Source organism: Calonectris borealis, chromosome 1 (assembly GCF_964195595.1).
Source record: "Calonectris borealis chromosome 1, bCalBor7.hap1.2, whole genome shotgun sequence".
Classification (NCBI taxonomy): Eukaryota; Metazoa; Chordata; class Aves; order Procellariiformes; family Procellariidae; genus Calonectris; species Calonectris borealis.
This window is the reverse complement of record NC_134312.1, coordinates 16,467,436-16,610,590: the sequence shown is the minus strand read 5'-3', so window position 1 is coordinate 16,610,590 and position 143,155 is coordinate 16,467,436. Positions and strand designations below refer to the sequence as shown.

Sequence of the window (143,155 nt, the reverse complement as noted above, 5' to 3'; positions counted from 1 at the left end):
ATAGAATGGATATATTTGAGATTTGGACTTTGCAAATGAGCCATAACTGAGGAAAGGAAATTTTTGCTCAGAGAGGAAAGTATTATGGTGATGTAGCTGCTGCTCCTCTCCAGCACTGGACAAATTTTGTTGGGACTAAATTACTCTGGGAGGGAAAAATGAGGTATTATCTGAGTGTATCTATGAAGGTTTATATTATGGAAAGTACAGCTGCTGGCCAACATATTTACAACACAGGAACTTCTGGAATACTCTTGCAGTCCCCAGATATTCAATCCTGTCATTATACCCCAATTCATGCATCTAAATATGGACTAATTTTAGGTTGATAATAGACACGTGGGGACATATTCATCAAAAGGTTGAGGCCATACTTCAACAAGAATAAGTTCCACTTCACAAAAGAAATTAAAAGTCTTATTGTAGAGTACATTTCCAGGCACCAAATCTCACTTTTTTACCATGGAGGAAGAAGGATGTCAGACCTCTTGAAAGTGTTAAATGCAAGGTATCAAATACCCAACTACAAACTCTTCAGGGAAATCAGCAGGCTTTGAATAGTAACAGAAGTTCATGAGTCTTTCATATTAGACTCTCTTACAGTTGCACAGCAGAAAAAAACAGCTCAGATAATACTGTTAAACAGTAGTTGTGACTGAGAAATGAAGTACCTCAGTTTGCATTGTGTGGGACTATTGGCTGGCTACCCAAGAGAAAGCACTGCAGCATTCTTCTATATCAACCCACGCCTTTTGTAACCAATGGTGTTTAAAGACACTGGCTGCATCAAAAGTGATGGCTGATTATTCAAGCAAGTTCAAAGAAACTTGCCAGGTGGCCTACAGATGGATTTCACAACCTAGTTTTGTGCATTAGGGAAAAAAAAAAAAAAAAGAAAATAGATCAAATCCAGGCTTGTTATTTCCAGGCGGGGGGGAGGACTCTCTCTGCTTTCCTCCTACTCTTTAGGGGGAGAAAAGAAAAATAACTGCAACGTACTTTGTCACTCATAGCCTCATTCACAATGAGTCAGACACATGAAATTCTCACGTGAACAGTTGCAAATTTTCTGAACCAGCAGCAGTGTGTGTAGCTTTGCATACAATTGCAAGACTCAGCATGTGCCTCCAGCCAATTAAACCATCCCCACACAGAAAACAGCAAAAAGTCCTCACAGGCTGTGCCCATGTTACAAGACAACCCTAAGAAGCAGGCCCGGGAGTAGCCAGCCTCCTCATCTACATAACAAACACCCCAGTTTTTCAAGTGGCTTGGTCTAGAATGAAACCTCGGAGTGATTGGGGTAAGATGATAGCAGGGATTGCTGTTCAGAAGTTGTATGGGCAAGACCCGGCTCCCACATCCCTTTACTTGCCACAGTCCACCATTTGCCTGTGCCAATAGACTTGAGGCTTCCCAAGCTCAGACACATCTCAACACCATACTCTATCCTATATTCATCCTTCCCACCTTGCCATATAAACACTAACCTAGCAAATTGCAAAGTGGCCTTACCCATTATTTTGGGGCAGAGCCTGTCCCTGCAAGCACAGCAGGGGAATATGCCCCGTGCTGCTGTCTATACCAGCATCACACAGAAGAAAATGAAAAGTGAGCTGCTAACACACCAGGGAGGATGGTCGGATGCCTTTCCCTGCTATGATGAGCTGCTTCAACTGCAAGCACATGCGGCAGCACTTGACTGTCCACGACCAATGGTCTGAGACCAGGTCTCCACTACTACCAAAGCTCAGGACAGGGAAGGGTGACATGGCCTCTGTGTCAGGCCCTCACTTGACCATGTTCCAGCCCTCCGAATGGAATCCCATCCTCCCAGTCAGGCTTGCCTCCCTCTTCTCTACGCAAAGCCCCTCAGCTTCCACTGTGCCAAACTTCTTTGGTCCTCACACCTCTTTGCTGGCCAGCCCCACGTATCATGTGGGCCAGGACTTAAGCAGTGGCTTGGGGACACTCATTCCTGAGACATCACAGTGCTCAGGCGGACAGGGCAATGACCAACCCGTATGAAGGTCTCATTTTCCTTTCTGTCTAAGAACTCAGCTGAAACAAAGCTTATTTAAATTAATATTTTTCCACAGTAAACATCTGGCTAATTTTTTTTTCTCCTTTAAAGACATGGCTACAAAAGGGCCACATGTGTATTTCAAATAAATGTTTTCTTTCCTGTGATCTTGCAGAGCCCAATGCAGACTTCCCTTTCTAGCAGGTCCTGCTGTGAGTCAGTGGACAGGCCCACTGCTGTCCTGGTTTCGGCTGGGATAGGGTTAAATTTCTTCCTAGTGCTGTGTTTTGGATTTAGTACGAGGAGAATGTTGATAACACAGAGATGTTTTCAGTTGTTGCTAAGTGCCCTCCTAGTCCAAGGACAGCTCCCGTGCCTACTGACTGAGCTAGGTACACAAGATGGGAGGGAACATAATCAGGACAGCCAGCCCAGCTGGCTAATGGGGTATTCCATACCATGTGACATCATGCTCAGGGTAGGTATATGAAGGGTAGGCATGTTTCAGGAAGTACCGATCGCTACTTGGTTATCGGTCAGTGCCGGTGGTGAGCAATTGCATTGTGCATCACTCATTTTGTATATTTTATCATTATCATTATTATTTCCCTTGTTTTCCTGTTCTATTAAACTGTCTTTATCTCAACCCATGAGTTTCTCTCACTCTTACCCTCCTGATTCTCTCCCCGTCCCGCTGGGGGTGGGGGGAGTGAGTGAGCGGCTGCGTGGTATTTGGCTGCCTGCCAGGTTAAACCACGACAGTAGGTAACCAGCCCCTGATATGACGTAAAGTATTATTCAGTGACTGAACTGAATGCCAAATCAATTCTGAGAGAGGCTTAATTACACTGGCAACACCAAGTAAAACAATAAGGACCTTGTACACAGTACTCTTATTAACAGAGTACAAGGAAAAGAAGTAAAATTGTACTCTTTCATTTCCAGAGTTGGAACATCACCCACTGATGTGGTAGGAAGCCTGCCAGAAAGCCAACCACTGCCAGTATTAATAATACCAAGATAAATGCACATTACAACAAGCAGCTGTGCTCCTGGAAGCACTCAGCATTGCACCCATGGTGCCAAAGGCTCTGTTGTCTTTCTCATGAGCACTTTGATACACGTACCTTCTTTGGAAAGAGGCAAAAGCATGGAGGACTTGGCACACTTGCGGTGAACATTAACTGAGATATTTGACTGACTGTCTTGTGGCTCGTGGTTTTTATATTACTGCTAAGATAAGCTCAGCCAGTGTAAATAGACTACAAAGTCTTCCATATCACCACCACAAGCAGTATAGGAACTACATAAGTGTGCTATGTTTATGTGCTCAGCGTCAGTGACAGCACGCCGAGTATCACATTATACTGCTCATACAGCAATGCGTATATTGAAGTGATTTAAGTAGTTTTCTGGTAACTGCAATGTAATTTCAACACTATAATCAGTCATGCACAGTAGCTGGAAGTGTACCATTAGGAAGTTTATATACCATAATGCTTTTCAAATCAGTTTAGTAATGCTCTATCACAGTATTTGACAGTGCCATTATAATTTTGTTTTATCAGCACTGTGGAAGATCCAAGACAATCACTACTGGGAGCAGCAACAGGGATGGCAGGCACCTGGCCAAGCTGGAGAGGGAGGGGAGTGATGCTGCACTAGGACGTGACAGCAGGGCATGTCCTCTTGCCACATGGGCCCCCAGCACAAGTCCTGTCTTGGGGCAGGCACCACTCGTGCCTCCCGCAGTCTAGTGAAGGACCACAGGAAACCAGCATGCCAAATTCAAGCCGGAGATGTCTTGGGCAGTAAGAGGAGTTCTCTGAGGGACAAGAACAGGAGTAGGGAACAAAGACTGGAGACTCCCCCATCATACCGACAGATTTCTGATCTGATCCAAATTACACAGTGTGTAGCGTTGGCGTCTTCTGGACATGTTGCAACACAACCCTCATTTACCTCCAGCAACTTCTGCAGCATATGGAGCATCAGCTCACCTTGGAGTCAGCACAGATATGATACATATGACAGATTTCACAAGCCTTGAATATATTTAATTCACTAATGACAAAAAAATTAACTTTTTGCTATTGGTAGATAAGGACTATCTATGCTGTGTTACTCAAATAATTTCTGAGATTAACTATATACCTCAGGTCCCCCCATACTGCCTTCTGGCATGTCCAGAAGTTGTATTCAAGGTAAAAGATTTTAGAATTTGATTGTAATTTAAATTAAAAAAAGGAAAAGAAGTCCATTTGGCAGAACTGACAAGATAACTTAAGAAGTTGGACAAAGACTACGTGCAGTCTATCTTTGAAGAAAAGACAGATGCTAACTTGTGCTTTGAAAATTATGGACTGGGGTTAAACCAGAGGAATATTCCCTCCCACTCCTGTTATTTGCTTCACCCTTGATTTGTTATTGTGATAAAAATTAAGAATTATTATGAAATTAGAATAACAAAATTAAAATATTGCTTGATCCTAGCAGCATACTGTTAACAAAACCTTGCAAAAATAAGTAATTAATGCATTTGATACAGTAGGTAATTTGTGGAAATATTCATACAGTAAAATTTATTGGGACTAAAGCTGTTCCAGTGATCAAGAGAGAAAATATTGATTGGTAGCCCCTTGCAGTGACAACAGACTAGTCTGAAGTACTTAAATACTCAAGTTTCCCAAGAAAATTAATGAACTTAACACTAGTCCTACTACCTTAACTAAGGAAATAAGGATGACAGGCCTTACCACTGTCATTGCTGACAAAGGCTAATCCAATTTCAATCAATATTTTAACAAAAGTACTTGGCTAATAAAGAGCATTACCCACTAGTATTCCTTTATTTTACTTTGAGAATGTTAGTAGATTGAAAATTTCTTTCCAGTTTGAAAAGGCAACAAATAGATAAGCAACTAATTTAGAGAGATGTTCTCTTGGTAAAGTCTTATACTATTTCAATGGTAAGCTAGGACCTGCTACATGATAACTTAGCTATTGCCTTTCAGTTACTGGATATAGCACCAGAATGCTTGGAGAGACATAGGAACCCTGATTGTCTAACTGTCAATCATTTTAGCCACTTGCAATTCTGGTGAGTGCTTCTTAGAACAATTTTTATATTTAAACTAATGAAATAGGCTCTTGTAAAGAAAATGCCTTTGATCCATAACTAGTGCAAAAACATGTATTGGACAACAATGCATTCTCTGGAAAAATTAAAAACAGATCTACTAACCCTAAAAAGATTTATAGAAAGTGGAAGGTTTATATCTTACAATTGTTGGCAAACCCAATAAGATATTTTTTCTATAAACTGCCAAAACATATCTAGCATAAATACTGAACCCATATGAATAACTGCCTGTATAAGAGCCAAGAACCTTCTTCCTTACTAAATCCAGTGTAGATTAATTCACCATAAATGAACAGACAGAGAGGGGAAAAATTATGTTGCTGGATTATGACTTATCTTGGTGCCACTTTCTTAAATTCTGCTTCAGGGATTTACACTCATTTGAATCCCTGTCTTTATTTGTACTCTTTATAATAAAGTTGACAACAGATAGACATTATGGTACAATTAAAGAGACCCATAAAAATTAAATTGGAAAAGACAGACAAAGCTTTATACAGAGGCAAAACACATCATACCTGGCCCTGTAAACCCACTGGTGCTGTATAGTATTAGCTCCAGTTATTAAGAAAATACTTAAAAATGAAATAAGTAAGAGGTTAAATAATTCCAAGATGAGCAGTGCTACCCGGGTCAGACACAGCGCTGGCCTCTAGCTGGTGAGCAAAGCCACTTCTGTATGCATTGTAGTGTAGCTGGGATGGTCTAAGCTATAGGAAAGTAGCATAAGGAGAGGTAGTACCTTCTAGTGGACCAAATATTATGAAGTAGACCATGATTCCTATTATATCCACGGTCCACAGATTTCAGCCACTCTGAAAGTGTTGATTCTTCCTAGCTCTTGTTTTCATGCACTCAGTGCTGTTTGATCCTCAGGCATTGGGACCTCCTTTTTAAACCTACATCCTCTTGCAAGTCCATTACAGCCAAGTGCTACATCCCCACAGATCACCTGCTCCCCCTGGATCAGCTGGCCCTTCACCCTCCTCCTCCCAGCCTCTTCAAGATAACCTTGAAGCCAGTGCCCAGGAATTTAGGCTTTATGTCGCACCTCCTTAGAAACCAGCCACAAGTCCCACTTACTAATTGTTCAGTTGGGTTTCTTTCCTTAAAGGTCTGATCAAATGAAAGCTTCACCTCTTTAACAGAAGCTGTTTAATCAGCTGGCTACCAGCAGAAAATATCCTGAACATCTCCTTCGGCTTCTAATTTAGACACACGAAGTGCATCATCAGCTATTGAGCAGGAAAGAGCCGGAAAAATTATTTGGGCTCTGAAGTACTATAGTAATCTCATCTGCTCTGTTAACATATAGACCTAGTGGTAGATGGCAAAGCAGTGCACCCCAAAGGATGATGAGAGGGAAAAGCAGGCAGGAGGAAGACACGAATTTCAGGAAAGGTGGAGGGCAGGAACAGCCCTTCTTTTGAGCAAATCCAGGTCTTCTCTGGCCTCTCCTGAGAAAAGCATAGTTTCAAGCAGCCTTAGTTTAACTTAGAGGACCCACAGGACCAATGGATCCATAGACTGTATATTGTTGTATTAGAAGTATATACCCACCACTAGGTGTCAGCCCAATTTAAGATATTATATATACAAATTTCTTTAAATAAAATCTCACTTTCATTATACTTTAATCTTCTAACTATATCATGGAAATATTCATACATACATATATAACATATACATACATATATAACACTCTTAAGCTGACTTTAAGGAACACACCTAATGACATTTGCAGAAAAGCATACTGTCAAATAACTAGTACCTTTTTGAAACTCAGGTAGGGCACCTGCTTTCATAAAGATACATTTCATATAATCATAGAATCATTTAGGTTGGAAAAGACCTTTAAGATCATCGAGTTCAACCACAAACCTAACACTGCCAAGTCCACCACTAAACCATGTCCCTAAGCACCACATCCACACATCTTTTAAACACCTCCAGGGATGGTGACTCAACTTCCCTGGGCAGCCTGTTCCAGTGCTTGACGACCCTTTCAGTGAAGAAATTTTTCCTAATATCCAATCTAAACCTCCCCTGGCGCAACTTGAGGCCATTTCCTCTCGTCCTATTGCTTGTTACTTGGGAGAAGAGACCAACACCCACCTCGCTACAACCTCCTTTCAGGTAGTTGTAGAGCGTGATGAGGTCTCCCCTCAGCCTCCTCTTCTCCAGGCTAAACAACCCCAGTTCCCTCAGCTGCTCCTCATAAGACTTGTGCTCCAGGCCCTTCACCAGCTTCGTTGCCCTTCTCTGGACACGCTCCAGCACCTCCATGTCCTTCTTGTAGTGAGGGGCCCAAAACTGAACACAGGATTCGAGGTGCGGCCTCACCAGTGCCGAGTACAGGGACACGATCACCTCCCTGCTCCTGCTGGCCACACTATTTCTGATACAGGCCAGGATGCCGTTGGCCTTCTTGGCCACCTGGGCACACTGCCGGCTCATGTTCAGCCGGCTGTCAACCAGCACCCCCAGGTCCTTTTCCTCTGGGCAGCTTTCCAGCCACTCTTCCCCAAGCCTGTAGCGTTGCCTGGGGTTGTTGTGGCCGAAGTGCAGGACCCGGCACTTGGCCTTGTTGAACCTCATACAGTTGGCCTCAGCCCATCGATCCAGCCTGTCCAGGTCCCTCTGCAGAGCCTTCCTACCCTCCAGCAGATCAACACTCCTGCCCAACTTGGTGTCGTCTGAAAACTGACTGAGGGTGCACTCGATCCCCTCATCCAGATCATTGATAAAGACATTAAACAGAACTGGCCCCAATACTGAGCCCTGGGGAACACCAGTTGTGACCGGCCACCAACTGGATTTAACTCCATTCACCACAACTCTTTGGGCCCAGCCATCCGGCAAAGAGTACGCCCATCCAAGCCTGTCTGTTTGGATGCTGTAGAGATGATGCATCTTCACGTACAGAGAGCAGAGAACAAGCGCAGGCCCATGGACAGTATTCATTTTTTTAAAATTCAAAGCGTTGACAACTAAAACGTGAGCTGAAGAGATCCAGGTAGAGTACCTGCCCTGCCACTGTTTTCTGAAGCAATGAATCCATTAACACCACAGAGCCCCTGCTGGCTACGAGATAAAAGCAGATGGACCATTTATCACCATTTTGTCCAGGAGAGAATCTAATAACTGTCATATCTGAACAGGCCGTGTCTGAGCACTTTCTGTCATTCAAATTAACACCACCCCCTTTTCAATCACAGGGCTTAAAACACACAGAACAGGGATGTAACACAGGGAAAAATATTTATTCAGAGTATTATGCCTTCAGTCATAAATATGCATGAGGTCTTCAAAGCAGACTTCAAAAACAAAAAAGGTGGTTATGAAGTCTCCTGTAATTAAATTTTCATTCCCCTCTCTAGGGGGAGTATGATGAGGCAAAACTGGATGTGGAAAAATGGACCTGACTGACATTGTGCTCAGTCAGAAAAAGCTTGCAGAGGAGAGTCTCCAGGCAATACCTAATACAGCCTCTGCAGGCTCACCAGTGATGTAAAGCACTGCAAATAAAATAATGGGAGAGCAGGAAGGGGAAAGAAAAAGCCCAAAACCCAGAACTAGCAATGGTCCAGGGAAAAGAACTGTTCCAGAAGACCACCTCCCTTTCCAGCAATGCAGAAAAAAAAACCTCCACTCTTTCCTTGCACGCAGCCTCCCTCTCCTGTCAAAAAGATGAAGCTTCAGTTCTGAAATATGCTTGTATCACATTAGAACATACACAACTGACCCAGAGTCTCTCTGTGTTTCCTGATCTCTCACCCTATAAGCATCATAGAACACTCAAATCAGTGTCAACACCAAAGCTGGGAAGGATGAAGAAATGAGGGAACTGCTACACAACTGGTGGCAACAGCCAATCTGAGATGGCTGATATCAAGGACAGACTGAATTCAAACATGAAGTGAGAAATTTTATTCCAAACATGATAATGAATGTAGCCAAGAGGGAAAAAGGGCCCAAGACAGGAAAATGATTCTCAGAAGAGACATCAGAGATGACTGAGAACAGAAGGCAAAAATGGCCCCTTTACAACCCCAGTCAACCTGGAGCTCCAAACTGGATTTCATTTCTAAACCTAATCCTAGGAATGGGATGAGCCTCAGACCCAGACCCCAGCCATAACCCAGACAAAAAAGTTCTTGGGGAGACATCTGGTGTGTCTTCTAGCAGCCTGCCCCTTCCCTTGGAGTCCCCTTTGCAGCCCTATTCCCACAGAAGATTTGCCTCTCTCCTAACCCTAAGGATGGGCATAGCAAGAGCGTTAAGCCAAGAATCTTGGCAATAGCTGAAAAACAATGTTCTTGGAGGGGGGGAGATCTTTTGGCAGCCCAACCCTTCCCTTGGCAGCTCCCTTCAGCCCACACCGAGTGGAACTTGAGGCTTTGCTTTGCTCCTAACCCTAGCCCTTCTCTCAGCCTCAACCCTCAGACTCCAGTCCTGGCTTAGACCAAGCAGGTCTCAGGGGAGAGGTCTTTTGGCAGCCTAAACTTTCTCTTGGTGCCCCCTTTGCACTCATACTCTAAATGGAGCCCTAGACTTTGTCCCTCTCCTAATCCCGTGATGTGAGCAGCCATAAAGATGCCTTGGTTAAAAGGAAAAAAAATTACTGAACAAAAGAAAATGTCTGCTGAAAAATACTGACAGAGAAATGCCAGCCAGCCTGGGAACTAGGCCTGGGAACCAGAAACATCCTTGAGAAGTGCAGCTGGCCTCTTTGAAGTAGACAGCTGAGTACCTAGAAACCAGAGACATCCTAAGATACCATCGAAAAGTGCAAAAACCAAGAAACTGTAACAGCAACTTATCTGAAAAAGTGGAAACAGTCTGGGAAAATAAAAATTGATCTGAAAGAACAAAAACCATCATCTACTGGCCGTTACAGGTGAAAAATAAAAATTAACAGCATCTATTGGCTGCTGGAAGCAGTGGTGTCCTACACCCTCTTATGTCTCAATGATACAAGGAAAACTTAATTTTTATTTTCTCTGAGAACTTCCAGTGCTGCACGTACTTTTCTTTTCCTAAACAGGTTGAACTCTCCACACAAACTTTCTATGAGATCTTAGACCACCACTGGGGACACCTGATTGACTCCAAACTCCGTGACGCAGATAAGCTTTGCGTTATCGGTCTGTTACTTTATCGGTCCTCCGGGGTCAGTCCGGTTTGTTCGCTCACTTCTGAGATGGTTGGTTCCCCTCTGGGATCAGTTTGCCCACCCCTCTCAGATGGTTTGGCCCCTTCTGGTATCTGTTTAATGCACTTGATACCATGCGTACATGTAAGTAAACTACCGTAAGTATATCTGCTGTTATATTGTTGATAAGTTTGCTTCACTAGTGCTAAGTTTGTAGTAACCTGTAATCATATATTCCTATTTGGTTGTTGCTATTGTGTTGATTGTTGCTATACAATTGATTTCTGCCATACTATTGATTGTTGCTGTGTTATTGATTACTGATAGTAATTTGTAATAGCTTGATATTTATATTCAATTTATTAATCATAGGTATACTTGCTAGTGATGATTTTTGTGGTATTTGTGGTAATCTGTAATAAAGTAGAGAAATTCAGAGGATAAAAGCCTTCATGGCCCCATGCATTACAGAATCCTACAAATCCACCGTCATGATCTCTGCACACCTGCAGGCCAGGTAACCCTTCAGTTGTGGCATGCAGTCATGGAGTAGCAAAAGCCAGCTGCTCTGCAAGAAGAGCTGAGCGTGAAGGCCGGCCACAGTGACCTCCCCAGCACGGGCCAGGCAAGTCTGTGTCGGAATTGCATCCAGAGACAGGGATCTGGGCAGATACTGTCCAGAGATCACCCAGCAAGTCCATAGTGATGAGGCAGGTCCAAGGCCAAGCCAGGAAGCCCAGCCACAGGCCCAGGTCAGGATCAAGGAGGTTTGAGACTGGAAGCAGACGTAGCTGCTACACAGCTGCAATGTAGAAGATGCAGGGCCAGCAGTAAAGCCTCAGCTTAAAAGCAGCTCCCAAGGGAAAACTTCAAAGTGCTTTTCTGATGAGGCACTGGGGACCTTATAGATGCAGAACAGCTGAGCAGAGCAAAATTGCTGTCTGACAAATTGGGATAGTCGGGAAGATAACACTAAGTGACTGTCCCTTATCTGAGAAGGCGGTACCTGTTAATACACACACACTCCTCCTGAGTGGAAAAAAGGGTGGGTGGTTTTTAAGCCAAATAAAAACTATATAACCCAAGCCCTGATTCCTCCTTTTACGTTATGAACATTACTACAGTCTTAAAGATGCCAGGAAGGTATATGAGGCAATAAACATTCGTGAGCATTGTTTATATATTGTAGAGTCACATCTACAGCAGAATTATAGCCCACTCTGCCTGTTGCAAGACTTAACACAGGCCCTGAATATGTGGTCCCAGCTGCAGAATGATGTGCAGGTCTGGGGAATATTTACAGTGGCACAAGGCTTGGCTATTAGAAAATTGGAGGTTTTTTTGCTACCATCAGTGCAAGGCCTATGTGGAAAAGCATCACAGGTGTAAGGGCTGGAAGTGTGCAATGTGCTATGAGCAGATCTTAGACAAAAATCCAGCACCAGTGCTTCATGTCTGTGATCAGAAACTGAAAAGGAAGGCAGGGCTACATTTTTATGACAGAATGCACGCAGAAATGCATGGTATATACCAAATTACATTTTTGCCACACACTTAGTACTAGAAGCACGGAAGTAGGAACAGGTAGAAAGGAAAGCTGACAGTTTAAAGGGATACATGCCTTGAGGACTTTATTCAGTTGCTTATAGACAAGTTTGAGGCTTTCCTAGCTCATAACATCAAAGGCTATAATGGCTACTTCACTCTTAGTCAGCTTGTGCTCATCAGAGCACGATACATCATAATACTATTTAAGAAAGTGGTTGCAATCACATTTGTTCCTAGAATTCATTGATAAACTCCTATTTTTCCCTGCTCAGGAGGAATGAGGAGAGAGATACCTCAGATATTTAAATGAGAATATCAAAACTGAAAGTAGAGTCACTAAATTAAAAATGGCTAAGACTGGAACAAGGTGTGAAGAGACAAAGACATATGCATGCAAAAATATTAGGAACTGTATTGGGTCTGGCTGAGATGGGGTTAATTTTCCCCATAGCAGCCCTCACAGTGCTGTGCTTTGTATTGGTAGCTAGAAAGGTGTTGATAACACACCAGCATTTTGGCTACTGCTGAGCAGTGCTTGCACAGCGTCAGGGCTGTCTCTCCAACATTCCCCCCTCACCAGTAGGCTAGGGGTGGACAAGATCTTGGGAGGGGACATAGCCAGGGCAGCTGATCCAAACTGGCCAAAGGGATATTCCATACCATATGACCTCTGCTCAGAAATAAAAGCTGAGAGAAAGGAAGAGGGGGAGGCATTCATTGTTATAACATTTGTCTTCCAGAGCAACCACTACACATACTGAAACCCTACTTCCCAGGAAGATGGCTGGACATCGCCTGCTGATGGCAAGTAGAGAATAAATCTTTTGTTTTCCTTTGCTTCCACACACGGCCTTTGCTTTTGTTTTATTAAAATACCTTTATCTTGACCCATGAGGGTTTTTTTCCATCGTATTTTCTCCCCCAACCCTGTCCTGCTGAGGAGGTGAATGATAGAGTGGCTTGGTGGACAGCTGGTGTTCAGCCAAGGTCAACCCACCATAGGAACTGTGCTGAGAAATCTCAAGCTGAGAAGGCTCAGGGGGAATCTTATCAATGATAGATAATACCTGATAGGGGAAAGTAAAGACATCAGTGGTGCTCACTGACAGGATGAACAGCAGTGGCACAAACTAAAATACAGGAAATGACATTTAAGCACAAAAACTTTACTAGGAGGTGGTCAAACACTGCAATAGCTGCCCAGAAAGCCTTGGGTTTTGAATATCTCCATGGACTGAATTGGATAAGGGCTTGAGCAACCTGCACTAAGTGACCCTGGCTCTGAGCGTGAGTTGGACTAGACAGTCTCCAGAAGCCCCTGCCAACCTCAGCTTTTTGGTGATTCTGAGATTAATTACTGTTGAATATTGACTTGGCAATGAAATAACAATGCTAAAGCCTGAAATAAGTGTATAAAACTTGAAGGTCAAAAAGAAGCAGCTTCCAGGTCCATTTCACATACGGATAAAACTTAAGCTCAGTGAAAAAGCAGCTGAAGTCACAATGCCACATTGTCTGGTTAGATGCATGGGAATTAATTGTCACAACTGGAAAAATATCAATACAATATCAGAGAAAGGTTAGTAAAAACATACAACCTTCATAACAATTTCTTTTTTTTATTATTTGCATGTAAGAAAGGTCAGGATCAGGTTATGTAAACTGTTAAAAAACAGAAGTAAAAGTAACAGTTCAACTGTCACAAGAGGTCAGGTCACAATATTCACAGTTCTGATGAATAAAACATGCCAATATGAGCAATTGTCTTTACTTTGCTGGCTGCCCCATAGATTTCACAAAACCAATCAAATTTAGAATGAAGATTAGCAACAGTGGGGCAGCCTACTTCTGCCCCACCACACCTCCCAGTCCTGTCTGGACAAAGGCAAAAGCAACCTGTGCTAACAACTGCACACAGGAGAAGTTCTGTCCTGTGTATTTCAGGATGACATAAAACGAAAGATGGAAATCTTGCCATCACAAGCTGGTTTTAGAAAGACAGTCTAACTCACTGGGTGTTCTCCCACCATGCACCAAAGAGCCTGGCTCCATCTCCTTAAAGGTATTGGCAGGCTTCTGTTAGGTCCCCCCACAGCTGTCTTCTCTGGGCCGAAGACATTCCTCTAGCCCCTCCTCACCAGCAAGGTCCTCTTAGTCCTTGACCATGTTGGTGGCCCAATGCTGAAAACAGATTCCACTTCCATGGACATGCTCAGTAAGTTTCTACTATGTGTTCGTAGACCTACCTGCAACACAAACTGAGAGAACTATTTCATACAGTAAAGGTACGATAACCAAATAAGAGGATCCAAGCAAACATCACAGTTTCTATTCCAGATGTAAAAGGCAGAAGAGAAATAGATTATGTGGGAACAAGCATGTGCAATCAGCAGATAATAAAGAACAGCTTATTTAGCCACATTTATAAGGAGCAGGAGAAAAAAAAATCAAATTAGGTGCATTATGCAGACAATGGCTTTTTGGCCTAATTTCCTTATAAATCTTTGCTTATGGACATCATAAAACGGGACTTGAGATTTTTTTGGGGCTGCATTTTGCCATTTGGGGCTTCAGGGTAATTCTGCCTTATTCCTAACCTGTAAACCCCAGAATATTTTTGAGAGGGCATTTTGCCATGCTTCAACCAAGTTTGTGTTACTGACATACAGTGCATGATAGGAATTATCTTTAGTATGAGCAAGCCACCAGCTGAGAATGAGATATTGAAACAACTGACTGCTTCGGTTGGGTCTGCCAGCCTGCTTATATGCACCATTTTCAAAAGGAAAAACAAGATTAGTCTAGGAAAAACTCAAGAATGTTAAGTATAGCTAATGCTCAGTGGACACCTAGTGGTAATCTCCAGTAAGATTAAAAAAAATAAAATGTGGCATTCTCAATAGTTAAACCCAGCTATCAGTTTCATAAGAAAAATGTTGCAGACAGTTAAAGTTATTGACACCTCACAGAAGGCAAAATGAAAGAAAACCAAAGGTCAAGGAGGAATGGAACTGGCAGTAAGGCTCTGCTCGGTGAGATGGGGAGCTCACTGGGAATAAAACAGCACAGCTTCCAGAAGACTTAAGAGTTGCTCATCATGGCAATCCTCTATAGAAGAAAAGTAAAACACAGTATCACTTAGATTAAAATTTTTTGAGACTCCTACTTGCATAGGTATAGTCAGAACCAAAAGTGCTAGACCAAATCCATATCATATATGGATCAGCTTCAGAAAGGGTCAAGTCACCATGTAGCCAGGTTATTGAAGGTTTCCAGCTAGTCAGCTACCTTAAGCGTACAGGTTAGTTTATGCAGACAGTTTAGTCAACACTACCTGTCCTCTCCTAAAGAGGAATCCAATAGGAAAACATGGGAACTATTACCACCATCAGTTCCCTCTAGGTCTGATGGCAAAGGGAAGATCATACACAGCTCTCCTGAAAATGCTAAGTCAAAGTAAGATAGCATCAAGGTCAATTCTATGAATTTGTTTGTAAGATTATTAGGCTAGTGTTTATGAATATGCTAAGCAGAGCCCATTGCTCCTGTCACCTCCTACATCTGAGGAGAGCAAGGAGGCACAGTTCAGAACAGAAATCAGACAGTCCCATGCCCTGCACTCCCTCATTCCACAGCCCATATACTGCCTTGCTACCACCGCAAGCTCTCATGTGCAGGCAGCACTAATGAACTTTTTGCATGTTTTCTGAATTCCTATCCCAATCAACTACTACACAGAGTTAAAACAAAATTCAATTACAGTAGACTCAAATCTATCATTGCATTCACTTAGGAAGTTTTATATGGTTCAATGCATCCTTCATTCATGCATAACATTACATTAATTCTGAGAAAGCATAACAATATTCATTATACATTGGATGATGAGGCCATGGAAGTTGTTATATTCAATCAGAAGACTGGCTGATCTCTGGCTGATCTGCTTCAAGAGAAAGAGAGCAAAAAGCCTTGAATGAGACTTAGGAAAAACTGTCTTAAGATTTATTCCACTAAGCACAAATGTTTAGACTCCAAAAGAAGCTTAACCACTTTAGCTCTGGGAATCCTGAGGAATATCCTGTGCTTCTTTAACTCTGCTACACATTTGTACTGTAAGGCAATGAGTCCTACAGCCCCACTAAGGTATTGTGAAGCCATTATTTCGTTTTCATTCATATCACATATCCTGCCTTTCAGTGTAGGGCTAGAGTAATGGCTCTGCTTAAGCAAACAAAAATAGGTCACATGCAGAGAAATAGAAGAGAATGTCCTGCAGGAGCTGTTGTGTGGCAACAGCACAGGCCACACTGTTGGAAAAAGTGACAGGAGATCAGAAAGAATCGGAGCACTTCTCAGTCACTGTGTGGGTAGGTACTGAGCTACAGAAACTTATGCAAAGAAAATAATCAATCATTCAATGTTCAAAATAAGGTAACAGTGAATACTATTACAATCTGGAAGAACAGATACATTTTTGCTTAGTAGATTCATGATTGACTGCAAAAGTCTTTAAATCTCCATCTTTGCTAGCACTTGTTTTAGAGTGGTTTTGAGGATTCCCACAAAGGTGAACACACGTACACAGATTAAAAGGGGAAAGCAAGCGTTTTATTAGCTACAGTCATGCATTACACTAAGGGTATTTTGCAAAGCAATTGTCTTACCGACCCTAGGACCATGAAGAAGATGGACCATCCGTACATTCTTGTGTCGTCCTGCGCCGCAAACTCAGCCCAGCAGTCGGTAGGTGCCAGCTTTACGTGGGCGTCCCCTCGGAGGCAACGGTGACCTCGCTGTACACCGGCCCACTGTTCTTCGGGAAATCCCGGTATTTATACATTTGCAGAGGAAACAAGTTTCAACACACGTGGCCAACGTAGGGAGCCTATGGCGCATGCGTTCGCGGATCAGGCGCACTGCACGAGCCATAGCCACCCCGTCTATTGGTTCGTAGGCTTTGTACACGCAGCATATTACCATAATCCAGCATTCACGTATTAACCATGCTCAAGCCAATAGCAAAATATAGCAAGGCAAGCAGGATTATAAATTGTGCTTTATGTTCCTCCATTATTGCACGTCCTCCACATCCTCCCCTAACATTTTCTCAACTTTCCTTATCTCTCTGTTCAGCATTTCAAATAATAGACAATAAACATCTGTTTTCTGTGCTGTGGTTTTCTTAGCTATCCATTTGTCACCCAGTGTCCATCCACGGACCAAAATTCCATCTTTTAACCCCTCCATTGCCACCGCATGGTCCGTGGTTGGAACACGACGATATTCTACCATTCGCACGACATATTGTTGCAGCAAGGTATCAATCATTTGTCGTATTAATTGGATGATACAGGGGACAAAACACATGATACATAAAAACACAAGACATATAATAGCAAAACCCAAAATGAGTTGTCGTAACCATGGCCACCCCCATGTCCATCCCGCGAAGGGGTTCCAACCTGTTTGTACAACAAGTTGGTGATTTAGTCTTTGTAGCTTCTGTATTTGTGCATGAATAGATGTGGAATGGTCACTCAGGTTCATGCAACAGAGTCCATCAAAGTCTTGGCAACCATGTCCATGAGCAAGTAACAAAAAGTCGATTGCAGCTCTATTTTGTAATGTTGCATGTCTAATACTATCTACATCTAACAGTAAGTCAGATAATGCTAAACTAGTGGAGTTACTATATTTGGCTAACCAACATCCCACTTTGTTTAGTTGAGATAGGGCTGCAGCACTTGCTACCCCAGGTGTGAGCACAGATGCTGCGATAATTTGTGGGGCATCCCAAAACTCCACTTTATCCTTGCAGTCGGGAGCAAAGGCATGTATTTCCCGTGTCCCTCGAGTATGGTTTTTCTGCATCCAGATCGCAAGGGTGATGTTCAGGGCTAACAAGGTGAGCCAGCCCAGGGTACATGGCCCACCCTTGATGGCCCGTGGTATTCCTGGCCAGGCTCGGTCACCGCATATCAAAAACAGTCCTGGTGGCAAAGACATATGCGTAGAAAAGCTCATCGTAACATTGTCGGAGGTGGTATTACACCATCGCGATGCGTTGGAATATCCTGGTAGGGTAGTATTAGCCCACCACGACACACCCTCTTTTTTGGTGTAATTAAAATAGGTACACCAATCTGCATTCATGGATCCTAGAGTCTGCAGTTCCTGGGGTGGCAATGAAGGCGAATGTCCGATTTGTGAGAACCAGGCATTCCAATCCGTCGAGTTCATGGCTAACTGCACAGCAGTTGTTGACAAACCTTTGAACTCCTTTGATGACAGCAGAACCCCTATTAGGCACGTGGAAAAGGGGTTATTTGGTGTTGCTGTACTGAGACACAAGGAATCTTGTCCGGTCACATTAGCCAAGGTTACCCAGACGTTTTCCTTGGCTTGCGGCGGTACCCATGACTGCGTCCATCTGTGAACACAAGAGGGGGGGAGGAGAGAAACATGGTCTATACCCTACTCCCTCCTCGATAAATGCTGTGCTGGCACGTGCCGCCATGCAGATTCTCCCTGCACCACGGTAGTTACAGCTTGTGAGTCATCAGCGGCTATAACTTCAGCCACAACTGGTTGCCCTAATGGGGGCCGATACCATACCCACGTTCCAGCAAACCACCGCGTGGTCTCTGTAACCGGTGGTGCACTCAGGACATGATATACTAAAACCTATGGAGCGGCAGGCAAGACTACCGCCTGTGAGGAGGTATTTTTAATCCCAAGTATGAGTGGTCATTGTCCAGATTCCTGAGTTGGGTTCAGTAATACAAGGCCCCGGACCAGGAGCCCTGGAGTTAAGCACAATAAACATAGACAGTTGCCAGAGGCTGGATACAGCGTGATATCGGTACGAAACCACCGTGTCTCTTGACTAGCCATGGTTATGTCTGCAGTACTTTGCACGGCACGTCCACCGCCCTGGGGTGTAGCCGTGTAGGCCATCCTTTGTAAGATGGATATTCCTGGATTTGCAGCTTTCATGGTTCTGATCTGCCCTTGCTTCATGTGTAAGATGGGGGTTGAGCTCTGGCCAATGATACGATTATTTAAGATGCGTACTGCCTCAGTCTACCCACCTGGTGAACGTGCCACCCCCCAAGCGCTTTTCAGCTGCTCTTTCAATAATCCATTAGTGCGCTCTACTAATCCTGCCCCCTGAGGGTGGTAAGGAAGATGCCATGTCCACGTAATTCCTCGGTCACAGACACCTCGGGGTGTCCTGCTCCCGCGTGGACTCATCCACGGGTCACAGTCCCTTCGACTCGAGTTCACACTGGAGTTCCAGCCTGTCCAGCACAGCAGCACAGAAACAGCAGCAATGCCCTGGCTACCTGCCAGCCCAGGCGCATCCCTATTGCTGTTATCAAAATGTTCCCAGGCACAGCAGAGTAAGACAATAAACAGTACAGCAGTACCGCAAGCAGCGGAAGCAAAAAGCAGCCACTAACGAGCACAAGACTTTAATACATAGTAAGGCAAGCAAGCCCCAGGGCAAGCACAGGAGCCTGCCCATTAATAGCTAAACAGCAATAACAGCTATAAATTCCATCTAGCACATTCCAATCAAACCTGTTGTTATCTCAAACCCTTTGAGCCCCACGTTGGGCACCAAAAAGGACTGTCGTGGTTTAACCCCAGCCGGCCACTGAGCACCACACAGCCGCTCGCTCCCCCTCCCCGGGTGGGACGGGGGAGAGAATCAGAAGGGTAAAAGTGAGAAAACTCATGGGTTGTGGTAAAGACAGTTTAGTAGGGAAAGCAAAAGCCGTGCACGCAAGCAAAGCAAAACAAGGAATTCATTCACTGCTTCCCATGGGCAGGCAGGTGTTCAGCCATCGCCAGGAAAGCAGGGCTCCATCACGCGTAACAGTGACTTGGGAAGAGAAACGCCATCACTCCGAACGTCCCCCATTGTACTTTATAGGCAAATAGGAGGGCACCCCCCATCCGCCCAGCATGCTTAAGGCTGTCCTTCCTTTTTGTATGTGAAGTTTCCACAAACCCTTCCCAATATCTTAAAACCTCCATAGGAGATTCGTTGGTCTATCGTTCTGGGCATACCTGAGTACAGGTTTCCCACTTATCCCAAAGGGTATTCCACAGTTCCAGGGTCCAACCTGGTTGCTCAACAGGGGGTACCTGTGGAGACCCACCAGTCCCCGATCCAGATTTCCAGGGTATCTTGAAAGCAGCCATACCGAGTAGTCAAAAACTACTTTCGGTAGATATTACAATAATAGCATGCCCATCGCGCCTGAGGCAATGGGGTGGTTCCCCACAGCAAACACAAAAGAAATCAAGGGCTCTATCTAACCTCAAATCTCGGGGCAAAAGGTGTCTCCCACACCACGTGCAGTCGAGAATGACAAAACACACACACCATCCACACAAAGAACAAGGACTCCGACCAGCAGTAGACTTTGACACCAAATTTATCCCTAACTTTTGTTGCGAACGGTCGCCCATTTACTAACTTGTCAGCCGTTCTGCACCAACCACAATCTAAGTTAACAAAGCACAGACAATTCCTACACAAACAACAAGGACTCCATCTAGCAGTAAGCCTTGTTATCAAATTTAACCCTAAAGCTTCATGCGGAGAGCCTCCCTCGACCAACCCTTCCACATCCGAGTGGCACAACTGACAGATAGCTATCGACTCCACTATCCGCATCCCACCCGATTGTGTCTATGTGCCTCCTTCAACACAGGAATCCCATCCTCGTCGCCAATTTATGTTTTAGAGTGGTTTCGAGGATTCCCACAAAGGTGAACACACATACACAGATTAAAAGGGGAAAGCAAGCGTTTTATTAGCTAAAGTCATGCATTACACTAAGGGTATTTTGCAAAGCAATTGTCTTACCGACCCTAGGACCATGAAGAAGATGGACCATCTGTACATTCTTGTGTCGTCCTGCGCCGCAAACTCAGCCCAGCAGTCGGTAGGTGCCAGCTTTACGTGGGCGTCCCCTCGGAGGCAACGGTGACCTCGCTGTACACCGGTCCACTGTTCTTCGGGAAATCCCGGTATTTATACATTTGCAGAGGAAACGAGTTTTGACACATGTGGCCAGTGGGTGCCGAAACACGCCTCGGTTGCCAACTCTCAACGTAGGGAGCCTATGGCGCATGCGTTCACGGATCAGGCGCACTGCACGAGCCATAGCCACCCCGTCTATTGGTTCGTAGGCTTTGGTCACGCGGCATATTAACATAATCCAGCATTCACGTATTAACTATGCTCAAGCCAATAGCAAAATATAGCAAGGCAAGCAGAATTATAAATTGTGCTTTATGTTCCTCCATTATTGCACGTCCTCCACATCCTCCCCTAACATTTTCTCAACTTTCCTTATATCTCTGTTCAGCATTTCAAACAATAGACAATAAACCATCTGTTTTCTGTGCTGACTGTGGTTTTCTTAGCTATCTCTCACCCAGTGTCCATCCACGGACCAAAATTCCATCTTTTAACCCCTCCATACACAGCACTCATGGAAGTTTTTGCTCTATAATTTGACCGCTCTGTCACAAGACTCTGCCCAAAAGCATGAGTCCAATAAACATACCATCATGGTAAGAAAATTCCTTGCTGCTTTGCTAAGGCAGATGCTATGTTACTGCTTACGACACTGCCCCCATCAATGCCTAAGCCACACCCCAGGCTGCACTGACTCAGTGAACAAAATGCACAGATGATTCTGGCCACCATTTAAGCTTCAATTTAGATGTTTGCACTATTATTCAGGTATCAGACTGCCCTTAGAAAATATATTGTCCTCTTCAGGGGAGCTCACGTCCAGCTCCTTGGGTATCTCTACTAGGTCACTGCAACGCGCGCAGCAGTTCCCCAGAGTGCCTCCTTGGGGCACATTTATCAGCCCCCTCTGAAAGGAAGCAGCTCTGAGGATGAGATGATGCACACAGGTGTCAGCCCCAACAAGCACTTTGCATGCAACCACATCAGAGGTGCAGCCACACTACAGCTTGCTCCAGTCCTCCAAAGGGATCATGGACTGCCTCAAGTCTCACCACACCTTCTTAACACATCACTGTGTCCAGGCACTGCACATTTGCCCACACAACTGCAAAACATTAGTGACACAACTCGGATGAAATAGCAACCAGAAATCACCTGCAGGAACCATAACTTCATGTCCCTTTGTGTAGCCAGTGACCCATGTAGACCTCTGCAGATTCATGACTGATGCACAAATTAGAATATTCTTGAAGGTGATTTCAATGTGGTTGTCCAAAACCAGTTAGTTGTTTTTCCGGGGAAAAGTTGAACTAATGAAGGACATTAGCATTTCCTGAGCAACAAGTCAGACTGAAACCTTGTCATTTGTGTACACAATAATAAAATTGTTTAAATAGACTAAGATTCGGTTGCCTTTTTTTTTTTAAACACACTGCACAAAATTCAGGTCACACCAAAGCATAAGTGCTAAGAGTAACAAAAACCACTGGGATAATTGCTTGAAGCTAGTAAGCCTCACACCAACTATATCACACAAACTGTAACACAATACTAAAGCATCAAGCAGCAAAGCACTTCAACTACAGGTGTCCCTAGCTGTCTAGTAAAGTATCAGAGTGCACTGAACATATCTATTCAAGAAAAAGGTGGGTTTAGATTAGACTTCTAACTCTTATACTTAAGTGTGATTTTACACTTAAATGAAAGCTAGCTTTGCTAGTCTTTGTCCAGAGTTCATCCGCTGTATTTGTGGTACCACTTCCACATGCTTTATATATCAGCCTGATGGGGGAAAAATTACTATTATATTCCACACCAGACAGACAATTCCCATTTAAGAGAAATGGTTGTATGGCCTTAGTGATGCAATTTTCTTTTAGCCTGCTTTGGATGTTATGTTTTCCTGGTATACCCTCTACTGACCCCCCCATTTATAGTTTCTGCAAGATGCCTCTCAAATTCATTCAGTTATCAACTCCATCTTTCAAGACTTAGGATACACAGCTGCTATCATTGCTTCTGCTGACACCTATGAAATATAAGATCCAGGAAATCACAAGGTCTTTGAGCAGCTGCAATGAGGTGTATTGGCTAGTCAAGCTACAATGAAAACCAGTACACAGTGTCCAGGTTACACGACGCTCTGCCTACACAGGCCCATAACTTCTGGGAAGCCACATGACAAAGTCAAGAAGTTGCAACCACCACCACACACACAATGGCAGAAAAGTTACACCAAGTACAAATAATACTTCTTGGTACTCCCATTCCCCGCAGTCCTCTCGCTAGAGATTGAGGAGGCTAGAAACAAAGAGAGAGGCCACCAAACCAAATACATAAAAAGGATGGCTAAAATCAGCTACTTTACATGTGTATACGGTGCCTCTCTGTTCAACGCGGGACAGAAATGCTTCACCGCTAAGTGTTACAAGCTGCACTGGCTGAGCAGGAAGCGCAGCAGCAGGCTCTCAGCAGGTACAGGTATGACCTGGCATGGCATGCAGGTTGAAGTCATGGCCAAAGAACAGGACCAGAGGAACACAGGACAGGCCCTGCAGAGGGACAAGACTTACCAGAAGTGGGCTGACACTTCTTGAGCCTGTCTTAGTGGCTGAGCACTCAGGGCCAAATGTTTCCTGTCACCAAACACACAGAATGAGGAAGATACAGAAACCAGAGTAGTACTTCCCCATGTTATACATGTAACATCTTAGACTTAAGCAGTCCAGGAGTATAGCCCCAACATGAACAGTTACAGTTTGGTCCATGACAGCCCATTTTACAAGAAAAGTGAAATTCAAGCTCACATGCAAAAATAAAAATCTCTCCACCAATCTAGTCTTCCCTGTTTCAGTTCTGGCTTCATCTACAAAAAGAATAGGGAAATGACTACTTGCTTCTTACAGGAAATTGCCAATCAAGAGACAAACAGACAACAAGGAAGAGACAACAAATATTTCTTCGTTTCTTCTGTTATATTTAGGATTTACATCTGCAGTGGTTAAGCTCTTTTCAGTAACTGGCCAGCTGCACCTCAGGCATTCTGTTACATGGCCCCACTTCAAACTCTGGATTAGCCTTTCAGCCACATCCATGCATTGCCAAGAAGAGGGGAATCTGCCTGACGAATGCCTGGATTTCTCACCAAATGCACTACCAATGTGATTACTCCCTTTCCCACCCCTAAAGAGTCCCAGAGCCAGATGCAATCCGTCCAAAAAGGTAGAGGATGTCACCAGCTACAACAAAAGCTGAGGTGAGTCAGAGGAGAAAGAGTGGGATTCAAACACACCAGTTGGGAAATGCAGTCCCACAGCCTGAGACACATTTGCTGAGCATGGCTGTGGTATGAGTATGGCTGTCCCTAAGAACTTGGCCTGACAACCCAGTCAGCTTCCAGGAGGGACTCAGCCTGGCAACCCCAGAAGCTATAAAAGGGTAGAGGCCAGCAGAATTTGTCTTGCTGCACATTAAGTCAAAACTCCAGGACATCTACCAGCTTCAGGAAGCCCCAATTCACCAAGGATCCTTTAGCCCAGCCAGCCAAGCTCCGCAGGCTGGTATAAGGGGGACCACATGTGTACATGCATACCTGACTGTCTTTCCCCTGAATGCTATATCTTCTACATCAATCAGTTCAACTGATCAATAAAGCTCAACTGAACATAAATCGTACCCGACTGGTTTACTACTTTGGGCAAGAATGCTATTAGAAGTCAAAGAGGCTACATAACTGCAGCTGACCACTCCAAAAATTGGAAAGCATATCTGTTCATAATCCAACATACCAAAAAGCAGCACAACCCCCTGGGGGGAGTGTTCATCAGTTTGGTGAAGCCACCAACTCTGTTTCACATTCTCTGGCTTCTTAGACAAAAGAGGGCTGGTTGCCAACATAACTGAACTAATCCTGCATGCAGACAAAACTGTTAGTCCTCTCCTGGAATTGAAGGAACTCATTGAGTCAATTACTACTAAGATTGGAGTTTAAATAAAGAAGATCCAATATCATCGCAGACTCATTATTCTGCCAGTTAGGGGCAGTGGATTCCACCATGGACAAAATAGATCCACGACCCTAGTCTTTGCTGGCAGTCTGGTCCTGAGAAGTGACTCATGGGAACGGATATGAGGAATGCCTCTCTCACAGAAGTCTCTTGTGAAAACACTGTTTCACAAACCCAGAGAGAAGTGTCATGAGGTCTTCCATCAAACCCAGCCATAATGCCTACACAGTCAATAACTACAGTCCTGAGATGGTGTCCAACATCCTCAGTATGAGCATCCAGGCAACTTTAAAAAATATGTCTAACTAAAAATTGATCTGAGTAGCAACCGCTAGACCAGAACTACTGACAAAACTGGAATCTCAGCTTTCTAATATCAGAAAAGCTCTGTTAAAACCTTGCCAAAAGCTCACAATTTTATACATCTTCACAATCCCAGGGCTTGTGTAACTCACAGATGGAAGGTCCATACCTTCAAAGTCTAAATATTAACATCAAACATACTGTTAAAGGATGGTTATACTTCCCAGCCTATACAGAAAACAGTTTACTTCACAGCAGCACGAAGGGCTACAACTTAGGAGTTACCCAGCTCATTAGCTCACTGTGAATCTACAAGTACACAGATTACACAGAATTTCATACACACAGGATACCACCATCCCGAGAAATAGCTGTGGAGGGATGCAGAGAAATAGACTGACAGATTATGTAGAGTCATTGGAGTTACTGAAGAGACAAATATTACCAAAACAACCCTAAAAGTGCTAGCTACCAGAGGCACTAATGGAATCAAGTGAACAATGTAACAGAAGACTCCAGCCAAGTTATATTTCCAAATTTCAAGAAAGAGCTTAAGAGATGGACCAGTTTGAAAGCTAGGGCTGTGGAGTAAAGCACTTAGACGACCCTACCACTAACAACTGGCTAAAGAACCATCAATGTCTGTCAGAGATGCCTGTTAACAGCTATTCAGCTTAGGGCAAATGGTTACTCAGTCTGAGGATTTCCAGGGAGAGGAAGATACAACACTAAGAACCACAGACACCGCCAAGCCAAGAGAGACCTGGGCACGTGTTGTGGGGACACACTCTTTTCAAACCACGTGCATAAAACAATACAACAAGCCATGGCTGATAGAGGGCAGAAGTGGAAGAAATACACTGAGCCCCAACAGAGAGAAAGAGAACAAGTTGTTCAAACCAGTTAAAGATGAGGTGGCCCTTTGTTGTGGTCTTCATGGTTAGGCAGGACAAGCCATCCACACTCACTGATGCAGCATTAGAAAGAGTGCAGAAATACAAGAAACTTCCAGAACAGAAAAATATTAAAGAGGTGCTCCAGAGGTAAAGTCCTTTGCCACTTTTCCCATGCTCTGATAAGAAACCCACGCAGATGCCTACACTTTACTATCAGAGCTCAACCTCTCTGCCAGTCATCCAGGCAAGACCACTCAGTCTACAACCCCTAATCACTTCTACAGGTATCTTCTCCAGATTTTCCTAGGAAAATCTAGGAAGACTGTACAATATAGGCACTTACTGGGACCATCTTGTTCTTTCTGTTCTCCTCTGGTCTAACTAATTAACACACTGCAGAAGACTTGGCAAACTCTCCCACACTCATGGAGACGTAGCAGAAGTTGGCATTCCCTCCAACCAGTCCTCCAGGGACCTACCGCCTGCAAATGAATGAAGCTTGGGAGCCATGTTGCAAGTTTTGGGCTTGAGATCACTGGATCTCAAGAAGCTGGTTCCTTTATTTATTCAGCTACCTCAGAAACACTAGCACAGTTTTTTCTTCTTTACCAACACACATGGAAAGACGAGGAAACATTAACACAGGCCCCAAGCTGTCTAGCTCAGGAAGCTATAATTGGTACAAATTATTTACTCAAGGAGCTACAAATGATCTGGGACAGCGTGCCAGCTGTACACAACAGGATGGAACAGCCAGGGAGACTGCAACTACCCAACATTTACTATAAAGGTGGGTAGAAGATACACTGAAGATTTCAGACATCTGTGGTTTCAGGCAAGACTAATGAGGTGGGCACCAAAAAGGACTGTGGCAGGTTGACCCTGGCTGGACACCAGGTGCCCACCAAGCCGCTCTGTCACTCCCCCTCCTCAGCTGGACAGGGAGAGAAAATATAACGAAAGGCTCATGGGTCAAGATAAGGACAGGAGAGATCACTCACCAATTACAGTCATAGGCAAAACAGACTCAACTCGGAGAAATTAACTTAATTTATTGCTAATCAAATCAGAGTAGGGTAATGAGAAAATAAAAACTAAATCTTAAAACACCTTCCCCCCACCCCTCCCTTCTTCCCAGGCTCAACTTCACTCCTGAATTCTCTACCTCCTCCCAGGGACAGGGAATGGGGGTTGCAGTCAGTTCATCACATGTTGTCTCTGCCGCTCCTTCCTCCTCAGGGGAAGGACTCCTCACACTCTTCCCCTACTCCAGCTTGGGGTCCCTCCCACGGGAGACAGTCCTCCATGAACTCCTCCAATGTGAGTCCTTCCCACGGGCTGCAGTTCTTCACGAACTGCTCCAGTGTGGGTCCCTTCCACGGGGTGCAGTCCTTCAGGAACAGACTGCTCCAGCGTGGGTCCCCCATGGGGTCACAAGTCCTGCCAGCAAACCTGTTCCAGCGTGGGCTCCTCTATCCATGAGGCCATAGCTCCTGCCAGGAGCCTGCTCCAGCACAGGCTCTCCAAGGGGTCACAGCCTCCTTCGGGCACAACCACATGCTCTGGGGTGGGGTCCTCCACAGGCTGCAGGTGGGTATCTGCTCTGCCGTTAACCTCCATGGCTGCAGGGGGACAGCCTGCCTCACCATGGTCTTCACCATGGGCTGCAGGGGAACCTCTGCTCCAGCACCCGGAGCACCTCCTCCCCCTCCTTCTTCACTGGCCTTGGTGTCTGCAGGGTTGTTTCTCTCACATGTTCTCACTCCTCTCTCTGGCTGCAGTTGCTGTTGTGCAGTAACCTTTTCACCTTCTTAAATACGTTATCCCAGAGGCGCTGCCACCCTCGCTGATGGGCTCGGCCTTGGCCAGCGGTGGGTCCGTCTTGGAGCCAGCTGGCATTGGCTCTATCGGACATGGGGGAAGCTTCCAGCAGCTTCTCAGAGAAGCCACCCCTGTAGCCCCCTCACTACCAGAACATTGCCATGCAAACCCAATATATGTTTTTTGTTTACAGTACTTTCTAAGCTCATGCATTAGTATAATTTGTTTCCCCCATCTCTTGTGCCTTCCGCAGGGACACCTGTCATCCATGTGAAAAACAAAAGATAAGATACCATCTTGGTATTGACTACCAGCCAAAAAAAAAATTCAACAACTGAGGAATCTTGAAGTAGTAAATATAGATTTGACCACTCAATTTTTATATTGCGTAATCCCTGCCAAAATCCCATTACATACATGTGTGATGAAACCAGGCATCATGCAGAGTGATTGCACCTGCAAAGTACCTGTGGTCAGACATCAACATTCATACAGTTACAAAAGCTAGTGAATCCTAATGATGTTCTGAACATTAAAATTCAGCTTTAACAAAGTGTGTTCAATAGTAGCCTCATTCCAAGTTCTGTACAAGAAAAATGCTCATCAGTGTGATCAGACTGGTACTTCACTGAAATTAGGTGACAAATAAGGACAAAGACTTCCTAACTTGTGTGTTAAAATGACAACGATCAAGGCAAAACCCAAACATTCACATTGTTCTATATTCTCTCTACAAGCCAAATCTCAGTCTTCAAGTTATGTTTAATATTCCACATAGCTCCACATTACCTCAAGGTGTTCATAAGCTACCGCAGGAAAGAAAAAGCAGGGTGGCCTAAAACAATAGGAATCCCATTGATAATGCCACCACCAAGCAGTAAGGACCTAGTTCATTTGAACAAGTGTGTCATAACTCCAGTGATCTCTGATGTCATGCAATTTCCCAGCTGTGATACAGGAATGCAAAAGCTGGAGGTAGACTTCTGTTCTAACACATTACCAGACAGAACAATTTTTTAGTCTCTATGTTAGCATGTCATGTCTTTATATCTGTCTAAATGATCACACACCAGAGACTATGTATTACTTAATGAGTATTAATAGTCCCACCTGAGTCTAAGAGGATAAATACAGAACAGTCCAAACTGGATAGTTAGCTATCAATTTCATTAAAAACAAAAAGGGGAAATAACTCTTTTACACTCAAAGCACCCAGCCTCAGAAATGAACCAGCTGCTACATAATCTGGCAGAATTCATAAGAAACATGAAAAGGAAACCTCAGGGGAACACAAGTGCTTGGAAGTTGTCGTCGTTTAACCTGGCAGCAGCCAAATACCACGCAGCCGCTCGCTCACACCCCTCCCCCCCCCCGCCGGGTGGGATGGGGGAGAGAATCAGAAGGGTGAAAGTGAGAAAAACTCGTGGGTTGAGATAAAGACAGTTTAATAGGGAAAGCAAAAGCCGTGCACGTAAGCAAAGCAAAACAAGGAATTCATTCACCACTTCCCATCGGCGGGCAGGTGTTCAGCCATCGCCAGGAAAGCAGGGCTCCATCACGCGTAACGGTTACTTGGGAAGACACACAACATCACTCCGAACGCCCCCCCTCCTTCTTCTTCACCCAGCCTTATATGCTGAGCATGACATCATATGGTATGGAATAGCCTATTGGCCAGCTAGGCCAGCCGTCCTGGCCACGCTCCCTCCCAGCCCCCTGCACATCTGGCAGGGCATGGGAAGATGAAAAGTCCTTGACTAGCGTAAACAATACCTAGCAACAACCAAAACGTCAGCGTGTCATCAACATTATTCTCACACTACATCCAAAACACAGCACTATACCAGTTAATAGGAAGAAAATCAACTCCATCCCAGCCAAAACCAGGACAGTATCCACCCCTTATTCCATACCATTTACATCATGCTCAGGTCCCACACTATCCAATACATTCTCATTACCCACCATCCCCCTTCCCATCTTTTGATATAATACACAGATATCATTCCCTTAGTCTATGGACCACCCCTGTAAAATGTCCATAAAATATCCATAAATGTACACAAAATGTCCACTGCGTTCATTTAGTCCATGACTTTGGGCTCCATCTGTTATGGTGGTCACTCAGGTCAGCAGAGGTGGTGTGTTGCGTGGAGTTACTGGGCACCAAAGCTGGCTCAGGTAGGGTCACTGCTGCACTTGCACTGCTTCTTGTAAAGTTTGTCCTCCATTGGTTCAGGTGGTTCCTGCTGTAGTAATTCCTATAACATGCAACTCAAATCATGGGTTACAACAATTTAAAGGTATATCCATTACAATCTCCACCCCTGGTCCCTTTGGGCCAGACCATAGGGTTTAACATTGCAATGAACTCTTCCCCTTGCCCCTGCTCCGGCTTGGACTTATCCACAGACTGCAGTCCCTTAGGGGTGTACCTGCTCCAAGTGGAGCCTTACCTATGAGCCACAGTCTCTCCAGGGGTATGCCTGCTGCGGCATAGACTTATCCACTGCCACAGTCGCTTCAAGGTGCACCGGTCCCAGCGTGGCCTTACCCACAGCCACAGTCCCTTCAGAAGTAAACCTGCTCCAACACGGCCTTACCCATGGCTGCAATCTCTCCAGGGGTGTACCTCCCCTGTCATGGGCTTATCCACGGCCACATGCTTTGAGGTGCTCCAGCATGGCCTCATGCACAGCCACTGACACGTCAAGGTGTACCTGCTGCAGCATGGACTTATCCACAGCCACAGATGCTTCGAGGTGTACCTTCTCCAGCGTGGACTTATCCTTAGGCCACAATCCCTTCAGAGGTATACCTGCTGCGGCACGGACATAATCACGGCCACAGATGCTTCGAGATGTACCTGCTTGGGCATGGGCTTATCCACAGTCACAGACGCCTCGGGGTGTCCTGCTCCCACATGGACTCAGCCACAGGTCACAGTCCCTTCGACTCGAGTTTACACTGCAGTTCCAGCCTGTCCAGCACAGCAGCACAGAAGCAGCAGCGATGCCCTGGCCATCTGCCAGTCCAGGCGCATCCCCATTGCTGTTATCAGAATGTTCCCAGGCACAGCACAGTAAGACGATCAGCAGTGCAGCAGTACAGCAAGCAGCGAGAGCAAAAAAGCAGCCACTAAGGAGCACAAGACTCTAATACACATTAAGGCAAGCAAGCCCCATGGCAAGCACAAGAGCCTGTGAATTAATAGCTAAACAGCAGTAACAGCTATAAATTCCATCTAGCACATTCCAATCAAACCTGTCGTTATCTCGAACCCTTCGAGCCCCACGTTGGGCGCCAAAGAGGACTGTCATGGTTTAACCTGGCAGGCAGCCAAATACCACGCAGCCGCTCACTCACTCCCCCCACCCCCAGCGGGATGGGGAGAGAATCGGAAGGGTAAGAGTGAGAAAAACTCGTGGGTTGAGATAAAGACAGTTTAATAGAACAGGGGAAAAAAAGGAAAATAATAATGATAATGATAAAATATACAAAATGAGTGATGCACAATGCAATTGCTCACCACCCGCGCTGACCGATAACCAAGTAGCGATCGGTACTTCCTGGATCACGCCTACCCTTCATATACTGAGCATGACATCACATGGTATGGAATACCCCATTCGGCAGCTGGGCTGGCTGTCCTGATTATGTTCCCTCCCACCTTGTGTACCTAGCTCAGTCAGTAGGCACGGGAACTGTCCTTGGACTAGGAGGGCACTTAGCAACAACTGAAAACATCAGTGTGCTATCAACATTCTCCTCGTACTAAATCCAAAACACAGCACTAGGAAGAAATTTAACCCTATCCCAGCCGAAACCAGGACAGAAGTGAAAGTCATCTGGAATTTAAGGAGCAACAAGGGAGGTGGAGTGACAACAAAACCCCTCGATGCCTAACTAGGACATGCTGATGAAATTGCAGTTGAGATCTCTTAAGAGACTGAAATCTTTTGAAGTATAAATCAAGGTTACATTTTAGCTCTAATCTTTGCTTTCTCTTTCCACTTATCTATCTAATACCCTGGCCTTAAGTTTGCTAAGCAGCTGACAGTTGTTTGGGACAGAGTTGACCAGAAAAGAACTAACACAGAAAAGGCTCTTAAAAGCAGCAAAACAGAAACTATCACATACGCCTAATCTTAAGTGGTCTGCATCCAGCACACAGTTAGAGAACTCAACATATTTCAGTAGAAAGGCCTGGTCCCCAATTTCCTTAAAGGAATCCTCAACTTTCTTCCACTTATATTCACTGAAACTCTAACACATAACTTGTACTTGTGCATTCTTATATAAACCACAATGCAAGGAAGTCCAGAGCAGCAGTACAGCTGCTCTGCTAAATGCACAAAACAGCCACAAATTCAGTTTAAGATGAGGATTTGAAAGTTGTATTAATATGACTTTATCAATATCACTAGTTAGTGACACATATCAGCATTTCTGATCTGTATAAACTACAAGACTGACATTTAAAAATCTTTTGCTGAGGTCTGGTAATGGCTACAGCTTTGCAGATACTGGAGAAAGCTGATTACTGGTATAACCTGAAAGACTGTATTTGTATTCATACCATCTGCAAGATAAAAGAATCTTGTCAAAGCTGCAGGAAGCCAGCAATAAGGCTTTAAATCTAGAAAATAAATTAAGTTTTTCTTTGCGCTTGAATTATTGCTTCTGTAGAAAGGAAAAGTATCTTTCAAGTGAAACCAATCCATTTAATTAAACTAATTTTTGGTTTAGTCCAGATGTAATGCATTCTACGCATCTCAAACTATGAGTCACTATATCATAAAGCTATCTCACATTCGTATTAGTTTTCCAGTGTTTCAGAGGGGGAGAAACTAGCTCACCACTTAACAAGTGAAGTCCTAGTTAACAGGCTATAATTGGGATGCCGAGACAATAGTTTCCTTGTGCAGAAAAACCTAGGAACACACTGAATGATGACAAGAGCAACACACAAGCTTTAAGACCAATACACCAACAGACCCGAGACAGTTTATCCAGGACCATGTGGCTTCAGAGGCATTACTAAACACTGTTTCTAAAAGTTTATTTTGATAAATAAATTAGTGACCTGTTAGTCAACTATTTAATGAACTTTATGCCTCTCTATCAACAAAACATTGCAATCTAAGCAAAAGCTTCAAGTAAATCTGTACTCCCACCATGATCCTCCAAAACATAAGATATTTGTCTAACAAAAGTCCAGGTCAACTGAAGAGTTTACTCCCTTAATACTTTTATACTTAAGAGGTATATGGAAGTTCTTTATGTGACATATTCCATTGATACTACTTTTCTAATCAACAATTATTTAGAAAAGTGACTACTAGTCTCCTACCCACACATCACTATCTTGGAGGGGCAGCAGAGGTACCAGAAATATTGCCAGACCTCAGGAAGATTGCATTAACCACAAATGAAGCAATGCATGCCCACAGCAAGATAACCTTCTTATCTCCAAACAGCGATCTCTCACTGCAGGGCTTGGAAGGAAGTCTGACTTCCAAGTACAACAAAGGGGTTTTTTAAACAAACCCACAGACCAGAACCCATGAAGCCAAAGCACTCGGGAGCACAGAGCACCTGCCTCCCTCAGCCAAGGCGATCTACAGCTTCACCTCAGCTGCCACACAGCAGCCTTAAAAGCACAGCTCCCCCTCCACCTTCCCTGGCCCCTCGCAGACCCACCACACGGGAAAGGCTGACAACCCCAAACACCACAGGAGGCGAGGAGGCACCTCACTTGCTCAGGAGCTGCACAATGGGTGCATACATTGGCTACAGTTCCTTCCCCACCCAGCAGGGCACAATACAGCTATGTTTTCTTCCTCAGCACCACCAAAAAGATAAGGCAGACAACACCCCCACCGCCTAACCTTCCCCTCGCCCCCATACCCCACCGCCCCCGCCTCAGCCGGCGGCTCAGCCTCCGCACCCTTTTATAGCGTAGAAAAGCACGGCGAGGCTCCAGATCTGCGACTCTATTGGACAGCTGTGTTGTCAATCACCGGAAACGGGCGAGCTGCCGGCGTGCCTGGCCCCTCCGCCGGGCCCTTGCGGGGGTGACGTGGGCGCCCCCTAGGGGCAATGGGAGGGGCGCCCGCCCGCCCGGGCTGGCCCGTCGGCGCGGTCGTGTCCCCGGCGCGGCGCGGCAGGAGGGGCGGGAGGCAGTGGGAAGGGCGGCTCGAAACAGCCGGGTGACGCCGGCCGGACGAGCGGCACTGCAGCGCGACGAGCGGCTGTGGCAGCGCAGCGCAGTGCGGCGGCGGCGGGCCCGCGCCGCCCAGTCCTCGTCCCCGCGGGCCGCGGTGGCCGGCGGATGGGGTGAGGCGCCCGCCGCGGAGGGCAGCCCGTCGGCCATGGCCAGCGCCGGCCCTGAGGAGGGGGAGGCGGCGGCGAGGGAGGAACAAGCCCTGAGAAAGCTGGTCGTCCGGCTCCAGAACGTCCAGGAGAGGAAGCGTCCGGAGACACTGGTGCAGACCCTGAGCGACCTGCTGGAGCTGGCGACCCGGCAGAGCGGTAAGGCGCGGGCGGCCCGGCCGCCCTGACCAGCCCTGCCTTGCCCCGCCCCGCCCGCTGCCGGTCGCTAACGCGGCCTGTCTCTGTCCCCCCCAGCTCCCCGGCTCTTCATCGGCAAAAACGTCCATGTGCCCTTGCTGCTGGTGGTGGACCTGTACCCGGGAGCGGCGGGCGTGCAGCAGGTACGGGCGGCGCGGCGCTGAGGGGCCGGTGAGGGCAGGCGGCCGGGGCCGAGCTCCCGCCGCTCCGGCTTCGCTCCTTAGGACGAGCCGAGCACCACAGTCCTTTCCCGGAATGAAAGTTACCCCTCGGCTTGTTTATCTCTTCTTCAGTTGCTCTCTCCTGGGCCACTGTATGAAGTACTGTTGATCTGTAAAAGGGCGTTGTACCGCTTGCATTTAAAGGGACAAGTGCTCCGGCTTTTTGCAGATACCACTCGTTGCATCTCTAAACAGCAAAAGACGGCCATGCAGAAAATATAAACTAAGCACAGTATGGTATAGGCTTCTGAATTACAAATGATGTTACCTAATACATTTTTGATGTGTCGATACTAAATTTTGCCGCAGTTAGAGATACTTCTGAAAAGCAGAATTGTATAGTATGACTTCATACATATGGAGCCCTGTCCTAGAAGGAGAGTTGTACTAGCCCATTTTTTAAGAGGGGAAAAAAAATCATTTAGCTAAGAGTAGGTTCTGCAATTTAAGGTTCTGCTTGGCTGCTCCTGTAACTTAACATTGGCCCATTTAGATCAGGTGTGGCACTTGCACAATTTGAGGTTGTACTTATGGTACAGCTGGCAGACTTGTCATATGAAACAGCTCCTTCCTGGCAGGCATATATTAAATTTCTGACTATGTTGTGCTTAAAGGATGTTTATAAGCTCCAGATTTCTGTGCAACTCACTTGATTTTTTTTTTTTTTATTACGCCTATTTGTATGGCTACAATATTTTTGGCATCTTTTACTTTTTTCAATTCAACTAGAAGGCAAAACATAAATTATATCACAAATGCCTCTTAAATAATAGTATATTTTAAGGGTTTTTTTTGTCTAGACCTTAGCTATAGATCAAAAGCATAAAATTCAGATTAAAATATGAAATTGTACTTGTGTAGTGATTAATCTGGAGTAAAAGTGATCTCAGGTTTCCTTTGAAGACTAAATACTTGTGCAGAGTCTGAAGTTTTAACTTATTTTGCTATTCAATTGTCAGGTCATTAAGAAATACAGAAGGAAGAATCAGTAGTTATTTTCAGGGTAAAGCGTATTATGTGTATAACAATTTACAAAACCACTGCCTAGAAGTTTAGACTAGGAAGTAAAAAAACCCACAACCAGAAGTAGTTCTGAAATGACAGCACAAGACTCTCAGAAGTGCATAAGGAAGATAGTGATTGTTTAATTTTCAGTTTAACCATGTTAAAACACCTCACTCATATTTGATTTAATATAGAATTTTAAAATTACTTTTAATCTTCTCTCTGCCTACATTTGCAGTCATACAGTCTTTCAGTTTAGAAGTTTTGGCGCTCCTTTGCATTACTACATTTATTAAAGTGTGAAATTCATAGCCAGTGCAAAGCTCAAATCCTGTTCCTCTTAAAATGTCATAGGCAGCTCTTCCTTCACATTCAGTTATGATATTTACAAACATCCACAAGATGTTGTTAGGGCTCTGTCTTCTTGCTTCATTCACTGCGATTCGTTTACAGTCTTTGTGAATACATAATTCTTACTTTATGGCAGTGGTGAAGTAATGTAGTCCTGATTTCGGTGCAGTCTCTTTACACTACTAATGAATTTTCATTGAATAAATGGATTAGTCAATCTCTTTTGCTTTTGGCATTGTAATAAAATTGACTAACATAAGAAAATAAACACAGTAAGAGACATGTCTGAAGTGAGGATTTTCTTTCCTTCCCCTCCTTAACCAGTTACAAAGCATCATGTTGTGCTGCTGTTCCACTGGCTTGTGCAGAGTAAATTTGCTTAATAGATCAATATTGCAAGTACCAGTGCAAGTCGGACTACAGACATAAACCCTGCAAGCTTCTTTAGAAGCAGGAAGGTACTGGGCTGGAAAGTCCATAGCGCCTTAAAGCAAAATAGACATCTTTAAGTAAATATGGTAGTTTCTTCCTGCAGTTACTGGCTGGCAATGATTGGAGTAGCTTAGAAACTCTAGAGCGAAACATGTTACACTTGAGTAAAGAGCAGTCAGCAGAGCTTTATGGTCTCACGTAGAAGGTGTGAGCTAATGTAATATAAATTCATTGCATGCTAGAAATGAAAAGGGTCTGATTTTAAAGTAACAGTTTCAGCGCTGCCACCAACCGTTTCTGTGTACAGGGACCCATTTAAGTGTTTATAAGAACGTCTTTGTTTATTGGGGTTTTTTTTTCTTTCCCTGTAACCTTTAGGATTTCTGTTATTTAAAAGACCCCTACTTTCTTAAGTAATTATTAAACAGAGAATAAGTTTTCTATTATCTCAGGTTGTGATTTTAATATTGTAAAATAGACCACAGGTCAGATGTTTCCTTTGGTCTTTTCTGGATCCACAGTTCTTATAAATGTTTGTCAATACCTGGAGTCACAACAATCCAAATAAAAATGTTTAATGGAAATATAAATTTCATCAGAAACAGTTTTAATACAAAAAGGAATTTTCTAAAGTCATTAAGCTAATTTTCATCAAGTTCTACATTTTACAAGAACACTTAAGGATGACATGAAGTGGGATTTTTAAAACAAAATCTTTTCTAAGCAATACACGGTGTATGAATTAATGGTCACCTCTACAATGTCTTTGCCATGCAGATTTGAAATTTCTACTTGATTGACTGTCACTGATAAACTCAGTTTTGCTTGGAATATGAAAAATTAGGTAATTACATATCCCCACCTTGGGGAGTACTGATGATTGCTAAGACTATTCTGTGCACTTATATTTAGTCAGGACTCAGTTACACAGACCAGCCTAATCTTCCTGAACGTCCATACTAATTGGTTTGCAGTCTCATATAGAGCATGGAAATTGGCTCGTGGTCAAGCTCAATCTGCAGTCGTTAAGGGTGTAATTGCCTTAAACATTTGGGTCTGCAAATCTAAACTGAAACAGGAGACTGCTGCAGATAGTGTGAACACAGCCCATGTAACCAAGTTATGTGGAAGGTAAAAGCAGAATTCCAGTTCCCAGGGAGCTACATCACCTTTTTCATACTCACCAAAGCTGTTACAAAAGCTGTCTGGATTCAAGCCTATGCTGTTCCTGTGGGTGTCTCTACACTACCAGATTTGCAATTTCATGTCTCTAGTCTTGCAGACTGCAGGGTTAGAGATCATGCACTTTTAATGAACTTTGCGGTTAAACTCTTTGGAGGTAACTCCAACAACTCCTGTTGTTGGCTGTCCTGTCTTGACCCCTTTGCTTTACATAACTTTTCTGCCGAAAACTGATCCAGTTACGCATATAGTTTTTGAGCCATACTTAGATTATCTTCTGTCTTGACCCTATTCTTAAAGCACACAGGCCTATTTCCACTTTTTTTTTCTTTTTATTTATATGGCCTTTTTATGCCTTGTTTTAATTCCTTTTTGTAAAATCTGCTTCATCTTGACTTTTGACATTTCTCAGTTCACTACTTCTCTTTCAATACAAAGGGGTTTTCTTGCTCATCAGTTAGTTCTTTGTAAGGATTTTGCTTACTGCATCCTCACTAAAGCCCATTCAATCCTATCAGCCTGCAGGCATTCATAAGAGAGCAGATTTCTCCAATACAGAAGACCAAAGAGGAACATTTTTTGATTTTGGCATTATTTAGAGATGTTTGAAAGTCAAAGAATTTGCATAGGATAGAGCAGGTAGTTATTAAGAACAAATATATTGTTTTTAGTTCATCTTTCATTCCTTATGATCTCAAAACTTTCACTGCCTTCATTACATTTTGAAAGCACACAATATTGAGGATTGATGGCAAGAATATGAAATATATAGTATTGTTTAGGTATCTCATCCCCACTTAAAACATTGGACACCTTTAAAAACCTATCCTTTCTCCTTATAATTTGCAATTAAATGGCAAATTCTTATGGAAACAATAAAGCTGGACTACTTGTAATAGTGCAGTGGTCTTCCCTGGCCCATGATGACATACTATGGATCACATCATATTTTTCTGTCAGCATCTCTTAACTGTGTGTCCTTTATCCTCAAGCATCACTGAAGCACATTGACAGTGATGTGTTCCTACAAGCAATGCATTCAGAATCATCAGCGTATCTGTTTTACCTCCATCTTTTAACTTTTTATGTCATTTGTCTTGTGTTAATTAATTTTCCCTTATTGATTTAGCTAGATAACTTTTCAGAACATCCATCTTCCAAAAGCCAAGAATATTAGAAGACAACATTGACGTTCCAAACAGAATATGTGTTCTAAAATAGCTGCATTTTTGTTTTACAGATGGGTTGGTCACTTCTTTGTAAATTAATAGAAATTTGTCCAAGTACTCTACAGAACATAGCTCCTAAGGATGTTGGGAAGGACTGGGAAGTACTGGGTGTTCACCAGTAAGTATTTTGTATGCAAAGAGTCTTCTGGAGTGCTTGGTTATCATGGCGGCATATATATGCAATGAAATATATTTATATAAAGTTATTACATCAGCTTCTAAATGGTTGAATATTTTTGTGGGTTTCTTCAGCCTTCAGAATGGGAGAGTCACGCAAGCAGGGGTCTTATCTGTGTGTAAAAATAACCTGATGGAGAAAGTAAAGGAGACTGAGCCAGGCTCTCCTCGGTGGCGCCCAGTGATAGGATGAGAAACAATGGGCACAAATTGAAATATAGGAAATTCCACTTAAACATTAAAAAAAAACAAGCAAATTTTTTTTATTTATTTATTTTTATTGTAAGGTTAATCAAACACTGGAACAGGTTGCCCGGAGAGGTTGTGAACTCTCAAGCCTTAGAGATATTCGGAACCTGATTGGACATGGCCCTGAGCAATCAGCTGTGATTGACCCTGCTTTGAGCAGAGGAGTTGAAATAGGAGATGTCCAGAGGTCCCTGCCAATCTCAGCGATGCTGGGATTCTGTGTTTATCAAGGTCTTCCGTTTTAATAGACAGATGCAGTATTACTGGATGGTTGTGTTTGTGCTCTTTCCAAATGTGAGGAATTACATCCACAAGCCTAAAGTAGTGTAAATCGAGAAGAGGGGGTTTTGTCACACCTGATCTTATTGTCTAAAACTTAAGTATTTAAACTGATCACCTCAATTATCTGTGAAGTCAGTGGACACAATTACTCTCAGAGAGCATGGTTCATTCCATCTTTTTAGAAGGTTATCCTGGAGCAAATTGTGGTTTGGACTTGCTCGTCTCTGTCCATTAAGCATTGAGGGAGCCCAACCAACTGATTTCTGGATGGCTATGGTTAGATGGGATGAAAAACCGCATAGCTCCGTAGTTGTTCCATAGCATCAATGCTAGCTGTAGATGTAGGTATAATACATATAAGGCAGAAGGGCTTGGTTTGGTGTTCTCTCACTTGGACAGATTGCCTCATCCAGGGCTGATCATGACAGCAAGAAGCTACAGCCTTGTAACTCCCCTAGTGAGTTACTCCCCTGCCTCTGCCTTTATAATCTTCACTATACCCTTCCTTAGAAGGTTTGCTATTGTAAGATATTTGCATGAAGATGCAGTTTGATTTTGTGGGGGTTTGTTTGTTTGTTTTACAGTGGCTAGAGTACATGGTCAGTAGGGGAATAAACGCCCTTGAAAGAAGCGTTGGCAATTTTTGTTAGAAAGTGAAAGTGATTTTGGTTGCTTTTCATGAGCAAGGAATAACTGAGCTGAAGCTGTACAAGCTAGTTATGATTTCTTTGGCAGCTTAAAGGCTTGTTAATTGACTGAGACTTATTCCGAGAGCTAGAGATATTGCTGTTCATTCTTGGTCCCAGAAAAATTGATCTTTTGGAGTTGATTTTTCCCATAGCCTCCTCAGAGCCCATGCAATTGGACGAAGCATCCTTTTCAAACTCAAACTTCACTAAAGATCTGATGATAACATTACTGTACACGATTCCTTCCCACTACCAATATTTTAGCCAACTGTGTATCCCTGTCTGACATGTTGACAGTTTTCCTTGCTGTGGAGAAACTTGTTCTTAGAGGGGGAGTGGGCTCAGACATTTCTGTCAGTGCCAAAGGCAGAGCAAGCCAGCTAAATTGTATCTCAGGTTCCTTGTAGGTGGATTGGACTAGTACTGCAGTGCATGAACACCATAATGAATACGTGCTGTTTGCAGCAAGGCAGGAAACAGTTATGATAGAGAAGAAAAGGTCATTTTTTTTTCCAAGAGATTTTCACTTTTGTGTGTGTAACTATTTTAGGAGAACAGAAATCTTAAGCTAGAAAAAGCATTTGTTTCTTGTCGCTCAACCATGAGCCAACTTGACCACATTACAGTTGTGTTTACAAACGGTAGTTTGGTATTGATTTAGGTGTTCTTGACAGACAGTGTGATAAATAATTAAATAGTCGCTGTCACTGCGAGGAGAAAGGAAGGAAATTCTTTCAATGTATTTGCATCCTTTCTACAAGCTCAAAGAGACTTCACGAGATGTTTTGTAATCTCTTACATTAAACTCATACAGTGAATGAGGTTTAGAAAATTTTACATCCTCACTCTTTGATTATACTTGAAATGAGAGGATATATGCAGGGAATTTTCTCCTTGTATTAGACATGCTTTAGTGTGTGATTATTTTACCCTGCAGTATACTGAGACAGCTCACATCTTTGCCTGAAACAGATCACCCTCTATAAAATGCCCTCTTCCTAAAACAGAGTTCCTTCTCCACAGCAGAAATCATGAGTCATTGGTAGACAAGGGAGAGACGTTTAGTGGCTTCAGAGTGTTTGATAACTCAGAGGGGTTTTCCATTCATGCAGAGTGTAAGGAGTAAGTAAGCCACAGCGACTTACGGAGCATACACATGTATGCTTGTGCACGCACACCTGCAACCACGCAATAAAATGTATTAGGAATGCTTAAGACTAGAAAACTTTAATCAGGAGGTTAAAGCAGATTTAAGGGTGTCTGTTTAGCTGTTCTACCAGCTTGGTTAGGGTGGCTCTTTGCTTTCCTTGATTCATCACCCTGCTACTTAGTCCCTACACGCTGGCTGTATGCTGGGACAAGAATTTGCCTCAGGACTGAAAACCCAAATGCCACCATCTATCCTTGTCTGTAGATTTGTAAGTCCAAAGGGTGTGAAGTATCTATTCTCAGTTTAAGAAAAAAACCCCTGCATTTAACTGGATTTTATTTTCCATTCTTAAGATCATCCCACACAGTATTCTGACTAACCTTAGATTTCAGTAGCGGGTTTGTGTTCATGAGAATGTAAGTATGTAAGCAAGGCATGATTTATATGAACAGACAATATATCTTTTACTGGACTGATACTGTTATCGTTTCCTGTCTTGCAAAAGGTAAAGGATATTATATCTCCCGTCAGACTTTGCCTCTTATGTGTACTTTGGTCATCATAGCTACGGCACTAGTGCTACATCAGAGGAGAGAGAAACTAGCAACATCATAGCATGAAGGGAAAAGAAATAAAACAGTGATACATACATTCTAGCTTATAAAGTTAAGATTTTAGCAAGGCAAACGTCATTGCTAGAGCTAGGGAATGAAATTTGGATGAAACTTTAAGTGCTACTTTTTGTTTTTCAAGACAGGTCAAGAATATCTACTAAAGTATTGCAAACTACTGCACATCCATTTTTATTAAATATTATATATACAAAGACTCACATTTGAAGATTATTAAGATTACAGGGTCAAGCTCTCCAAAATCATGAAAATAAAAAAATGAAGGTTTCTTTAGGTTTTTTTGTGTGATCCTATCCATTTTTATTTAGTTTTTAATTACACAGTCTGGGTTTTTTTCCTCCTTTTGAGATATGCTTCATTCCATGCAAAATCAATGCTTATTTATTTTCTGTCATCAGCATCATTCAATATTTGGCCCACTGCCTTATCTACTGGACATTAGTGATACCTCATGTGAAAACTGGCCTATTCCTTTTCTTAGCTTTTCTTAGTGTTCATCAGTATTGTCTAGATCTTTTAAAATTTTGGTTATTGAGAAAGTGTTACGGATTTGTAGTCACTGCTTTACAGATGGTAGTTTGAGCAAGATATGTTAAAAGTATCATCAACTTATTTTTGGGTGCCCAGTTTGATACATGCACTGGATTTTTCAGAGTACTTAGCATTGTTTGGTGCGCTCTGTTTAAAAAGTCAACTTTGGTTGATTCTGATGCAGCATTTGAGAAGTTAATATCCATGGGTCTCAAGTTGGGCCACCCAGAAAGTAAGGAGTGTACAATTGGCAGTCTATGAAATGTTTCTTTTCAGTGATTTGTCCAGCATCACATAAGTGCTGTATGGTGGAAATTTAGATAGGGTGGAGTTCTTCAGGATGCTGTTCAAGTTCTTTAGCTGGGAAACTGCTGCATCTCTTCCAGCAAACCCTTGATCGTTCACTCAACTATTGTAACAAACAGAACAGTGCCATATTGTCCACAGTCTGCTGCGCTCCACAACCCTGCTTTCTGTAGAGTAACCCCATCCTGAATGAGACTTGTCCCCTGTAGAATTAATATATATAATTAATTAAAAATTGAAGTAAAATTGATAAATTATGTGTCATTATTTTAATGAGGTATGATAATAGTTAAAATACCAACATTATTTCATTGCTAACTTGAAAAAAACATAAACTGAAATAAAAGTTTAAAAAAAATGAATCGGGAGCTTTTTAAGCTTTTGCTAATTTCTGTAACTTTTTGTTTTTAAAAGAAACGTTTTATAAAATTTTCTGTATGTTAATATTTCTTTAGCCATAACTCTTTTTTCCTTTTTTTTTTTTTAATTTTTAGGCTGATTCTTAAAATGCTTACAGTCCACAAAGGAAATATAAACCTCTCAGTAATAGGACTGAAAGCATTAAATCTACTCCTGATGTCAGGTATTATGTTTTTTACTTTCCTAGTTTGTCTAAGCCTTTAAAACACAGAACTGTGGTATAAAGTGTGTGACTGTACATGTTGGCCCTGATTTTTCTCTCTGTTTTACTCCATAAAGTCATTTGTCATTTGTACTTGTATACAAAATAATGAGTGTACTGTTCTGCACCTTTTTTACCCAGGTAGAAATGATTCTCCAAATTGCAAGGCTGTGAAGAACATGACTGATTAATTTTGCCAACTTGTTATTAGCATAGACACAAATACTTGCTGTTAAGTAATGCAGTAAAATAAGTAAGAGCTTTTTTTTTCTTACCAAAGTGTAAATTCGGTGACATTCTGACTTGCTTCCTTTAGTGCTGGTTAGTACTTTTGAAAACAGTAAATCATCTCTGACATTTCCGTTATTCTGCTCTGCAGAGACCTAATTTTACCAGAGACTGAGAACTTTTCTCATGGTGCTGAGATTCTTGATCTTCTGTTGAAATTAAAGAGAGACCCTAAGGGAAAGATTCTGCTAGTTTTATTCGAGCCAGCATATAGTATTAGCACAAATTATTGTTAGAATAGGAATGTTTCCATTGACTTTAACGGGCTTTGGAATCAGCCTTATTTACAAACTAAGGATTAGACTTGACTTTAGGTATTTAAAGCTAATCCAACTGTCCAAGCTTCTGCTGTAGGCAGTAGAGTGAGACAGGCACTTTCAGAGGATGGTTCATGCTATTCATTTGTCTGTTTTGCAAGATCAGTTACCTCTTGAGCGTGTTTTCCTCTCCCTTTTGATTGTAGAGAGGTCTGGAGGACTAGCTTAGACTGGATGCCTAACCTTCTATTGCTGAAGTTGGGTAATACAGGTGTCATTATAAGGCATTACACTGTGTGATTAATAATAGTAACAGCAAAATCTGGCTATTAGTGAGTAACTGTAACCAGCAGCTTCTTTCTTTTAGTTGTGAGGTATCGAAAAGGGTCCTAAACTGTTGACTGGATATTCCATAACAGTTTATTCCTGACTGCCACTCTTCTTCTCAGCAGTTGATTAACCAAACTTAAACTCTCATTTCAACTACCTTACTTCAGAAAAATATTTGAAATTGTACATTGTCAGAAAAATCTCTTAGTATTCTTTATTTCTATATGTCTGTAAACTTGAATTGCACTATAGCTGGAGCTGATAGGCCAGTGTGAATGCCACTTTAAAAACTTTTCTTTTTTTAAAAAAAACCCAAACTTTTCTCTTAAAAAAAAAAAACACTGGAACAGGCGTTATGAATTCTATTGTTATTGCTGTAAGCTTGAAAAATTGTCATGAATATGAATTTTTTTGCCTACAGATGCTATAGAGAGAGTAATAATTTTTTTCAGAATTTTTTTAATGTTATAAGAGCAACAGTGAGATTGGCATTTCAGTTCAGTTTCAGGCTGAACGAATGGCTGAGAGAGTGAGAACAGGATTTCATGATACGGATGAACTGATTTCATGGTTCACTGTAGCTGACAGGTACATTTCAAATCCTCTCTTGCTTTCCTCAGGCAGTGTAGTCCTGCCCTCTTTCTTGTACCAACCTTACTTCTTAGTGAAACTTTTCAGCTTGCTATGACTGCAAAAAGGGGCTTTTTGATAGGTTAATTTTCTACCTTTAGTTTAGTGAGTTGAACTGGCTCATTGAGGGATCAGACAAGTACCAAAGCAGTGCAAGGTGGGAGCAAGAGTGGGGAGGGGAATCTGTCTTTTTGGCAGTAATGTTTTAGAACATCTCAGTTGTATTGTAAAATAATACATTAAGAGTTAACATCCTCAGGTGTTATACAAAAACCTGGATTTGAGCCATCAGAGTAAATTTTAAGGACAATATTAAAGAATTTTGGATTTTGATGGTTAAGTACAATGCTTCAATAAAAACGTTGGGAACTAATCAGTGCAACATGTAATCTGTTCTGCTCTTCAGATGTAATTGCTTTCCTGCTCTTGGAGGAAGAGGTAGATGTGTTTTCCTTGGTATTTAATGCCATGCACACCTTCCCTAAAAATGAAGAGATTCAGCAACATGGATGTAAAGCATTACACAAACTTTTTGAGAAAGGTATTTATATCTTGTAGTTTATTAAGTTAGAGAAATGTATAGGTTGGGAGGGGACTGCAGACGTTTATTTAACTGCAATAAATGAATTCTTGCTTTCCAAATTCTGTTTTATGTATTATATCTGTCCTTTGAATGAGTTAGCACAAAACAGGTTTTCCAAGCAATATCACAGATTTTTTAAATTAGAGCAATGAATATGAAATTTTCAAAAAATCAAAATGTCTCTTCATTTCTGACTCTAGAGTTAACTGAAAAGACGGGATTCAATGTTAGTAACACTGGAACAGAGAGTAGTGACATTTGATTTTAATTCTCAAAAAACAGGATTGTTTATTTAAAGACTGGCAAATTTTAGTAATGTGTAAACAATTCTAAAATCAAGCAAAAGGTTTGCACTTTAGAAAAATACATGATTCTGCTTTTGATCCTGACAATGCTAAAAGATGAGTATGTATCTGTATGATATGCCTGTGTTTCTCTGAGAAATGAAGTCACCATGTGTTGAATTTCCACAAAATTTTCAGGAACTGCGTGTGTAATGACCAGAAGTCCCATTGTTGTAGCAGCCTTGCTTTGCATTGAGTTTCTTGCTTCAAAATAAGTATTGAGAAATTCTAGCACTCCTACCAAGTCTACTGTACTCTTTTGCTTCAAAGATAGCCTCCAATTCTTCAGATTTGTTCTTTCTGGCACCATTTTATATTGCTTTCTCTGAGTCTTCCTCCCACATGTGTGTGTCTGGAATTATCTTCTGCGTTCCTTCCCCCCTTCCACTCTCCCTAAATACTTTTGTCCTGCTGTATTTTCTCTTCAGTCTCCACAAAGGTCTGAGCTGCTTAGGTTTTCTGTGCATGTTTTTTATAAGTGTCTGATCTTTACAGATCTTCAGACTGCTCCGGGTCCTGCATAGAAGAAGGACCTGCATACCTTCTTCTTGATGGCAGTGCTAATGTAACAAGTTCCTAGGCTGCCCCTGGCTATTTTTTCCTGCCTCAGAGCCACCTTGTCAGTTATTGTAATGCGAATGTTTGCTTAGCCTTAGCTTGAACCAGATTCAGAAAATGATTCTGCTTACGAAATTTAAAATGTGTCGTTCTTTCTCAACCTGGATCAGTTCCCTTATCTGTTCCTGGTTCATTTCATGGCCATGCAGCTATGTCAGTACAAATGACAGGGGGCAGGGATGGAAAAACTTTAAGCCATTATTACAGTGAAGGTAAGATACTATTAAAGCATGGCTGTAGTCTTTATGGAAAGAACTCCATTATCAAAAAAAGTTGAGAAGTGAAATGAAATCACGGAGTATGCAAAATGCCATTCCATCAAATTGTTTTCACTCTATCCTTAGCCTTTTTCAGAGAACGAACTTCAGATATTCCTCACCAAGACAGTATATAAGTGGAGGACAGGCTCAGTTTTTAGTAAAAGGAGTCATAACTGTGAAAGATAATGTGATTGGAGAGTACCTTATTTTCTATGTGAAACATAGAAAATAAATATAAGGAAACTTGATAACATGATAAAAGACAATTGTTTTTGTACCAGGATATGAATTATTTCCTCAAAACACACTGTATCTCTCTTGCTTTTCAATTTAGTTCCAGAAGAGCAGCTGACTGAATTTGTTGAAAGCAAAGATCATATGATCATACTGAAAGTATTTAAAGAGTTTCCAGAGAAAGAAGAGGTGATTCTTCCTGCACTTTATTCATTACATTCCTTAGCTGGTCCATGTAAGTGCATTATTGGAAGTTATTTTCAAGTCCTTACCTCCCATAGCGTGCATCAGCTCACCTCAGTTTGCAGTAATCTTTCAGTGACTGTAAAAAATCAGTGAGAACTGGTTGGGAGTTGCCAGACAAATCACTTTTCTGTTTTTTTTAGGAAATACTGATTTGTAATTTTTCATGGGAAATTTTCATATTCAGCCATTCTGATAAAGCTGAAATCTCTCATAAAGAACAGAAAGAGACTTTCTTCTGCTTGGATTAAGTGATAAAGAAGATGTTCATCATGGTTGGAGAGGTCAAAGCTCAAGACCCTGCCCTGTCTTTTTTTAATGCTTGAAAAATAAGATATATTTATAGACTAAAGAAATCTTCAGTGAGTTTGGGTAGTAGGTAGAGAACACTGTTGGCAGAGGCTGCTCTACAAGGGGAAAATCGCCCACACAAATCCGATGGCCAGTGCTGAGGAAAGGTATCTGGGCTCAGACACCCCCCTCTAATCATTCAGTGGTGGCTGCAATGAGGAGCACTGATAGCACTGTGCACATTATAGAGTCTTACGGTGTCCTCAGGCATTGTACAATAAGACAGGAAGAAAATGTCTTGATTATGTCTTGTATTCTGATAACAGCAGTCCCTGTTGTGGGCAAAGTTAGGTCTTGAGAGATGTGCTTGATGATTTGTGTCAATTTGTTGACAGCAATTTGATCTTGTTGACACAGAGGCAGCTCTTGTCAGCTTCCTGCTGGTAGTCACAATTTTGGCAAGCATAGAGCAAGGTCCTGCTCTCCATGTCTTCCATGAGGTACATAATGTTGTATTCTTGCAGACGTGATTTCTCACAAAGCCTTGCTCGTACATCCTGTCTGGCTCTATAGGAACCCTGCTGGCCCCATGTACGCCACAAAACAAGAACTAGACTGCAGTGTCCCACATTTCATCAGACTCCAAGCTATTTAGTTTCTGTTTCTCAAACTTCTTGCTGTTCCAGTGTTTAAAAAGTTAAGTATTCCTTGAGCCAGAAATAATTTTACCCTAGCCCAGAAGTTATTGCCATTTTCTAAGGAAGAGGATGCCAGATTTTAAGTGCTTTTTAAAATAGTAAATACTTACACAAAGCGTAACAAGAGAAGGGCATGGCAAAGACCAGCTCTAAAGTAGGTATTTATTTTGGGGTTAGCACTCTCATTTCTGATATGAAAGATTGAAAATAGTCAGAGAAACAGAGATAGCTTGCACATGAATGTGCAAAGCTAGGCTACTTTCGCCAGCATTCATATTCTTGGTCTGTGACATCCCACAACACCTGCGAGAAAATGTATTCCTTTAAGGCCACCCTGGTGAAAATCATTCGCTGTAAGTACACTCTCTAGCTTATCCAGTAGTAAAATGTTTGTCTCCCCATACCCTGAAGTTCAAATCTCTATTCCAAATGAGTTACATCAAGGATTTGTACCTCACTATGCCTTCTTTCTCTAATACATATGTAGACTTTGTTCCAGCTCATATGTCATGAGAAATTGAAGAGTAAGAGTTTATTCCAATGCGGTACAAGAATTCTTTTAAATCTCAGTAGTTTCGATGGAATGAGAAAATGCTTTGCTGCCGACTGTCCTCCAAAGTCCATAGGGGGGTGACAGGTCACAGAATGTTAGCCATCTAAATGGTAGTCATAGGCAGCCATCCAGGCTTCTCCTCTGTTTAATGGGGAGAAACAGGCACCTCAAGAGAAAATTTACCTAACCCTAAGAGAGGTATCTGTTACAGGTGGGATGAATCCCCATACAGAGTGCTCAGATCTCTTCATCAGTTGTTGTGAGAACCTAGATGACCAAGCTGTGGTGGTTAAGATTAAATGAGATCCATTCCACGTCCTTTTCTCTAGCTTGTTCTGGGAAACGGTGTCTCCCTGCAAATGTACCATTGCTTGGTTCTTGCAGCATTTAAACATGCAGTTAATTATGCTCTCTGTATAGTAAACAATTTTAGAATCTTCTGAATATTTTAGTATGTTTATAATTGTCACCTGTGACCTGTGAAGTGATGCAATACTATTTTGTGGAACATACCTTTAAAAAGGTGTTTTCTGTTGAGAATGACATGATTAAATTACTGTCATCTTAAAGCACTGTGAAAGGTACCTTCCTTCACTATCAAATAGAATGCTTCAGAAATGCCTCCCACTCAGAGCTTGCTTTTTCAATTTACAGAGTATCATTATTTAATATTCAGAGATACATTATTTTGAAGATCTCCTGCTGCTTTAAAAAGACTAATTATCTTTAATAATACAGTTGTGAATATTCCTCTTACATTGTATACAGGAAAGCCAAGCTGTTGAAAGAACAATTAAGAAAGTTTATAGGCCTCAGCAGAGTAATGCTAACGCCCTTGGAGTCAGTGACAGAACTCGCTTTCATTCATTGGAGCCAGGATTTTGTCCCAGGATTTTTTGGGTTCATATTCTGTCTCATACCCTGGGTAGACATACTGCAAGGATGCTTTCATACACCGTGTTTTAACTATCATGATGCTGTTTTGCCTTAAATTATTGTATGTGGGATCGCTCCGTCCTCAGTAAGAAAGGATGCATTCTGTCTTTTTGCTGGCTCATGTGAATGTCCTGTTGGTTTCTGTACCTGACCAGCGTAATAAGCGGTAAATAAGGTGAGGGTGACCGAGCACTAGCACAGGTTGCCCGGAGGGCTGTGGAATCTCCATCCTTGGAGATACTCAGAAGCCATCTGGCCATGGTCCTGTTCTAGGTGGCCCTGCTTGAGCAGGGGGGTTGGACAAGATGACTTCCAGAGGTCCCTGCCAACCTCAACCCTTCTGTGATGCTGTGAAATACAGAATTTACAATGAATTTCAAAATATTGCAGGAGCACTAGATGAACATTTCTGTACCCTTAGCACACAATAGGCGTATGGTAGAACTAATTTAAATGAAAAGAATAACTTGCTAGCTTGCCCCCTAAAAAAGAAGGAAAACTTAGAAAAACATGATTAAATCAAATAAATGACATTTATTAAAAAAAAAACATTTCTAAATTGTTTCTTAGTTGTATGCCCCTGGGACTATCACTGAAATACTGTAAAATGTTTACCTGGTCACAATCATGTTATAAACACAATTTATAAGATTGCATTAATATTTATAAAACAATTTGTTCAGCTTTAAGAAAAAAGTTACATAAGAATAGTTTGTGAGGAGGTTTCTGTTACATGGCCTGATACAGAATGGAACAGATCCATATATTTTAATATGGACTCTGAACTTAATGAATTATTTCCAAGTGTTGGTAGTCATTAATGTCTTCTACGGCAATACCAAGGAAAAAAAATGCCACCTTTCTCTCAAGGTGCAAGGCAAAAACTGAAACGTAGGCCCAGTTTTCTAAATAAATCTATTTAAATAAAGTCTGAATTAGAACCCGATCAACATGTTTTTTTTTCTTAAGAAGCAATTTTTGTTTCTGTTTCTTTCTTTAGCCAGCAATGTTGAAGTGCTAATGTCTGGAAATGTTCGCTGCTACAATGTTATAGTGGAAATGATGAAAAGTTTCCCCAATAATGAAACACTTCAGGAAGTGAGTTGCTGTTTGTTGCATAAGCTTACATTGGGTAAGTTCACAAAGTTGTTTATAGCCAGCTTACTCTTACTGTGTAAGAGCTGGCGTTAACTGGCAGCAAGTGTTACAGGCAACAAGAGAACGATTATTCCAGTTAATACTCAGGGTGGTGTATAGCTCCATGTCTCTAATGATGTAAACATACTGAGGTAACATTGGCCACAGTTAATATGGTATCCTTTTGTGTTAAACATCAGTAACAATGACAGAAGCTGTCATAAAAGACTGGGGTGGGGAAAAAAAGGAGACAAAACAGTGGGAGAAGCACAAGATGAGAATGGGAGATCAATAGATCCCATTCTGTATAAAGTTACTATAGAAAGGAAGAAAATTCCTTCTAGACTTCTTACTTGAAGTGGCAGTGCTGAATGTGTGAGAAACAACTGGTGCTACTGAATTACCTGGGAGGTATTCTCCAAAACTGTGTTTTTCCTCCTTGCAATGCATTTACCTTCAGAGACCTATGCTGTATTCCTGCCCAGCTCTGGTGTCTGTCTTGGGGCCCCCTGTGCTGCAGCAGTGGAAGAATCACTGCTTCCTGGACTTCCCTTGGTGAGGGCAAAAGTACTTTGGTTGTCTGGGCTTTCATGGGCTAGTGTCACATCAAGAGAAACGATGGCAATGTCAAAAAAGGATTTGTTGAGCCTCTTAGCAGCTCTGTACTTTCTCTTGCCACTATAATAAGCTGATCTGAGCCGTTGCCAAGGACCATGTAATGGGAAGTTCAAATAAAAATAAGTATGTTTTAACCCCTGCTGCATACAAAAACACTGTGAGTAGCTGCCCGAGCAGCCCCCACTCCATGGCAGATTCTTCTTCATTAAGGACACAGCCAAGTTCTTTCTCATGAGTTAGACTTCCCAATTCTTGCAGGTGGTGGCCTGAAGCTACTGCAGATGCTGGTACCAGTGCATGACTCCCCTTAGTCAAGTCAGTCCCATCCTTTCAGCATCTGTTTCCGCTTCTTCGTGCAGATATTGTAGAAAATACAGACCAAACTTGAGTGCAACCCAGACAACTTCCAGTTCTCCTTCAGAAAGCCAAATAAAAATTTCAAAAAAATATGGTGGCCGCTGAAGTGGTATTTGCAGTTTTTTGGCAAGAGGTGATGTTACCCTTGAATGGTTTCCTGTGCAAGGCTAACTGAAGATAGGCAGGGAAACCAAGCACATGTGGGGACACAGCAACTCCGTTAACATGCCTTGATCTTGCCCTAAGCACAACCAGCCTGGTTTCAGTCACACATTTGTCGTGTGTGTGCTGACCAACAAGTAATAGTGGCAGTAAAGCAGCCACAAGATCCACTTCTTCTTTCATCATAACAGATGCCCTTCATCTTAATAAGGAGCCACTTCAGGAGAGTTATGGGAAGAGGTGTCCACAGCACCACACAGTTAGGGAAACAGAAGTGAAATTGCTAGGTGCTCCTGGAAATAGTCTGGAAGATTTGCATACAGCCAGTGTGGCTTCCCAAATTATTCTGATGGACACTGTCTTCCTAAACCCATGTTAACTGGCAGTGAAATGGTAAAGTCAGCATCTACCGGCTTCCAAAATCACAATCGTGTATTCTTGGTAATGACTATCCTAGATTTGACTGTCATCAGAATTTTAACTGACTGATACCTGTTTGGCCAGGCACAAGTCCAACATAATGACTCATCACATAGCCTAAGATTATTAATTTTGTGAGGTAAGTAACGTATTTACACGAACATATCATTTCCATCAAAATACAGCAAGAAACAGCAATGCTGATATAACATGACCACACTACTACAGGGTAAGAAGAAAAATACTGTTTCCAGTTGCACTTGTAATAGGTGTTAAGGCCAAGGTTTTAGAATGATGAATCTGGAAAGGAATTGCCTTAAAGCCTGTTCTTAAGCATTCTGTTAAATTGGTCTAATTGAACTGAATCATAAAACATTGGGAGAGGTACTTATCTTCTGGTGAAAAATGTAGACGTTGAAGGTAGTCAGCATCTATAGGACTCAGGACCAGAACTGAGGGAAAGAAATTAGGTTAGCTTTTCTTCTGTATGTAATTATATTTTTGATGCTCAAATATGGGAGAAATTTTGTACCTCATTTCTCAAGGGTTTGAGAAACATTGATACAGATTTTAATCTGACCTTTCACATTGCTAGTGTGATTCTCATTTTTACTAACCAAGAATTAAACAAAATTGAATATCAAAATAGAAACCATAGCTATCAAATCATATTGTACAAAGTGAGTGTTGCTGTATTATTTTATGCATGATACTTGTTTTTACAACGAACGGGGAAGTTATTTTCATTTGCTTGCTTTTTGCAGAATTCTTTATATTCAACCTATAATATAAAATACTGTACAGTCTACAATAAAAGTTATGCTTTAAATATATTTATCATCAAAAGGTAGTTCTTTCTACTATTCCAAAATGTATGTATTCTGTATTTATAATGATGACCTTGATCTATTTAACGAGGAGGGCAAAAACAGAGGACAAAACAGGGTTAAACCACTTGCTTGATAGGATAAATCAAATCATTGCAGGAATTCAAGACCAGGACTGCATTTGCTTCCTGGCAGGAAGTCTGCAAGTGATACACTGACTGTATTTTTCTTATTTTGATGACAATGTGCGCTTCATTTTGCCTTAAACCTCAGTCTTTTGTAAAAAACCACAAAGAACCTAGATCCCAATGTTTTTTTATCCTTGACCTCTTCTTTCCACAAATAAAACATTGTTGTGCTTTTCTGTAATCAGAAATCTGACATTTGCTACAGACAAAGTTTGTGCATTGTGCGCTGAAAAATTTATGTTAAATGCATGTAAAGGTCTAAGATATGTGTTTATATTCATTTAATCTTATGTATTTTCAGGAAATTTTTTCAATATCCTTGTATTACATAAGGTTCCAGAAGTCATTGTGAAGGCTGTTAAAACATATCCTGAAAATGCAAAGTTACAAACTGCAGCTCTCAGTTGTTTAGCTCTTCTAAGTGAGTAAACATCTTCCTAAATACATAAATAAATTACTTCATTTATCTGTCCACTTGTTAATTTTTTTTATACTGGTAATTTCCTGTAGTCATTTCGAACTCCATTTCTTTAACATGAAAGCCTCAGGCAGGATACCTTTGACAGAGCTAGATTTCCTACATGCTTACAGTTTGTTTTACTATGACATGGCTGTGTCCGTATCATATGCCCAACATCTTCACAGTATTCAGAGCTGGTAAGTTATGTTGACAGATCTTAACAAAGCAACCTGTTTGTCCATAGGCAAATATTGGATAATCCCTACTTAGCATAAAATCTCTAGAGATAACAACACTAATTTGATGCAGTGTTTGCCATGTATGACAGTACTCATTATATTGTGGCAGTTGATAGCAACACCAAATCAATGCTTGTGCTTGAGTTCTGAAATCAATTAAAAGATTTAAACTTTTCCTTGAGTACACTCCAGGTATTATTTTGAAACAGAATTTAGTTAGCTAGTCGCAAAAAGCTAAGGATCTGATCCTCTTAGTCTTTGATAATTGTTCCATACAAAAGTCAGTACTAATGCTGTTTAAGAGTCCCAAAAATAGCAAAGATTAGAAATCAGTATACACTCCAGTAAGCCTCAGATATTAGGTCAGCATTGATACATTTTTTTTTTCCTTAAATGCTGAAAAGTCACAGGTATAAAATGATTTTTTTTAAATTCCATTGGACTTTCTGGGACCAGATATTTCTCCCTTGCAACTGCAATTTGCATTTCATTTCTTAATGGCACTACTTCAGAGTGTAGGTGGCTCTGTGGTAAGTGGTTACGTGCAAATGAATCACAGTTATATTTTGCGTCTGTGGTATTCTGTAGGTAAACACACAACAAAAAAAAGTATGTGCAGGTCTTTTCAGAGCCTGAGTGTTGACTGATCTGTAACTATGTACCTAATTTACTACACTGTAACGAAGTTTTTTAATCCCTTTATAACCTTAAAGACATTTTTCAAATCTGTCATAAAGTTTATGTCCAAAGACTTTTCCCTTCCAAGAACAGGCTAATCCTGCCATTGATTTTCGCACATAGGCAGTGTGTGCACCTCCATGACTACAGGAAGGTTAAGACTTAAGTCTTTTGCTTTCACAACAAGAATTTACTGTAAATATTTTGTATTTCAAGCTGAAACAATATTCTTAAACCGAGACTTAGAGGAAAGAAAAGAAGAGGAGGAGGAAGAAAAATTATGCTGGTTGGAAGCATGTTACAGAGCATTAGAACTGCACCGAAAAAACACGGATGTGCTGGTGAGAATTTCTGGATGATGGGGGTACGGAAAGACTGCATTATGCATTATATAAAGTGTTTAGCAACATCATTTTCTCCCGTATACCCCCAGGCAAACAAAGTCTTAAAGACTAGATTAGATTTAGAATAAATCTTACTTTCTTGCCTTTCTTATCTTTGTTCACGTCAACTGGTTTGAGTTACTCCTTTGGATCAAATGTAGGTAGTTAAGATGAGATTCGTTACCTGAAACTTTGGCTATCCAAAGACTGTTTACGTAGCTCCTCTGTATACAGCAGCCAAACACAGGCCCATCAACAGAAGAATTAATCTCGGCCTAAAATAAGTATCAAAATGCTAATCAAATAATGAGAATGTGGCATATATTTGTAACTCAGGCCTATCCCAGCTATAAAGAATGTGACAGTCCGCACCTTGTTGTATTTCTGCATAAAGCACCTTCTATCTTTGTCATGGACTGATAAACAGTCAAACTATTTAAATTTTTTCATATATTTTTGATATTCTAAAGGCATATTTTCTTAATCCTTTTGTCTCCTCTTGGTTTATATTTAGGAGGCTGCATGCTGGGCTTTGAAAAATCTGTTTCTGTATCAGCGCAACCTTCATGAGAAGATTGGAGATGGAGATAATCAGTCAGTGTTAATAACTTGAACTGTATTTTTGGAAATGAAAAAAATGAAAGCCTACTGTTAGGCCATTTGGGGTCTCATGTGTCAATTATTTTTATTTTTCTTTCTTGTTTTCTAATATATGATGAAATGCATGGTGATCAACAACACTTGGGAAAGTTTCTTTCTTGAAAGGTGTGCTAACCTTGACTCAGGCAAAATTGCTAGTGTTTTAATAACAGGTCAGAACACAGTCTAATAGAGCTAATTTTTACAGTTCACAAGGAATTTCTTCTTCAGTTGCAACCAGGATAGGGAGTATTAAAGAATGTAAGAGTAGGGAAAATAGAGAAGATTAAGATATCTAGTAGGTAAGGAGTATGGAAAAGCAGTGCTCATTTTCCCACAAATCAGATGAAGGGGCATAGTACAGGGGGTGCTGCCTCATCAGGGAGAATCTAGGCATGGGTAAGACACAGACTTTCATTTTACTTAAACTATTTCTCAGAGTTGCTTAAAATTTTAATCATTCAAATTTTAGTAAGCCTGTTTTATACTCCTTTCTGGACCTCAGGTCACTTGGAAAGCATGATTTCAAGTCAATCCAGTAGATTCAGAGTAGGCTAATATGCATAGTTTGCAAAGGACTTTCTGTCAGCTGTTACTCTGGAAAAATATTAGAAGCCAAGTACAATCATCTGAAAATTTAATTATGTCACTTAATAACTTTTTAGGAAACTGAACTACAGTTATGAAGTAACTGCTGTAATATGGTCAATGTGCAGTGATCTGTTTCTCTCTGTGAAAGGTTCCCGATAGACAGAGCAGTGATGCTCTCCATGCTAATGCACTCCTCTTCAAAAGAAGTGTTTCAAGCAGCTGCTAGTACCTTGGCAATTTTGTCACAACAAAATGGTAAGGGAATTTAATTATCTTTACTTTCTAATTCAGCAGAAAGTTATTGCTGTAATATTAAAGAATATTTAGTGTGCTGCTGTATGAATACAATATTCCCTGTGATCAGAATATTATGCAGTTGTGTTTAGTAGGAATTTTATTCCTTTCTTTGAAAAAGCTATTGTTGGCTTGTATCAAAGAGAGTATGTGGAAGTAAAGAGCTCTTTGCCAGTTTATGTGTTGCAATTGCTATTTTTTGGAGCAGGAGACGTAAAAAAGAGTGTGTTCTCTTTGTATGCTTGTTTAAATATTTATCACATGTTTGAATTTCGTCAAGAGCAGCATTTGTTAAAACTCACATGAGTAAGGATTACAGCCCAACAAATACCATTTTCTTGCTTAACACAGGGGATTTGAGCAGTCCTGTTGACTTCAGTGAATCAAATCATGTGTAGAAAGTTAAGCATGAGCAGAACAGCTTTCAAAATTGCTTTAGTCCTGATTGTGTCCCTAACATGGTTTCCTAACTTTTTTCAGTTTACAGACCCCCTCAAAATTTTTCATTGGAGATGTGGACCCCTGGGTAGAGCATTTAAGCCTACTGACAATTGCCTGCTTTTATTAGATACCTTTCCCAGAACCCTTTGAAATGGTTATGGACCTCAAGTGCTTTGTAGACTGCACATTGAAAGCCACTGGCTAGATAGGAAGATAAAGACTAGCAGTTAATTACCATTCTCTAGGTGAGAAAGCATTGTTTTATCCATAGGTTACTGAGCCATCCAAGAACATAAAACCTAACAATGAAAAGGTTTTATAGTTATTTATGAGATAAATATGTATCTATATCAAGAAATAGATCTCATAAATGTATGCATACTGTTATCATATATTATACCAAGTACTTTCATAACATGTTACTGACAAGTGGGCGTCTGATTCCCATTGGAAATCTAAAGCAAATTTTTATTTTGTCTTTTTTTTTCTTCTTTTTTCCCCCTAAATGAGCGTGCTTACACCAGAAATGATAGACATAAAGAAGCTTAGTAAAACCCTCTGGCACAATGCAATATTGCTTGAATTAACCATTTAAAAAGGATGTACTGAACTGGGAATCAAGAATTGGTGGTAGTTACCATGATAATGTAGAATATTTTTAAAGTGTTCCGAGCTGTATTAGTTACAGTTATAGGTACAACATGTGCTTGGGTATTTGAAATTTTAAAAAAATGAATTAAAGTAAATAGAGTGAATAAATATAATTTCATTTTTGAAGCCTTATTTTAGAAGTTAGAAGGTTTTTTAAAAGTTTTAAATTCTAGCTTTCCTGCATGATCAGAGAGTGCAATTAAGAGGAAAAATTGTTGAAGAATAAACATTTTTTGAAAATAAAACTAAAGCTGTATGTTCTCCGTCTCTTAAGTTAGCTTTCTGTAAGTAAAAATAGCAGGTGTATTTAAACTTATTAGGCATTCAGGAATTATAATGCATTTGATTAAGCTATGCAAACAAAAGTCAGCTTCAGCTCTAATTGTTTCCCATTCTAATTTATACTTCTATAACATGTGTGTTTGGTGAGGAAAAAATCAAAAAAATGGGAAAAAAAGTTAGCAGTTCTGTTGGTTTTGAGAACTATACATAAAGAGAGAGAGAGAGAGATTTACTTATAGGATGCTTGCTATTTTGTGTTGTAGTAAATATTAGGAAGACATTTTTGGCTAAAGGAATACACATGAATGTTTTGGATATAATGAGGAAACATCCACATTCTCCTGAAGTGGCTGAAAGTGCCTGCAGAATTCTGAATCATGTTTTCAAAGGAAGGTAATATACTTAGAAATACGTGGCAATTTCCAAAATGAAGGTTTGTGAGATTCAGTGCTGTAATTGATTATATTTAAATTATTGACTGCTTCACTGATATTAAAATTGACCACAGGCTGACAGCCCTGTTCAAGACATTGAATTTTGTAAGCCCTGTAGTCAAATGCCCAAGTGGATATATGTAGGGAGCTGCATGTTCTTCCCTTCGTGGTTCTTGAGCAGCGAGGTTTGAGTAGACTATCGCTAGGTGGTCTCCCCTCCTGTTAGCCACACTGAATTCCATTGAGAGCTAAGAAATTTCCCACAATATTAACTCTGATTATTAAAATAACATTGTGTTAATATTGCTTTTGTGTTGGCTTTTGCAAATGCTCTAGAACATGACTGGAAAACAAACTGGTGACTCATAAATACTGATGTACAGGGTGGGAACGCGATTCCAAGAGACTTGCCAAGTTTTTCCAGCCTTCCCTGAAACCTTTATATATGCTAAGCTGTCTGTGAAAAAATGACAGACTGAAGGTATAGTCACAGAATTTCTTAGGAATAATTTCATTTTATAAAGAAGAAAATCTCAAAACTTCCATAAACATCCTCAGAGGAATAAAAAGTATTATAAAATGAAAGAAGAAAATAACCTTAAAAGTGAATTAGTGGCCTTTGGCTCCTGCCATTTCTAGGAATGCTAATGACATTGAGATTTTTTTTTTTCTTCAAGATTAGAACCTAACATGATTGATATTTTTCTGTTTATTCTACAAGTATCTGACAATTCATCAGTACTTTATGACAATTGCGAAGCACTGGATTAAGGAAGATGTATCTTTTCACATATCTGGACTGGAATCAAAGAGAAACATGAATCCACCACTCACTCTGAATGAAATACTGTACTTGCTGTGTATCACTGTTCTGGACTTGATTGAAAATTACCTCTCAGTAGTCTAGAGTGAATTCATTACATAGGCTGAATTCATGGAATGGCATGAAAATAATATATTTGCTATGATGAAGAACAGTACTATAGTTTAATTTATATTTCGTAGCTCAAACCAGATTTGCAGTGTTCTAAAGGGATACCATACAGTGTTAATTAAGGAACCAAATACATGTAAAATTTAGAAATGCATTCTTTTTATTTATTTTATAAACAATATTTTCAGTTTCCTTCATCTGGATGTAATGACAGTAGCTGCATCAGAAGTTGTAAAAGCAATGAGGAAACATGAAAAATCACTCTCTGTACAACTGGAAGCACTTCGAGTCCTTTTACACTTTATGATGCCCGGTAAGTCATCCAAAAATATAATTGGTGTGGCATCATACACCAAATAAGAGAATAGAATTAGATAGCTAGGTTTTAGTCTTTCTTATCTAATGAGACAGTCTTTAACGGGATTTTAAAAAATTTGCTGGAGTTCTGTACATAGCCGAGAGCAGCTGTAACTCTTTAAGAACATACAAGGTGGAGGAAAACTTTTGAGGTATTGAAGGTAACAGACCAAAATTATCACTGCTGATTTCCCCTTGATTTCATCAGTGAAGAGTTAGCTCTATTAATTCAGGGAATGAGTGTGGAGCTATCTCTGTGATTGTGTATTTTCATTGTAGATACCCTTTAAGTGAGAGCAAACAGTGATAATGACATCAACATTGTTGTACCACAAAATGCGATTGTTTTAATAGTTTTTCTTGGAAGGAACATAAAAATTGGACCTCTGACACCAAAAAATAAAAACAGTGATTTAAAGATATGAAATATACTATTATATACTATTTTCTACAGAAAAGGAGAAGCCAAACTGACTAGCTTAGAAATTCCTTTCCAAAAAAAACCTCTTTAAAGGCAATCTACAGTGGGAAAAATATGTTCTGTGTTAGTTCTATATCTTTAATAACATTTGGGGAAAGTTTTAACTCTGCTTATCAGTTTACTGCTGTATATCCTGTTTTTTTCCTCTGATACTAAGTGTGAGGGTATAGACATGCAGTACTGATTTTTTTTTCAGAACAACTTTTTGCAAGTATCTCTCAGCAGTTTTAGTTGAACGTTTACAAAACCAGTAACTCTGAAACTAGTAACTTGGCTAATATGCAGACTGATTTCAGGTTTTCAGGTTTTCAGTTTCCTTCTGTTCTTTGAATTATAATCCTAATACTTTCCCTTTTTTTCAATAAACAGCAGGATTAAGACTTGACATATGTATCCTAACATGTAGGCAAGGCGCTTTTTTTGGCAGTATCCTGGAAGTGAGGCCCTTCTAAAGTGTAATCAAAGAAAGAGCATGCCAACTGGATGTTGGAACTTGCAGGTTAATTAGTGAATAAAAAGTAATTCATGGGGAAAATAGCGATCAGAACAAATATGAATGCTGAAATGACTTTTAAAGGATTTCTGGGTACTTTCTGTAGTGCCACTTGACTGCAAGTGCCAATAGCTACAAGAAATGTAAATCTGAAAGACCTTTCTCTATTCTTTTATTTGTACTCACCTTCCACTTACGTCATCTGTGGATAAAATTTGGCCTATGATGTGCTGCCAAGCGAGAAAGGGCAACTAGTTTATAGCTCCTCTATAGTGTCTCCTTTCCAGAAGGAAGAGGCATTCTGAAGTAGGTATCAGGAACACCAAGAAACCCCGTAGCTCAAAAAAGTAATACATTGCAGTGTACCTTAGGCAAAATTCTTTGGCATGATTTTGCATTTTTAGAGAAAGCAGTGAGCAAACATATGGCGAAATTGTCATTTCAAACACAATGTACTCACACTACAATGTAAATCTGGAGGGACTCCAGTCTCTGTGACTACAGCATTCTGAAAATGTCATAAGATCTGAAATATGCCCTCTGAGTCAGTTGTTAAAGCATGTGTGTTCAATTTGATTTTAATATTGGTTTAATAATATTGGGTTAATACTGGGGAGAATATTAAATCTGTTATTCTGAGGAAGGCTGTTTTCCATTATTGCAGATACAAAGAATGAACACCAGAATGGTTCTTCCAGAGATGTGGGAGATGCTGCTTTTGCACTTACAGTAAAAGTCATTAAAAGCCAGTGTCTGTTGGAGGGAACTCATTCGTTGGTGCTTAATGCTTTGAACAGGGTATAGTTAAAGCTTTATTCTAATGAATTTTGTCACTATTTTACACTTGCAATGGTGAATCATTTGTGAGTTTTAGTTCCACTTTGATTTTCCTATTGATTTGATAGAATTAATCTTGAATTCCTGAGTTTCATTTATTGTTTGGGGTTTCTTCTTACTTTCTGTTTTGGAGTGTATTAGATGATCCTTTATACAGTAAATCAAAAGGATATTTATAGAAACAAGGCTATTTTCTTTTCAAGCAGACAGTTTATTTGTGATTTTTTAATGGACTAGTTTATACATGAAAAGCGTCCTCATACCTACACCTCAACTATACATAGAACTGAGTGGTTCTTTAATATGGTGTCGTGGTTTAAGCCCAGCTGGCATCTAAGCACCACACAGCTGCTCGGTCACTCCCCCCTGGTGGGATGGGGGAGAGAATCAGAAGGGTAAAAGTGAGAAAACTCATGGGTTGAGATAAAGACAGTTTAATAGGTAAAGCAAAAGCCGCACACACAAGCAAAGCAAAACAAGGAATTCCTTCACTGCTTCCCATGGGCAGGCAGGTGTTCAGCCATCTCCAGGAAAGCAGGGCTTCGTCATGCATAATGGTTATTTGGGAAGACAAAACACCGTAACTCTGAACATCCCCCCACTTCCTTCTTCTTCCCCCAGCTTTATATGCTGAGCATGACGTCGTATGGTATGGAATATCCCTTTGGTCAGTTGGGGTCAGCATCCCAGCTGTGTCCCCTCTCAACTTCTTGTGCACCCCCAGCCTACTCGCTGGTGGGGTGGGGTGAGAGGCAGAAAAGGCCTTGACTGTGTGTAAGCACTGCTCAGCAATAACTAAAACATCCCTGTGTTATCAGCACTTTTTTCTGCACAAATCCAAAACATTACCCATACTAGCTACGATGAAGAAAGTTAACTCTACCCCAGCCAAAACCAGTATATTCTCCACGCCCAACGTGGGGCTCAAACCCATGACCCTGGGATTAAGAGTCCCATGCTCTACCGATACATTCTCCTTTGCTTTCAAAAGAACAGTGTTTCTCAGTTGTCTCCATCCTTTTCACTGTTCAATTCTATAACCTTTTCCAGCCACTGGAAAACAGAATGATCACAATGCCTTGAAGGGGAAGCTGAAAAGTGAAAGGCTGAAGCAGACCGCACTGGCCACTTTGCACAGCGAATTAACCTTAAATCCTAGTGGTAGGAAAAGTTTAACTTCATGGCCTTCAGAAGAATCCCACCTCTACAAGGTTTACAAGGTTCACATGACTACAATCAAAATGGATATAGCAATTCACAATTTTTTAGAAGTCTCTTAACAATTTTAGGCTTGCCAAACACCTTCAGTCAAGGAAATTTGTGTCTCTTACATTTATTATAAAAGTCAGGGCAAATAATGTATCAGCAAAGGAGTGCTAGAGTGTCTGAAGGACGTTTCTTGACCTGAAGATATAAGATATAGGAGTTAACAAGGGAGGCAAAAGAACTTTTACTTCAGCATGTATTACAGTCTCCAGTGCTTTGTGACCATCCTGATTGCTTTTTCTGACCCAGCTGGTTTGTGTTTTGGGGTACTACAATATCAACCAGAAGGGCTAGAAATTAATATATTTTAATGAAAAACTAGAGAAGGTATAAGGAGGAAGATGGGCATGACCCCACTGAAATAATTTTGCGGATTTGCAAGTCACTGTGACAGCTATGCACATTTTCAGATCTAGGCCTCATCTAGGTTTCCTCCATCTAGAAGTGGGGGAAAATGAGGAAAAATAATCACAAATAACCTATTGAATTGCTATATAACTAAACCCAAAGCTTTTAAAACTTCGATGGGGTGTGGTAGTAGGTATGTTGCTTCATATCTTTTTCTTTTCATATTTTTTTCAATTGCCACCATGTTTATCACTTGTGCCAGTTCTCGAAGAACCCCATCTTTGTTCCTTCTTAACGACAAAGGAATACATTTTCTGACTCTCCTAGCAAAATGATGTGAACTTGTGAATGGTTGTACTGAAACTTTGAGGAAAAAAAATCCCACCCTCCATTAGAAAACTAGCTAGGGAATATTTTCAAAATCAAAGGTGAAAATCTGGGGAGGTTATGAGCGGCTGAAACTGATGGTTGAAAAGGATACCTTTCTGAAATTGTGATTATTGTTATTTATTGTCCCATCAGCTGTGATTTCACATACTTTTAAGAACAACAATCACTTGTTCTTGAAGAACAACTTTAAGAACAAGTAATTCTTCTGTTGCCATTTTAAGCAGAACAAACTTGATCTGATTTTATATTCATTTCTCCATTAGTTTATTGGAAATCCTAGCATTCAGAAGTGTGGATTCAAACTACTTGCTTCTGTAGCTGAGTGCACTGGTGCACTAGAAATTTTAACCCACCAAGGAGCTACTGACACTGTGCTTCACACCCTACAGATGTATCCAGATGAACAAGGTAGGGAAGGTATTTTGTTAGTTGAACGTGGATGATGTAGTAGGAGGGCTGATTAACCATAGAAATTGTAACCTATCTGTTACACTCTTTAGTACTGGATGTGATGTAGGTTACACGGCAAGAAAAGGCTGCAGTACTGCATAGTCCTCAGGTTCATCCACTTCGTAGTTATGCCTGGCCCTGTAATAATTTTCTGGAATATTAGTAATATAACACTACTTAGGTCATGGGTTTATTCCACTCAGAATGTCTGAATAATCAACATTATTAATCTTTCTTTTTTTCTTCTAGACATACAGTGTTTGGGTTTGAGTCTTCTGTGCTCTTTGATTACAAGAAAGAGTTTGTGTATTGCAACTATGCATGTCTTGTCAACAGTTCTGGTTTCTACTTTGCGACGATTTAAAGAGGTCACTGAAATCCAGATGCATGTATGTTTTATTCTACGTACAAAGATGAAAGTGAAAGGCGAAACCTTAGAAAATTATTTTAATATAGTTATATTTGAAGTATAATTCCTTATTTTAATTACTTAATTTTGATTTTATTGCAATTACTAGATTAGTATAAGCCTTTATAATTAAACCAATGTTTGCTGTAGAGATGGTTTTCTTGGAGGCATATATTCAATCCAGAATATGTAAGCGTAGATTTAGGTGTTTATCTAAGACTTCTCAGATCTGCAAACTAGATCAAATTTCTCAGTCATGGTCCATCATTCAGTCAATCTATAACCATTTAATGAAGTAACCATCATTATAGTATTGATTGCCCTTCTTTGAAAATTGATAGAAAATAACTTAGTTCCCAGCCCTGTCACCAGCAATAAGCTTAGTGTAGGAATGCTGTATTTAAGAAGGTTATTACTGGAATACTGTGTGGGACTTTGGATCTACTTCTGAATATGGAAGGAGAGTTCTTACTCAGTCTGCAAACACATGTTCAGTCCTCCTCGTGTGAAAGTTCTGTTTCCTCTGCTTCAGAAACTTTCCCTAGTGAAATGGAGCTTACCTGTGAGATCAGCTTCCTGTGAGAGTTGCTGTACTTCTGTTTCAGATCAATATGAAAATATCACAAGTACAGCCTCCCTTCTTTACTGCTTTTTTTCTCCCAACCCTTCCAAGTTTAGCTTAGCAACCAGTGTAGAGAGAAATCAAAATAATGTGATGGAATAAGGAAGTTACTTAAAGTGATTTAATCTCAATTAGGTTTGGACAAAGTGTCCGTAATTTACCCAGTTCACCCTTCTAGGTGAACTTTACTTGCAGAATCACAGGATAATTTTTTATTTCTTTTTAGTTTTTAGATATACCTGTTAAGTTTTTCATTTAGCCTATCTATTTTTTTCAAATTCAAGGATTACAGAGCAACATATCGGGACAGGGGATGCATCTTCATTCCATATCCTTAGAAGGAGATTGTTTCCTCTGTACATTTTCAGGAAATCATGAGTACATTTGTCACTGCCAGGCAGGATGTTGTCAGATATTATGGTGCATAATTTGGCTTTTCAAAGTGTCAGTTAATATCTGTTTAAGTGGGTCAGCTAAACAAGCATGAAACTACAGCTATATAAACACAGAGGCACCAGCTGTTTCTGCCTTCTCTCCTGATCTTCTCCAATTTGTGAATTATTGCGTGTTTAAAAGCAAGACAAAGAAATTACAGCACATATCTTTTGGTTAAAATTTTATTTTGTTGCACGACCTGTTTTAAAATGACACTTTTTAACACTATACTTATTTCAATCTTCTCATTGTGTTCTTAGGGATTTCATGCAATCTTGTCAATTCTTGATTTGTCACCTTGTTTTGCAAAGCTGCTTGTACATGAATCATTTGACACAGTCATTTTCTACCAGATGTCTCAGTGTTTCACTGACCAGCGAGATCGACAGGTATCTTCTCTCTTTTGATAGCTCCACAGCTGAAAAATTTTGGTGCTTTTTTTGTCCTAACTTTGATTATTTGTCTTCCCATTCAGTTTCAAAGCCTGTGTTGTAAATGTTTTGCTAAAATAGCTGAAAATGATGATTTAAAAAATATGATGCTGGAAAAAGCATGTGTTGAGTACAATAGTATTATGGCTGAATGTTTACTTCTACTGGGAGCTGATATTAATAAGAAGACAAAGACAAACTCTTTGATCTATCAGGTAATATATGGAAATATATATAGTTTTATTGTTTTAATATTTGTGCTTTTGGGTTCCTTTCTCTTTTCACGTGAACATATATTTGGCAGAACGCAGCAGCCAATACCCAGTGCAGTCTAACTATGACCTGGTGACTTCAGGCTCAGTCTGATGTTCATTGAAACACCCTTCACTTTATTAAAGCTCATAGGATCACTGTTACCTAGAATGTGCCCACACTGCCAGTTCAGTTCTGATGCAAGTTCACTTTAAAGTCCATCTTTTCTGATTGTTTTCCCTGTTCACATGCAAACCTGGGTTCAATCAAGTACTGACTTAGCCTTAGCTTTGGAGTATTTTTGAGGAAGAAGACTTAAGCTCAAGATCTGTAAACTCCCAGTCATTTTTTCTGACCTAATCAGGTGTAGATGGCATCAAGCCCATTAGAGCCCAGTCCATGAACTGATACTCCAAATTCCGCTCTTTCCAAGCTCTGTGAGGCCAAAGTGCAGATGGACCAGCAGGCAGCACTCTGCATAGATAGGTTTCAGTGTGCTTAGTCCCACTGTGTTCTAGACCTGCAAAGAAGACTTTGCCCAAAATGCCTGCCCTGGAATGGTGGATTTTTTTTTACTTTGTGTTGTACTTAAAGATTAATATAGTCATCAGTTTTTGTGCTGATTTAACTGTTCTGGTTAGAGTTCTGACTTTTTATCAACACAGCTAAAGTAATAGAACATCTTGGAATGCCTGCCGTCACACTGGCTGCAAAGAGCTTTATCCAGACAGAGGCCACATTCAGAGCATCAATTATTTGAAATATGTTGGTGTCTTAAATAAGGCCATAGGCAAACATCCCATCTGGATTCAGCCATGCCAACGGAGAGGCTGTTCCCACCTGCTTATAAGTGCTCTTGCTAAATGTGACTGCCTTTAAGATTTTTTTTGAGAAATGGTGTGTATGAGCACTTCTTAATTTTGCTTCAGTGTCAAAGTTTTAACTGGTCTGAGATAATGCCATCAGTACTGCCTGAAGCAAATTAGGAAGTGTTCACTTCTGCTGGTAGAGCTGGCTGGGTGATAAAGCATAGCTGAGTTTGGAACTGACCATCCATCCATGGAGCCTGAGGTAGGCAAATCAGTGTTAGCAAACCACAGTGGAAATATTGAAGTAACTGGAAGTATTTCTAAAAAATATTTGTAATATTCACAATCAACACTGCTCTGTGTAGCAATGCAGGCGGAGAGAGTGGAAGGAGTAAAGCTGACTGAAGCCAGTGGACTTGAGCTCCGTAGCACTAGGCAAGGCTTGATGAGTCTCACCATTGTTGCCTGTTCATCTGATATCCAGACGACATGGCAAAATAACCCCTAAGTGTCTTTTTTCCACTGAACCGATAAATAAATGGAGTTGCCATAGACTGCATCCAACAACCCAACTACATAAATTACCATTCATTTTTGCCTGGAAATTGTGTGCACTCATGGCAGAAATTACAATTACAGAACTCAAGCATTTGTAATATTTTGGGCAAAGACTTCAGGAAAATGGGAGTTGGTACTCAGATGCCTTAGGCAGGCATATGCTCTGAGGGGTAAAGAATTATGTAATTGAAAGAGAGACATGATCCTAAAAATAAAATGAATCTGAATTTGAGACAAGTTTCTTAATACAGTCTGAACTGTTGTTTGAGTGCCTCACATAAATTTTTTTAATTGCTTTCCTCTGTTAGGTTTGTGAGAAAGGGAATAATCCTAAATTGGTGGAATTGCTATTAGCCAATGGTGCTCGAGAGCAGGATGTTCGGAGTGCTTTAACCATCAGTATAAAGAGAGGAGATAGCCAAATCATCAGCTTGCTCTTAAAGAAGCTCAGCCTTGATGTCGCCAACAGCAGTATATGTCTTGGAGGATTTGGTATTGGGAGACTAGAACCGTCCTGGCTCATTCCTTTGTTCCCAGATAAACTTACTCCATTAAGAAAACAAAGTGAGTATATACAGAATTTGCTCTACAAAATGCGTTAATCTATCTTGATGGTACTATGTAAGTGTTTTAGATCAAGACCTTCAGTTGAGGATCTCTTCATAGCATTCAGCTGTTTATAGAAAGACTGCCAAACCTTGAAAATAAATCAAGTTATTTCTGTTATTTTTTTTAAAGCTTTTTGGATTTCTTGGAGAATATTCTATCTTTTCGGTTTCTTATACATACAGATGCAGGTTCTGCACTGGCAAGAATGGTGCTTAAATTCCAGATGAAGAATATTTCAGAGAATAGATCAAAAGCCTCCTCTGATCTAAACTTCTCTGAAGATGGAGTGGATAAAAACTATGATTGGAATTTCATTTCTGACCCATTAGTGGACAGTGATTTTCCTTTGAATGATGATATTGATAGTGAAGGTAATTGGTTTTCTTTTCTTTTTTTCTTTTTATAATCCCAATCTAGTATACCGGGGCTAGACCATAGCCATAAATCAGTTGTTTATTTGTATTTGAGATAAAACACTTCCCATGAAAAAAATACTTCTATCTAAAATTTTGTTTGTGGTAACATTGGAAAATAGCTTATGATGAGTAAGTATGTGCTTTATCTACAAAATTAGGACCTTAAAGCATTTTATTCAGTTATCCATTTAAAATTAGTACTTTATGCATTCAGTTTCTTGTAGAGAGAGAGAGTGGGATTCATCCAACCAAATTTAGATATTGACTATTTTGATGTCTGTTTCTGAGATATTCTCGTATGCTGCCTTTATAGTCAATAGCAAAAAGCAAGTGCTTCAAGAGCACAATTTGTCTCATCATGAAGTCAGGTGCCTTGTGATCTAGAAAGCCCTGTTCCCTGGGTTGTCTGTAAATAAAGTGCGCACAACTATGTCTGGTATAGAGGATTATATTGTTAACAAATTAAGTAGGTGAAACAAGCCCTATCCCAAAGATATCTAATTGATCAGAAGGTGTAAATGACAAGTCTATGTTCAGTCTCAGTAACTTGGTAACATCGTTCTTGGTAACCATGTCAGGAAATCTGAATGCCTTTAACTTACAAAAACCAGCATTTCTGTCTATAATATCTGTAACTTAATAATAAGAGTAAGTGGCCTTAATTTACAACATTGTTTTACAACATTAATTTACAACAAGCCTTTTGTTTGTTCAGATGTCACTGTTGTTTTAGAACTGTTGGATACTTACAATCATCACAGATGAAGAATTTGAATTTTGGAATCGGAGAACCCTAAGGAATTTTTTTGGTTCTGTTTTGTTCTTTTCCTTTACATCATTCAGCACCATTTTTCATTTCTGTAGGACTGTAGCTTAGACAGTGATACCGATAGGTACTATTTGTTGTCCCACATAGAAAAGTTGTTAAGTCATATGTAAGTTATGGTAAAAAAATACAGGCTTTGCTAACAGGAGTGATTTTTAAAAGTTTTAAAAGTAGTTTTAAGAAGAGGAACACTAAATGGGTCCAGATAACCCTGAATCACCAAAGCCAGAGTGGCATTTGATGTTTCATTCTCAATAAATGTGGGAGTGCAAATTTATTAAAATACAAACTTTTTGTGCAGTAGCACAAAGATGTGTTACGAAACATGTATAATAATCCCAACCTGCTAGAAATTTTAAATGATAAAGCATCGATCTAACAAGCTGCAGGCCATATTTGGAGCATGTCAGGTTAGTATGGCCCATGTACTCTAAAATATGTTGACAACATTCTTGGCCTATTGCACACACAATTAACCAGTGAGATCCTGCCAATATTGATGCTTTTGAAATGTATCTCTCCTTTGTATGTCAGAATATATATTACAGTTGAATTCTGAGCCTCATCTTTCAATACATTTTCTTACTTATTTGTCCTCCTGGGTTATTGTTTTGTACTAGGAAGTGAAGGTTCACTTTTTACAAAAAAGAAGTCCAATTCCATTGCAGTTGCTGACTTATATTGTAGGGAAATGGCATTTCAAAGAGGTTCTCCTACTTTGCCGCGACATTCCTACTCTGTGGTAAGTCAGATCCTTATTCATTCCAGGCTTCTTATAAGTCCATCTGTGTTGCCTACTGCAAAGTTGTTAATATCAAGTGTTAGGAACGGTCATGTAACCATATGGGCTCTTGTCTTGCTGTTGCCATTTAGTATTTCCTTCTATTGCTGTGCAATTACTGTGCTCCAGGTCACTGTTCAGATGAGAATTTATTTCAGCAAAAATTTATGGTCCATAAAAAGTACAGGTTCTTGGGAATTGCTCAGATTTCTGGTCTGATGTTCAAATGCAGATACAAAAACTGTGGGCCTATTCACAAATACTTAACTACCCCTTGGTGAAGCTAATCTTCAGAGTGCTACTGTGATCAATGAAGAGAAGACATAAGAGGAAAATCAGTGGAATCAAAGTCAGGTTCCTTTGAAAGGAGCTTGTCTCTTTCCATTGACTGTAAAGGAAAACTGGAGAGACTGCCTTCCCTAGAGAAAGTTATTTTTTGTAATACCCTGCTCCATCCTATCACCCCACCCTAGTGAAAGTCATTTTAGGTTGCCAAAAAATGCACTACTTCCATTGCATTTTAAATCTACCCTTCTTTCATATTGCATGGATCAGTAAGTTTTATAAAGATGTGACCTGTTGTTATTTTCAGTTGAAACGTACAGTTTCTTTGTGTTCCCCTTGGAAGTTCTGATAAAAAGAAACCACAATAAAAAGAAATTTACTGAATTCAGATCATTTCAGTTATCTGCATTATGTCCATAACTGTTTTTTGTTCTCTTCTGGGATTTTCCAGGGACCTGGCTCAGATTATGAACCATTAATGAAACACAGAAGAAAATTCTTGCCTTCAGATGAATCCCCCAGTAAGTGGACTATACAGTTTAACATATATAACAGATTTTTCATCCTTAATGCTTTCACAAGCATAGCATGCAAAGATTTTAGTCAGATTATGTATTTGTTCACAAAGAGGAGGATACATTTTGGAAATACTACAGTGGAGTACAAATAATACATATATAGGGATTTTTTTTTTCCTGGGCTTCACAAATAATTTATGTAGAATTAAACAGGCAATGAAATTTCATGAGTGCCCTTATTAGCTTTCAAAAGCTACTTCTGCTGTGCAGTGCATAAGCATCCATCTCTTCCCTACTGTCTTATAAATTTCTGTCTCTTAATAGAAGTGTTCATGGATTTGGATCTTAACCAATATCCAAACATTCACTGTCTTCTGCGTGTTCAGATCCCAAGTTGATTGATCTTAATTTTAACTATATGATAAATGAAATCATGCTATTTTTCCTATGTTTTTGTTTTAATAGAAGGCATCTCAAAATTTTCACCACATATAAGACCATCAGACAGTCTTTCTTCATTGATCTCAGAGAAAGAATATATTAAATCACTAGATCTTTCATCAAATGAGCTGGAGAACATTGATGCCATCAGCCAGAGTAGCTGCTTAACTAGTCATCTGGAACATCTTGAGAAACTGGAGCTCCACCAAAATGCTCTTACAAACATTCCAGAACAACTGTGTGAAGTAATTCTGCATAATTTTATGTAATACAAGTTGAGATTAGTTACAATAAATTGTTTGTCTCTAACAATGTACCCATAACAATACTATACATGAATATGGGTGTATATTTTTGCATGCTTCATACATTCACTCAATTTTCATTCAGTGGATTTATGTTCAGGTAGAAATAAAATTATTTCATGGAACTGTTTTAAGTCATTTGCTGCAGAGAACTGCTTTAGGACGTGTTATATTGAGTAACATAATAACACAAATGGAACCGAGAACTGCAGGCTATTCTTATCTGTTAAATTTTATGAAACTGAGCTATTAATTAATTTTGAAGAATGCTTTATATTTTATTCTGTAATAGAAATATTATGGGTTTCATTGGTATGATTGTTATTTTCTGCTACTTTTCCTAGTGAGAGAAATATAAGTAAATTAATAAATTATATAAAATATAATTCAATTTAAAACCTATATATTCATATTTTCATTTAACCTTTTAAAAACAAATTATCCTTTTCTTTCAGAACTTAAAATGCTTGACTTACTTGGATTTGCACAGTAACCGATTTACTTCTTTTCCGACTTATTTACTGAAAATGAATTGTATTGCAAATCTTGATATCTCTCGAAATGACATTGGACCTTCCTTTGCTTTGGATCCATACCTCAGATGTCCAACTCTAAAGCAACTTAATCTTTCATACAATCAGTTGGTGTGCACTCCTGAATTTCTTACAAATGTTGCTGAAAATCTGGAACAGCTATTGTTGGAAGGGTGAGTAGCATTGGTAAATGGACTGTAGCATAACAAACATAACAGAAAATAATGTATTTGTCATCCAGAATGTTGACTGTTATAGCATGGAAAGGATTGTTTAGTCAGCAGTGAAACACTGACATTACCTTCCAAATGTGTAAATTGCTACAATTTTCAGTGTTGTACTACAAAGTACATGAGAATATCTGCGGGCCTTGATAGAATCTAATAGCATTGCAGTTTCAGTAACATACTAAAAATGTAGTTCAGCATTTTTCTGCTGCCATACTATTCATCCACAGGACTGTCTGTGTTGTCTAACACATTCAGCTAGGTTTTCTGTATACAGAATACAGTTTCCACTGTATTTGATATTCACCAAAGGTTTTTTGGAAGTATGATTCATGGAATTGCATTTATTGGTATGGATATGTTTTAAATGACAGAAGCAGAGAAAATATGTAATGTTTTGTTTACCAGCACTTTTTGTCATATTTGTTAGTGAGTGAGATAATGCATACCTATACGGAATTCTTAAGAACGCTGTTATTGATAGCTCTGTAAACTGCAGAAACTGTCTCATTCATCTCCCATAATTTATTTTAAATAAGGTAGTGATATTTTTTACACAGAAATTCACACAGAACAAAGATAGCAACATATGTAACTACAGCAAGCGGTATTAAATATGTGAATCAAGTTTACAAAAGCAATGTTTTAAATTCAAAACACTGTTGCATTTCTTCATTTGCTTTATTTTTAACTTTATTAGTAATATTACCCTTGCAAAACAGTGCTGCATGGTTCTTTTATCTCTGTATTTTCAGGATCTTTGTCTCTTTCTCTTTCTGGTGTTTTTCTTCCTAGAATACATTGTTTATAACGTTATATACTCATCCTGAACTGTATCACTTATATGGAATTCCATTCTTTTTTTTTTTTTAGATTGATAGTCATTCTGTGATTATAATCCTGCAAACACATATCTTTAGTAAACAGAACTACTCACAAATGCAACAGTCCTCTTTGTGTTGGATTGAGCTGCAGTATGTAATCAGGAAATAACACCTTGTAGTACATTCTGACATTTGCTCTCCAGATTAATTAAAACAATCTTAATATCAGTCATGTTATTCCATGTTGCCACATGTACCAGTATTTTTGCTGACTGGTCAGTCTTCATATAGCTATGAGTCTTGGTTTTGGTTTACCAGTGTAAGGATAGCGTTGTCAGATCAATACTCTTTACTTTTACTTTTTTAAGTAATAGTTTCTGAATAAAATGTGGATTATTTTTTTCTTGTTATCATAGAAACAAAATTTTACGCTTATGTTCACCCATATGCTTGAAAGAACTGAAAATTTTAAACATTAGTAAGAACAATATTTCATGCCTTGCGGAGAATGTCTTCATGGGCTGTACAAAACTGGAGCAGTTCAACGCCAGGATGAATGCTCTTGGTAAGTACTGTGAAAATAGGATCCACCTTCTAGAAACCATTTCAAGTCACAAAATTCCGCAGCCACCAGCATTTGGAGTCTCGGGAGAACAGAAAAGGAGAATACCACATGTGCTTTTCCTTGTTCATACAGTTCCCTAAGCATCAACTTTTGATCACTGTCAGAAGCAGTATACTTCCAATGGGGCTTGAAGGACGTTTGATCTGACTCGGTGTATCTCACCTTGGTTTTATATTTGTAGAGGATGCTACAAAAATGGTTGAGTGTACCTGAGATTGTACATACTGTTAGGGAAGGTTCAAGGCAGAGGAAATCATTCAAAGTTAGCTTGCAAATCTAGTACTAATACAGGTTTAACACTGCACTGAAATACATATCATAGAAGCATCCTGGCTTGTATCAGAAATAGTGTGGCCAGCAGGACTAGGGAAGTGATTGTCCCCCATACTTGGCACTGGTGAGGCCGCACCTCAAATGCTGTGTTCAGTTTTGGGCCCCTCACTACAAAAAAGACATTGAGGTGCTTAAGTGTGTCCAAAGAAAAGCAACAAAGCGGGTGAAGGGTCTAGAGAATAAGTCCTGTGAGGAGCAGCTGAGGGAACTGGGGTTGTTTAGTCTGGAGAAAAGGAGGCTGAGAGGAGACCTTATCACTCTCTACAACTACCTGAAAGGAGGTTGTAGCGAGGTGGGTGTCGGTCTCTTTTGCCAAGAAACAAGTAATAAGATGAGAGGAAATGGCCTCAAGTTGCACCAGGGGAGGTTTAGATTGGATATTAGGAAAAATTTCTTCACTGAAAGGGTTGTCAAGTATTGGAACAGGCTGCCCAGGGAAGTGGTTGAGTCACCATCCCTGGAGGTATTTAAAAGATGTGTGGATGTGGTGCTTAGGGACGTGGTTTAGTGGTGGACTTGGCAGTGTTAGATTTGTGGTTGGACTCGATGATCTTAAAGGTCTTTTCCAACCTAAATGATTCTATGATTCTATGATTCTAAGTATTACCACACTATATCCAGCATTGTCTTCTGAATAAGATAGAATGTTTGATTCAGTTGCCTGAATGCAGGTGTCATTTGAGATGCTCTGAAGTATCCCACTTGGCTTACAGCTTCTGGTCCAGAAAAAGCAGGTCTTCCATAGCTCCTGTGTTGTATCTCCAAGCCATGTGCAGATAGCTCAGGTACTACAGGGCAGATCACCTTCAGTAGTACCCAGTGTTTAAGCAATTGAATTGAGTCCAGAGTGTGTTTCAGTGGCTTAGTATATTTTATGCAAAGGTGTCAAAATTAATTTACCTATGAAAAATACAAATTAAATAAATGAGATTTTAATGATACTGTAGGAGTTACTGTCAGAATTTAGTAACTGATAAGTTACTGTCAGAATTTAGTTCTGTCTTCAAGACATAAAATCTTCCATTCTGAAATTATTGTCACAGTGTTTCAGAAGGTAGCTCTTATACCTGTGTTAAACACAGCTGAACCATTAGAGTCATTTTTATATGCATAAGACCCACCATTCACTGGGTGAATTACGGGAATATTATGTATACTGGCAATGCGGTAAAGTGTAAGTAAGATTATTTCAGTGTTTAGTGCCAATATAGATGAGTATAATTGTATGTAATATGATAAAAGCCAATATATTAACTTAGTTCTAAAATTCTTTAATTTGGGGAGTTTAGTTTTAAATAAGCTTTAAAAAAAAGATACAGATTCTGCCTTGAGTAGCTTGTACAAAGACCTGTGTATAGAAGATGATAGACTGACCTTTTAGTCTGTCTTTGATTTTAGAAAATTCCAGTCTTAAAAATAATTAAAACAGTTCTGAAAAGTAATAGGATTAACCTTTTTTTCTGCTCCAGAAATAATACCTGACTTGTCATCCAGCATAACAAGCTTAAAATTATCCCAAAATCGTTTTATTAAAGTTCCAGAAGCAATTCTTCTTCTACCACAGTAAGTTATTATTTTCTTTATTGAAGTTAATTTCAAGTTCTTGATGAAAAAAATCTGATGGCATGACCTTTGTTAAACAGAAAATTCTGCATGTTTTACTGATTTTCAGGAAATCCTCTCTAACAGATTAAATCCAAAACTTAGTAGCTTTTAACTGAAGACAAATCAGTCACATTTTCTTCATTATTCTGAGAAATTCTGTTCCTCGGATTCAGATCATTGTTACTGAAAATATATTGCTTGACTGTTGAAGCTGACAATTCTTGCTGAGACCAGAACGAATTTATTATTTTCTTTTACCAACAGTAAAAGGATACTGGCAATTTTTCCTTTTCAAGAAGTTCTGCAGACTTTTGCACAAGGCTACTGAGATTAGTTTTTCACTTCCCAAATATCACAAGATATTTATTCTCCAAGAATGACACTTCCTCTAGATGGAATTGTGATAAAGATGCACATGACATTTATTTTGCTATACCTTCAAAGGATTGCTCATGTGAGAATCAGACTTCTGCTTTTTTTTATAGAAGTCACTGACCTTAACAGGTCACTAGAATCAGATTGTGGAAGGAGTGCCTGGAAGGGATGATCAGATCAGTTACCTGACAGATGTGGGTAGATGTGAGTGCTGATGGCACCATGGGGAGGGCAGATCCACGCAGATTTGTGTGGAGACATTAATCAAATTTACATAGAGCACGTCATTATTAACATGATATTACACTGTTTCAGCATGCTAACGTTTATATTCACAGCAGCAAATTTAATGGATGTGTTGAAAAAGGTGCAGCTTTCAGGTTATACATCTCCCAGCCCAGACAAATCAATAAGGAGTTGCATGGATTTTTTGCATGCTTCATGTTCCACAGTAATATAAACAGCATATTTGTCTAACAGATGACTTATAGAAATGAAATGTTCCTTTTTATGTGGTTCTTAAATACATGTGTAGTTGAACTATATAATTTATGCACATATATGTATATACAAACTTATATTCATAGAAACATTCCGATAAAAGAGTGAGGTATCCATACCATCTGATGTTAGTCTCCTAAGTTAGGAGCGAGAAAGAGAGCAGTTCAGATCACCTAGTGAGGCTTCATAGTTTATAAGCGGAATCTTGAGTTCTAGAAAGTTGATAATACCAGAAAGTTCCCCATTGCTTTTTTTTAATATGAAATTTATAAAAAGGCACACGAAAATACATATTGGTATTATGTTAGATTGCAAATAACTTTTTAAATACATTTATTCTAGTAAGTTAGACATTGCACATAACAGTGTACTCCATGGTCCTGCACTCACCTGTAACTGGAATCCTGAACTAAACTCTATTCTCTGTTACCTGGGTATAAATATATATTAACTACACTGTTTACAGTTGAATTACTGAATATTTGCATTACAGGAGTGTGAACCATATTTATCTGTGTCTTCTACTAATCTGAACAGAGCCATGCATGCCTGCAAATCGTAGAAAGAAGAAGGAAGTGGACTATTATCACAATATGTACACTTATTTAAAGTGACTCTTTAATTTACTATCTGAAACATACACACAGTGCAGTGTGGATGTTTATTTTCATGACCAGGCAATTTAATTCACAGACAAATACATTGAAAGAACATTATACTGAATCAATCATATGTATTTATATTTTTTTCTGAGGTAATAAAGACCCATTTATAATATCTTCTTAATTACTTTTGCTCATAGTAGTAATTCTCTATCTTCTTCTGTCTACATTCCTGTCAGAAAACTGTCTGTTCTGATATCTAATCCAGTTGTTTATTTATTAAAAATTAATACAGTTCCAGTTAATCTCAGGTTTTTTTTTTTCATTTGCTAACTTTTCTCTTTTTGATTTTCGTGTTTTTAGTTTGCGATCAGTAGATTTAAGCCAAAACAAGATCACAAGCCTGCCTGGACCAATGCACTGGAAATCATTAAACTTAAGGGAGCTGTTATTTAATCATAATCAAATAGACGTCTTGGACTTGAGTGAAAAGGCATGTGCATGGTCTAGGCTAGAAAAGCTACACCTGTCCCACAACAAGTTAAAGGAGGTAAAGTGTAAGATTCTACCTAAAGAAAATGAAATCACTTTTCAATTGAATGCAGTTTTTCAATGTTCACTTGCTTTTCACGTCGCCTCTCATATATCATTGTAAATTCTATTAGTAAAATGGTATGTAAGTGCAAATAATACTTCCTGTGAATGAAAATCACCATATTCTATTAAGCTTTCCTGTCTGGAATGTGTCATATAATCAGTTTGTATAATGAAATTATGAGGTCCTTTGTCTATTAGTGTGAGATATTAGGCCTGTTTATTAAAAAAACTTAAACTACAGCGGTAAAAATAATACCTAGTTTTGTTAAATATTTAATGTATTCATGCTCATACATCTTTTTTAACATTTAATTGCCCATTAAATGTTCTTTTATTTAGATTCCTCCTCAGATTGGCTTCCTAGAGAACTTGACTTCTCTGGATGTAAGTCATAATCCCGATTTGAGATTCTTTCCAGATGAAATGGGAAGACTGTCCAAAATCTGGGATCTTCCTTTGGAAGGACTCCATCTTAATTTAGACTTCAAACATGTGGGATGCAAAGCCAGAGACATTATCAGGTTTGTTGCCCTATTGTTCTTGAATATTTTTGGTTTGTTTCCTTGGGATATGCAGTAAGCATTAAGAAAACAACATATCCTTTTGAAAAAACATGCTGGTTTGTCATTTGAAATCCAGCATACTACTTTATGGAAGGTATCATATCATATCATATCATATCACATGTCATATCATATCATATCATATCATACTGTACCAACACACACACATAAAATAGATTATAGTCTCTTAGAATATAACAGTATTACGTCTTGAATTTGGTGCTTCTATAAACCATGCGATAAATGGTGCTCACCAGTTATTTCTAATATGTTTCTTGTGTTCGCAAGTGCATTGCACAGAGCACATTTTTGGGTAATTACAAAAAAAAAAAAGACACATTTGGAATTAAGCTTTAACTTTCAAATCAGAAATTAGAATAGACTGTTAAAATTCCAGTAATATCAAACAGATACTGAAAATTTGAAGAAAATGGTATGGTTTTAGATTTTTCCTTGGTCTTGAGTTCTGTTGGTATTTTTCCTTATTATACACTTTTGTCAGTTCTGCAAACTTTTTTATGCCAGATTTCTTCAACAACGACTGAAGAAGGCTGTACCTTATAACAGAATGAAGCTCATGATTGTTGGAAACACTGGCAGTGGGAAAACTACCCTGCTACAACAACTAACGAAATGCAAACGAACAGAGTTGGGCTTTCCAAAAGCTACAGTAGGCATTGATGTAAAAGACTGGATCATTCAAGGGAAAGGCAAAATGAAGAAAGAGCTTATATTAAATGTGTGGGATTTCGGAGGTATTTCAAGAGCTTATTGTCCTTTACTATTGTCTTTTCTAACACATTAATGCATTGCTTATTCGTAGAGTCAGCCTGTGAAATTTCAAATTGTGGACAGTAGAATCATGCAAACTTACACCAAAAGTCAAGTGACCACTTATAAATTAGTGAATCCTGTAAAATGGCATCCCTCAAATTTAATATAAAGCCTCAGGAATTTCTCATCACCAGATGTGGTCTGACCACTCGTTTCAACCATAGCACTCTAGAAGTGTCATTTCAGAATAGTCAGAAACTGCTTGTAGTCACCAGAAGAATCATCTTCCACTCAACTCTGTTTCTCCCTTTTATAGTCTGGGTCTCTCTAGGCTCTACAGTATCACTGTTTCGTAAGGTCACAGAAAACAAAGCGCTTAGGGGAGTCTTTGAACTTTGGGCTTTTGGAAAACTTCCTATGTTTGGGGGACTCCAGAAGCATTTCTAAAATTCAGGGGTATTTTAGGCTATAGAAAAGTTATTTTTAAACATTGCTCCGTGATCATTTAAATACAGTCTATATCACAATGGATAAGCACAGGAGAGCAGCATTCAAGCTGACTGTCCAGCTTCAATTGTGACTTAATCATGTGAACTTAGGAGTCTTATTTTGAAGTTGTCGAAAGGATAGGAGAAAGGGAGGGAAGAAGGAAGGAAAGGAAGGAAGGAGTGAGGAAGAAATTCAGTATTGGAGTTTTAAAAGAATCATGACCTTTCAAGTTGTCTTTGCAGCAAGCATGTTTATCCAGTTGTTAAATCTTACACTTCTTGATTTAAAACTAGCTTACATATATCAACACTACACTTCAGTCAATGAGCTATCACAGAGTACTTATCTAAAATTCATAGTTATTACAGGTTTCCTGTCAATTTAGATAATTTTCTGTAAGCATTAATTTCGCATTTGTGGATTAGTGATCTGAGAATAAGTGTTCTGCTGCCTTTTTGTGATCTGAAGATGCTCAATGAGAGATTCACTAAATAGTGAATTCACTAAATAGTGGAAATTTTTTATCATTAGGACAAGAAGAGTTCTACAGTACCCATCCTCATTTTATGACCCAAAGAGCTTTGTATCTTGCTGTTTATGATCTCAGCAAAGGACAAGCAGAGGTGGATGCTATGAAGCCGTGGCTTTTTAACATCAAGGTAAGCCATTGATACGTGCAGAATGGCATTCCACTTTCCAGGGAGCTGTTAGTGAACAGCAAATTAACCACAAATATTTTTAGAGAAGGGAAGAGGAAAGAAGCTCTTCAGCAAATAAAACTAGTAAGATGAAACAAGAGCTGAAATACATCATATACTGGATTTGAGAATATTTTTAGACATACAAAGACACGATCAGCATCATGTACTTAAAAAGGTGATGTGCAAAAGAATAGTTTATATGTTCTTGCAATATTTTGAATTGACTGATAAAAATAAGAAAGGGGTAGTATTAAAGACATGATGAGTTAAACCTGCTTTTTCTTTTACGTCATTGTAAATTCTGGGGAAATCAGAATTTTACTAATTTAAAACTGATTAGATGCAGGTTTGAAATCACGCTGTTAAGTATATGCTTAGCATCCTATTGTTAATAGGAATGATTCCAGGACAATGGTAGGGAACTTGGTCTGAGAATCTGCCTATATATTTTTCTTTTGCTCTAAGGGTTTTATTTTCATTTGATGGAATCACCTCATGGTGTTACTTGTCTTTTCTTATGATGGTTAGCCATGGCTGGGCAATGCAATTACATAAAGATTTTGTATACTGATCCTGTTTGTTAAACTTGTCTTTTTCACTCTTTTCACCTTGAGCAGTGATACAGGACAGAGGGTTACAGTCAGCTAAGTGTTGATGAAGACTGTTTCTCATGTGTTCTCCTTTACTATGCGTACTTGCTGGTGTTTCATTGCTGCACTGTTCCGATGACGACTAGCAGAGAACCCTTTGCTTTTCCATTTTGTTGGGCACTTCTAATGAAAAATATAGTTGTCCCTCTATTTTACTGATAATGTTCTTAATCTGCAAAGTATGAAATCCAGATCTATACTGCTTCCTTTTAGAAAAAGCTGATTTTTTAATATTTCTATTTTGAAATAGACTGCTCTCTGTATGTTAAAAAATATGTTTCGTATTTATAGGCTGATGCATTTTTACTGCCTTGTCCAGTCAAGGCTATTATATGGGATCGCAGTTTAAATTACTCTGAATAAAGACATGAAATAGTATTTTGGATTTCAAACTTATTTAAAAGAGGTATATTTAAAGAGGGAGAAACAGTTGCTTTTTTCATTGTATTGATTGTTTTAACTAAATTGCTCACATTTTATGTGGATATAAAACAATAACATCAACATTCACTATTGAGTTAATCGACTGTATGGATCTTACTAACAGGCTCGAGCTTCAACATCCCCCGTCATTCTTGTTGGCACTCATTTAGATGTTTCTGATGAAATGCAACGTAAGGCCTGCATGAGTAAAATTACTAGAGAGCTGTTGAATAAGCGAGGCTTCCCAGCAATCCAAGATTATCACTTTGTGAATGCTACGGAAGAATCCGATTCCATTATCAGGCTTCGGAAAATCATAATAAAGGAGAGTCTTCATTTCAAGGTAAGCTACATACTGTTCGTAATGTTGAAAACATCCTAGTTTTAGTTAAGTAAATACATTTTTAAACATTAATTAAACACATAATTAAATACATTTTTAGTGTGATAGCAAACTCATCTTGCCTTCTATAAAATGTTACACACAGCAAAATAATGAAGGAAAATCACAAGTTTTGTTTTCATTTCATTTTCTACCAAAAAAATCAACTTAGTAAAAATCTCAGCTAAGTTTTGTTTTCAAACACTAGGGCCAGAAATAGAATATTTAATTAAAAATAGGCCATCTTTTTCTTATGAAGATATCTGATCAGAAACTGGTTTTTGTCAGGTGGCAACATGTAATTGCAATAACAAGTATTGCAACATTTCAGGGGACCATGAAATAAGATTTTGTGATTTCTGAAAGCCAGCTAATTCTCCATTTACTGATTCCATTTTACATAGTGTGAAACTATTCCTAGAAAGAGGAAAGTGAATTAAAGCAGGAAGAGAAGACCCCTTGAACTGAATGATCCTCCTAAACTGGAGAATCTGCACTCGTAGTTCTGTCGTCTCCGAAGTCATCCCTACCACTCATTCCCTGCTGTCTCCTTAGCCACAGTATGAAGCTCTGTCTAAGTGTGAATGACAAGTATGAAGAGACTAGCCAAGCATGGAGCTTATAGGAAGACAGGATCCAATCTGTAGCAAAAAGATACACATATTTTTATTTTTTTATTTATACAATATCAATCATGTATAGTGTCATAACATGTTAAAGAGAAAAGGTGATGTCCTGTGCTACTGAAGTCAATGGCAGAACTTCATAAATCATAGCACAGCCCAAATTTCTTCTGAATTACTGTTCAGAAGATTTTATAGAGTAAATGCTGCATTTATGACCAACCTCACACTGGTGTTGTTACAAAGGAGAGAAAGAGTGCTTACGCCTCTCGTTTCTCTCTCGGAAACTACTAGCTTAGCCACATCCATAATCTGCCTAACTTCATTCCACAGTTCAAGGAATAGCCAACCAATGCTAAGTGGCAGTGAGGTGGCCTATTCAGATAGAATGGATTAATTCCACTTCTCATACGTGCAGTAGGCATGAATAGAGCTGGTGTTTGTAAAGGTATATGTAGCCCTATATTTCACCATACTTCTTCAACACTCAAGAGGAGTTCTGCTTTTTGAAAACATTTCACTCTTACATACCTAAAACTTGTTCCTGTAACATCCACATCTCTTGCGACTATGACTTCAACTGATGTTTAAACTTGTACACAAATGTAAGGTAGTCTGAAGGAAAGGAGATAGTTTCCATAAGTAATGTAGACACTTTGTGAAAGGAGTGTTACAAGGTACCTGCTTAGAAGTTAGACAAAGTGAGTTAAGTATTCAACGTTGTCATCAAGTGCTCCGAGTCTTTGAAATTACACAAGGTACTAATTACATTTTCACAAGGTACTAATTACATTTTTGTCACATAAAAATGCTACAGTGCATTGGTGTCTAACTTCTTTGAGAGGAAGATTACAAACTAAGAAGCCAATTTGGAAATGTTGGGAAAATTGTTCCCCATTTCCTCAAAAAAAAAGACTCAGCACCAATGGAGAATGAAAAACCTGGTTGGGTGCTAGCTATTGCCAAAGGTCAAAGGATGTCTCCAGAGAGGAACTCGGGCTCAGGAAACAGCGGCAAAGCACCCGACTCTGTTTCCCTTAAGTGTCGCTAACCTGGCCAAATTAATTTCTTCCTGTCCTCTTGTCCACTGACTGTCAGCAGTGGAGACTTCTTTTCCCCCCAGTTTATCTAAAGACATATCTAGAGATATTACAGATTACAAGAGGTATCTTTTTTTTTATTCATTTGCCTGTTGTTTTTGTTAGCCTGAGATGTATGACATCATCGGTTCATACAGTGAATATTTTCCTTTTACTTCAAATCAAAGCTGCTCTTTGAACTTCTCAGAAGACATAATTTTTTACTTTTTATGTACATGTGATATGTAAGTATTTTCTTTTTTGAGTCTTTATAGGAAGACATTCATATTATAATTCTGAAAGAAGAATTAGTTATATCTACCTTTCAGAAGCCATGTTAGTCAATAAATGAGTGTTCTTGTTCCTTCTTGCTGCTACTATTGAGTGGACATACCCACCTTACATCTTAGTTTTATTGTCTGCATTTCCCATGAGTAAATTAATACATTTAAGATTGTTATTTTTCCTAATTATACAGATCAGAGATCAACCAGTGGTTGGTCAGCTAATTCCTGACAGCTACCTGGAGCTGGAGAAGAGAATTTTGCTGGAACGTAAAAATGTCCCAGTTGAATTTCCTGTGATTGATCAGAAACGCTTACTGGGACTGGTGCAAGAAAGCCAGTTACAATTGGATGAAAATGAACTCCCTCATGCAATTCACTTTCTGAATGAATCAGGTGAAATACTGTCTTCAATGTATGCTTGTAAGCACTTTGTTGCAAATCTGCAGCAGACCGACCTGTACGCATTTTTAAATCTCGCACAAGATTGCCACAAAGTGTTGAGCTGAAATGCTTAAGCTTGGGTAACAGTAGTCTGATAATCCAGGTTGTTATGTCATAAAGGAATTCCATGATATAAAGGATCACTACTGTAATAATTTATATATCTTACTCCTCCTTGAAAACATCATACCTGCTGGTTAGACAGCACAGTTTCTGAAGAAAGATGCAATTGCTATAATAGCTTGTATAGAATAGCAGTTAAGTGAATATATGTAACAGCTTATCTCAGTGCCGTACAGACTTCATAAGATTAAATAATAAACCACACAGAGCATAGCCGCTTGGCAAAAAAACAAGTCATATTACAAATCTAACAAAACATCTGAAAATAAAGGTAAAGCTGAACAAACCATGACTGCATTCTACTCTCCTGACATACTGACATAAATTAAATGGCTGTATTTATTATTCAAATTGCTTATGTCAAGTCACATAAGAAAAACAGCCCAGAGTGGGGTATTTATTTTGCTTAATATGGAGCTTGAGAAATGCATTGCTAATTACAATATTCTTTGCGCAGGTGTACTCCTTCATTTTCAAGACCCAGCACTACAGCTAAGAGATCTGTATTTTGTAGATCCTAAGTGGCTATGTAAAATCATGGCACAGGTTAGACTCTGATTACTTTTTGTATCTACATTCATGGAAAGTTTTCCCCTGTCTCAAACCACTGTAACTTCTCAGTGATTCTTCTTCACCATTTCTTTACTGTTTCATGATCTAGAATTTTCTCAGGGCCCAGATTGGTTTACCTGGCTCTTTCTGTTTCCTTTGCTTTCTAGACAACTGTCTGTCTCAGTGGTTCTATGTTCTTATGCTGATCTAGTTGAAGATGTCCCTGCCCACAGCAGGGAGGTTGGACTTAGATGACCTTTAAGGGTCCCTTCCAACCCAACTATTCTATGATTCTATGATAATGTCCAATATCATTTAAACTACACCGGATACAAAATACGTGTAGAATAGAAAAACCCCAGGTATGCAAAGTAATCCCGTGCTATGTTGTGATAGGTTGAGGTGAAAGCTGGAACTTTGGATTAAACTAGTGAGAATGCGGGAAGAAGGGTCATTGTATGCTTGGTACTGATGGCAGAGGAAAGTGAGTGATATAGATTCACATGTTGGGACAAGAGAGTAGCAGACTTGACTGCTTAAGTGAAACCATCATTGATATGTTGATCTAGAAACACTCAAAATTTGTTATATATATCCAGATTTCCTAACCTCTGAAACTTTACCTTTCATTCAATGCAGGAAATGGGATGGCAAAAATGGAAGTTTGAGCCTTTAAAGCTGGTGGGATTAGGAGTGAGAAAAGACCTAGATCATGTTGTCAGTACTAATATGCTTGTGTGAAATGCTGATATGAAAAATCATTGTACATAGGCTTCTTTCAGAGAACACTTTCACAAATTAACTTGTAGAATAAATTTCCATATAATATGGAACAATGAAAGCTACTGAAGAAAGGTAGCACACTAGTGGCTTGGACAGGTTAAATTTTTTCACTGCTGTCTTCTTGCTGGCTAGCATTATGGATATGTTTGGTTTCACTGTGAAATGGAGTCCGTTTTTTCCCCCTAAATAATAGGCTACCAAATATTTTAGGGAACAAAGTTTGTCAGGAAAATGCGATCTAATGATGACTGTACACCTGAAATTGTTTTACTTTTTTTGGAAGATTCTGACAGTGAAAGTGGAAGGCTTTTCTAAATATCCTAAGGGAATTGTAAAGCGTTCAGATGTGGAAAAATTCCTTTTAAAGAAGAGCAAGTTTCCTAAGATCTACATGTCACAATACTTTAAGCTTCTGGAAAAGTTTCAGATTGCTTTGCCATTAGGAGAGGATCAACTACTAATCCCAAGCAGGTAAGCAAAGAGCTAAACCCACAAATGAGAGCCATAGAGATCGATCAAAACAGAAAACTCCCATCAGGCTAGCCATCAGGCTAATTAGTTTAACTGATCATCAAAGCGGTTTGGTATATGAAAGCATAATATATACTTAATACACTACATTTTAGTAAATGCTTTCACAGACATGTTAAGCTGATCTTGTAGGAGATAAAGCTCACATCATATTAACATGGTGGGTAAATGGAATCTATAAATGATAAAATGCTTTATGAGGATAATATTTCTTTTACAGTTACCATGCTTTGAGACTACAGCGCGAAGATTATAATTTAGCTTTACATCGTGGTGTGCCACCATTACAGATATTTATTGCAATATAAAAAATAACTATGAATTTATATAGCCTATTTGCTTGGAGTGAGAACTACAGTCCAGTTGCTCAGAGGCAGTATCTCCTCCAAACAGTCTAGTTATTAAATGTGGTGACAAAAAAGTGTTATGAATTTGAATGCAGTCTTTTTGCTTTATCTGAAGCAAGTAACACAGTTCCTCTGCCTCAGTTACAGACTTCCCTAATGTGTTTAATAATGTTTATTTTGCTTAATGGAGAGAGTGTTGTATGGTTGCATTGATTAGAGTTTCTACGTTCTTCAAAGTCCTGGGATAGGAAGATTTTATCTGAATGTCTTACCTACCTTATACGTGTCTCAGGTTTTTCTCACATTTACATTTGATATCTAATGATTGTTAGTGGGGTTCTGTTGGGTTTAAATTACAGTAGAACTTCACTTTGGCACAGCAAGCAGAATAAGCAAATACACTATCTGTCTGTTCCCTGATCATTTGAATCATTCATTCAGTAATAAATAATACATTTTAAATAATAAATAATGTATATCATCCGTCAGTTTGGCTAATATTTTTATTCTTTCAGTTTGTCTGATCACAGACCTGTTATAGAGCTTCCCCACTGTGAAAATTCAGAAATTATCGTCAGGCTTTATGAGATGCCGTACTTTCCTATGGGATTTTGGTCCAGGCTGATCAACAGGTTGCTTGAAATATCACCTTACATGCTGTCAGGAAGAGGTACAAATCTTTATCTTCAAAAGCAATAGTGAGCATGTTTGCTTTGAATGCCAACGCCTGCATGTTAAAACTCTAATCCCCAACATTGTTTTGCTTTAGCTAATTTCTGGCCACTTCACAAATGTGAGAAAAAGAACAGTGGTCATTTTTGTAACTTAGAAATATCCAGAAACAGATAGTGCCTGATCTTTACAGTGGTGTGCAAAAGAAAGTGAAGGTGGTAAGCAGCCTATTTCTCTCCTTCGCATGTTAGAGATGGAGGAAATCCTTGTATTTACGCAATATTGCCGATCGCTTCTACAAAGAATACAGGAAAGGATATGTCTTCCACAGAGAAAACAAACTGCTTTTCTTCAGGTTCATTGATTTTCCCTTTACGAAAGTCTAAAAACTTTGCTTTATCAGAAGGGCAGGGGGGGTCTTTAATTTTTTTCCAGTAATTCCATGCTTTGACGTGAGATCTATCTGCTGAACTTTGCGATTTCATTCATCTTTGGTTTTTTAATGTGTGATTTATGAATATGACAAGTAAAGTATGAAATATATGCATTGCTAATGCTCTACAAATATGATTTATAACTGCCTGCTCTCCTGGCATTCAATTTCCTCCTCAGCATAGCATTCCAGTCGCATCTTGCTATTTCATGAGTATGTGATAGAGGGAAAATGTAAATAACTGGCTTTTTTTTCATATGTTGCCTAAGGTAGTCTGTGTTTGAACCTGAATGTACCTAAGCATTTCTGTAATCCCTACATGCATCACTTGCTGCTTGACTTAGGATCTGATTAAATATTTAGTTTGTGGATATGCCTTGTAGAACTGAACACCGATTGACATATATTCAGCTTTTGTGGAGCTATTCTGTCTGCAAAGTTGTAGCCGTTATTTTGTTTGTTTTTTGGATAGGCATAAACCTATAATCATAGTTAAGTGTTTAAAGTACCATGAATTATTCAAAATATTTTAAAATATGACATTCATATTGGAGATCAGATTTTTAATCTAATTTTGTATTTTCTAGAGCGAGCTCTTCGTCCTAATAGAATGTATTGGAGACAAGGCATCTACTTGAATTGGTCTCCTGAAGCTTATTGTCTAGTGGAATCAGCAGTATTTGACAACAACCCAGACAGTTTTTTGAAAATTACGGCACCTTCTTGCAGAAAAGGTTAATTATTCCTGAGCCTGATTTTTGCTCCAGTTTGATTGCAGCTTGGCATTTTGGTTTGTTGTGCTTTTGCCTTTGGAATGTAGAGTTTAGCTTTGTAATTACAAGTGTGGCAGATTGAGGCTATAATTTCCCTCTTTTGGTTTCTTAAAGGGTGCATTCTTTTGGGGCAAGTTGTGGATCACATAGATTCTCTTATGGAAGAATGGTTTCCAGGTTTGCTGGATATAGATGTATGTGGTGAAGGGGAAACACTGTTGAAGAAATGGGCTCTGTACAGCTTTCAGGATGGTGAAGAATACCAAAAAATACTACTTGATGACTTACTTAAAAAAGCTGAAGAAGGTATATATTTATGCCATTTGAGGTGTACAGAGGTATACCTGTATGTAGATAAATATTATACAATATCCCCTTTATAACATTTGCGTACTTCATGTTATTTAAAAATGTTTCATTTCTGTAAGAAATAATTACAGTGTAAGACAAAAGCAACTTGTTCTGTTTTTTTATGTAAGTGCTGTCTATATAAGTATAGAATATGGGACAGATTGCAGCTACTCTATATAGTCGTGTATAAATGGCAATAATGAAAAGAATCGTTCTGTCATGATACCGATAATGCAACTTCATTCATGGAATTGAATCCAGCACATACTAAAACTGATACTAGATCTTTCGGTTGGACCACGTACAGCAGTAATTTAAAGGCAATATTCGTGATGACATTCTACATACTAACAATTCTTTCTTTTTATAGACAGAAAAATAATCTCTTGGTCAGTTTGGTGTTGTTTTATAACAGCAGTTGCTATCACAATACTTGAAAATACTTAAACATGTAATATGCATTAAGTTGAATGTCAAACTTAATTAGTGTTCTGTTCCATATATATATGTATGTATGCTTATGTGTGTATGTGTGAATATATATATACACACACATATGAATTTAAATTTAGGTACATTGATCATATGCACTCACAGAGATCCATGTACCTTTCAGTGCCTTTCGAATGATGACTACCCTTTTTTTTTTTCAATTGTCTCATTTATTTTTCTTAGGTGACCTTTTGGTAAATCCAGATCAACCAAGACATACCATTCCAATTGCTCAGATTGCTCCTGATCTGATACTGGCTGATTTGCCTAGAAATATTATGTTGAACAACGATGACCTGGAATTTGACGAAGCTCCTGAATTTCTCTTGGGTAAGCATTATTTTTTAGGGTTTTTTTACAGAGCTTCTGTAAACAAATCTATTGAAGTCAGTTCTGCAACATATGGAAAACACTTTAAAGATTTCTTTTCTGTGGAAATGTGTTTTTTAAGGTATTCTGAATTTCAGGTTATTGAGTTTTGAATTTTCCGTTAACTTGTATGCTAGGACACTGGTTTTTATGTGTTTAGATTACTGATCATGAAGCTTAACACAGTAGATGATCCACACATTTTAAAATGGCACCCTTTCAGCTATTTTTTTGAGAAATGGTTGATAACCCTTTGTTTTTAATATTCTTTTCAATTTTATCTTTGAAAAGGTGATGGTGGGTTTGGGTCTGTGTACCGTGCATCCTATGGTGGAGAAGAGGTTGCCGTAAAGATTTTCAATAAACACACTTCCCTCAGACTCCTAAGACAAGTAAGAAATATTGCCTTTTTTTTGTAGTGCTGCTCTTGGAATACCAACCCTAGTGAAGAGCTTAAAAAGCTTAAGTAAAGTGCAAGACTTCACTCCAAAACATTTCTGAGTTTACTTCAGAGATACAGAGGTTATGCTGTTTGAAGTATTTCATCTGATTTATTTACAGGAGCTTGCAGTGCTTTGTCACCTCCATCACCCCAGTTTAGTGTCTCTGCTGGCTGCTGCAATCCGTCCCCGGATGCTGGTGATGGAATTAGCCCTTAAAGGATCTCTCGATCGTTTGCTTCAACAAGACAATGCAAGTTTAACTAGAACACTTCAGCACAGGATAGCTCTACATGTAGCTGATGGCTTAAGGTAAATGTGACATCTACATTGCTGTAAAAACAGAATACAGCTGCAAGTAGGAGGTACTGCCAATGAAAAGCTTATATTTTCTTATATCTCAAGCAGAATATTCTATGGGTCAGACAAATGCTTGTATTTTTATGATTGATTAGCTGATATGTAACACAAATGTTTGTTACCTGTTTTTTTCTGCTAACAAGTGGCACTCATGTAGAGAAATAGTGAGGGCTCTGGGTGGAATTTCTATGCGGCTGTTGATTTCTTATTAAAATGTCAAAGAAATTAATTTAGTGCATTTTAAAGATCTGGAAGTCCATGAATATCCTCAGGAGCTATTGAAGTGTGACTAAAATTACAAAACCTACAAAGGATCTCAGGGACCAATGAAGCTTAAACTTCTAAGATTCAGTTTTCAAACTGCCAGTGACACTTCAGATAAGACTTGGTACTAAAATACTGCAATGTATATGTGCCAGTAAATAGTATTTCAGAACGATTCTAAAGTCAATATCCGGCAAGGCAGTATCATGTTGGTGATGTTTGACATTTTTCAACACAATATGTAACATTTGAAAGCACAGTTTACTGTTGTGGGAATAATGCATTCAGTGTGTGTGTATAGATGCATCCCTGAATTATGAATGCTTTCAAGTAATACTTTTTTGATTAACAGGTACCTACATTCAGCAATGATCATCTACCGTGATTTAAAGCCTCACAATGTGTTGCTCTTTACCCTATATCCCAATTCAGCTGTTATTGCAAAAATAGCTGACTATGGCATTGCCCAGTATTGTTGCCGAATGGGAATAAAAACCTCCGAAGGCACACCAGGTATGGAAAAATGCTTTGGTTTACAGTGCATTATGTCAAAAAATAGCTAATATGTTTTTTATTTAGTCTTAAGAAGTAACTCAAATCTATACTCTAGTCAAATCATGAAATGTAGTCCTAATTGTATTACAAGTTGTGATGCCAGATTTATACCTCTTGGCCTTTCTTCCTATTCATGTTTTAATTCCTTTTAGAAGAATTAAGGAGTATACTAAAGGTTTAAAAAGAGAACAAATTAAATTACATGCATTCATTATGATTTTTTGCTGTCTTGTTTTAGTATGGTTATTGTGATACTGAAATTATACTGCTAAAATTATTTGTTGCTTTAATTTTCAGTAACGCGTAGGTAGGTCTTAATTTTTTTAAAGGCAATAAATACCTGCACTGTTCCCTGACTTTAGATAGAACATATTAGCATCCATTTTAAAGCACTGAACAATTCAACAACTTTGAAAAAGTGCCTTTAGATCTTGGAAATTGTGCATGAGAGTGTGACTTCAAGTGTTAAACGTTGGCCTTCAGTTTAGTTTAAAGACTAAGACTTGCCCTTCATTTTCAGTATTCATTGCTGAAGGAATTATTTTATGTGTAACGGTGCAGGAGCTTTGTAACTGATGTACTGTCCCCTTCCTTTATACTGATTGCTGATATTTTTGGAGGTCTGCCACATGCAGACTATTGCCAGCCCAGAAATAGTGTGCCATTTCTGGTTTACTTCCTGTGACATTTTCATCAGTAAGTGTTTGCTCTTAAAAGGATAAAGATGGCTTCAGCTTGGTATGAATCATAACTATTAATGAATGATTTATTTGCAGGATTTCGAGCACCGGAGGTTGCCAGAGGAAATGTTATTTACAATCAGCAAGCTGATGTTTATTCATTTGGCTTGCTGCTTTATGACATTTTAACAGGAGGAGGTAGAATAATGGAAGGCTTGAAGTTTCCAAATGAATTTGATGAATTAGCAATACAAGGAAAGTTACCAGGTATGCTTGTTAAAGTTTTAACATGAAAGCGGACCATTTGTCCTGCCTCCTCCAAAAATAACACCTCTCATATTTTATGTTGTATCTGACAGTGATCAGAGGAGGAGACTAAATAATAGCAATTTTTAGAAGCTTCTCCTAATTTCACGTGGTCTTGAAATAGTAAGAAATAGGCATCTATTCAACATCAGTTGGTTATAATTTCATTGCAATTTCAAGGGATCTAGCTGGTTCACTTTATAAAGAAATAGAGGTTTTGTATACTTGGGACTATCTAAATGACCTAGCTAAAATGGATGTTGCTGAAGATACCTTCTAATACCATGTCTGGACTTGACCCTTACATATTACTGTGATAATGCATATTATGCACAAAGATAAAAACAATTCCACTTCTGTTCTTTGACCATGATACATTACGTTAAAAAATCTATTATTGAGAAGCTGCATATCTTAAATCTTTTTAAAATCCCTTGAAATCTTATTAAAAAAACAGTGCCACTACCTTAAAAGAGCAGACACCCCTAAAGGTTTTAAATAGGAGTTCCCTTTTAACTTGTCAAGAATGTGAAGTCCCTGCCCAGCTACGTAACGTTCTTCATATTCCAGCTACATTACAATATGTAGTTGTTGGCTGCTGGAAGGGAGATTAAACAGGCTATCAGGCTGGACATGATGTACTCAGCTGGACGGTGTAACTCAGTATTTGGCAACTTCTGTGTAAAGAGCTGTTGAAGTTTGTAGTACTACAAGCTTAATGCGTGGCGTTCTTATTTATTGCCCTGCAATAGTGGATATACTCATGAAACATTCTTTAAGACTGAGAAGTCACTCTATCTAGGAAAGGGCAGCAACTGTAGCAGTTAATCTGGCATGGCTTCTCCATTAAGAGAGACAGAGAGTTCATACATTTTCTACTCCTTAAGGAGAATAATCCAATTCATAGCTCAGGCAGTTTAAACCCCCTCCTTAAAGCGGCCATCCCAAGAACTGATGACTAAGTATCTCTTGAGTGCAGCTGTCCATTTGGCTATTTTCTGTATTATAAGCCCTATGAAATAATCAGAAGTATTAGTTTCTGGAGATAGTACAGTTCCATCTGTGCACATGCTTATCATTTTTACATTTCCACCAAAAAAGGGGCTGGCTGAGCTCACAAATAAACAGTGCCTATCATTTGCTCAACAGGATATGTTCATTTGCAGGTATTTATCATTAATGTTACCTCTATCTAATGTAGGACTGGGATATCTGCTGTGGATTACGATGAACTAAAAAGAAAAGCAATACAGGCACCATTATTTATGAGTGATTTGTTCTTAGAGAGGTCAGCACCTATAGTCATAAGATACATATTCAAAGCACTGAGTGGGAATTTAAACTTCCATATCTCATAAATACTATATGGAGTTGTTTATCTAAATTGCTGTACATGTTATTGGAAGTTCATCTGTATTCCATATACTCTGCCCAAACACAGAAGAATAAATGTGGAGAAAAACGTTCATAGGAATTGAAAAGAGTACAGACTGAAATGACATGCCCTTGAATGATCAGCATTAATCAGAACACAACTCACACATATCTGTGATTCAGTCCCAGGTATAGGGACATCAAAAAAAGTTAAAGCAAAATCCATTTGCTTTAACTGCTTTTAATGAAAAGGACTCTAGCTCTAGCATTTCATACTCTAGCATTTAATGGCAGATGAGCAATTCCAAGCTGTTCCTGCTGACATTTTACCTAAGAATATGACATTTCTTAGAGTAGCTCTGTAAGAAGTTAGATGAATTTTTAAAATAAGAAGAAAGTTATTTAGAACTCTCATTTCTGAACTATGGTAAAGGTCAGTTAAGAAGTTACCTGATTTTACATTTTAGATCCTGTCAAAGAATATGGATGTGCTCCCTGGCCTAAAGTTGAAAATTTAATTAAAAAGTGTTTGAAGGAAAATCCTCAGGAACGACCAACATCTTCCCAGGTATCACTTAGTGTATTTATTTGTATTTTTGTGATAGATGTTACCATGAAGTTTTTCTGCTTTTTAAAAAGGAATGGGACATTTAAGTTAGTAGGAGGCACAGGGTTTTTTCTGCTCTCATTTATTGGAGCTGAAACAGCCATGGAATATTGCCTGCTCTTGCCATCCAGGATAAACCGTTGCATTGAAATCTACCAACCATTTATTCTAGCCTGCTGGTTTTCCTTGTGTTGCTGAATAGTGACTGTAGGAAAAAAGGATTCAGATTACTTTGTGGTCTTTACCAGAGCTATGCAAAAAGGACTTGGTTATATAGTATCAGTGCGGTTAGCCTACACTGTTCCATGCATGTGAGAGGAGGAACAGCAGCGTGGATCTGAAACCTACTGTCTGTTATCACACATCACATTGCTCTTTGAAATGGGTGAAATTTTCAAACATGCCTTAACCCCATTGACTTCCTGAAATTTTAAGTCAGAGTCAACGTAAAGGTGCTCAGTGTACAAAGACTGCTCATTAATAGTGGTAATACAAATGAGCAGACCTGCTGAGATACTATGTCCATATTCCATAAAACATTGTTATCCATTGCTTGTTATTTATTTATCATTGTACAAGCCATTGTTACTATCATGTGCATGCTGTGGCTTTCTTTGTAGGTTTATGAGATCCTGAATTCTGCAGAGCTTATCTGTTTGATGAGGTATCTTTCAATACCCAGCACGTCCACAGCAGAGTGCATGGTAGCTGCCAATCAAAGCTGCAAGAAGGCAGGAGTCTGGATAGGCAATGGGAACACAGAAAAAGCACAACTTTCATTTGTTAACCTAAATACAGATGGACATACTTGTGAGGTATGTGGGAAAATTGCCATTTATTCTCATTTTTTGGCACCCAGATGTAGTTCAGAAGAATTAATTGCATTTTAACAGTAGGATATTACTTCTGGAAAGCTAAGGTTTGAGAGAACAAAGCTCATAAATGAGTCATCATTGTATCCATGAAATGAAGCAGAAATGCAGTTGCTTTTTCCTCTCTTCCTGCCATCCAGCCTGAACTTTCTCATAATAATGTCTTTCCACTACTGGTTCCTTTCTTCCCCTCAGATGGAAGCTATTTTTAGCACAGAGGCTAGAACAAGGAGTAATAGTTACACAATCCTTTGTACCTCTACCTCCCCTAACAATCCAGCTAGTCTCTTAACAATTCCTCTCTTCCCGTGGATGCCACCTCCTTGTGCCACTTTGGGTGATACCCTCCAGCTCTTTTCATTTGCTTTTTGTACATCTCAGTCCTGTGCCATCAGAAAAGGGAAAAGGTTTTATACAGGCTTGATGTGCTGTGATGAACATGTGTGCCAGAACTGAGTGTGACTCATCATCAAGGTTGTTTAAGTTATATTTCCATCTGCCATCTGTTGACCATGATACATTTGAATTGGTAGCTTTGATATAAATTATATGGCTTGTTTTTCTAATACTAAAATGAGAAAAAGAAGTATTAGACCAGTACTTTTATTGTTAGCAATTAAACTGAACATATATTGCAGTATAGTTCCATTTGCTTAATTCTCTGATGGCTTTGAAACCTTCATTAGAATAGAGAGAGAGAGTATTTTTATCAGCATTCAGCCTAGAGATTTTCCTGTGTACTGTTTGAGAAGTCCTTCCCAGCACTTTGAAGATAGATGGTACAGCTGAAGATGTATTCTGCTAATAGGGAATTAGATTTCTTACTGGGGAGGTTAGGCCTTGGAGCTGTCCAGAGTCTGAGAGGATTGTACTTTATTTTTATTACCAGCAATTTACTAGCATTTACCCTTACTGAAATCATAACCAGGTTGTTTTTCTTTTTTTTCTGACTCAGGATATCACAGATAGTAAAATTTTAAGTTTGGCCTTAGTGACCCTTCTGACTGAGAAAGAAAACTGGATTGTGGCAGGAACCCAGTCTGGTTCTCTGTGGGCACTTAACACAGAAGATGAAACAAGAAGGCATCGTCTGCAGAAAATGTCAGATTCCATCACTTGTTTATACTGTAATTCTCTTTCAAAGCAAAGGTATAAATGAATTTTAAATATTTTGGGTTACATTTTGAAAACATGACTAAACAGAGATGTTCAGAAAATGACATCTTTACACTCATGCGGTTTTGTTCAGACAACTGCTTATTTTGCCTGTACTTTCACTTGATTTTGCACCCAGTGTAACTGGAGACTACATTCCTGACCACAGGTGGTTGTATTTGCTTTTAGTGTTCAATAAAACTCTTGAAATACCAGAGGCTACTAATTTAAATTTTTCTTACCTGATTAAGGCATTTCTAGAATTCATTATTTTATTTTATTTCAGCAAACAGAAGAATTTCTTCTTGGTAGGCACAGCTGATGGCAGACTGGCAGTTTTTGAAGACAGAGCAGTAAAGGTAGACTTGTTCTTTGCTGTCTGTTCTACAAAATGCTATTAGTAATATGTAAAGCAACTACCAATAGTAGTTTTATTTCATGCAGCTTATTTGTTAATTGCTTCTCTAAAACTAAAAATAATTTTCTACTGCAGTCTTAGAGGAACTTCACATGTTTTACAATATCTGTTTTAACCAATAAAGTTAAGAGGAGGAAATCATTTCTCATTATAGGACTTTGAAAGGCCTGACAAACTGACCAGAGAGTGACATTAATGGTTGTTATTAAGAATATTCTGACAGTTTTAATCTCCTTTATTTATTGCTGTTATAGCTCCTTTTTCTTTTTGTTCACACTAAATTTTCATAGAATAGGTATCTTCAAAAAGACAATATTGTTTAGATTTTTTGTAGGTCAGAGTTCTGCTCGTGGAACAAAAGATAAAGAAATGCTGGGAGCTGTTTATATCAGCTGGTTCCTGAGGGTTAGATCCTGACCATATGCAATTTAGAGCAGTTATGGATTTGCAATGCCTTGCAGAAGTAGAATATGGTCCACTGTGGGATGTCTCCAAGATATGGATATGACTTTCCATCCAGTTCTTGAACTGCGCCAAGGGTTGCAGAAAGTGTCAGTCCCAGCTCTGTCCCGTTTCCACTCACAGGCTGTTTTCTGTGGGACATCTATAATGAGATTATAGTGCTTTTCAATCTCTAACATTCTGGTAAGATAACATAATGGTTCAGAAAATCTGGCTGTGTAAATTTAATTCAGCAGGCTGTGTGGCCTTGTTTTAACAGTTTCTGAGTGTCTGTATACTCCTTGTCTCTAATGGAGAGTATATTTTTTCTTGCAGTGTAAGGGTGCTACACCTTTGAAGATACTAACTATAGGGAACGTTAGCACACCACTGATGTGCTTAAATGAATCCTCATACTTACCTGAAAAAAATATAATCTGGGGAGGCTGTGGAACAAAGATCTTTGCCTTAACTAGTGATTTCTCTGTTCAAAAGCTCATTGAAACAAAGACAAGTCAACTGTAAGTTTTTTTTATAAATAATGTTACTAGACTCTTCTGTTGTTTTCATTGAAGATTTCTGGCAGTACTTTGATGTAATATCTTGTTCTAGAGCTCATTCTTTGAGTTCTCTTGTTTCCATTCTTTTCCTTCCGTAATACAGGTGGAATACAATGTGCTTTAAAATGAGATTGGTGAGTAGTGTTTAAAGTATTCATTGCTCCTTTTAAACAAGGGATATGCATTTTTACTATATAAAGGATTTATGAAGTCAGTATATATTCAGAAAATGTATAAATGCAACTGATCAGTTCTTCTCCCCCAATGGCATTTGTCCAGGCCCTGTTTACTTTATTTAGAATTATACACACATACTTAGCGTGGTATTTGTTCTTACATGTTTGTTGTATGATATGTGTGCATATCTTTGCCCTATATAGTTAAATCATGTATGATTGCTGACTTCTCATTATTAAGAAATTAGAGACTGAAGTTTTTGGAGTGTTTGGTATAATTCTCACATGGGTAAATCCTGCTCTGAAGTTAAGGGGAATTTTTCCTAAGCAGGGAAAACAGTGTTTGGTTTTATGCTAGTAGAGGTCATTATTCTGGGAAATTAGTTTGCTTTGGAAAATAATGTGTTAATATAAAGCAAGAAACTAAAACTTCAGTAAAATGCAGTTCGATGGCAAGATGCAAAATATGTCACAGGAATAATTTGAGCTTTGTGAAGGCAAAACTGTATATGGGTTTGAAAATAAAGTTGTCAAAAACAAGTAACGTTAGGGAAAGTAGCAGTGTTACTGAGTGTCTGCTGTCAGGGACCTGTAATTTTGAGCTGTTCTTCAAGATGAATTGAAGAGTCAATGAAATAAGCTAATGCTCTTAAATTGTAGGGCCAATAATATTTTGATACGTGCCGGCACAGATCTGGCATGAGAGACAAATTCATATGCAGAGGAAAATAGTCAAAAAGGCGGTTAGCTGAAGTGAAACGAGCAGAGCAAGGTGAACTAAATCTCACTGCTGCTTTTTAGGCTTAGTCATCTTTGTGTGGAGTGACCCTTTATGGTCTTGTGGGCCCTGTGAGAACTATTGAATGTCTCCAAACATTGAAAGAGTGGCAGGAGAAAGGTGGAGTTTGCCCTGCTGTGATGTGAGCATATGTGATTTGAGCAGATAGATGGGCAAGATTTTTTAATAGTTTTTGGGCATTAATGCGCCTCCAGGGATATCATCAGCATAACTCCATTACTGTGAGAATTTATGTCAAACTGTAGGAAGATTATAGCAAACCCTTTCAGTTGTATCTTAGCCCAGTTTGGTTTAAAGGCTGAATGATTCTGTAAGAGTTAGAGGGAAGCTAACCCCACTTACAATAGTCAAGTTTTTTACTAGATATTTTCTGTGTATCTAACTGGAGTTCTTCTCTTTTCTAGGTTCTGTCATAATGCTTACAGTGATGCAAACATTATTTCAATAGCAATAGACAAATCCATCTACTTGGCAAAGAAAAACAGCCATTTTGTGGAAATCTGGGACAAGAAGACAGAAAAACTTTCGGAACTAATTGACTGTGCACATTTTCTTAAGTAAGTGTTTTATTTCAGATTGATGGCCTGATGCATAGAAAGCTGAATGACAGATTGCCTTCTCTAGCATAGTACCTTAACCTGTTGGAGGTAAGGGATTTGCCCGGTTCTTTGGGCAGATGTGGAATTCCTTTCCTCTCTTTTGGCCCAGAACTTCAGAATAATACCATACAGAATCTCAATTTTTTAAGACCCTTATTATATTTCACAATTTGTCTATGATTTCAAGAAGATTCATTTAACTCTGCTCAAGAAAGAAGAAAGTCTTTTGCTGTCCTTCAGGTAATAATGCTTTTGCATACAGTTACTTCCTGAATAAGAATGTCTTCTCTCTCCAGTGCACAGGTTCAGTAAGAGATCAGAGTTTTATTAACAGTGACGGTGATTTTCATTTCCATTTAAATTGCTCTTCTCCCTTAATATGCCACGTCCATTTCATTTTCATGGTGAGGTTAGGAGCAGCTCTAGGTGTGCTCCTCCTACTTTGCAGTGACATCATTCTCCTGCAGACTGGGAGAGAACAGAGAAGCATACCTGCCTCCTATTTAAAGGTCTTTTGAAGCAGACCAGCTGCGTCTTAGAAGTCCAGTCCGGTTTGTTTCAAGTCAATCAATTGATTAGCATGGGATTTTTTGGGCTTGTCTTGATGATTGTTTAGAAGGCTGGTATTGAGAGAGTCATTTTAGCAGTAGTGGAATAGTGTGCCACGAGATTTTAATACAAATTCTCTCCATACTTGTAGGGACAAAGTGGAAAAACTAAATAAGGAGTCAAAACATAAACTGGCTTATTCTGGAAGAGTGAAGACAATTTGCCTGCAGAAAAATACTGCACTGTGGATAGGGACAGGAGGAGGACATATCCTGCTGCTTGATTTATCAACACGTCGTCCTGTTCGAGTTATAGACAATTTTTGTGATTCTGTTAGAGTCATGATAACAGCTCAGCTAGGTAAGTAAAACCATCAAATGATGAGTACTTTGAAATCAGTGCCAAGTTTAGGATTGCTGTCTCCTGTTTGGCATGTGTTCCAGGAACAGATTAGCATTTTCCATGTTTTATTCATTCCTTCTATTCCACTGCTGTCATCTTCAGTCAATGTCAGACACTCTGGTGTTAGCTGAATACCAGCAGGCTGTCATACCTGTGCCCACATAAAACAACAGCTCTTCCCTGGCTTGTCACTGATCCGCACATGAACACACCCCACCTTCACTGCGTCCTTGTGCCATGCTTCAGCACAGCTCTCACCATCTTCTGTCCGATAGTCTTTGTCTTGGTCTGTGTCTGCCTGTGCTCTTTCTCCATCTTAAGTTTTACGCTTCTGGCTTCTCTCTCTATGGAGCTTGTTACGTTTTAATAATTTTTCCTTACTTGCTTATTGCCTAGTTTTCTTCTCCCATCCTTATTCAGGAATGGTTCTTTTAGGTTTGGGTTACAGGCAGATCACAGCAAAGCTGGGAAAGTGCTACACACTTGGACTCAGGGTGCAGACTTGTACACATGTGCTGTTCCTGTCACCAGGAACACCAGTTGTTTCGAGCTGCTGTAGGCAGACAGCAGTTGTGGGTTTTCAGTGGTAATTACAAACAGCCAGAGGAGCATAGTTGAGTACAGGGGAACTTCGTGGCTGTTGTAACTTCCTTCACCTGTACGCTTTCCTGCATCTCTCCCAAAAGTAATAAAAGCCATACCAACTCAAAAGTTCATTGTACTGCAGTGGTGGGTACGCTTAAAACACACATTACTTCAGAAAGTACTCTGTGGTACAACATGTGGATTCCCGTCGCCTTCCACTGTGTTTTGAAAAAAACTCTGGAGTTCCCTTGTCAGTGTGATTTAAAATGTGTTTGCTGTCAAAAAAAGACTCTGAAGCTGTTGTTGTGGACTCAGAAACACACTGTAATCCTGCTAGCAAACTTCATAGTTGCAGGCTGTGGATGTTTTCTCATTACCATCATGAACTTAATTTGGGGGCTAGTTTTTTCTTTTCTGGCACCAGAAGTATCTATAGTGCTGATAGTGTTGTTTGAGTCAAAAAAAATCCATCTTCCTCTGACTTGCCTTTGCCTGAGACAGCAAGTTTGTAGAGTCTGTTCAGTCCTCAGCTGTTAAGAGTGCCAGCTATAGAGTCCAGATTTACTAGCACAGCATTTTCAGTCTGTCTAGTCCGGATAGCTACAGTATTAGTACTATAAGGGATGTTTTATTTTTAGCATTTTGTAAAGAATACTTACTATGAAAACAAAATTTCTGTCTCACTTATTACTGTCATTGATAGGGAAAGTATATTGTATAGAATAATACAGTGTGATTTAAAAAGCCTTGGGTCTCATATTCTTTGTTTCTAGTCACCTCAACATTTTTAATCAAAATTTTATGTATAGAAAAGTTAATACTTCAGGAGAAAGTGTTTAGCTGCATTTGCACAAATCTCAAGAATAGCAAGTAAGATTGATACATGCAGTTTGATGTGTAGTTTTTTCTTTTGATCATTTTTTCCCAGCAATTATTTATAAGGATTGTTTTTTTTCCTAAATTCCATTGTTTTTACTGGGATTTTCACAGAATCAATGAAAACAGCACTGAGGCTGCTAAGCAATTCTTCAACAGTAACACATTACTTGTGTGAGATGAGAGAAGATAGAGGGAAATATTTTTGTATTAAATAGTTTCATTTAAGATAAAAATATATAATGTCAAACAAATGTAAATATTTGAGGGAAAAGGGATTGCCAGACTTTGAGACATCAATTTTATCTGTAGTTCATCTATGAATATGGAAATAGAATGTCTTTTTCTCGTTCTCTCACCTAACACATTGATGTGTAATAGACATGAGACTTATCGTAGAGAATGATTTATATGTAAATCTGTAGTTCATTTTGCAAGTGAAAATTTAGACTTCCATATAGTAAGAAAGGACCCTAGTCTAAATAAGAAACATTATACTTAAGTTCCAATCACTTTTTTACGGAGTGTGAATAGGACTGGTTGCAGAAAAAATTAAAGCGATGAAAAATCTGAGCATGGAACATGTGTATGATTCCCACCAGCCCTCATCTACCATAAGCAGATTTACATCAATATCGAAGGAGAATATACTGCAGATCTCCACAGGGCAGGAAAAATCTCTCTCTACCTTGCAGAGGTCCTGGGGGACCGACTAGAAACGTTTGCTGATTCAGATGGAACGTATCTTGGGGGGGACACTGCAGTGTGGTCACACAAACCTTCCAAGACTGTGGCTTTCACAGTACTCCAGTCTATTTATACCCCAGAAACTGATCCCCTCCTCATTTTTCCCGGGGGAGTGTGTAAGACTTCATGTATGAAGAGGTGTGGGGAGGTGTGAGACGCAGTGCTGCAGCTGGGGTGTCTGCACACAGAGGGCTGTTCCTTCCCTGGCCTGATCCGTGACCCAGGTACGTAGGCTGGGTCCTGTATTCCTCTACTAGCGTACAGCCACGGGCTCACCGCCCTCGTTGTGCTGCCAGTAGGACAGGGAGCTGCTGTGGCAGGAGAACACGGAGCAGCTTCCATCTATCTTGCAAGACATTTATAAACATGTCTTGTTGGGAATAAGCGGGAAGTTGATATTGAAACACGGGCATATTCAACTTACCCCTCTGTGATCCAACCACTCCTGTCTCCCTAGTCTTTTTTTGCATTATTCAGTAGGCACCTTCCTGTGATCCATCCCCTGTTTCTATTTCCCTGCTAACTCTCCTGTCTTACCTACGTGCCATCATTAGTTCAGAACACTTTTAATTAGTTTGTATCATATTTGGTTGTTTTGGTTTTTTCACAACCAAACTGATTACTGGCACTTTCTGTTTCTGCTGTGCACTGGGACTTCATTTGCAGCCTATCCCTTCGCTGTGACATCTGTTCCCTGTGACTCTGCTACCTCTGCTTGTGGCATATAATAGGGTGCTTTGTTCTTGGGCTTGTTCAACAGGCTGGCCAGCTGATCCAGTGCGTATGCCTTTGAACCCTGATAAACCCCTACATTAAATGGAGACGTGAACTATACTGTTTTCATGTCTGCGTTTTTTATAGTTAATGATTTTGAATAAAGGGTCCAGGTGACTGAATTCTGCTTTCTGTCCTCTTAGTGGCATGATGTCATCTACTCTTTCTGACCTTAAGTTACAAAGTTCCCATTAAAATTAAAATTTGACATTTTATTTCTTTGAAAAAGGGAGTCTCAAGAATGCGGTCCTGGTTTTGGGATATTGCTATAAAAGTGACACCGAAGACAACAAATATCACAAAGGTACCTGGACTGTGTTTTATTAACTCGTATTATTAGTGGAGTAGACACTTTTATGCTTGACTGCCCACTGAGAGTGGGGAGTTGATGATCTTCGTTTGGTATAATTTTATTGAAACATCATTATTATTTTTTGTTGTCTTTTGCATTTCTGGGCTCCACACAAACTAACAGTAACTTCCAAAAATGGATCAGAGGAAGACACTATTTGAAGTATATAATATAATTTGCTGGAAAACTGTATTTGGAGAGTAAATGTCATTGTCTAATTGGAGAATGTATCAAATGGATTTCCAGAGGGGTCTGTGCTAGGCCTCCTATGAATCCTCAATGTTTTCATGAATGATGTGGATGAAAGAATAGTGAATGTGCTTTTCAGATTTGCAGGCAATTCTCAGCTAAGACAAAGCCACAAGCACACTGGAGGGCAGGGTTAGAATTCAGAATTACCTTGACAAATAGAACAAATGGTCTGGAAGAAAATAGGATACAATTCAGTAAGGACAAATGCAAGACCTTTTACTTAATTAGGAATGATGCGTTGTATCAACATGAGGAAATGATCAGCTTAAACAGCAGTGCTGCAGAAAAAGGGTTATAATTGATCGCAGGCTGAACATGAGTCAACCGTGTCACATTGCTGCAAAGAGGCAAACATCATTCTCACACCAATCAAAAAGTGGTGTCTGTAAGCTAATTCTTACACTCTGGTAAGTGCTGATATGGCCTCTGCTGGAGAAGTTCCATTTGGAACATTGCTGAATGATCTGGACTATTAGGAATATAGGCCTATTAGGAATAGTCCAGAGGAGAGAAATGCAACCTGTGGGGAAATGTTGCAGGAAGTTAAGTTGGTTAATATAAATAAAGCTTAGAGAGGACGTGATAATAGGCTTCAAATATGTAAATAAAGAGGAAGGGAATAAAGACTTCTACATATTCCCTGTGGGTAGGCTAAGGTCTGACCAGTTTCTATTACAGCAAGGGAGATTTAGGTCAGCATCAGGAAAAGCTTCCTGACAATTAGGATAGCAAAGTGCTGGAATAGGAAGATAGAAAATCTCCACCTTTGGGCTTTTCTAAGAACAGTTACAGTTGGTGCTCTGATCGATGCCCTTCTTGAACTTTATCTCATCCCAGTTTCAGCAACTCCTAAAAATGTAGCAATGGCAGTATAAAGTTAAGGGTGGCAAGGGTAGATGAGCTGACTGGAGTAAAATAAGAATCAAACATACACCAGTGGTTTTTATATTCTGGTATTTCCTGATTCTTACCATAAGAACACCCATTGCCTTTTTAGCCTTTTTATTGTATTTAAGAGTGCCATTAATTACACAGAGAGGAATCAGAAACTCCCAAAAACCTTGGAGCTTTAGTTTGCGATCCCCTACCTCATGCAAATGTTCTCAATTATCCTTATTCCACTAAAAGCAATGTAAATTCTCTATGAATAAAGAGTTGTCTGCATGAAGGCAGACTGAAGAAGTGACCTTTTCCCAGTATAGTCACTACCTTATGAAATCAGCTTTCATTTTTAGTTTACATTGAATGGGTTTTGAATCTTGTAAGCATTCAGGGTATATCTGCTCAGGAAAACAGAGATGAAATTTTACGCAGGCACCTCAGTAGTAGCATTAGCTGTAGCTCAGGTCGGTACCTTATGGCCCACAGGCACGAGAAATGGTTTTTCAAGTGCTTTTAAATGGTATACTCTAAGTTTAGGAACTGGAATCCAAATCATTGTGCAAGTACAAACAACTCGTAACCCATAACTGTATTACCTTACACATAAAGTGTCGTATAACTTGTCTTCCAGGTCCTAAGCATCATGCTTCATTGAGGCAATTTATGAGTAATTAAAAAATAAGCAGATAAGCAAAACCACTTCTAATTATGCAGTAATTCTTCTCTGTTGCAGTTTTCAGTTTTTTAATTTTTTTTTTTCCAGAATTACAATCCTGCGTGTCAGTGTGGGACATTAACCTGCCCCATGAAGTGCAAAACCTGAAAAAACATACAGAAATGAGACAGGAATTAGCAGAAAAAATGAAGAGCTTTTCTTTGGACTGAAAAGTCACCTTGCAAGTGCCATTCTCTTTTCTAGTCTTCCATCCTAACTTACTGTGCAATATTTACAACTTCTTCTTGCTGAGGTTTTTAACTGAAAACCAAGAAGAAAACTGCCATGAGAGAGGCAGTTGGTATTCATAGGATACCAAGAAAAAAGAAGGATAAGTTATTTCTAATATTTGAAAGGACATAAAACTATTGAGAATTTCTGAATCTAAAGTGTTCTTATGCATCTGTTGTTTACTTGTGAAGTTCTGCTCTCAGCAACTATGGCTCAACTTCAGTATAACATTGATCATCCGGTTTTTGATCCCAGTTAAATTGGGAATAAGCCAGAAGACTATAAATGGCTCTTATTTACTTCATTATCTCTACTGAGTTGACGCTGTAATAAGAAGCAAAATTTAAGCCTCTATGTGTTTATTGCAGTTTGCATGTATGAGTTTGCTCTGATGATTCATGTTTTAGTAATAAGTCAGAGCTCATGACCCTGAGTATATGAAAGAAAACATTATATTTTATATAATAGCAGTGTTTAAAGGAACATAAAATGACTACATTACTCCTTGAAAACAACAGGCAGAATAGGCTTTATTTCTTCCATGAATAAATGACATTTTTTTCATTATGATCAGAAAAAAAAGTTGTGCTACAATAATAAAATAGCTCAGAATTCACAAATTAAATACCGACAGGCTTCTGCAAGTTGGTGTCCTCTTGCAGTACTGCAGTCTGCCTTGTCCTAGGAGATGTAATCACATCGTTATGAACATTACCATTCACATATATCTGTTGTACAGCTCACTTTGAAAAGCCAAGAGAAAACACGGGGTGAAAGCTCTGATATAAATGCTGCTACAACGTGTACCACAAAGAAAGAAGCATGCTGCTGTAGCCAGACTGCTAGTTCTTAGTCCAACTTGCTGATTTGCTTACCTGAATCTAAAAAACAAAAAAGGACTTTCACTTTGATATTTCTAACATGCGAAGTTTCCATGTATTCTTGTTTTAATATATATTGTTGTTTCAGGGGTAAGCAGGGGAACCTTGAGGAGTGTAAGAATTGGCTACCTCTTGCATATAACTACCAGAATTTGTTGCCACACATCTTCATTCAAGAGATGCCTTTTGCTGCTCTCTGGCTATAAGTCCAAGCTGCTTCTTACAGCCTGCACTGACCTGCTCTAAGTGCCTCATTTCTGTCCATCAGAAGACAGATGTCATTTTCTTTTTTTGATACCAAAAGAACCTATAGGGCGCTCCTGAAATCTCAAGGAGTGGAGTATCCAGAGCCATTCCTGAGTCTATGGAGCTGAACAAGTTTGAGCAACCAAAAAGTTCTCAGTTCCATTTTTACAGTTTTGGAGAAATTACATACTAGGACAACAGCTTTTATTGTGTCCAACTATATCATTGTTGTATTTTCTGCCATTTGTTGAGTCCGTACTCAGGATTCCTTTCAGATATGCACCCCAGTTTTTATCTATTCTTGTAATCTGCATACTGAGAATAATTTGCTATTTATATGGGATTTTATAACTCAGAAAACATGTATTATCTTATAATGAATACTTTTTTTAAAAAATAGAACATAAGTATTGTGATTATGTTTATTTATGTGTCATTTTGAGATGTAAGCCTTAAACCTTTTTATTAAAACTGTGCTTTGTTAATAACATAGTGTACTTTATGATCGCTGAATTTCCAAGGAGGAGCTTTTGTGGGCAGTTTTTGTGGAGCTTAATCCCTCACATCAGGATGATGCAAGATCCCCGTTCTGTGGGTTGTGTTGACACAGCTGCATTCCCACTTGTCCTCTGTCTCATAGTGCACGTCTTGAGCCCTTTTCCACTCCCCAGTTTGTCTTCTACTTGGTGTTCCTTGCAGCCTTTCCCAGCAATGGGAGGTGACCTGTAAGCAGTACTGTCCTTGCAGTCGTTAGTCACCTCTTCCGAGATTCTCTGGAAAAGAATGACCCATAGAGTGAATCGGGCCTACATGTTAGGTATTACAGGGATAGCAAAGAACAAAAGAGATAATAGCAACAAAACGAAAGACAGGCGGTCATCACAATCCTGACTAAATTGGCCACTGTTGAATTATCAGTGGTGAGAGGGTGAAATTCTCCAACAGTGGTAACCCACTGTGACTCTTCAGCAATACAGCACTCATTCATATGGCGCACAGTGGTCCAGCTGCATCCTCCCCAAATACTTTTCAGTACTATGAGAGAAGATTTGGAGAAGATCCTGCGTTGGTGCTTCCTGTTATTCTTTGCTATTTGATACAGTCTAGAAGTGCATCTCTGGCCATCTTGAGCCCTATTCAGCTCACGCTGTGCGGCTGCCTGTCTGCCAAGTGTGGCATTTCTTAGAGAGAATAGTGACAGGCATATCCTGTCAAATAAAGGGGACAGCCCTCAGCATCCATCTCTTTCCCGAGTGTGGGAAAGCTGGCGGGGGGGAAGAACAGCACTTCTATGTGACAACCATTTAAACTTGCACTATAAGGAAACCTTTTCCCAGAAATGTCTCTACTGACAAAGTATAAGGAAAGAGGGAAAAAAAGATCCATGACTTTGTGTTCCCTCTGGTTTTAGTGGAGCTGTTTGGAAACCAGTAGGATGTGATCACGTAAGAGTATAAGCTCTACCAGGTGTAATGCTTCCTGTATACTTGGGATAACATCCAGCAGCTGAAAACAGAAAGATAACCCTTACTTCAAAAAAGAGCCTGTTTGCTCATGGGAAACAAGAGTATGGTTTGGCTGTGATTTAACACCTGAGCTGGAACCTGTAATTAACCCCATGTTCCTCAGAACTGTGCAGCTAAATGATACTGGGGTTTAGACCTAAAGACGAGGAGACAAACTGTACAGAGTGAGCTAAATGCTTGACTAGATACTGACTTCATTTCTTTTAAGTATCTTTCCCCTCCTGTGCTATTGACTTTAATTAGGGTCATTCTTTTTATTGGTTGCTTGCTCTGACATAGAGCTGGTTCATCTGTACATTAATTTTAACCTTACTTCTTTTACAAGCGGTTCCTGGTTAATCCCACTGTAAACAAGTTATGCAGCCTGATTTCATGTACTTTCTGTATTATATACTGGCATTCCTCTTACTCTGAAATCTCATATACTTCCTCTTGTGTGCCTTTTTATTATCCTATTACTTCTTCATGTGCCACTTTGGGGCAAAACTGGGACGTGCAATGGAGGAGAGAGAACAAGGCCTCCTGGGAGTGAGTTGATCCCCAAACACGGGCATTTGTTATTACTGCCACTTAATAACCATACCCATCTACCTGGAGCGGTCAAGACAAATAACCCGTTTTATGATGAACTCTTCAGATACCAGAGGCATGAGAAAGTAATAAGGGAAAAGAATGAGGCTCAGTGAATAAGGAAAAGACAATGACATTCATATTTTTCTATCAGCCTTTCAAGTAGAAAAGCATATGAACAATTCCTCTTCTCACTTATTTTCTGGCTTTTAAGTCATTCATTAAGAAATCTGAAAACAGCTCCCATTACCTGTTACCAGAGAACCAAATGTTCTGATCAGAACTAGCAGTTGTTCTGTTTTTTTTCTGTCTGAATTAGTTCTTCATCTGTATTACAAACTCATCCCAGATGGTACTGACCTGCACAGTCTCTGATATAAAACCTTCTTCAAGGCCTTTGAACAAGTATAAACAAAAATTACATTTATTGGCTGGCCAGTGCACCTTTTTGTTAACTTTTCCAAATCTTTTGTTTTGTTTTGTTTGTTAGGTAGGCATGTATCTTTATAATGATTTTATTAGTTTGTAAATAGAGAGTGGCATAAACACATGAGACCTGACAATCATACTTATTGCATATCTGTATTTTAAGATCTATGATTTTAAGGGGGGGAAAAACCAACCCACAAGATGTATTATTGTTGTATCAGCAAAAGGAAACCTAGTTTAGGAAAAATTTAGAAGCCAATGCAAGTGAAATTTCCAGCCTTCACCTTCAAGAACGTTCTTTGCTGTATTTGTGAGCTGTGCAGGTACTGTGTGAAGACAGCAGTGCCCGTACCTGTAGACACTTCAGTAAGACTCCTCAATACTTACACCAGATCCTGTTCAATTAAGTAACAAAATTACAAGAATGATCAAATTGTGAAACAACTTTTTTCCTGCAGTGACCTTATGCTGACTGGTACCTACCATTTACATGGTTTATTTGGACTGAGCAGTAAACTGGAATTATTTTTAAAAAGTTATTTAAAATTACAATACACCCATAGATTGACAAAAAAAAAAACAGTGTATTTTTAAACTAGCCTAATACGATTCTGCTAAAACCAAAAGTAAAAGCAAGTTAAGGCTTTTACTTTTTTCCTTTTCTCCTCTTGCTTTGATTTTCTTGTGGCCTGAGAAGGCAGCAGGCGAATACTGTCAGGTTTGTTCAGCCCTGCCAACAGTCCCTACAAGGGCTGTCTCTAATTAGCGAGAAGAGACTTACAATTCAATGTATGTCTCTGGCGTATATAATTATTTACTGCACTTCCACCACAGCCCATTAGCATCAATGATCTGAAAAGTTAAAGTGGATAGAAAAGGGGAAAGAAATTAAAATTTTCTTCTGTGGCAATTCCAGTGTTTTTCTTTTCTGCACCATTTCTCTCTCTGCTTTCTCCCGTGCTTTTCCCATGCCACCTCTTGGCGCTGCCTCCTGACAGCGCGGCCGTGCCTGGGCGAGGGGCAGGGCTGTTTGCTGCGGTGGGCTTCGACCCCGCTCCCACCCAACCGAGAAGCACAGAAACCATTTTGCAGTCTGGGGGGGTGGGGGGAAAAAAAGAAAAGGGGGAAAAAAAAAAACAGAAAAGAAAGAAAAGCTGACAGTGTGACAGCGCGCAACAGCACAGTCCGCTGCCAGCCCAGCCCGGCATCCTTCCCACTGCGGGGGGCCAGGTACCCCGCTTGGTGCTGCCATCGGGACCCCACGAATCCCACCCCCGCAGGGCTGTCCCCGGCAGGGAGGGCAGGGCAGAAAACGTGACTGTGCAGTGCCCGGACGGGCCCGCGGCTCTTCCTGCTGGAAGGCACCACGGAGGGGAGGCGAGCAGGCTGGTGGCAGCACGGGGCTGCCCGGCAAATGTCCGTTCCAGGGCACTGCCCTGCCCTCATGGCACCATCACGGTGGAGATCTTCGGGGCTGCTCCGGTGAGGTGGCTCTCGCGTTTTGCACCATCACCTCCCGCCCCATGGGCACCCCAGCCGCGGGCCCCTGCTTGAGGGCTGGGGCGTGGGCTGGCTCCTGCCCAGCCTTCCTCTGCAGGGACGAAACGGGAAGAGAAAAGCAAACCTCACCCCCCTTCATCTGCGCCGCACACTGCTGGAAGGCAGCCGCAGCCCCTTCCCCACGGAGCCCCGCATGGCCCCTCCCAAAACTCCACATCTAAGCAGCAGCCATGGGGACACTGGTGCTCGGGGTGACAGGCCGGTGGCAGCGACTGCCTGGGCTCCCTCAGCCCAGTCACACCCCCAGGGGATGTTCCCCCCCCAAAGCATAAATCAACAAAGGCTTTGGTTCCAGCAGAGCAGCCAATTTCCGTGCCGCTGGGGGTCGTTCACCGAACCGCTCCAGAGTAAAACCACCCACCCAGGGAGGAAGGGCCCAGGGACCAGCGCCCGCGGGTGCTGGCGTGGGGCGGAGGGAGGGGGCGCCGGCGGCTGCCATGGCCGGGGAGAGGCTCCGCAGAGCAGGCGACAACTCCTGCTAAGGAGCGCCCCGAGGCCAGGCTCGCTCTTTGCGCCATCTCTTCTCTGCATACGCCTGTTTAGTCATGAGGCTGCAAAAGGGAAAAAAAATATTTCGTGACAAGCTCCCATTTTAAATCCTTTCTCAAGGGAAGGACGACCTAGAACTAGTCACAGGGGGAAAGGAGAGGCCTTGGGCTCCCCTGCAGACCCTGGGTCAGCCTGACACGGTGACAGGGGTGCAGTGACTCAGCTCACAGGGTCACACACCTCCAGCATTGCCACCTCTTCCCCTGCTCCGAGTTTTCATCGGCTCCCGCAGAGCCCAGCCCATGCAGGACCATCGGCCAAGAGGACACAGAGCAGCCGGACAAGCCTTGATGTTGTAGAGAGAAAAATCATACAGCGGCAATGGAAGCACCCAGCTTTTTGCACTGCAAATACATTAACCTTAGTTCATTGATGCTCAGTTCTGCTTTTTCTTGCCTTGATGTCTCGGCAGTTGCCTTGAAAACATCTGTTGTCTGCGAGGCAGCAAGAACCATCTGCCCCCCCCACCCACCAGGCTGCTGGGCTCTGGAATTTGGAATTTAAACCAACTGAGCTAAGGCTGAGGCTCAGAAATGTCGGCTTCACACCATTACCATCAGAGGTCACAATAAATAAATATTAAAAAAAAAAAAAGCTGCAGAGCTGTGAGCCCTTGGAAGAGCAGCAGCAGCGTTTGCAGCTTGCGAAGCAGAGGCTGGGTTGTGACAAGGCTGCCAGCAGACGCAATGGCAGCTCCCCCGTGGCTGTCCCTAGCACCACCTGGCCCCTCAGCATGGCTCCCCTCCGTCGCTGCTGCTCACTGACCAAGTTTGCAGCACCCTGAGGAGGGGAAAAACCTGTTCAGTTTTTCTCAGTAAAGGCCGAGCAGGGCTAAGGGACGTCAAGCCCAGCCACCCACCCTGGTGCAATAGTGTTTCGGGGGGCTGGCAAGACACAGGGCAGCCAAAAGCAGCTGCTCTGGCAGCATCCGTCCCCGCGGCGCCTTCTTCCCAGGGAGGTACGTCGTGCTCCGAAATGAGCCCATCCTGCCCACAGCTGCCCGCTGCCTGCCCCTGTGCCTCTCATCGGGGCTGGGAAGCAACAGGTCTGCGCACAGCAGCCAGGAAGATGCCACTGAACCCCACTGGGTTTGGGTGAGACCTTATGGAAACATATGGGGAAGCCAGTTTTATGCACTAGCGATTTTCTTACATTATCATAAGCATTTCCTCCTGTCGGTGGGAAACCATCCAGGCAATGGGGCTGACACCTTCTCCAGCCTCTCCGAGTGCTGCTGACAGAGGACCAAAAGCCCATCCGCTGCCCCTGCAGCAATGCTGGCCGCTTAAAAGAAGATATTTCCCCTCTCCGCATGCCTCCACAGACTGCTACGGTGACAACTCTTTTGCATTAGTCTAACACTGTCAGATTTAGGCAAAATTCAAAAGGATGCTGTTAAATCACATACACGCAAGTAAAGGTTTAATGAGTTTCTTGTTACTCCAAAAAAGTTCAGAATTTGAAAAGTGAATTTTCTTTAAGGTCCCCCGCCAGAGCCCATGCTCTCGGCTGAAGCAGAGCAACAGCAGCCCCTAACGGGCGGAGCGCCGGAGGCCCGGCCCTGCTCGGCAGCCATGCTCAGTTTAAATGCCACGGTTGTTCATACTCACTTTTAATATCTAACTACCCGCCAGGTAATTAAGCTTCAGTAAACAATAATTTTCAAGTATTACCTATGTGTCAAAACTCACCTCCCCCCCCCTCCTTTTTTTTTTTCTCTTCCAAAATAATAGTATGTGCTGAGCACTCTGGAACTGGAAAATCTCATGGCAAAATATGCCCCCACCTTGTAACTACAGGAAAGTTTGCAAGGAAAAAAAAAAAACCCAAAAACATTCAATTCCCTGTTTTTACAGCTATTACAGCTAAATCCAGGAAGGGACACAAACACCTGGGCTCTGCAGAGGCCCAGAAGTAGCTGGTGCAGAGCAATCGGTCCTGCTGGAAGAGTCTGAAATCCCCATTGCTGGAGCTGGGGGGTGGGGGAGAGAGAGAAGGGGGGGGTGCGGAATCAATACTCAGTGTCTGCAGTTCCAATAAAATGGGTGCCAGATACATAAGGGACCACGCGACCCTGCTCCTGCAAGCTCCCATGGATGCCCAGGCTGGGGGGCTCTGCGAGATGCGTCTCTCCTTGGTGCAACTTGCACAGTGAGGAGCACGGGGCAGCGGCACACGCAGATGGGTGCGGGGGGAGGCTCCTGCTGAGAGGACACCGGTGGCCTTGGCCCCGGTGAGGAGCAGGGACGGTCCTTCCTGGGGGAGGTCAGAAAGCCACCAGCTTGCCTAAACCCAGGCCCGGAGATAAGGGCCCACAGACAGGGAACCGTTTTTAGTTCTCCACCTCACCTAGCCATTTTTCTTCAGTCAAAGGCTTTATCCTGGACAAACTTTGCTTTTTAGTTTAAAAGCCCTTTGGGCTTTGACCAGCACTGCTCCCCTTCCACGCAGGCATCTCCAAGACATCAGGAGAGCAAAGCGCAAAATTGCTGTTGCTACTCAGTTGCCCCACAGCTGCTGAAAGATGGAAATACCAGTGTCCCGGTTTCACCTGAGGACCTGTCATGTTCCACCCAGCAGAAGCCACAGGACAAAGCTGAAGCTCTTGCAGACACACGTACCGTGAGGCAGCGCGTTCCTGCAGCCCAGCAACACGCAGCCGCCCTCCAGCTCGCTTTGCCCACGGTGAGGGTCCTGCACGGCAGCCACAGCTGCCCATGGCTCCAGCCCACCCATGGGGCTCCCTGGGGAACGGCTTTTGGGCTTGGTACGGGCAGGAGAGCACAGAGCCCTCGCTCAGAGGAGCGCTGCGTGACACCTTCAGTCTGTGATGGCGCAGGCAGACACGGGCACGGGGGCCTGGAGGAGCTCTGCTCACCGTCAGCCTGCCCGGCATCTGCCTGCAGTCACCTCTTGCCCCCACACGACACCAGAGTCCTCCTGAACTCAACCCAGTCTGGCTTTCTGTTTTTCACACCTCAGGTTGCTGGTCCTGGGACCCTGAACATTTAAATTTATGTACACAAAACAAGAAAAGAAAACAAACAAGCCACAATGAGATTTTGCTTGAATTCTGGTATGTCGAAGCCAGGGAGAGGCTTACGTTCGCAGAGTGTGCCTTCAGCTCTCCCCATAGAAAGCACGCTGCACCACCCAGCTTTAAAGGTTTCTGCTTTAATGAATTTATGGACCAGCTCTCAGAAAACTCTTCTGGAAGACAGGAAAAGGTGACACCGCCTGCTCCTGGGCCAGCAGCAACCAGAAATGGTTTGGAAAGGACACTAAGCCGTGGCAGAAGGAAAAGATGAAGCATTTTGTATCATTTTAAGTAAGCCAGCTGAAATGCATGCCAGTGCTCTAGCGAGGCGTGCAAGGGCAGAAGGCGGACAGACCCACAACGCCAAACCTTTGCCAGGGCACCGAAGGCAGCAGGCAGAGTCCCTTAAGGCTTCTTGAAGCATTAACTACTATACGTTAACTATATATGCAGGCAAGGATATTTTCTCTAAACAACAGACCACGGCCAAGGCCAAATACTAGACATGATTTGTATTAACTGAGTGTTGGCAGAAAAAAAAAAGAAGCGTCTTTACAAGAAGTAACTGCAACTAAGCACCAATCCGAGTAAGTGATGCGTGTAGTAGATGTATCCTCCCACACCCCTGCCTTCTGGGGTGCCTTTTAAAAACAGAGGGAGATCTTTGCAAGTATCCCCAAACAAGCTGCTCTCATTTCACATCTGCCCAGAAAAAAGCTGCAGCACTTGGTTACCTCTGAAGAAATGGAGAGCAGGAAGCTTTAGTATCATCAGTGCCACCGGAGACGTGACCAAGGTGATCGCATCCCTCCTGCTTCAGCATCAGTAACAAGTTGTACAAGACATCCTTAGCACCAGATCTCCTCTCGGAGAACTAGATAGCAAAACGACGAGGCAACAGCTGCCTCCCTGACCTTGGTTTTGCCTGTACAGGTAATCACAGCTGCATTTATACCAAACACATACCAAACACATACCACATACCATTTATACCAAACACTCTGACCATTCCTAAGCACTACGCCGACTGCTTAGGGCTCAGCTGGTCAAACTGGTCCCTGAAGAGTTTAAGAGGATCTCGGGCAGGGCAAAGCAGACGAGGGAGAGTCCTTGCCCAGCTCCATGCAGGACCGACTCCACCGGCACATCTCCCTGTCCCACCGTGGACCACCCCACGGACACCAACAGCCACCCAGGGCAGAGCCAGCAGCTTGGCAGAGAAAGGCCGGGCACTTTTGAGACGGAAAGAGCCAAATTTTCTTTCCAATTACTCACCTATTTCTAGGATGAGAATTTCAGGGGAGTGAAGAGCAGCTTGGGTTTGCTTTTTTAAAGAAAGTCTGCTACATTGGTTAACCCAACCCCTCTCCTGCTGCAGACACACATGCATTTCTTCTTCACCTCCCTGCCAGCAAGAGCCCCAAAACATCTGCTCAAAAAGGGGGAAGAATGTAGAGCCTGAAGAAGGGAAATTTCCATTCATACACCCACTTCACTCTCTTCACGAGGTCTGTCCTGCAATAGACACCGATACACACACCAGAGAAGGTGGCAAGAAAGATGGAGCAACAGGCGGCATGAAGACAGTAACCACAACATACAGTAGGATCCATCACAGCCTGACTTCCGCGGCCTCCCGTCACGCTGTTCACTACACCCACCACAGCACATCTCATGGGACTCGAGCACAGCACATCACTCGTCTAGAAGACAGCATTGTTATAAATTACATGAATTTACTCCTTATGTCAATTCATGATAAATTCCCCTCTCCCCCAAGAATTCTCTCACAACTGTGGGTTTTGATCACACCTTTTCCCCCTGCTAGCTCGGCTTTTGCTGCCTCCTCTGCGGAACAGGTCCCTGCCCTGCATGGCCTCCCCTGCCCACTGAAGTACCTCGTCCTCTCTGCTGCTGTACTGAAAAGCAAGCAAGCGCCCTTACTGAACTCCTGCAGGTGCCAGGGCTGGCTACATCCTCACCTTTTGCTTTCTCTAATTAGAATTTTTTTGTGAAATACATCCAGAAACACGGTAGTGAAATGTCTCATCTTAACTCGGAGATCTTACAGCAACTTCTTGTCAATGCTGTGTGATTCTGGCTTGCAGACGACAGGGCCACAGGTGGTCTGTCCGTTAAAAGCCCAGCTCGGTGTTTCCTCTTGAGCCCTAAAAACAAGAGTTACTTGAGAAATATCCGCTCCCATCCCCTCCCCACCTTTTGGGGCTGGCGACAGCTTTCCGCGACACTGGGGTGCAGCTCAAGGGACCCGGGGGACACCCACATCCAGGCACAGCACTCCAGGTCTTGGAGGCAGTCAAGGCGACCGTGGTCCCGCTAACACAACCTACACCCCGTGAGAGCACGGCAGCAGCGGAGCAAAACCTAAAACCATGCCAGCTGGAAGCGGGGAAGACTTTTTGCCCAGGAAGACAGACGAGAGGGACAGAGGAGCCAGAGTAGTCTGCAAATGGTGTGCTATGAACGCACCTTACGAAGGTTAAAAATGTCTTCCCATGTTCTCTCTCTTCAATATTGTGTAAGAGCCAAAGATAAAACCACGTAATTTTGACCATCTTCCCTGACCAGAAAATGGTATTTTTCATCTACTATCTCCCCTTTCAGAAAATACACACCACATCAACATCAGGGTTTCTGTTTCCCTTGGGACACCCATTCCTTTCATTTTTCCATACTACACTCACTTTTACACAACATAAATAAATGTGACCAAAAAAAGTCACTGCAATAAACTACTATTTTCTCTGGAACACCCTTGCACCTGCTGGTTAAGCTAATGACAGCGTGCGGTACAAGGGTAAGTGGTACCAGCTGTAACAACCAAACCCTTTGTGGAGAGAAAGCAAACAGCACAGCAACACAGGTGCAGCTGATCCTGTATTCACTCCGCAATGCAGCATCTCACATTTGGAAGTCGATCCCAAATTTTCTTCCATCAGCAACCAACCATCACGCAAGCTTTGCTCTAGACAGAACAACACGAATACACCACACAAGGATTTAAGACACACCAAGCTGCTTGGCTCTTTTATGTGAGAATAGAAAACAACATTTAAATTCTGGTACAGAAAGTCAACTGAGATCAGTTATCTCCCACCAGTACAGTCTGTTCCAGGCAGATAAGAAAAAAGTGTTAGGACAAAGCCCAAAGCAGAACCAGTCTGAGCAGAAGTAGGGAAGAAACCTCACAGGGAAATCCCAAAGAGAACTGGGAACCAAAAATTTATAGCTTTTAGTCTTCTTGGTCATCGAGGACAAGTTTCAAGTCGTTGGAGTTTTAATCAGTGTGAAAAAAAAACCACAAAAGAGAAAACCCCAAACCTGACTGTCAACCCCAAGGACCTGGCTTCCTTGAACTTCTGCCTTCCTCAACCGTCAAATTGAACAAAGGTCCTTCCTCATTTCCCACATTTTATTTACTATTTCATATAATTTCTCAGTTTAGGAAGCCCTTTGCTTTGCATAGCAAATCAGCTACATTATTTACACTGTGCTCATCACCAAGATCCAAGTGTCCTGCAAACTACGTTAACAGAAGTCAGCAAAATCTGACACCACCACAGAGATTTTTATTTTTCCATAATTAGTCCTCTCAGTTATAATACTCATTCCATGGTGAGTAAGGCCAGGGTCAGCATCATCTCCTAATATATTATTAAATCAGTTTTGCTGAGAAGGAAACATATTATTAATTTTTTACCTTGGTGGAGTAACTGTTTAACCACAGGTGTATGCCAGTAGTTCAGCAGTAAGAGGATGTTTAGTTTCTCAAAGCACCATCTGCTTTAATAACATTCATTCTCAGTAGCATATTTACAATATAAAATTGATATTGCTCTCTTCATTTATTTTACAAAAACCTTCATGAACAATAAGGATTAATTCTGCAGATCCCTTATCAGCTGTCTGCAGCAAAATGATTCAGATTCCCTGAAGTCACCTACTACCAGCTCCACCTCTCCCTGCCTGGGCTAGCAGACCTCCCAACTGCCCTGAATTCCACATTTCTGCAGTAGTTTGCTGACCCAAAGCAAGGCAGCTTCTTGCTCTTTTTCCTCCGCATCTCCAGGGGTCCATGGCTTACATACCAGCAGCAGGGCTACAACAAAGGTTCCATCAAAGCAATCTCTTTACCAAGAAAGAGGCGTACAAAGACTTCCTGATCTTTTGCTAGGGAGTCTTGCCTTTTACCAAAACTACAGTCAAATGCCTTACTTAAAAGGCTTCTTATTCCAAGTCAAAAAACTCTGCACGCTGGAGCCCATTCTCAGAGTCCTCGGGCACTTCCACATCAACACCAGAAGTGATATTCTCACTGCTGGCGAAGCAGCTGTGTGAAAAACACAGAGGAACTCCTCTGTTCCGCATTACGTTTCTTCCACTAAGGAATGGTGGCACTACAGAAAGGCAGCGGCTACGACCGACGTTATGGCTTGGGCTCCACCTTACTCCCTGAGTCTCCCTCTTCTTCAGGATTTTCTAGGATGGCTCCCCACCTGTAAGAATAGCATCTTAGCCTCCAGCCCCACCATTACAAAACAACAAGAAAACCCAAACGCCAATTTGTACACCTAAGAGAAACCCCAGCTCTATTACTATCCCTCTTTGCCTGCTGCCCAGCCCTTCCACACATCCCACTTGCACTCTTTTCTCCTTGGAGTCTGCTAGCCTTCCCAGACACAGAACCAAGATCACTGAGATGCTTCAATTGTCAATGGCAGTCATCATAAAGACGTTCAGCTCGACCATGAATACTGTATTGGCAGCAACGCTCCTTTATCTCCACAAGATGGTCCACCTCACTGGTCTCACAACCTCCTATGACTCCATGTGCACTTAGAAAGACAAAAAATTACACAAATTGTTTTGTTGGGTTTTTTTTTTGGAAAGGCTTCATTTTTTGCTGCCCATCAGCACTGTCTCAGCATATTGCACAATGTTTTCTTTATTATAAAAAAATGTCTTCTGTATCAGGCAGGAAGAAAGAAAGTTTTCTCAGGAGGCTAATGTGTACTATTGTCTGTAATTAGAGGTAAGTGGTTGCTTGTGTGGCCATCAGGAAGTGGGACCTAGTCAAACAAAAACAAAGTATTATTAATGGCTTGTCCAGAAACAGGATCTCCTCTCCCTCCCCCAAAACACAGACTTCTTTATTCTTGGGCATTTCTTGTATGCCTTTTGCCTGGTCTCCCAAACAAAAATTACACAAATCTGCTTGCCTTTCCTCCTCTCCTCCCACTCACATAACCTTGCCAGCTGGCAAACTTCAACCAAATTTGAGAGAAAGGCAGAAGTCTTAAAGGCTACCTACAGGCTTAAATGGGAAAAATAAAAGTAAAATAAAATCAAGTAGTTGCTAGAGGAGCAATCCTACCGATGCCCAATGAAGGCAAAGGTAGAGACTGCTCAGCTCTTTCACACTGCTTGGCAGTAGCCTGCAGGCTTATCAGTAGCCACATTGAACCCCTGCAGCACGCAGTGCCTCTTCTTTGGTCAGCAGGCCAAGCAGAAGAAGAAGATGTGAGAAAGACTGACGAGGACTGGGAAAACATGTAATTTTTGTAGCAATATGAAAATAAAAAGATATAGTAAGGATGATGGAAGGAATGTAGCAGAGAATTCTCCAAGAGACTCGGTTTCATTAATTCAGCTTCCTTTAAGCAAGGAAAACACCTTGCTTCCTTACATGTTAGGTTTTCCAACTATTTTTAAAAGCTGTTGAATCTCTGCTCATATTTATGTCAAGGGGAGGATTTATTGCAAGCATCTTAAATTCTGCTGGGACCGAGTCCCAAAGTTGTCCTTATCATCCAACCTCAGGCAGCTGTACCACTTATTTAATACTTAGAGAAAGTTTTTCTTACTGATGTGGATCTGTAAGAGCCTAGTCTGAAACGGCAAAAAATAACTTCTGCTACAAATCTTCCAAAGCCATGCAGAATTCCTGCAATGTCAAACAAGATTTAAATTGTCACAAGGAGTAAAACTGTAGTATTTACAGAAGTATTACAACAAAACTCTACATGATACTTAAACAGGATACAGTGCAGTAAACTGGTATGTAAAACACTGAGAAATTAACATAAAAAAGGAAACATCAAGTGCGGGACGGAATTCTAACATTTTGAAATGCATCAATAAAACCAAACCAAAGCTATCCAAGCAAATGTAATTCCCTCTGCCCGGCTTTCATGGGTGAAAATACATTCTGTGGGACAAAAATATCTACTTTGAAAGAGAGCTTTTAGTTCAAGGTCTCTTTACTATGCTCTCTTCAAGTGAAAGCCAAGAAAAGAAATAACTTGTAATCAAGATACCCTATTATGTCTTGACTAATAAGTGAATTGTGTCTTTTCAACTTAATTTATTTTCTTTGAAGGAGCAAATCTTGCAGTACATTGACATGTTACACAAGGAAAATCCTTCCAATTACTTCAGATGGAAATTTTATCTCAACTTTTGGCACTGATTTAGCACTGGATCCCAACTATAGGAAATACACAGAATATCAGAAGTCAGTGTGTGTGTATGTGTACATTGTGTGTATAGATATATCTATCTACCTATGTCTCTCTATATATATCTATTTCCTTGCTCTTCCAGAAGTAAATAAACTATGCTATAGTTACTATGCTATAAGGAGATAACCTCAGGCCTCAGAACAGCAGAAATGGCATACTGGGATACCAAAAACGAGTAGCTTTCATTGCACATTTCAGTGCACACAAATGGGCTCTACATCTTAAACCTGCTAGAGGTTCAGGACCCCACTGTAATTTATCTGTACCATAATCACCACGACCAAAGAAAAATTCTGGTAGAACTTAAGAGGGAAAGCACTGGCAGTTACCTGTAGTTGAAAAAATTCCCCCAATAATGCCACAGAGCCTCACTAAGAACTGCCAAAAAGGCATGTGTTCTTCTGTCACCGTCACCATAAGTGAACTGATATCATATTTCATGAATATTCCTGACACCCCATGGCTGCCAGCTGCATGATTAATTACTCTTTCCTGAAAGGAGAGAGAGAAACACAAGTTAGTCACTTCTTATTAGTCACAAAGAAAACAATTCTTAATAGATGTGATGACAAAGAGCTACTTAAACAGAGTTGGCAATCAACAGAAGACCAGGGAACATCAAGATAATTTGGCCAGCCCCTTCTAAAAGTCAAACATCGTTAAATAACAACTTGCTTTCCTAGTCACTGGTCTTGTGCTGCATATCAATGGTCACTATCAGGCTCTGCTACTATTCTCAAGATTTGCTTACATGGTCCTTTAAACAAGGATGTTTATATCTAGGTTACTTTTGGTACCTATGAGGGTAAGTGCCACAGTCTTGGTCTAGCCCGTACACTCAAGTAAGTGCACTGGTATAATACAGTGCCCCAACTCTTCCTACTTTATGCGCTACTATTAATCATTTAAATTCCTGAAGGTGTCATCCTCATTTAAGTTGTTGAACAGCCTTAGCTATGGCAGTTTTCCCAGAGGGTGTATATAAATCTACATACTGCATCTAAGACTCATTAGGCTTCATCCTCCTTCTTCCTTGGAGCATATCTCTAGATTCACGTGCCACAGAAGATTTAATTGCTGGTTCTTAAAAATATCAGGGAAGACCCTAAACTACAGTATACCACAATGGAAAATCAGAAGCTTAAGTTAAATTAGACCAATGCCATTTCTTCCCTCAGTGCACACTTACGCATATGCCATAATCCATTACTTTGATGGAAAAAGTAAAAAGGAAAAAGATCATAATTTCAAAATTTCTGGGGTCTGAAAACTGAATACCAGTATCAAGCCTCTTTTCAAAAATTTTGTCAGTCAGGTCATTTCAGACAACAGTCACACAGCAAGAAATACACCTCGATAAAAACAGTAACTGATTTGCCATGACTACCCTAAACAGATCAGATGCCTCAGTCCTAATCCAGTAACTTCTACAGGTTCTTCTAATTTGCCCAAATTCTTAAACCAAAAGACCCCAAAGAGGGGAGTGTGGCTGCTATAAATCTCTCACTTTTTAAAAAGGTTTTAGGAGAAAAAAAACTCAACACAATCTTAAGTTTCTTTCAAAAGTTTGCTATCGTTTTCTTGTTAGTGAAAGGTGTTGATGAATGCACTGCCAGGTAAGTCTGGCTGAAAATATGCAAGGGCAGCAGAAAAGAACATAATTGACTGAAGACAAACTCAGCCACATCTAGGCCAATGAGAGTAGAGAAGACAGACAAGCAAGACTGAACAGAAAAGCAATATATCACAGCTCCATTCACCTGTAGATTTAATAGTCTGTGCTCAAAAACCATGCAGAATACAGTACAAAATAAAAAGCAGAATACCACTTTGGAAAATACAGACTACCAGTCAGCTAGCGTTGACAGAAACCATATTGTTTCTTTTGCTACCAAACCAAAGTAAAAAGGATGCCAAAATAATGTATCTGTTACGATAACAGGTCACAGAAACTTTGCAATGAAAAAAAAACCAAACCAAAAAACCCCCCAAAGCACAATGCTTTCTATATTTCAAGAGCGTAACAACATTCAGCATTAGAGGATGGATGATCACGCATACTAAGAAGGAACAGAAGACTGAAGGTAGTTAAACAGAACCTTGCCATTGGCAAGGGACAAAAAAATTTTTTTGTTTGTTTGTTTTCCTCTATTATTTCCTAAGCCTTATTGGTCTTTTGAGGTCAAATGGTAAAAAAAGAATACGAAGTTAAACAGAACACCCACAACTCCACCCTCAAAAGATACATAATTCATTTTCCGCAAACCATTTTGGTCTGCTGCTAGCTTCTACTGCTGCAGAAGATTTAACTGTTAGTTGCTGAAACCTAGTGAAAATAACTATCCCTGCATCAGGTATCTCAGATATCAGTGAAGCCTTGCTAGAATTAAATCTTTTTAACATAGATAAACACAGTATCTCAAACATCAACAATAGTGGAGATGATTCTGCCCACGCCTTTCAAGCTCTGCTTCCCAGTCTGTTCACCACTGGCAATTAAACCTCAATGTATTCAAGTTTTAGCCACGGCTAGCTGACCACCTCTTTCCAGGTCTGCGTATGTGCCTACTCTTATAAAATAAATGCATTAAGTTGTTCAGTGTTAACTGTTCTTAATAGCCTTTCCCAGCTCACCTGCTAGGGGTATTTGGTTTCCAAAGATAAACACAAACAAGCTTTACAGGCAACAGGGCTACCTACTGAGACAGCGAGAGCAAGCAAGAATGTAATGCCACTTTACCTCCACTATTCACAAGCTTTTCTCCTAAACAACTGTGTTGCAACTTTCATAAAAAATACATCCCCACATAAAAAATGAAAGAGCTAAGACTGCACAGTTAATTGACAGAAACCATCTTTACAGCAGAAGGAGAGAAAAATTTAATACAAGATGAAAAAAATGCAGTAAGGAGTAGGATAAGCAGTTGACCGATGTCCAGAAGTTTACGGAGTGCCTTACTTGTTGCAGAGATTGTGCAGAGAAAACATGACGCAGACTGCTAGACCAGCAGGATATGGGAGTATATTACATTACGAAATTCCTGTTCATTCCTCTCTTTATTCCAGCTTTCATGAGTTTTAGAGCAAACCTTCCCCTTCAGCGGTCTGCGTGTCCCAAGTTGAACCCCAAGACATCACCTCTATCCTACTTCCCCTCCCTATGTATTTTTCAGAAGCACAGCATGGAATTATGAGGAAATAAAGATTTTTCTCCCTTGAAGAACACCACAAACCGTATTACAGTGAACTGCCATTCTAATTTCTGAATTTCCTTTCAACCCAAGGCTTCCTTCTTACCTCTTACTTTATATGTAATTTTTAATTAAACTTTTCACAAAGATTTTTTTCTTTGGCTTTTGAATAAAAGATCAAAACAGAGTTCAGTGTCTGGAAACAAGACACGTAACGGGTACACATAGGCCTTTTTCTTATTTACAGCAGTCTTTAAAATCAGTACCTTATGACTTGTCCATGTACTATGCTGCAATAACTACTTTCTTTATGTGTTCACAATTAAAAGCCTCTCCAAGCCCAGAAGTGGAAGATCTCTAGTCTGGAGAATAATTAAAGTTAGTGGTTCAACAAAGACAGCTGAGAGACAGAAATGCTTTCTGTGTGATTGGTTTTTCATAAAAACTACCTTTGTTTCCTATTCTAACACTCCACAACCAAGTTCATGACATTCAAGTGAACTGCGTTTTTTGGTTTGCTTCCCACATGGTAGCTAAAAAGCTAAAGGTGTATTAAATATTTGTAAAGCTACACACAAGATTGCAGACCTAAAACTTACAGGATTTTACCACCACCACCACTACTAGCATCCAGTGAGGCGGAAATGACTGGATATCTATCATTAACTCTAATATCAGACTCCAGATCGACGCATGCAAAACACTAATGCAAGAAGTTAGCAGTGTATATATATATTTTATCATCAGTATTACCTTATTTATAGATAAATCTAGTGCACTGGAACATTCTACAAAGAGTCTCTTCACACCAGAGGAGTTTTCAAAACCACGGTATAACTAAGTCTCCGTTTTCACATTTGAGCTTTTGTTAAGAACAATCACTATTAGATTTTTCTCTGCATGGTTTTCTCTTACTTCTACTTACCCTTTCTGTCACTGAAAATTGATGAGTTTCTGCTGAAATTTTATAAGTATGGAGTTTGGTTGGCACAACTGTGATAAAATATTGGAACATCTCGTTGTCTAGAAGAAAACAAATCTCACTGTTGAACAGAGTCAAAGACCATCTGAGACATTCACAAATAAATCAAACAAGTAATATTTAAAATAGTTAATCAGCTAAGCCATTTACACTAGGGACATTCTTCAAGGAGTCCCAGCACTGCCAAGACTACTTCAGCATCATCTGCATGAACAAAGTTAGTTTCCATGGGCAAGGCCTATGTCACATTTGTACTCAGAAATTTACATTTTACCCATGTAATGAAAAGATTCATCAAGGTCAGCCACTCAAAGCTTCAAATGAAATGCATAGATAGTGTTTTCCAGGACACTAGAACTGAACAAGTTTCACACAGTCACAGTCTGCATGATACATACATCTCGACAGTGGTTTGAATAGATTTTAGCCATTGAATTGTCTATACAATGCTGGAAGCCCTTCTAAACTGGTTACGGTTTTTCTCTTGATTAGACAGACTTCTAGAGAATTCTTCTAGAGCAACCAGCATGCTTATGTATTTATGATTGCTCTGTCTTCGTGCAATTCCCTAAGAGAACAAGCACTGATAAACTGAAGCAATTTGTTTCAACTACCCCAAACCATTCTGGCTGGAACAGCCAATGGACTGACTGACTTTGAGACAACAGCAGATCTAGAAGGTTCTGGGGATCACTCTCATGGGGAATGCAAGTCAGAGGATGAGGCGTAGGTAGCTCTGTAAAGTAGGTTACTATATTCCTTTATTTATACATGAGGAAACTAAGTGATACACAAACCCTTCCTGCAGCAGCCTCACAAGATACACTGTGGAAGAGACAAACCAAACACAGGAATAAAATCCAAGACTCCTGATGCTATTATTTTTAAAACAAATCAGACTCATTTTTCCCCGTTATGACAACAATCAGATCTATGAATCTCCACTGTAGCATACCGCTGCAAAATTCTTCGCAATATGTTCAGACATACTGTAACTTCAACATAACACAAATCTGGAAGAAACTGCAAATCAACTTCATCGAAACAGCAAAGTACAGTGATACTGATATTAAGAAGAAATTGCCCATTTAAGATACCATGTAGATAATTGAACAGTGCATTGGTCGCCACCAAATTTAGCAGGACATGCTGTTTGTAAATCACAACATTCATGAAACATGATAATATTTTAAATGTAATTATTGGAAAAAATATAGAAAACAAGATGCTTTTTTAAACACACAACACTTACGATCTGATGCTATTTTTTCTGTTCCATCCAAAGGATTAATAATTCCTGGAATAAGCTCTCCAAATGACAAATGATCTATTCTATGAGAGAAGTTATAGGCTGAAAGACAATACAGAGGAATGAAACAACATTTTAAAACTATGAGATTCTGTACTCTTCTCAGAGAAAAAGATGCACCCATTTCTCACACTGGAAAATGCATTAGTTAGAATATTTCACACACTGGCGTGCATTTCATTGGATTTGTGCCTGTGACTGTATCAATACATCTACGTACATGTTTCAAACAAAATTCAAATCCAACATATTTAACAAAGAAATTCAATTTCTCTAGAAAAGAACTTCTAAAACAAATTATAACTCTGTCTGAATCAACCCTGGAGCTGAAGAGAGTTAAAATTTCATGACAGCAAATTTCTAGTTGGTCAAATACCAAAGTTATTCTACAGTTCAGGTTCTTGTATGTAATGGTATTAAAAAGACTGAAATTTCATAAATGAAATGTACAGATGAAGCATAAATTACTACATTGTCTGATTTTGCAAACGTATTTAAGCTCTGTAATATTATACACTTGTGTTGACATAAATTCATGGGCAGACATTTGGGGTTTAATCAACACCAAGTTCATTTTTCCACAGTAAGTCACCCTTGCCTTACATTAAGTACGGCAGCAACATGCATTCAGTATCTAGACTCATAACCTCAAAATGAAGTTTCTAAGGACAAAGGTCAGAAATTTTTAACCTTATAAAAACAGATTTTGCAGGAAATGGGTAGTTTGGACTGAAATACAGGAATTTTGTATGGTATCTTGTTACAACAAAATCCATCTGAGATTCCTGTGTTATCATTACTTAAGCAACCTAAAGATAATACTAAATGTAAAGATAGCGCTAAACGTATGAAAGTAAGTCACTACTGACTCGTAACATTGCAAAGAATATTCTTCACTTTCTTCTACAATGCAACTGCCCAGCTAGAGCATCTTTAGAACAGCAACCTATGTTAACATATGAATTAGGAGACAGCAGTCTGAACGAAATGATACTCGTTCATATGGAGATGATAGAAAGAACTTACATTCGTGGCTTACAAGGGCTGCCAAGTGTGCATGGCCTCGAGGGTGTGGTATTGCCCTAAAGAAAGCAAGATATGTTTTATGAAAAATTTGTTAAATGAATCCACACAAAAGACACAGCTTTCCCGAACAGGACTATACAGAAAAATTACCTCTCCCCCTCTATTTCAATAAATACTTTATATATATTAAAAATATGTGTATATAACATATATATAATATATATTTAAACATATATGTTTTATATATATTTAAAAAATTGTGTGTATCTATATTAAAAAACAATGACATTTTTATTACTGCTGAGTACAGACAGCCTGAATGACAAAGTACATGAACTCACGAAAACCCTCTTACACAAAATTAATGTCTTGCATTTTTAGAAACGTCAAACACACATCAAGTCACTAGGCTACTAGAAGAGCCACCAAGGGCTACCACATGAAAAGCTGCAGGACTGCTCAAGCGACTAATGAAAACTTTACCGTACTTGTTCTATGACTAAGCAAGTTAACTACGCTCTGTATTTGCTCCCTGACTAAGCAAGTTAATTTCAGGTCTGGACACTTGTTTGTAGACCTGCAAAGAAAATACAGTGCAGAGGCTGGTAACAGTGCAAAGAGAGGGGGCAAAACTATGACTCTCTGGAAAGTAAATCAGTCTCTCAGCCACGCTTCATCCCTACCAGTCCAGCCAATAATGCAGGAAACTTTCCCTACTTAGCTTAAGCTAAATCATTACCAAATGTAAGTTTTGGACAAACAAAAGGTGGAGAAAAACAATGAGATCAGTCAAGATAGGATGACAATAAATAACCAGGCAATAAGGTACGAAGGCGGCCAGGGAAAAAAGCCATAAAAAAAAAAACCTACAAGAAGAGAAGGAGCAACTTAGCAGAAGTACAAATGTAATGATGAGCAAAAGGAAGGAAAGGAAAGCAAAAGATTATTCAGGGTTGCAGAACTAGAGACAGGAAGAGAGAAGTGATGGCAGTACAGATGAAAGGCTGAAATGATCAGCTCTGAAAAGGGATTAAGGAGTTGGACATCTAGAGGCAAATCAGAGAGGTCGTACAAGACCAGAAAGAAGCGACATTTGGAGAAATATCCACAAAAAGACAGCAGCTGGAATTACGTGTGGATAAATTAGAAAGTACAGATTGCATGCCAAGATCTCTGGTGACAGAGGTGGCAGAAAGACAAGTGAGGACAGCAGAGCTGGAGAGCACAGAGAAAAGTTAACACAAGCTTGTATGCAGTGTATATAAGCTAGTACCATTGCTGAAGCATACCAGAAAGCCTCTCCTCAAATCAAGATAAACTGGCATTTAGCTCCCTAACCATGGTTCTACAACTATGTTATCTCAGCACTGAAATGGCCCGTTCTACACTTCATCCATGTTAGTGAACTGAGTACTAACAGAAAGGAGAAGTTTGGACAGGCCCAAAGAATGGAAGCAAGTACAAGCAATCCACTCCATGTCTTACACATAGAGAGGACCTATTTTCAAGAGTTTTCATCCTGTAAGACACTGGAATTCATAACCACTACATTGCATGCAACAATGCACTGCACCGCATTGTTTTAGTAACTTACAAAGAAATTTGTTTTTAACTGTGCAAGAAAAGATACCACATGGAAAATAATACCAAGCATGTGTATGGGAAGGTTAATAAAAAACAGTTATTAAAAATGTAAAAGCATACACTCACATACACGTGCATGCACTATATAAAATGTAGAAGTCAATTCTTTTTTATTTTCAGGAATTGAACAGAACATACTTGCCCACAGTTATGTGAAAGTTCCCTGCCACTTTATTGACATAGAGATGACCATGAATTCTGCATGCATCTGGAGACTGTAATGAATTATCTTCCCTGTTTAAACAAAAACAACATAAAGAGTACTTGAGAGTATTCACTAACAGAAATAACAGCAGTACAGTTAGATTTCTCTTCCCTAGCATAAAGATATAGCATTATCATCTACCTCTCCTTATCGTATTCTTCTGGAATTATAGCACGGATGGTGGAAGGGAAGGAATCTAATAAAGGTCAGTCTGATGAAACCAATAAGCTTTTGTTCGTACTTGTATTCAGAGATCTGGCCTACAAAGCTAACTTGTGATACCTGAACATGTGAACACAAAATATAAGGCTGTAAGTGTATCTTGCTGCCCTGGGGATTTTTTTTTTTCCAGTTACTTCTACCAAAAATGATTTGTTGGGGAAGTTTTAATGCTACAATGAACATAACAAAATATATTAGTCACATTAAAAACACTGTAGCAAGAACAGCTTTCAACATTTATTTTTTATGAAACCTTCCTCTTCCCACACTTCTTGGGATGTCCACAACTCAGAACATATTTCCAAATCTGCTCTTTAGAGGGAGATTAAATAAAAAAGTAATTTTTTTTTAAACACATCTCAAGCATAAATACCATCTCAAACACTGCACTAACAAGTATCATAGAGGCACAGAAGGACTTAATGATTCTGAAGAAATTAACTAAATTAGCAAAAAGATTTTCTGAGCCCTCTTTAGCCCTGCCTTAGGAAGAAAGGATGTATTTAGCCCTCAGAGAGATTACCACATGGAAAGTGCATACAGCGTTTTTGGTGTTTGTTTTGTTTTATTTATTGGGGTGTGGGGCTTGTGTGGGGTTTGTTTGTTTGTTTGTTTTTAAGGGGAAGAAAATTTCAGCTCTCACATAGAAAGTGTTTTCCCCTGGGGGGGAGGGGGAAAAAAAATCACATAGCATCTAGATTCAGGCAGACCAAGCCTTCTATGCATTTGTCTCTCAGCATTTTGTGGGTAGCTGGAATAAAGTGTAAACAGCAAGGTTTCTCCACACAATTTTAACAGTGTTATCTTTGACCAGGGCATTTACTAACAAAACACATTTTTATTCAAAGGTTGATTGTTTTAAAACCGTAAAGTATTAAATCACACCTAATAGCAGGACTGTTTTTTAAAAGTTGCTGGACAGAAAGACATTCTTTCATTTAAAAAAACTCTCTTGTTTAGTATTGCTTTGGCATTACTAATTCACATTAAAAAGGAAGCATCAGATAAAATGGACTAAAAATGTGTGTTTATGTATTTGTATGTGTGTCTGTATTATGTATACACATATATGTATAAATACACACACAAAACCCAGAAACCTTCTCCAGGTTGGAAACCCCAGAGGTTTCCATAAAACAACAGCTCTCAACAGCAATTATCAAGTTAACTATTTTAAAATGCAGTAAAAAGCAGTAAGGTCTTCTTTTCTTACAACCTTATATTCTGGGGGGAAAAAAAAAAAATCATAACAACAATAAAATGTGAAGTCTAATTAAATAGGGTGGGGGGAGAGGGGAATGACAACACAACATCCCAATTTTTCTTACCGTGGCGGCAGTGCTGTAGAAGCACTTTTAAAAGCACTTTTGAATATCACATCTTGAAGAGAGTGTTCTTCCTGCAGCCTACTCTGAATTAGCTGCAGCATCCTAAAGATTACACAGACAAGTGTGAAAGCATGCAACAGTAAAACAAAAAATAACTTCACAATTAATTATCACCTTCAGTTGCAGGTTATAAATCGAGATGTTAGCAAGGTTCATGTCAGTATTAAAGGGTTACAATAAACTTTGAGAATGATATTTTATACAGAGCTTAAAGCTCTGGTGTTCACAGCAGTGTGTTACCAAAATACCAAAATGAGCCAGACTCCCAAATAAGCTTCAGGTTCTATTACAAGACTATCAGTATAGTGACCACACACATAACCAAGCTATTCCGGTTTAAATGATAAACAGTGTGTCAATTCAGTTATACAGAAGCCTCAAACTCATTTGCTTTCGTAAGAACATGCCAATTTGTTACTATGGTTCAACTTTGACATTTAGATATCAAGATATCCGTGTCACATGTCTGAACTCAATTAAAACTTGTGCTACCAAGCATTCATTTAGAAACATAAGTTGAGTGAGTCCATACATCTTGGCTTGCAACTGCATGACCCAATTCCACAAATAAGTCCAAAGCCAATTTTTTCCATAACAGAGATCTCAAATCATGAGAAAAGCAAAGCAAATTAATACCTTTTCACAGGTTTGCACTCTTAAATTACAAGCAGGAGCTGTTAGACCCAAGACATAATTCTATCACGTGACTCTGGTGTACCTCAAAGTCACTTCCAGTACAAATAATTCAAACCATAGGGATGCATCTCAGTGCTTTACCTTTGCCATTCTTTTTGTTGTGGGCTGAGATCAAATACTACCTGAAACAAAAATAACACATCTAATAAAACGTGCAGGAAGCATTGAAGTCCCATGCATGAAACCCAGAAGAGAACTGGGGTGTGAGAAGGCGTGGGGAGTTACAATCAACTTCACACTTGGTACCTTACGAAAGGACTTTGCACTTTAAATAGTACATTTAGTGTTCAAGTATGGAAATTTCTGTCCCTTTCCCCCCAGAGTTACTCGCTTGCATTTGTAACTTCAGCATCTTTTACTGAAGTTCTCATAACTTGAATCAGCAGTCTCTGCCTTTCTAGCCTTTGACTAACATGGGCTAGAAGAAGCAGTGATTGGCAATTTAATTCTAAGTGATATAACTGACATGCATGGTTTTGATGCAAACAGCAATGAAACAAGCAGAGGAGCAATCTTTGAAAGACAAGGGTCCAGGTGCAGATTGTTTATTTCCAGGGTCATGCCACTCCGAGCACTTCTTTAAGACAAGCTACCAGACCTGCTATACTTCAGTCAGCACAAGAGTATCACCAGTAACATCTGTGCACCAGATTCAGATCTATGTATTGTTAACACTGATGTACTCCAGGCAATAAATTCAATTGCAATTAATGCTCAAACCCACCCAGAGCTATGGCCAAAAGAGATCAAGTACGGGAAGTTTCCTCTTTCTAAGATTATAATCATTGGGGCAACTGCTAGCATGCAGCAGCTACAGCAGTGCAGAGATGACTGTCCAGACAAAAAGAGAAAATGTTCCAAGGAGAACAAACAAACAAAACCAAACTCCTTCCCCTTCCCAAGCGCGTCCTTCCATTCAGCCATCTCCTCCTGCTCACACACACAAGTAGGAATTTGGACAAAACTGTTATAATTTGAGCTATGGTTCAGTTATTAGAGAATGTAATAATTACAGCAGGAAGTTGCATTCTCTAATAGGTTTTCTGTAAATGATAAATTACTTTCACACAGCATAATTACTTCAAAGCTTATTGTATTATGCAAGCAAAACCACTTTAAGAGCATAGGCTTACACAGTTCCAGAGCCTTCAGTTCACAATACAGAAATTAAAAGGAAACTAACCCAATTTACGATCTTTAATGCCATTCCACAATATAAGGATATCATGGTGACTTTTACCCGTTTTTAGAATCATAGTATTTTTCTAGTTAAAAAGCAGTTATAACAATTCTTTTTATAAGCGCTCCGATAGTTTTACTTCCGTATCAAATACTGTTAGCATTTATCCCTTGAATTTGCACATGTAAAAATAACTAGCTGTAGAAATCACTAGCTTGTTAAGAGCACTGATCCGGCAGTCTGCTGTATAAAAATCTGCTGTATTTGCAGAGCGTGAACACGCAGAAATCCCAATGCTAGCCTTTTTCCCTAGCAGATTCCTGGAGTAAGCACTGCAGACTTCACTCACGGAGGAGACAATACTTAGGGAGGTTCTGTGCAGCCCAAGTGTGGGGAAAAAAAATACAAGCAAGCAAGCCAGCCCAGCAGTGCTCCGCATCAAGTAAAGAGCAATTTCCTTTTTAAATAAAAAGGTAAGAATCAACTTACTGGTTCATAGATTAGCCCATCTGCAGAGGCGACCATTGTTTCTGCTAAATCCAGAACATCAGCCCCCACATCTATTTCAAACAGGGAGAAAAATACGAAGAGTCATACAGATGATCATAAACAAACAAAAAAGAAGTTCAATTTGAAATTAAGTTTCACAGTACAGCAGTAAACTTTCAGTATAAGTTACTGTTCCTTGTTAACGAAGTCCAAACCAAAAGAAAAACAAATCTGGCAAGAAGCAGATTACTGGGAGGTAGGGGGAAACCACAGAATCCTAATTTTCAACCTATCATATCAAAGTATCATCAACTGATGCACAGTGACCAGAAACAAAATTTTCAGATTTGCAGTATTTTCTCACTGATGTAACACCTTCAGAGATGTCGCAGGAACCACATACACAAGCTTTCTAGGATCTGCTATGCATAAATATTTTTTCCTGTTTCATAAGCACTGAATCCAAAACAAGACTAGTCAAAACAGAGGATAAAGTTTCATTTATTTCTCAAATTTAAAAAAAAAAATTAGAAATCAGATTTTTCAAAATTGTTTATGCTAACTGGAAAATAATTGAAAAAGTTTAAAATAAATTTTAAGAGTAAGAAGGGATGACTTGTGAATTAATACTTGCAAGACAAACACAAATTGTATGGTACTGATGTACCATACAATTAATGCAAGGTTTAACCTAGCCAAAAAAGTGAGTCTTGAAGATTTGCTTGCATTCCTGGTAGAAGGAGTATTCTCTCTCCTTCTCAGTCCAGGACAACAAAAACCAGTCCATGCAAATAATGGGTCGTTATCTAAATGATGTCAAAAGAATAGTAAGCATTGCCTTTAAATGGAAGGCACCCATATGTTCATCAGGAGGATGAAATTACCTGATGGTTCCAGTATTGTTAAACAATAGATCAGGTTAATATTTGCCAAGTTCATAAATAAATAAACGTGATAAATTCCTGCTGCTGAGTTGTGTCTCACAATGAGCTTTTAGAATATTCCAGCTAGAGAGAGACTGGAACAGACCCTTTTTTTGCTGACAGACAAAGCAAAGTTCTGCGAGATGCAAATGAGATGGCATAAATTCTTTTATTCACATCTCCTACCAATTCTTTCATCGACTCATATCCCATCAAGATCACTACATACCATCAAGACCAGAAGAAATCTCACTGTTAGACTATTTTGAACAATATCCAACTATATTGCAAGCAAATGCATACTCTGAAGAGCCTTTAAAGTATTTCAAAACTTTCACTGATGGAATACTTACATTGACACCTCATGGCAACTGTAATATCAATATTGATTCTTAACTTACTGGAAAGAAAAAAAAAAGGCAAAAAGCTAATAAGTAACATTGAGTACAAGTATCGATATATAACTAAAATTCTCAGATTACTTGCAGAAACACAGTCAAATAATAAAATTTACACCAGTGAATATAAACTTAAGCTGTTTAAAATTTGGGTGAACCAAGATGAACTTTTAATTATTAAAGCACTGATGACCACTTATAACTTAAGAGATAAAAGCATCACATTTGCCTGTTGAATTTTACTATGAAACTCCTAACAGATTTTTTGGAAATATTACTGGCCCAAGAGTTTGTCAGACTGTTATTAAGAATATAGTTTTCAATGTTTTACACATTTTTCTTCACACAACTACAACAGTGCAATAAATTCACAGAATGCAGTGGATCACAACAATGTAGGAGTTACAAATCTAAAACTGAGTAAATATTTGAGCACCTTCCTCCTGTTTTGTCCTTAAGACAGGCCATTGTATTTCCTAATCAGAATTCCTCAGGACAGTGACATTCAGGATCAGGCTGGGAAGTTACTAAAACTGGTTCCTAGAAAATACCGCCATGTCATAAGGATCGTTGGTTTTGCTAGCACTGAAAAAACCTCTCTTCTCAAAAATGCTCCCATATTATAATAGCAAAATGCCTTGCATGTTAAGATCTTTATCCTGACTGTTTCCATTACGAGGGGAGGTGAAACATAGTTCTTCCCATCAGGCGAAAAAAAAAACAAAACCCACATCCCAAAAAACTCCATCACACCAAAAGTCTGATTCCCCAGTATTCTGGGCATTTCCTATTGGTTTTCATGTTAGTTTCACAAGTCATTTAAACTATAATGAATAAATCCCCTCACTATAGTCATACGGTCCTATCGCTTCCAGGGGCTTCTTCTGGGAACTTAGCTGACCACAAACAAATCACATAAGCAAGGGATGGTTGGCTCAACTTGGGATCAGACATGGTCAGTAGACAGGAGAAAAGCAATTAAAGCGATACCAATCTCCATTGGTTTAAATTGTCACAAAACCACAGGCTGAGTGATCAGCCCACAATCAAACTGGAAAATCTGCAGCAGGACATCTCCCAAGTCCCATAATAGTCTCTTAAGCACTAGACTATCCTTCTCGTGTGATAGCTTCACTAGGGAAATAACCTACTTCAGCAAAGACCTAAATGTGAAACTCCCATCTGTCTGAATGGATTTACTCCAACTTGAGCTTTTGATGCACCTCCCTTAAATTTCTCATATTTTTTCATTACAGAAACCTTTGGCATTTCTGACGTACAAGACATCCAATTAATATATGTAACTTTAGCTTGTCACAGAAACCAGTCAAACAGCTTTTAAAGTTATTTCAGTTCCAGACGCATGATATTTAAAGGTGTTCAGTGCACAAAATCTACATTAACTTCACATGGACTCATGGGTGCCTGATCACCTCCGGAAGAAAGGCGAACACAGACCAGACAAGCACATGAAACCAACAGCAAATGTATCTTCAACCCATCTTGGAGGCCGTAACTGGAGGCAGGATCAGTAGCAATCTCTAGATAACGTAGTCAAAGTTCTGAGTGCTTAAGGTTCACCTCCAGCAGCACAAAGTATAATGGCAATATACTAACTAGAGTAAGCATCATGCGAATCTGGTGGGATGTGGAGTTACATATTACAATGTCCTCTGAACTGTTAGCAAATAATTCCTCAGCGGACTCCACCAACAAACCTACACTATTTTGACTTCCTCACTGCAGAAATCTCAATTTCTCTTCTTCATAGATTCCAGAAAAGAAAAAACTCGAATTAACAGAAGAAACATCAAGTCCCTTTAGTATTTCATTTTTAATTTCAATCATAAATTGCTTGCAAGTCACACAAACACTTTAAATCTATTCTGTCCTGAAATGCAGACAAATTTTAAAAGGAATCATAATGAATAAAAATTACCTAGTAAAATCCTTGTCTACTTCATATTCGTATTTCATCCATGTGTCCCGATACACCGTGAACTCCATTATAGTCAGGAAAGCTATCGTTGTAAATGCTATCAGAGAAACTGAGTGGTCGAAAGAAAAAAAAAAAAGTAGTTTAGATTGTGAGAAATACTATTCAGAAACATAAACAGAACAAAATTCTAACATTCCAGAATCTGAGCATTACCAGTACAATATTGGTATCTTTGATTTATAAATCCGTAAGTTGCTCTTAGAAAAATGTTTTCCTATCTACAGTATTTGCTTTTACATAGGAGGGGAAAAGAACAAGTCCTATCTTTGCATCAAGAAAGAACTTTTTACATTAAGTACAGTCAAATACTAGAATGATGGGGAGGTTGTGAAATCCCTATATGAAAGATTTAAGAACAGGCTAGATCCTGCTCCACATGTAAAACAGAATGCCCACAAATCACTGTCAGGGATAGTCTAGGCAAACTCAATCCTAAATTCAAGCATGAAAGAAAGAGAAGGTGCACCTTGAAGTCCCTTCAAGCCTCCACTTATCTACAACCTAAGTTTTATAACAAATTTTTTTATATCTAGTTTTAGAGCCAAGAAGCTAGCAGACAAGAGAAATAATATGCATTATATGCACTGTCCAGTTAGAAAAAGGTGCCCTGATTATATTACTCGTGTATAGCTGCACAGACAGGACTCCCACCCCAGTATTTCAAAAAATTCTCCCTCTGGCGATAAGCAACACGTAGCTATCCATTCTACCAACAGCTAAATAAGTGAAGAACTGATTTGAAATTATTTTTAGGAAGAAAGCTAATTGGTTTATTTTAATGGTATATGTGCCTCACTTATCTCCAAAGCAGCTTATTCATCACACTTGCAAAGTCGTACAATGCAAAGGGAAGATCATCCTGCTGCACATAGTCAGAAGCACAGTAACAGATGCACAGAAGCACCTGCTATGCCCCTTTTATTAAATCATGGCTTTTGTTAAGTTGAAAGAAACTTCAATTATGGAGCACAGCAGTGATCTGTACAGCTTACTGACAGTATATGTTTTCCATCTGCATTCTGTGGAGTATTTCTATGGAGTCTGTGAAGGGCAACTTAAAAAATAAGAAAAAATAAGCCTGTTGTTGATAGGCCACAATTCACTACACAGTGGTCTCCAGCCCAGAGGTGGCAGCAGGGACGTCAAGGCACTGTCCTACAGGATCAGAAAAGAAACCACTGGCTGCAGCATCGACTGTTGCATTGATCAGCAACATTTCAAGTTCTAGCTTTTAGCTGAAGCTATGTAACGATCATATACATGAAAACCTTCACGTCAATGCATACTGTGAAAGCAGATGCACTAATCGGTTAATTATTCTGGCTATCAATTTCCTTTTGGAGCCCAGTAGGCCAGACTCACCCCAGCTATGCAATAGGAAAGTTGGAGCCATACTGTCTATCCAAACACGAGGAAACAATTAGAGCCATAGCTGCTTTCTGGGTAATTCTGAGCAAAGGTATTTGCGGATCTGAACAGGAAAATAAAGTCTTGCAGAATTTCCAAAGACAGATCCTCTTTTCCGAAGGCTGTCCCAGCCCCAGAGCTGGAGTCTTAGCCCATTTGAGAGACCGGTACTTTGCTTGCAATGGGGTTTAAGGCACTGAAAGTCTGAGAATAGTCTTGGTATGTTTTGCATCCCTGTCACACCTGAAAGTAAGCCTGGCACTTTAATCCTGAATGAAATGGGAATAGTATATTAAAATTTTATGATGGCATAGAATAAGACAATCCTATATTGTCATTTATAAGGTTACTGGGATAAACCAAAGAATGCTAAAGTAACTTCTGCCATTGAGAAATCCTTAAGGTACTCTTCACCAAAGCGAAGTTCTCATGAAGGATGATGCTATACTACAAAAAAGGATTTTTTAAGCATTTATTGTTTTTCTAAGAATTACAACATAAAAACAATTCACTTGCTTTCCCAGGAACTGGGGCTAACATTAACAAAGAGTTATTTAATCAGCTCTTAGAGATTATTTTATACACAATAATCCTTTAATTATTAACATTGCAATTCAGGAAACATAGCAAAGTAATACAGATCCTTGTGATATTTACTTTTACACAAGTGGCGTAATGACTTCAAAGGCTTATCTGTAGATTGCAATTGCTTCTTGTACTTTTTATTCAACTGAGTTTCAGACATAATCGCACACGAGAGATATTTTTGTCCTCCATTTCAAACTAACTGCTAGCAGTTTCCTATCTAACTGCAAACAATTCCAATAGTCCAACAGATGAAGTCACTATTTCCAGATCAGGCTACCTCTAACCCAACCCAACTTACAGGCACAACTTTTTGTTCAGATGCATATAGAAAAGGTACTCCTTCAGCTACAGCTTTTTGAGAGAAGCTCAAGTGGCTAATAAGGACAGCACAAGTACATGCCCTGGAGTAAAGTGTTAATTCTTCAAAGGGCTTTCCTTACTCTTAAAATCAACTACACCTCCAAGACAAAAAGCTTTAGAAAGCTGCCCTTCATCCTGATGCTTAACTTAGCCAGCTCTTAAGACACCTCTGGAGAATGTTTTTGCTCTTTTATGAAAGCAAAGAGCTGAATCCAACCTGCATTTTAGCTCATGCTGACAGAGTCTCACCCAGAAACCTGATACAGAGAAACGTGCTTAATGAGACAACAAATGAGAAAGTTTTATTACGGCCTTGGCACAGTGCACTTCCAGTTGTAATTGATTATCAGTTTTTACACTGAGCCTTTACATTGGTTTGAGTCTCACCAGTTTTACACAAAAATCTCCCTCGAGATGAGCGATGAATGCATCTATTTGGATAAGATACTATGTCTTTACTTGAAGGACATGAGCTCTGTCAGTCCACAAAAGAAATCAAGAAACCAGTTTTGGCTAGTTTCAGATGAACACAGATGTCTTCCTCCTATTGAAGTTTCTATTCCTAGAGCATGCTCGACTGAGCTAACAGCCAACATGAATCATGTCAGCATCTCAACAAGGCCTACCTGTGCCTCCGCTCGCTGAAGTCTCCACATAGCTTTCAGGAACCTTTGGAAAGGCATCCAATTCTTTCATCAAATTCAAGGTCTTCTTCCGATTCAGTCGCCTCATCTTCAGCACGCTCCTCCACTTGCTTCTTCATATATTCCCTCTGATTTGAGAATAAATAGTTGTGATTAAAAGACACAAGCAATATTGCTCAAACCGACTGGCTGTAATTACAAAGCAATAATAAGGCAATTAAAATCTAAGAAATATGTTTTCAAGAAACACATGCTAGACAACTGGATGGTCACTCTTACTTCAAGAAAATTGTTAAAATTGGCCTGGACACTGCTGCTTACTTTCCAGCCACATCCAGCACATTCACCATTTAATTACTATGACTAATTTCTTTCTCGATTGAATTCTTGGTATTGGATATATTGAATTTCAAAGTTAAAAAACCAAACTCAATCCTGAAGTAAGCTTGCTAAACAGACCTGACAATGCATGGAAGTCACTGACTTAGCAGAGAATATCTAATAGGCTGCATAAACTCGGGAGGATGTCAAACTGCTCTGGGCTCCTACACTGAGCCAATGTGGGCACATACTATATGCTAATGGGAAAAAAAAAGTGCATTTGACATTTTTACAGCTGGAGAATTTTATGGTCATAATGAAATTTGCGTTTTTTTTCCCTCTATGAAAATGTCCCCCAAAGCAAATTAAGTATCAAATCCTAGCTCCGTCCTTCTGAATCCTTTTTGTCCGTGACGTGATCTCTGCTCTGCTTGGAGTCGTTGATACGTTAAGCAGCAGGATGCTGAGAGAAGGAGTCTGCCCAGCGAATACTGTCTTAAACTGTTTCCAAATCATGCAAATACGCTCACAACCCGGCCCCGCCAATACGCTGCATGTTTTAACAAGTTGGCACTGCTGTTTCCTTCTGAGGAAATGCTGCACTTTGCCCAGAATTTCTGAAGCTACAAAAACCATCATGCACTTACTGTGTTCTGAGAAGATGTCATACTATCATCCCCTATTTAAAGACACCAAGGCAGGCAAGCTAACCTACACCGCCAACATGTGAGACGGTCCCCATCATCTCCTTGTAGAAAAATCTGTTAACTCATCTCCCCTGTTTCACGTCAAATCTCCAGCATGTCCTAGTGAAATTACTCAAGAGCTACTCCCTGCTTTGCTCCTCCCTGGTGCTGAGCAGGCTTCGTACTGTGCAATAACAAAGGAATAGGCTTTACTGGAAATGGAAGTTCACACGTGAAGAATCACGATCTATGCCCGCAATTTCCTCACTACACAAATTCGCTTCAGACCTTAGTGAGAAGATATAGACTCTGCACTTGGCAGGAGCATCAGCCAAGTCAGCCTGCAGAGACCAACAAAATGATGCTGTGTGTGTTGCAGAGCATTCAAAGAAACCACAATTAAAGTGGGCAGAGAAGATGGGTGCTGGAACAGAATTTTGGTTATACAGCACAAAAAAAAAAAAAAAAAAAAAATCAGGGAAGCAAGGTCCTGTCCTTACATAATTGTGTTTTAAAGAATTATCTCAACTCCACTCAGACTAGCTTAAAGAAAAGTCAGAGCACTTGGGAGATATGGCAAAGCAGCTGCTTGGACAAATGACTGGAGCCGTAAAATTTGTTAGCACAGAGGAAACACCGGACGGGGTTGCCTGCTATCCTGCACAGACAGCACTAAAGTCAACCTAGCACCGTTTCATCTTCCCTGTGTATTCTCTGCTACCACATGTGTAGGAGCACACCGTAAAGAGGTACAAGATAAACCTAGAGAACTTGAGAGCACTTTACTAGGAAAGTTTTTAAATCATCCTGCATCAGTGAGTATGCGGATTTTTGTAATCTAGCTAGAAGTATTCAATTTGTTCATTCCTTCCTTTAATCCCACATACAGAGACTCACTTTCCGTTACAAACCGAGACAGACATCCGATACCCTCCCCGCTGCCCATCTCAACACACGCACCTCAGAAACACCAAGTATAACATTTGGAATCCATTGCTACAAAAGTAACATATTATGAATCCAAGAGCCGACTGCGTTAAAAAAAAATACTACCACAAGCCAAAAAAAGGAAAAAGCACAGCGCAAACGCCTCTCGAGACCAGAGCGCCCGCTCGTAGCCACATGCAACCCCGACCCACCCCAGGGTTTCGCTTACTCGGACAACGTGGAAGCGAAGCCGTTACCGGCGCCGGTGCGCGTCTGAACATCCACTCCCACACCCGCGGAGCGGACCCACACTTGAATCCCCGCCCGGGCGCCTCGCACCCAGCGCCGGCCGGCCGACCCCGGCCCAGCTGTCCACGCCGAGGGAGGCCCCGGGCCGCGGCCGTCAGCTCGGAGCCCACGCGCGCGTGCGGGCCGCGGGCGCTCCCGGCCGCCGCCACCACACTGAGGCGGGCGCAGGCCGGCAGCCAGGCACCGGGCAGCCGTGGGACGGGACAGGCCGCGCCGGGCAGCCGCAGGACGGGGCGGGACGGGCCGCGCCGGCCGCCTCGCCCCCGCCCTTCCCTACCTCTTGCTTCTCTCGCCGTTACCTAGCGCCGCGGGCGAGGCCGGAGAGGGGAGGGGAGCCGCAACGCCCTGCTCGGCGCCCGCCTCGCTGACCATGGCAGCGCGCGTGGCCCGGGGCGGGCTGGCTCCGCCACCGACGCCCGGCGGCGGCGGGAGGCACAGGCCGACGGGAGCGGCGGCGCCCCGCCCGCGCGCATGCTCGCCGCCCCACGGGCATGCGCCGCCCGCCGCCGCGGCCCGGGGGATAGGCGGGGGCGGCCGCTGCCTCTGGGAGGGCCAGACCGGAGACCTGGCGAGCGGGAGGGAATAAGCAAAAACACGTATATATGGAAACAACGGATGTTGCTCCCCGCCCGCGCGGCGCGGAGTGAGCGGCGGCTGCCGTAAGGGGAGTGCGGAGCGCTGGGGCCCCCCGCTGCCAGCCCCGGCCGGAGAGCAGAGCCGGGAGCAGCCGCGGGGCTGAGCCCTCCGAAACCGTAGTAAGTGACATAGCCCGTGTGGAGCACCGGCTGCAGCTCCGCTTCTCTGCAGAGCTTCGTGCAGAGACCCGCGGCATACCCGTCAGGGTCTTGGGCTCTCGAGAACCGCCGCTTCCTGCAGCGGTGGGGTCCCAAGCCACCACACGGTAATACTCAAACAGAAGGAACATACGGCTCCGAAGAGGGGAAAATAGGTATCAAGAAGAATTTGCGAATTTGCGTGATCGTTCAAAGTGATGTATGTCAAGTATCTTCAAAAGCAAACTGGAAGAGCACTATAACCTGGCTTGCA

General features: G+C 40.1%; 2 protein-coding genes across 3 annotated transcripts; one reads left to right on the top strand and one right to left on the bottom strand.

Moving 5' to 3' along the window:
• Nucleotides 1-34,255: 34,255 nt before the first annotated feature.
• Nucleotides 34,256-107,807, top strand: LRRK2 (leucine rich repeat kinase 2). The gene is made up of 51 exons (XM_075145770.1): nucleotides 34,256-34,427; nucleotides 34,524-34,609; nucleotides 38,898-39,004; nucleotides 43,397-43,485; nucleotides 45,436-45,570; nucleotides 47,169-47,303; nucleotides 50,790-50,921; nucleotides 53,800-53,919; nucleotides 55,092-55,216; nucleotides 55,773-55,852; nucleotides 56,637-56,743; nucleotides 58,420-58,549; nucleotides 59,713-59,837; nucleotides 61,520-61,653; nucleotides 63,960-64,104; nucleotides 64,396-64,535; nucleotides 65,873-66,001; nucleotides 66,088-66,258; nucleotides 67,971-68,226; nucleotides 68,454-68,642; nucleotides 70,134-70,255; nucleotides 71,031-71,100; nucleotides 71,563-71,783; nucleotides 72,299-72,549; nucleotides 73,844-73,992; nucleotides 75,855-75,948; nucleotides 77,832-78,018; nucleotides 78,405-78,586; nucleotides 79,154-79,383; nucleotides 80,423-80,550; nucleotides 81,790-82,008; nucleotides 84,228-84,429; nucleotides 85,058-85,146; nucleotides 86,219-86,406; nucleotides 87,329-87,483; nucleotides 88,506-88,652; nucleotides 88,806-88,997; nucleotides 89,718-89,864; nucleotides 90,195-90,295; nucleotides 90,465-90,655; nucleotides 91,320-91,480; nucleotides 92,299-92,469; nucleotides 94,350-94,450; nucleotides 95,110-95,304; nucleotides 96,317-96,510; nucleotides 96,803-96,875; nucleotides 97,712-97,896; nucleotides 99,315-99,467; nucleotides 100,210-100,418; nucleotides 103,672-103,746; nucleotides 105,692-107,807. Exons 1-51 carry the CDS (start codon nucleotides 34,268-34,270, stop codon nucleotides 105,811-105,813), a joined length of 7,599 nt encoding a protein of 2,532 aa, XP_075001871.1. The 5' UTR covers nucleotides 34,256-34,267; the 3' UTR covers nucleotides 105,814-107,807.
• A 9,885-nt stretch (nucleotides 107,808-117,692) lies between these two features.
• Nucleotides 117,693-142,618, bottom strand: ERGIC2 (ERGIC and golgi 2). Of its 2 annotated transcripts, none has more exons than XM_075145749.1 (14): nucleotides 142,386-142,618; nucleotides 139,848-139,993; nucleotides 136,807-136,915; nucleotides 134,823-134,869; nucleotides 133,547-133,617; nucleotides 131,959-131,999; nucleotides 131,122-131,223; nucleotides 129,505-129,600; nucleotides 127,723-127,778; nucleotides 126,640-126,738; nucleotides 125,331-125,428; nucleotides 121,544-121,706; nucleotides 120,558-120,637; nucleotides 117,693-119,762 (listed from the first exon to the last, which is right to left on the bottom strand). In XM_075145749.1, exons 2-14 carry the CDS (start codon nucleotides 139,951-139,953, stop codon nucleotides 119,697-119,699), a joined length of 1,134 nt encoding a protein of 377 aa, XP_075001850.1. In that variant the 5' UTR covers nucleotides 139,954-139,993; nucleotides 142,386-142,618; the 3' UTR covers nucleotides 117,693-119,696. The 2 variants fall into 2 exon arrangements, with proteins under 2 accessions (XP_075001850.1, XP_075001859.1); XM_075145758.1 differs by lacking the exon at nucleotides 142,386-142,618 and adding an exon at nucleotides 142,029-142,139.
• Nucleotides 142,619-143,155: the final 537 nt, after the last annotated feature.

Bases quoted from the DNA above. Each gene is read 5' to 3' on its own strand.
- ERGIC2 (XM_075145749.1), bottom strand. From the start codon at position 139,953: ATGAGGCGACTGAATCGGAAGAAGACCTTGAATTTGATGAAAGAATTG. The intron at 132,000-133,546 runs GTAAGTTGATTC...TTTTTGTTTCAG, and splicing joins ATGGGCTAATCTATGAACCA to GTAGTATTTGATCTCAGCCC. The intron at 126,739-127,722 runs GTAAGTTCTTTC...ATTGTCTTTCAG, and splicing joins AGCCCTTGTAAGCCACGAAT to CCTATAACTTCTCTCATAGA.
- LRRK2 (XM_075145770.1), top strand. From the start codon at position 34,268: ATGGCCAGCGCCGGCCCTGAGGAGGGGGAGGCGGCGGCGAGGGAGGAA. The intron at 64,536-65,872 runs GTATGTTTTATT...TTGTGTTCTTAG, and splicing joins TCACTGAAATCCAGATGCAT to GGATTTCATGCAATCTTGTC. The intron at 70,256-71,030 runs GTAAGTCAGATC...GGGATTTTCCAG, and splicing joins CGCGACATTCCTACTCTGTG to GGACCTGGCTCAGATTATGA.